At 34.4% G+C, this 142,524-nt stretch overlaps 18 protein-coding genes, 1 long non-coding RNA gene and 1 other non-coding gene across 22 annotated transcripts in view; 9 read left to right on the top strand and 11 right to left on the bottom strand.

The window, feature by feature from the left end:
• The window catches only part of LOC122611091 (thiamine thiazole synthase, chloroplastic-like), a 1,949-nt gene extending 103 nt beyond the window's left edge, over positions 1–1,846 (bottom strand). The window contains exons 1-3 of the mRNA XM_043784052.1: positions 1,458–1,846; positions 642–1,202; positions 1–213 (exon numbers count right to left, since the gene is read on the bottom strand). The exon at positions 1–213 is cut by the window's left edge and continues 103 nt beyond it. Of these exons, the coding sequence (XP_043639987.1) occupies positions 52–213; positions 642–1,202; positions 1,458–1,790 (1,056 nt within the window). The 5' untranslated portion in view covers positions 1,791–1,846 and the 3' untranslated portion in view covers positions 1–51. The remainder of the gene's footprint in view (positions 214–641; positions 1,203–1,457) is intronic.
• Positions 1,847–5,368: 3,522 nt separating this feature from the next.
• Positions 5,369–7,217, top strand: LOC122580633 (homeobox-leucine zipper protein HDG11-like). The gene is made up of 6 exons (XM_043752901.1): positions 5,369–5,576; positions 5,664–5,826; positions 5,908–6,182; positions 6,267–6,356; positions 6,431–6,772; positions 7,025–7,217. Exons 1-6 carry the CDS (start codon positions 5,388–5,390, stop codon positions 7,046–7,048), a joined length of 1,083 nt encoding a protein of 360 aa, XP_043608836.1. The 5' UTR covers positions 5,369–5,387; the 3' UTR covers positions 7,049–7,217.
• Positions 7,218–7,969: 752 nt separating this feature from the next.
• Positions 7,970–8,857, top strand: LOC122579867 (protein NDR1-like). The gene has a single exon (XM_043752129.1). It carries the CDS (start codon positions 8,070–8,072, stop codon positions 8,715–8,717), a length of 648 nt encoding a protein of 215 aa, XP_043608064.1. The 5' UTR covers positions 7,970–8,069; the 3' UTR covers positions 8,718–8,857.
• Positions 8,858–27,954: 19,097 nt separating this feature from the next.
• LOC122610719 (homeobox-leucine zipper protein HDG11-like) lies at positions 27,955–29,975 on the top strand. Its single transcript, XM_043783686.1, has 7 exons — positions 27,955–28,111; positions 28,174–28,319; positions 28,465–28,641; positions 28,787–28,967; positions 29,063–29,343; positions 29,421–29,510; positions 29,601–29,975. The coding sequence occupies exons 1-7, from the start codon at positions 27,955–27,957 to the stop codon at positions 29,973–29,975; spliced, it is 1,407 nt and encodes a 468-aa protein (XP_043639621.1).
• Positions 29,976–33,770: 3,795 nt separating this feature from the next.
• LOC122579859 (pentatricopeptide repeat-containing protein At4g04790, mitochondrial-like) lies at positions 33,771–43,752 on the top strand. Of its 2 annotated transcripts, none has more exons than XM_043752115.1 (17): positions 33,771–34,212; positions 34,435–34,476; positions 35,278–35,895; positions 36,406–36,585; positions 36,819–36,883; positions 37,870–37,974; positions 38,161–38,274; positions 38,382–38,477; positions 38,571–38,669; positions 39,727–39,846; positions 40,082–40,186; positions 40,274–40,438; positions 40,511–40,638; positions 41,045–41,123; positions 41,698–41,915; positions 42,713–42,895; positions 43,325–43,752. In XM_043752115.1, exons 1-16 carry the CDS (start codon positions 33,897–33,899, stop codon positions 42,891–42,893), a joined length of 2,631 nt encoding a protein of 876 aa, XP_043608050.1. In that variant the 5' UTR covers positions 33,771–33,896; the 3' UTR covers positions 42,894–42,895; positions 43,325–43,752. The 2 variants fall into 2 exon arrangements, with proteins under 2 accessions (XP_043608050.1, XP_043608051.1); XM_043752116.1 differs by lacking the exon at positions 43,325–43,752 and having other exon boundaries at positions 39,727–39,742; positions 39,815–39,846; positions 42,713–43,181.
• Positions 43,753–44,887: 1,135 nt separating this feature from the next.
• Positions 44,888–45,611, bottom strand: LOC122578973. The gene has a single exon (XM_043751045.1). It carries the CDS (start codon positions 45,566–45,568, stop codon positions 44,978–44,980), a length of 591 nt encoding a protein of 196 aa, XP_043606980.1. The 5' UTR covers positions 45,569–45,611; the 3' UTR covers positions 44,888–44,977.
• A 1,165-nt stretch (positions 45,612–46,776) lies between these two features.
• LOC122610718 lies at positions 46,777–47,455 on the bottom strand. Its single transcript, XM_043783684.1, has 2 exons — positions 47,281–47,455; positions 46,777–47,075 (listed from the first exon to the last, which is right to left on the bottom strand). Exons 1-2 carry the CDS (start codon positions 47,453–47,455, stop codon positions 46,777–46,779), a joined length of 474 nt encoding a protein of 157 aa, XP_043639619.1.
• Positions 47,456–48,762: 1,307 nt separating this feature from the next.
• LOC122610717 lies at positions 48,763–53,772 on the bottom strand. Its single transcript, XM_043783683.1, has 16 exons — positions 53,661–53,772; positions 53,458–53,546; positions 53,038–53,132; positions 52,874–52,931; positions 52,691–52,779; positions 52,542–52,608; positions 52,387–52,449; positions 52,100–52,258; positions 51,893–51,986; positions 51,736–51,815; positions 51,550–51,625; positions 51,371–51,414; positions 51,159–51,226; positions 50,735–50,820; positions 50,479–50,636; positions 48,763–50,025 (listed from the first exon to the last, which is right to left on the bottom strand). Exons 1-16 carry the CDS (start codon positions 53,770–53,772, stop codon positions 48,763–48,765), a joined length of 2,601 nt encoding a protein of 866 aa, XP_043639618.1.
• Positions 53,773–54,598: 826 nt separating this feature from the next.
• TRNAA-AGC lies at positions 54,599–54,671 on the top strand. Its single transcript has one exon. It is a non-coding gene; the product is annotated as a tRNA-Ala (tRNA).
• Positions 54,672–60,542: 5,871 nt separating this feature from the next.
• On the bottom strand, positions 60,543–61,507 carry LOC122580413. The gene is made up of 2 exons (XR_006320790.1): positions 61,392–61,507; positions 60,543–60,792 (listed from the first exon to the last, which is right to left on the bottom strand). It is a non-coding gene; the product is annotated as an uncharacterized LOC122580413 (long non-coding RNA).
• A 2,906-nt stretch (positions 61,508–64,413) lies between these two features.
• LOC122578443 (photosynthetic NDH subunit of lumenal location 3, chloroplastic) lies at positions 64,414–65,869 on the bottom strand. The gene is made up of 3 exons (XM_043750412.1): positions 65,514–65,869; positions 64,909–65,195; positions 64,414–64,706 (listed from the first exon to the last, which is right to left on the bottom strand). The coding sequence occupies exons 1-3, from the start codon at positions 65,788–65,790 to the stop codon at positions 64,608–64,610; spliced, it is 663 nt and encodes a 220-aa protein (XP_043606347.1). The 5' UTR covers positions 65,791–65,869; the 3' UTR covers positions 64,414–64,607.
• A 10,220-nt stretch (positions 65,870–76,089) lies between these two features.
• On the top strand, positions 76,090–78,474 carry LOC122580629 (transcription factor ILR3-like). Its single transcript, XM_043752897.1, has 5 exons — positions 76,090–76,342; positions 77,327–77,389; positions 77,611–77,688; positions 77,757–77,919; positions 78,018–78,474. Exons 1-5 carry the CDS (start codon positions 76,209–76,211, stop codon positions 78,297–78,299), a joined length of 720 nt encoding a protein of 239 aa, XP_043608832.1. The 5' UTR covers positions 76,090–76,208; the 3' UTR covers positions 78,300–78,474.
• Positions 78,475–78,672: 198 nt separating this feature from the next.
• Positions 78,673–84,187, bottom strand: LOC122580628 (autophagy-related protein 18f). Its single transcript, XM_043752895.1, has 8 exons — positions 83,863–84,187; positions 82,556–83,005; positions 82,032–82,460; positions 81,177–81,392; positions 80,350–81,090; positions 80,100–80,263; positions 79,200–79,604; positions 78,673–78,960 (listed from the first exon to the last, which is right to left on the bottom strand). The coding sequence occupies exons 1-7, from the start codon at positions 84,055–84,057 to the stop codon at positions 79,202–79,204; spliced, it is 2,598 nt and encodes an 865-aa protein (XP_043608830.1). The 5' UTR covers positions 84,058–84,187; the 3' UTR covers positions 78,673–78,960; positions 79,200–79,201.
• A 4,468-nt stretch (positions 84,188–88,655) lies between these two features.
• On the bottom strand, positions 88,656–90,169 carry LOC122580613. Of its 2 annotated transcripts, none has more exons than XM_043752879.1 (2): positions 90,062–90,169; positions 88,656–89,349 (listed from the first exon to the last, which is right to left on the bottom strand). In XM_043752879.1, the coding sequence occupies exons 1-2, from the start codon at positions 90,078–90,080 to the stop codon at positions 88,904–88,906; spliced, it is 465 nt and encodes a 154-aa protein (XP_043608814.1). In that variant the 5' UTR covers positions 90,081–90,169; the 3' UTR covers positions 88,656–88,903. The 2 variants fall into 2 exon arrangements, with proteins under 2 accessions (XP_043608814.1, XP_043608813.1); XM_043752878.1 differs by lacking the exon at positions 90,062–90,169 and adding an exon at positions 89,577–89,638.
• Positions 90,170–103,531: 13,362 nt separating this feature from the next.
• LOC122579232 (formin-like protein 5) lies at positions 103,532–107,701 on the top strand. The gene is made up of 7 exons (XM_043751353.1): positions 103,532–103,745; positions 104,360–104,411; positions 104,481–104,816; positions 104,894–105,677; positions 105,728–105,954; positions 106,136–106,371; positions 106,715–107,701. Exons 1-7 carry the CDS (start codon positions 103,614–103,616, stop codon positions 107,552–107,554), a joined length of 2,607 nt encoding a protein of 868 aa, XP_043607288.1. The 5' UTR covers positions 103,532–103,613; the 3' UTR covers positions 107,555–107,701.
• Positions 107,702–108,520: 819 nt separating this feature from the next.
• Positions 108,521–109,503, bottom strand: LOC122579233 (probable histone H2A.3). The gene is made up of 2 exons (XM_043751355.1): positions 109,258–109,503; positions 108,521–108,999 (listed from the first exon to the last, which is right to left on the bottom strand). The coding sequence occupies exons 1-2, from the start codon at positions 109,444–109,446 to the stop codon at positions 108,787–108,789; spliced, it is 402 nt and encodes a 133-aa protein (XP_043607290.1). The 5' UTR covers positions 109,447–109,503; the 3' UTR covers positions 108,521–108,786.
• A 2,661-nt stretch (positions 109,504–112,164) lies between these two features.
• Positions 112,165–114,465, top strand: LOC122578582. Its single transcript, XM_043750566.1, has 2 exons — positions 112,165–112,996; positions 113,610–114,465. Exons 1-2 carry the CDS (start codon positions 112,324–112,326, stop codon positions 114,239–114,241), a joined length of 1,305 nt encoding a protein of 434 aa, XP_043606501.1. The 5' UTR covers positions 112,165–112,323; the 3' UTR covers positions 114,242–114,465.
• A 1,089-nt stretch (positions 114,466–115,554) lies between these two features.
• LOC122578200 (calcium/calmodulin-regulated receptor-like kinase 1) lies at positions 115,555–119,839 on the bottom strand. Its single transcript, XM_043750108.1, has 7 exons — positions 119,695–119,839; positions 119,025–119,401; positions 118,319–118,472; positions 117,248–117,374; positions 117,059–117,144; positions 116,336–116,611; positions 115,555–116,168 (listed from the first exon to the last, which is right to left on the bottom strand). The coding sequence occupies exons 2-7, from the start codon at positions 119,348–119,350 to the stop codon at positions 115,842–115,844; spliced, it is 1,296 nt and encodes a 431-aa protein (XP_043606043.1). The 5' UTR covers positions 119,351–119,401; positions 119,695–119,839; the 3' UTR covers positions 115,555–115,841.
• Positions 119,840–126,534: 6,695 nt separating this feature from the next.
• LOC122579521 (60S ribosomal protein L8) lies at positions 126,535–128,641 on the bottom strand. The gene is made up of 2 exons (XM_043751703.1): positions 128,139–128,641; positions 126,535–127,021 (listed from the first exon to the last, which is right to left on the bottom strand). Exons 1-2 carry the CDS (start codon positions 128,576–128,578, stop codon positions 126,682–126,684), a joined length of 780 nt encoding a protein of 259 aa, XP_043607638.1. The 5' UTR covers positions 128,579–128,641; the 3' UTR covers positions 126,535–126,681.
• A 2,731-nt stretch (positions 128,642–131,372) lies between these two features.
• LOC122579800 (indole-3-acetic acid-amido synthetase GH3.6-like) lies at positions 131,373–135,817 on the top strand. Its single transcript, XM_043752034.1, has 3 exons — positions 131,373–131,683; positions 133,728–134,629; positions 135,139–135,817. Exons 1-3 carry the CDS (start codon positions 131,373–131,375, stop codon positions 135,726–135,728), a joined length of 1,803 nt encoding a protein of 600 aa, XP_043607969.1. The 3' UTR covers positions 135,729–135,817.
• The last annotated feature ends 6,707 nt before the right edge of the window (positions 135,818–142,524 follow it).

Raw genomic sequence — 142,524 nt, 5'->3', positions numbered from 1 at the left:
CCCATTATCCACAACTCTTATTCCTCATCCTAAATTGAAATTCTACCACATTTAAGCATCAACAATGTCTGCATTTTCTGCTGCTGCAAGAATCAACTCTGGCTTGCCACTTCCGACATAGGATCCATCGAGAGCGTTAGGTAGCCCCAATGCCCTCAATGCCAAATGGGCTGCTTTTTGCCCTGATATCATCATCGCCCCAAAGGTCGGGCCCTGCATTTTACAAAACGTATCAAGAACATATGCATATGAAGAAAGCTCAACAAATTATTGTAAAACCTAGTCCTAATTTTAAAGGGCAAATGACAAATCCACTCTACTTCTATACTACTACAAGAAACACCAAGAAGTACTACTGGTGTCAGAATTTGAACCCCGGTCTTCTCCCCAAGAGGCAATCGAGTAAATTAAACAAGATCAAGCGAGTAAAACTAAATAACTTGGCTAAAAGCAAAATATGTCAAACAGATTTAAAACAAAAAAAAAAAAAAAATTGAAAGTTGTCCTAAACTATATTAATGTGATTCATTCCAAATTTATTTTTTTTGTTGACCCATCAAACTTACCCAACCCAAGTACCTAAACCAACCAATTTATTTGACCCATTTCGATGACACAAAAAGTATATGCAAGTAATTTACCATTCTCGGTGACCCATCAATCTCGGCAACTTCCATCCCGGTGACGATCATACCGGGAACGATTTCTCTCGTAAGCCGAACAATCGCGTCTTCGGCCGTGTTCATATCAAGTGCCTTCATACCAGGAACACTCTCAATCATTCCTACACTTCTTAGCCTTTTGACTCCAGTAGCACCCATAGGCCCATCATGCCCACATGAACTCACCACCACCTTAGCTTCCATAACATTCGGGTCCATACACGACTGTGTATCATGGTTCATAGTCACAAGAGCCCAGTTAGTCACCACACCACCAACTCTTCCTTCTTTGATGATCAAATCTTCAGCAGCCACGGCGTTGAATAGCTTCACGTTTGGCCTAGCCAAAAGCTTGCTCATGATGGTTGATGTGAATAGAGCTGCGTGTTTGATCACGACGTAGTCGTCTTGCTCGTCGTACTCGATTTCTAGCTCGTCTAGAAAGAGGTGCGCTGGCTTCCGGACAACCATTGCTGAGAATAGTTGTCCGCCTAGCCACGCACCACCACCCGGGCTCACGGATTGCTCGATAATTGCCACCTAATTAGTAACAAACTAATTAATTAGTAACCAAAATTATAAAGAGTTAACAAAAGGGGCTAATTATGTATTTTTATTTTGGTCATATCACACGTTACTAATAGTCATGTGACCCAACAATGAATATTGGACATGGTACTATTTATATTATTTTAAATGTAGTAGTATAGCTGGTAAATAGTAGTGTTTAATTAAATTATATAAAATATATTTGAAATCTTATTCGGTCGTATTTCTCGCACACTAAAAAAATACCTGAACGTTAGGATTTTTACTAAGCTCGTAAGCGCAAGAGAGACCGGCGGATCCAGCACCAACGACGACGACATCGGTATCAGCATAGGTGATCATATCAGTCATGTACCTCCTGATCATTTCTCGGGCCACAATCGATTCCTTGATGGGTCGGAAAGTGAATGATCCAAGATCATATTGCGACGAAGACGATGCGGATATGGTGATGGACTTGTTGTTTTGTGTGGATTTAATTGGTTGGAAACGAATTGGTGAAGAAGAAATGGGAACTCCATGGAATGATGATTGTTCTAAGAAAGTTGTTTTAGTGACTGTTGTTGCCATAGTTGCCATTGTATGAAAGATTGTGTGAAAAAAGGTGGTAAAATTTATGAAAAATGTAGTTGGAAATATCGGGTGATGAGTGTGGGATTTATAGCGACTGAAACTAAAAATATCGTGACGAAAAGTAAGATAGGGTGTGATGGGTGTAGAATGTGTACTACACTCTTTGCCACTGCTTTATGGATTTTTTATTGTGGGGTTGCTTTTTGGAAATTAATAATAATTGCAAATTTTTAATTGCTTTTTAGATATTTTTCAGGTAAAGATATTTTGTATTTTTACATCTTTTAATACGTATTTATTTTTGGGAGGGCTTTTTAGTTTTTTTTTTTTTCTCGGAATTTTTGTCACTCTGATTTTTAGCCATTAAAATGTTACAAATTCCGAATCAAAAACAAAAAAGGACCACATCTTCTTTAACTTTACTTTTGATAAAACAAAGTTTCAGTATAATTAAGGGAGTGCCTGGTAGAGGGTATTTAAGGGTGGGGAATGGGTTTCATAGTTATTAACTATGTTTGATTAAAAATAAAGTAGGTAATCAATACCAATTATGGGTAATGGACTATTATAGAGTAAATTGGGGGTAATGGTAATCAATACCTCTTATTTTCCAGCACTATAATCTTTTCTCTCTTTACAACCATCAATTTCTTTTTTTTCTCTCATCCTTCATTAATGAAAAAAAATCATCACATTATCTATACTATATTATAAAAGAAATAGCCCCTTTTATTTATGGAAGTATTGAAAATATGTAATAATTTTACTTAGCACCCCTTAAAATATTTCAACATACACTACCACATAACATTAATGATTAATTTACACTACCAATCATTTATTCTTTAATATATTTTCATTAACCATTTACATCAATTATCCACACCACTCGACGCCGTCTCCACCACCAACACTCGGCCCCCCACTCATGACCACCGCCGCATTGCGCGGGTAACGTGCTAGTACATCAAAACAAGGTGGATTATTTTAATTAAAGATTCGAATATCACTCAAAGATATATCTGTTATTGTTATTATAGAAAAAGAAAAACATATGAAATACATATGTCACTATAGCGACATCATCGGAGTAACAAAGAGAATGATTGTTTTCTTTGAAGGTAAAAAAAAATATGACTGTAAAAGAATGGGGTAAGCAACTCTTATGACACATCCATTCCCTCAATTGCTATTGCTGTAAAAGAATGTTGCCTGACTTTTTTTTTTTTTGGAGTTTATCGGCTCTTGCAATATATTGTTGTCTGGTATTCGATAAGCACACAATTGCTATGAATTAGATAAATATTATAAGATGATTACGTATGAGATAGTTTGAGGTGATTACGTATGAGATAATTTGAGGTGATGCATTTGCTCTTCTTTTTTTAATAGTATATTTATAATAACCAAACAATAGCAATGGCAATTGTAATAATTCCTTTGTACAAACCAAGCAACACTAATGGAATGATAATATTCTTGGTATTTGATTGCATTCCGTTTCCCATTTCCCTGTTAGAACCAGACGCACCTTAAGTTTTTGTTTTTAAAATGTAAACGTGGCTATCAGAGTCTCCCCTCCACGAAACAACTTCAGTCAAAAAACATGTTACCAATTGATCTCCTTTTTCTATTTTCCTTATTCCATCTTATTTCTATTTTCATTCTCCAACTTTATACATTTTTTCTGCAAAGCTTTATACCTAAACATCCATGGATAATACCATCTCCTATGTTTGCTTATTTTTGAAAATGATTAGAAATCCTTACCTAAGAATATGTGTTTAACCAATGAAGTATATCCTTAGGTTGATATAGGTGGGCAAAAATTATGTCTTATTATAATATACTAAAAGAGGAGTGCACAACGTAAGAAAAGCTTAAATTGGGTGAAAATATTTTTAAGTAGACTAGGTGTGTATGAGATTTTTGGTTTAAAGGTTTGATTAAGTGATTAACCTCAAACTTCGCAGTGACGTATATCGTTTTTAAAATAATAAAATAGATGTACTTTCTATCATAGCTAGTGGTTGAGCATTAGTTTTATATGCTGGAGGTCTCAAGTTCGAAACATGGAAAAAACATTTAAAAGGGATTTCACATAAAATCCTCCAACGAAGCAGGTTTGAGTCCTGCAGAGGGTGCAGAGTTTTATCCCAATTAAATGTCGTGCATTCAGGCGGTTTAGTTGGGAGTTTCTCCTTCTACTAGGTATTTAGGGTGAGGGGGCTCTCTAGCGTGAACCCGGTTAAAACAACGTAAGCTAGATCCCCTGTTGCGAGCAAATAATACAAACCTTTCAACAAAAATAATAAAATAGATATTCGCCATTTCGCGGTAGGCAGGTGAATATCACTAGTTAAAGTTTGAAGTATCATAGATGAAAACAAGATTTGTAACTATACAATATATTTGTAAACGTTATCCGTAGTTCTAATTGCAATCCATATCAAACTCCAAATTCTAATTTTCTTAAAAAAAAAAAAAAAACAACGAAAGAGAGAGAAAGAATACTCTAAATAAATCTTAGAAAAACCTATAACCGGCCGGTTGTCCACAACAACAAAAAAAAAAAGTACGTCTTCCTCTTGGATATATGACGACGATTAATATTGATGGTGTAGAGAAGAAAACACAACAGTTATCGTTGGAGAATGAAAATGAAGACGCGTTAATTATGATGAAAGAAGACCTACATCATCTATTCCTCATAGATAAACCAATATTATTGAAAGCACAACAACATTTGAAACCAAGAGATGAACAATTGGTACGTTAAATATATATACTCGTATAATTTAATGGTTCAAGATGTCTCAACTTAATTAGTCAAGTTAGAGTCAACTTTAAAAGATGCTCATTAATAATAGAGTAGTAATAGTAATTTCACTAATTTGTCGATGTTGATGTTGTATATACAGGTTCTCAGAGATGAAAAACTTATGAGGGATTTCGAACTTGAGTTGATTGGTCGTGTTGTTGCTGCTCCGATGGAGGCTATCGACCCCAGGGTTGTTTCTCTTGGATTAAACCTACCACAACAACAAGGGGAGGAGAAAACTACGTATATCGACCATTCCCTCATTGCGAGCTCTGCTGTCCAAGAACTGTGCACTCTTGCTAATGACAATAATGGAATTATATGGACCAAATCTCCAATGGATGGGAGGGACATTCTTGATGAACAACATTATCAACGAACCTTCCCCAGGCCAAATTATACCAACTCTTCTTCTTTATGGACCCAAGGATCAAGGGCTTCTACTGTTGTTAACATGGAACCAATGCAACTAGCCCATAAGCTCACGGGTGTACGTAGTAACTCATCCGCCCAATTCGATAATTACATCTTAATTTCTAGATAGATACTATCTTCATTCTTACAATTTATAATTTTTCAGAATAAATGGAGCGAACTATTTCCATCCATAGTGTTGGAAGCAATAAAAATCCGAGACTTGTTCAATGGATCATCCTTGGGAAACCCAGATGGGTCTTTGCAGCTTGTATTTCAGACATTCACTTTTCTCTTTGTCTTTCTGCTTGTATTTCTTTTTATTATATATATTTGCTTATTATCTATACTTGCTTGTACTGTGTCACATGCAGATGTACACAGAATTGCAAGCGACTACACCATTAGTTCCCAAAAGGAGCTTTGTTTTTCTTAGAACTTGTAAACAAATTGATCAATCGACTTGGGTAGTTGCAGATGTTCCAATTGAACCTTCTGGGAATGTTGGTTATCCATCCGGATGTTGGATACAAGGAACAGCCGAGAGATTATCCAAGGTTTAAAAATCTTCGTTTATTTCTTTTTAGAAGAGCCAGACACACCTACTGTATAAACCAATTTACCCTGCATATTGATTTGAACAGGTCATATGGGTGGAGCATTTTAAAATTGAACATAGATCTATACCCCGCAAGATTTACAACATTCTGGGTCGTATAGGCTTGGCATTTGGAGCTGAGCGATGGGTCGCATGCCTTGAACGATCATGTGAAAGAAAATCTTACGAGATGCAGACTCTTCCTGGAGGTCCGTTCATCTATATATTCATAATCATAAACGACTAAGTGTTGATATGCATATAATAATTAACATTTAATTCACGGGCAGGTAATGAGTGTGATTACGAGATTAGATATATGATGTTGCTGGGACAAAGGATGGTTGATGCCTTCTGTCAGATCATAAGTCCTACCATTGACGATGACCCGTGGTCATTTGTTTCTGGTCCCAAGTCCTTGAAGATATATGCAACCCTCCGTGAGTCTCCTTACTATGATGATCCGAAAGAAATGGTTATAGTAGCAAGCACCACCTTTCTTCTACGTGAGTACTCTCCAGAGTTTGTCCTTGATATCCTTGGAGATGAGCGTAGGCGTCATGAGGTACTATACTAATTAAACATTCACACACACACACAGACACAATTCGTAATGGTACTCCATTTTAATTTAATCTGGTTTTCGCAGTGGGATTTGTCTGGGAGGCCTGAGGTACTCACAGATGTGGGATATTACACAACTGGCAAGAACCCTTGGAACGCTATATCTGTTTTTGAGGTATGTTGACATGCACGATCGCATGTCTTTCAGATACCTTTTATACGTGCTAACATGGACATCTGATGCAACAGATTGACGAGTCCAGCGGTCATCAGATACTCCAAGAGACTAGTGTCAACCGATCTGGATCGTTAGTGGTATGGTCCGTGGTTAAACATAGGAAATATGATGGTGGATTACCTTGCTGTCTTCCTCTCAATACATTATCAGGGTTCGCTATCAGCTCCAAAAGCCTCCAAAACACTAGAAGTAGAAGCGATACGTCTGGTGGCACATTTGTGACTCTGGGGGTACAGCTTAGGGCCGTTGGCATCAAGTCATTGGATGAACTAGACCCAAAGGCAATGCCAATGGACTTTATCAACAAATATATAAAGGAGACCCATCGCAGAGTCGTTCACCTTCTCCAGAAGGTATGTTCACGTAGTTGGCTTGTTAGAATGAGAATTCATTTACATTGTTTAAGCAAAAACTCCATTTTATTTTTTTTCACTACAGAAACACGTACAAGAGATTAATTTACCAATGTGCAGGGTCAGACAGAGTTAGCTATTAATATCCATACACAAGCATCACTTATTTAAAAATTTTATTTTGTTGATAATTCATTTTCTTCACTTAGCTTGTGGCCTAGCTAATCCTTTCATACAACGAATATTTAACAGGAGTCTGCGTGTAGATCAACTTAAAAGGAACAAGAGAAAGACTGACGGGGCGACAAGTGATAACAAGGGTCCTGGCTTCTGGTTTCATTTTTTTTTATTTATGAATCGCTACACTTATTAACAGTAACTTTTGGGTCTTAGCATGAACCAAGTAGTTTTGTCTTCCTCTGACGTACTGAGCTTGCAGTTAGTTGTAAAGAATTTAATCTATTTTTCTTCAATTCGCTTGGGTCTTACCATCTATCAACGTACTATTCCCCGTTTTTCTTCTTTGTTTGAAGTTTTTTCAGTTGATGTTGATGCAGGGCTTGTATTACTATTTCCCTACTTAATAATGCCTATCTAACATGTGTTGTTATTAAATATTGGGTTATCGTTTAGTCGTTTTTGAGGAGTTCGAACCATACAGACAAAGTTCAAGGTATTGTAGGAATATTGGTTTGTAAAGCATCTTGGCTCATTTAATTTCCAAAGACAAAAAAAAAAAAAAAAAAAAAAAAAAAAAAGGGTCAGCAGCAATATAAAGTAGCCTTTTTATTCTGAACTAGCTAGTTCTTGTATGCTAAACGTGAAATGAATGTTTGTAGTTGTGGACTGCAGTCTGCAGATAGTATCTTAATGTTTGTGGGTTCATTAGAGTCAGTATCTTCATGATCAATCATTTAAACATGATTTATAAAATAATAGGAGTAACATAAAGTATTACTAACAAGATACTCAACATGAGTCAATAATAAAAATTACATAATAATATTTTTATTTTACACTGCATACTGTTAATAAATATTTTTTTATTAATATGTCAAGCTCTTAAAAAATGGACGAAGTTAATGTTGATTACTTATGTTTGTAAATTACTAGGATATTTCCCCATACATGGGTAGAATTTTACATTGAAATAGAAATGGTATCAAATAGTCAACCCAACAACCCACCTGAGTCAAGTAGTCAACACTCCACACCAACAAAAATCCCTTTCATCTTCTTCAATCCAGACACTTTACTCTCCACACATAGCACAATAAACCAAAAAAAATCAAAAACTATGTCCGATTACAACACCCAAAACAACAGCGGAACAGCCTGTTTCCGCTGTTGTTTTAGTTTCGTCCTAACTCTAGGACTTACGGCCCTCTTTATGTGGCTAAGTCTACGTACTTCAAATCCAGTATTATCAATCCAAGATGTTTACATTCCGGCCTTAAACAAAACCTTGAACTCCACATCTTACCAATCCATTTACCTCGATATCAAACTCGATAACGAAAATAAGGACAAAGGTATTTACTATGATCAAATTAACATCACTATACGATACCATGATCAAATAAATGCTACTAAACCTAGCCAAAATATTCCTATATCGAATTACACGATACCCGGGTTTTATCAAGGTCATAAAAAACATACTCGGAGAAAAAACTGGACGGATACTCATGGGCTATTGCCATTAGATGGAATGGCGATATTTCGGGTTGACTTAATGACTGGGATTCGGTTTAAGATATTGTTTTGGAAGACCAAGAAACATAGGATTAATGTTGGTGCTGATTTTGAAGTTAGTGATAAAGGTCAGAAAGTGCAAAAGAAAGGTACAAGGTTGAAATCCGGTGTACCGGGGTTGTTTTCCGGTCATTCTCCTGGAGCTTCGTTATTGGTTGGTTTTATTACTTTCGAATTGGTGTTTTTTTAAATATTTTATTTAAATAGATGTAGATTGGTTTTACGTTTTAGACTTGACAACAATTTGGTGTCTTGTATTTGTAGTTGTGTTTATATTAATTGTTAATTCATTACAGTATAATGATTATGAAGTGGTTGTTAATTTGTTATTATTTCAGAAAAGTGCTCGTTATGCTGGGCAATTGTATTTGACTATTTTGGATGGGATATTTAAGCTATTTAGTACTCATATTAGATTTATTTAGTGTTTTGTCTAAATTATTGTTGTTTATAACCTAAAAGTTGTTAACTCTTTATGGATGTGTTTAACAATTATTTGAAAAATGATAAATGTGCCTAAGCCTAAATATATGTTTAACAAATAAAGATTGACACATGACATGTTTAATGGTAAAAATTATTATATATATATATATATATATATGAAATCTATGTGTCAAAGCTTAAAATCAACTGGGTTGGATCAGTGGTTGGAGCCCTTCCATCTAGAAACAGAGGTCATAGGTTCGATCCCCATGCTCAGCAAGGCTGGAGGTCCTTTTCAACCCTTGGTAGAACCTGAAAGCAACCTCTCTATTTTTGGTAGGGTTAAGACTGTCTATATATCAACCTCCCCCATATACCGTCGAAGACGGTATTGGAACCAAAACTCGTAAAAGACAGCATTGAGAGTTACTATTTTATGTGTCAAAGCTTGAATGAATTAGACATACTTTTAAACACATGTACTAGTTACATCCATCAATATTTTTATTTGAAGTATTGTTTGATTTCTCTTTTTACATACATGTCATGTCATTTTATATGACATATTGTCCACACTCTAACTTAAACATAGTATAGTATTTATATGTAAAATTAGTTTTTAGACTTTATTAATTCTTAGCTAGAAGTGGTTAAAAGTTTAAGGGTAGGTTACGTTACCTCGGTCAAAAACTCTTGGTTTCATTTTTATTTTCACGAAATTACATTTTCATCCTTAACTTTGGACCCCTGTCAACATCTTTGGTCCAAAGCTGTTGACGGAGTGTTAATTTTTTTAAAGTAAAAGTGTTGACTTTTGGACCCAAAAAATCTAGTGAGACCCAATATCAAGGATGAACAGCGTAAATATATGAAGATAAAATGAAACTTGTAATTTTGACCGAACATAAGGACAAAATTTGTAATTTGACCAAAGTTTTGTAACAAGTTTTAATTTGTTACATTTATAAGGATACCGACCTCATAGACTCATAATAACATTATTTCAATACTAGCATGGTACTCGCGCGTTGCAGCGGATACCATTGACAGGGTTTAGATGTTGTTATTATCGCAAACAGTATAGGTAGGCAATAAATTAAATAAGACACAAGGTCGTGGTCCTTGGTGGCTAATGTATGGTATTATACCAACTCTATACAAATTCAAAAAATTTAATTCAAGAAATAATGAAATGTAAGTAGCACACTTACTTGGCTCAGTTAGTCAGTTGTGAGTTAACAACAATGATACAACAAAAAATGACCATATATTAACAAATAAACAATGACTATTTGTATGTAACCTTACCACCTCATAACAAATGCATATAAAAAATAGAATCAAAAGGGAGCGAGCAAGTCCATGATGTGTTTGCATTGAGAAGAACAAAACATTTCATACAAATCTCCAAATAAAACAATCCATATTTGTATTTAAACACAAATATTATGAAAAACATTATATAAAAACAAAAATAACCTAAGACATTCAAAACCAATTCTACCCACCCTTAATACATGCTCGGTGCTTGCAAACATGTGCAGTATAGAAATCAAAATTGGACCAAGGCCTTTACACCATTGCTCACAACCTTGAGTAAGTGCAGTAAAGAGATCAAACTTGTTCCTAAACTGCTCACAAACCGTAACTGCTCACAACCTCTTGCTGTTTACTTTGTTATCTTATATGCTAACATGCATCCCTGTTGGATTTTGGAATAGAAATCCATTTTGCTAAACAGTTAGAATCACAATCTAATACCCAAAAAACACAAGGAATGTTACCTTTACTTGCCTTATCCTAAATGACTTGTATCCACTTCCATATGCACATCACTAAAAACAGAAGAGTCGACATCTTATTTCCATTACTGAGCTGTTACAGTTTGTAGTCCAAAAATGCATTGTACATGTATATGATAATACATTAATACAGAATTTTAAAAAATAGCTACATATAAAGTATAAAGTTAAAAAGATTTGACGAACACTTACACTTGTTGAGATTTCCAGACCTTGTGTGAGTGTGTGCATATCTAGCTTTAATGTAAGACGTATCCTATCAGTGTAGTTGGCTTTTATGGCCTTCTCATATAGTTTCGACAACTTGTCAATAGAGGGTCTTCGGACATACTTTATGCATATCAATATCCAGTTCCAATATCAATAAAACGAAGTATACACAAAACAAACCAAACATTCTCAGAAGAGCGACAATAGATCAATGGCGCTAGACCCACCATCTTCCGAGAACTTTTCACTGTTAAGAGACTGACTGAAAAACAACAAACTACAAGCATTATACCATAATCAGGAACTACTTATTGAAATAAAGGGGAAAAAAGCCACCATATAATTAATTCAAACAATCAATTAACAATGACTATATAAACGATGTACACTTAACTACACACTTGAATCCAATTTACACATATACGAGTAATAAATTAATTCAAATAACTAAAAAAGATTTAAAAAACCGATAAAAAGAAGCAAAAAACATTGTACCATAAAGGAACTTACGTCATGTAAATGGTATAGACTATAGAGTATCGAGATTTCACATGAATTATTTAAGACCTATTCACATTACTGTAATGTATACATTGTAATACAATATATGTTTTAATCCATACATACCATAACACACTTTTGAGAAATTAATTTAAAGAGTCAATCTTGAAGTTTTATAAAAAAGAACCCGATCAAGTCCTTACCGTAGCAATAACAGTGTAGGATGTGCATAAACGGAAAAGATCGCGGCACTGTGGTGATGGTGCACCGTTAAACCCTAACCAGAACAGATCTAGTACTCGATTAACGGCGCCGGTGCTTTACCCAAATCACAACATCTGAATCCATGGCGGCGATGGTGGTGGTGATGGTGCAACGTTCAACAGGAATCAAAACAGATCTATTACCCGATTAACGGCGGTGGCGCTTTACCCGAATCACAACAGCTGAGTGTGCGGTTGAAAGAAACGATTCGAGGCTGCAAAGAGGCAGAGATTGAGATTGGTGGCTGTTTGTGCGTGAATCGGTGAATCGCAAGGGTATTGTATGAATGAGGGTTATATGGGTGGAAGGGTATTTTGGATATTTCCCCCTGTGTAATTTTAACAGGGGTTATATTTTTTAACAAGTAGTATAGATTATTTGTAAGTATTAAACTGAAATTGTTACATCTATTTTATCTTTTCTAGGTTAAAGTAATACGAGTAATTTTCTGCAATATCGCATTTAGCAAAAGTCAAATTAAGTAATTGAGTTTTTTTACGATAAGCATTTTTAATGTAACAAATATCACGGGAAAGGGTAATTATATTATTATTTTTGATTAAACATCAAAAATATAATTTTCCCTAATATATTTTTTTACTATTACCAAAATTATGGTCAATGACCTTCTTGAAATTTATTTAAAAAAAGAGAAATGAAATGATAAGATAAGATGATAAAATAATTTTGTATGTTATTGTATAATTATTTTTAAAAATGGGGGTTGTGATAAATTTTATAAAGATGTATAGATATTTGTTAATGATTTAATATCTTTAAAAAGTAATTCCTGGTTTTAATATTGCATGGGATCTCTTGAAAATTAAATTTGCTAACATGCGTGCATCTTTTTTATTTGTCATTATTAAAGGTGAATTATATATAATTATATATGTTTAAAATATCAAATACAAGAACAGAAACACTGGGACATACCCCATGTGTTATATACTAGTATACTACTTACTAAAATACTATCAATGCTATTCGACTATATTCGAAGACAATACAGTTGATTTTACAACATAGTAATCATTCATCAAACCTCTGTTTGTACAATTTAATAGCATCTTTTCCATTTTTAATAAGTTTACTAGTTCTAATACCCATACGATGTACGGTAGCTATATATATTGTATCATAAAGAATTTCAAATATGCCTCAATGTAAATCGATTATTGAAGCTAAATTATAAACAATAATGATAAATATAATTATGTTTAGTTAGAATTTTAGATTTATTAAATTTTTATAAACCACATCAAAATCAGAACTTGTAAACAGTGAATCGTGGCAATTAAATAGCCTTATGATTTTGGATTGTAAACTCAAATTTTTAATTGAAGTCTACATGTTAATAACTTATTATAATCAATATAAGTAATAGGAAGTGAAAATTTTAAAAAATAATAATAAAAAAGACAATTAATTAATGAGATCAATTAAGGTTATAATGTCTTTTGTATTAATAAGACGAGTTAGAGTTTATATCTAAGTCTAATAAGAAAATTGAACCTATATACAACTAAAAAAAACTAATTTAACAAAATAAATAATTAAAAAGGGCACTTGTCGATCAAGAATTACGCCACTTGTCGTTTCAATAACATGTTAATCATGTTTTAGTTTATTGGTAGATATCGATGGTTTATTTATATGGTATTAATATATTTTATTCTTTAATTTTATTTGTTGTTAATACGATTTAGTAATTATAAAAAACAAGTCAGTGTTGATACTCTTTAACTATATATCTTTATATTATTTTTTAAATCAAATGTCTCCATATCTGTGTCAATAACACATATCAACCACCACCGATCTCCATGTAACCTAAACAATTTTGTTGTTCTCTTAGAGTCTGTCGGCTGAAATACACGAAACAAAGATACAAAAACTAAATTGGTTTTCTTGGTCGAGAGAATCAAAATCCTTAATTTATTCGAACGGAACAAACGAAAATTAAACATATGCAAACAAAGTGTTTGGGATTTGGTTGATTCAAGATCTAGCAATCATTCGTATAGCTATCCTTGAATCCGTTCTTCATTCAATCCATAATATGTGTAACAGTAGTCAAGCTAATTATTTACCATTTATGTTAATTAATTGTATACTATACATGATATGCGATTATACTCTTCTTAGCGTTTATTTGTGATTATATATAAATTCTAATCGCAGACGAGAGGTGGTACTAAAAGGGGCACGAGGGGTAAATGCCCCTCTCGAAATTGATATTTTACCATGAATTTTTTTAAATTTTATTATAAATTTTGCCCCTTTTGTATATGTTTTTCGTGAAATTTTCAATTGTTACGCTTGCATTGGACTAGGAATAGGGATAGGAATTTGAGTAAAACTCTCGAGAAAATATTTAAGTATAATCATATGTCCGCGCGATGCCGCTGGTGATGGGACGGTGGAGACGGGTGGTGGTGACGGCGACGGTGTTGATAATGGCGTAATATTGTAGTTATTTTAACGGTTGAGAGATGTATGTTTTTAATAATTTCATTAAGAGTATTATAGGAGTATTAGGTGAATGATATTAAGTTAGTAAATAAAAGAAATGTGTAGTTTGGGTAGATCAAGTTCTTATTTGATAAATAAGTTGGCTAAACGTTTTATAAGGTAGTTAAGATAAGATATAGATACATTGTTTTTTACTAGTAATATACAGACATGGTTCCTTCAAGTTTGTTGACATTGTTTCCCAGTTAAGAAGGAAATCTCACACCATATAAACTAATAAAAGCCTTGATGATCTCATGTCATCATTGATCATCATTAATTAGGATAAAAATAAATGGAATGCTTGCTATATTGATTCATTTTTTGGTCTAATACGTTCATATGTACAAGAGTCGTCGACGGTTCAACTTAAAACCAACAAGAGGAAGAGCTCATGTGGGAGGAGGTGGCACCTCTGGTAGCCATGATGAGCGGAGGTGATAATCATCAGGGTTTGGAGCAGACTGCTGGGGTGTTTTGGGACTGCTATGAGCGCTTTCAACGGATGTGGGAGGAGCGGTTGCAGCGGAAGGCAAGGACGGATGAGGGACCTTATAACTCACCTAAGGATGCTATGGGGAGAGCTTATAACCAGGGTGTGGAGGGTTTTGTTCGGGTGTTTTGGTACTGCTATGAGCGCTATCAGCTAATGTGGGAGGAATTGTTACAGCGGGCGGAGGCAAGGACTAATGAGTTGGCACCTTATAATAATCCGCCTATGGATGATATGAATCAGGTTGCGGAGAATGGACATTGACACGTCAGCTGGTATTAATTAAGGTTGATCAATGGACATGGCGATGATGGTTAAACTGATGCTGGGAGCTAGCACTCTTGGTTTCATCAAATTATGAGTATCTACTCTTATGGCGCGTTTGTTTCACAGATTTTGAAGGAATTGGGTGGAATTGGAATGAGATTTCTTTTCGTTTGCTTGTTTGGTTGCTAATATAGGAAGGAATTTAATTGAGTGAAAACATTCCATCCATTAGATGAATCTGATTCTTTGGGTATGTGTGATTGATTATAATTCCATCAAAACTTGAATCTAAAAAAAGACTATATTCTCCTTACAAATATCATCCTCTTCATCTAGACTGACGACTCCAACTTCCAGAGAACTTCCGGCTAACCTGTAACCAACCTCCGGCCAAGCTTTCTATGCCATCACCACCACACTTGACCACTGGTGTCCAAATAAACAGCCATATGATTCCAACTTAAACACTACAAGAAATTATTAACCATAAAGTAAAGAGGAGAAACTTGTACACACCAACACTTTGATTCCGACCAGCCAACCTCTGGCCAGCCAGCCCCCAACTCTTTCAATTTCAGTCATTCAAATCCATTACCGCACCGTCGTCGTTCACAACCGCTGTCTCGCCATCATCACTGACAGCCATAGTCGCTTACAACCACCGCTGTAAAGCCATAAATATAGGGTGACTTATTATTTGATTTAATTGTTTGTTCTCTTCAAAGATGATGGGAAAAAAAAGACAGAAAAATCAAGAGGAAATGAATGATGGTGATGGTCTGTTGGAAAGCAGGAAATGTCATAAAAGCAAAAGTTAGGAGGGTTAGGTAGAAAAAATATTCTGCGAACCAAACGCAACCTTATTTATAATTTGCTGTTTGCCTATGAGGTCACTTTATTTACACCAACTTTTGGGTCTACCATGAATTTATTAGTCTACTTGAACTATATATATATATATATATATATATATATATATATATATATATATATATATATATATATATATATATATATATATATATTATTATGCATGTCTCTTCCAATCCTGTGTATGCCTGGCAAAATACCGGACCGAAATAAGAGACCCAAAATGGTTACTAGAATCGGGTAATGTGGGTAATTTGCAGGGAAACCTGAATTTGTATACCAACTTGTCCCCTTACCCTTTCAAAGCGGTTGGTATTATGTTTTGATAGGGCATCGTGCATTCGTGCTATACTCGTATTATATTGTTCTATGATACTTGACTCTTATCTACGTAGTAGTTTCAAAACGCTATTGCTATGGTTTTGAAACCAAAAAAAAATGTACTTGTTAATTATAAATAGCTAATGTATGAGTGGAAGTATTTTCACCAGAAAAAGCTATTGTAAGTTTATCTTGTTGCTATGTATATCTTGAGCAAAGAGTGCAAATATATAGGGTCTATCGTGTAAGCTTTCATTAAAAGACTTTGGTTGTCATCTCAGTACGTACATATGTGATGCAAGTCTGAAAGCCTAGCTACTTGTTGTCAATTGATATAGATCTGGTTAATCCACTAAATAGTTACTTATATGTTGTTGGTTTAAAAGAAGATTATCATATCTTGTTTCTTACATTAAAATGGGGTGTTTTGTGAAAGATGTGTCAGCTAACTCTTGAATCATGTCTTCATCAATTTCTGGTTATATTTTGTAAACAAAAAACATCGAGTTAACTAATACAGGAATCACTAAACAGAAGGAACTTATGCTTGGAATTGTGTTAAAAGAAATTAAAAATGTTAAAAGCGATTTATGAGAGTTCTTTCTAGAATCCGAAAGAGAGTACTTGGGTTCTCCCAATAACTAAAAAGTTTAGCATGCCTGAATCTAACTGGGGTTCGCGGTGGTGGAGGGGCTGGATCGGAAAAAAGAACGATTCCCCTTGACACACACCAACCCGAAAATCACCATTAACACACACTGAAAGCTCAAATTACATCTTTACATGAAAACCCCTTATATGAGCAACATAAGCGAATGTATAGTTTTTTTTTCTTTCTTTTCTTTGGTTCTTATCAATGTTAGTAATACTGGTGTTAGGGGTCCACCTGAGTGAGTTGACATAAGATATATACAACTTTTTGGTGGTATATGCATTTTGAGTATAGGTAGAGATGACCAATGAGGTCCAACTGGTGGTCATTTTGATATCACCCAGGAGGACTGGCTTACAGTGGCATGATCCACTCGATTTAGGACCTCATGTTCACCCTGTAAACTTCAATTTGGATTCAGTGATGGTTTAATTTTAATTCTAATTTTTTTCTCCCAAAACCTCGTCTTTGACGAGATTGTGTACTGTTGTTGTTCTCAAGAACCATGCCACACATATTTGTATCTGATCTAATCAGGTTTGGGATTGGAGAGCAATGCTCACTATTTTCATGAACATGACAGGTGAAACTGGGACGAATCCCCCTGATTTTGGTTTAAAATTTGGTTTAAAAATTTTGAGCAAACACTTGGAAAATGTGTTGCCAATCAAGAAACAAGATATGATACAAAGATACCAAGAGCCCATAAAAAGCATCACAACAAAAGTAAGTTGCATTTATGGCAAAACATAGGAATACCACATAAACAGACCTCTGGTCCAAATTTTGTTGTTGAAACCTGGAATCCAACTCACTTGAAAATTACGGATCATAAAGATACAGACTAAATTCAGGAGCACGTTAACTTGTAATTCTTATCGTATACCCACTTGCCTCAAAATTTCAAGCAGGAATAAAAGCATGTTAACACGACGTTGAGAAAGCAAGTAAACATGTGTTGATGCATCTGATTCGCATGGTTTCCCTACAGTGCCAGAATCGCGATGGGAGACCATGGTTGCTGCAAATTCCATAACTTGTGTCATCACCAATCGACAAGTAATAGCTTCGATCAACAAAGCATTTCTAATGAGGAGCCCGTCTTTTGCCTGTTTAAAGTAGGCAGCTCTTCGATCCCCATCTACGTCTACTGTGATCTGCAGAGCATCACGATAGATACACCCTCTAACTCATACACAAAACAGGTGGGTAAGGTAACGTGTCAGTGCAAGTTGTGTATAAACGGTGTCACAAATGAGAAGGTTATATATGTTAAAAACAGGGCTAATGGTCAAGATCCACTTTTACAGTTTTACTGACTAAGATAACACACATTTAAATCTACATGAAACAACAACCAACTTTCTATTTATTACCAATCATAGCAACATTGATGAGAAGTGAGTCAACCTACTGGTTGTGAGTTGTTGGAACTCAAGTTTCATACATTTGCAAACTGCATTGGTACTTGGACAAATTTGTCAACAGTGTCAAGATATATATAGAAATTATGTGTGTGGTTATGTTCACAACAAAGGCCTACTTCTTTTTTGCTTCATACATGTTCATGTGAGTGAAGTAAGATTAACGTGCAGCCTCTCCTTTCCTGTATAAAGCATGATGTTCACAAAATTGCAAAGATTATGTATCAATAACACGGACCCTAAATAGTGAGCAGCCTGAAGGAAGTGTTTAAGTCCAATAAGGTTGTTAACCTGGATCCTATAGCTCTAAGAACAGCATGTTGACTAAACCACAAACAAGTGACGCGTACCAAGTCTCAGCCTTATAACTAATGGGCACATACTACGAGAGATGAAAAGACTAAAAGTGTATACCTCTGCGTTTCATACAAAACTAGCATGTTGACTTAGATGGCTAGATCTTAGATGTTGACATATTGGACACATACCAACAGGGATGCAAAACACTAAAGTTGAGATTAAGTTAAACCTTTTCACTCGATGCAAAGGTTCTGACTTGCAATGACGACATAAACGGGTATATAAAAAGAACAGTACAAGTAGTAGAAGTACATATGATATATGACATAATTTTGAAGATAAGCAATACGACAAGACCAAATCATTAATCTTCTCAACTACCAAGCAGAAATAGTATTCCACATATCAAATGCCAATAATCCATTTGAGAATTAGTGAGTAGCATCTTGTATACAAACCAAGATACCAACAACTAGATCAAAATACCAAGAGACAGATATTGTTAGACCTTAATAACAAAGTTCACAAAAGGAGGCCTACAAAGTTTAATCAGTCTGCATCTTCATTTTCCTATGGCCCTGCAAAGTGCTGCTGCAAAAGCAGCTCCCAAAGATCAAAAAAGCGACCATGGCAATACCAAAACATATCAACTATCTGCTTCAAGGTTGGGCCCTGTTGGCTGTTAGAGGGTCCAGCCTCATCACTACCGTAGGCACCAAAGTCAAGAAATTAACCAGAGACATAGTTAAAAGCGAAGATTTAGACATGATTATATTAGTACGTAATTTATAAAACACTTGCAGTGATATATGAATGTTGTTTAAATCCTACTACTAAAATACTTCACTGAAGAGCCACTGGCCTTTTCAAATAATTAAAAGGCTGTTCAATTTTGAAACTACACCACTTTTTATAGGGGTAAAATAACTAATATAAAACAAGATAAGTAAAAAAAACAAAAAATTTAGACATTTTTATAAGAAAATAACTATTGGGAAAGGAAGACGATAAGGGAATAGGATTAACACCCTATTTACAATGCCCCTTATTGACGATAAGGAACTATACAATATGGTCAATAAGAATGATGATCACTTTACATCAAAGATGACAAGTCTTGGATCAAGACTCGATGATTCAACTCGTGTACGAAAGCTCTTAAAATTATGTACCTGAGACGTTCATTCAAATTGTGGCACCAATTGAGCAATACCCGGATCTAGATAAATTGACTCTAGACGAAGCTATTGGAAGATTAAATAAAGACCTTTGAAGAAAAACAATTATTTACAAGACATGACAACGATAATGGTCGACGACATCACCATGATAATCAAGGAAGAGGAAGATATGTTCCGCCACATAACCGAAAGATACACTCATTAGCTACAATGAAGAAAAGAAATCCCCTAAAGATCAAGAAAGATTTACAAGGAATGTAAATGAAGTAAGATGCTATAATTGCAATAAACTTGGACATTATGCGTCAAATTGTCGACGAACACCTCAAAGACAACAAAGAAAAGAAACATCGAACCTTGTGACAGAAGATTTAGAACCACAATTTTTTTTGGGATTCACAAGCTTAATAACAAAACTATAAAACTAAGCCCAAATCTGAAAAGAGAGTATATATAATGTACCTGGGGCTGGGGCTGGGGATTAGCATTTTCGTTGTTATTTCTGCGCTCTGCCCTCTGAAATAAACCAGGTGAGCACAATCAATATCAGGGCAAAAAAAAAAATTAAATAAATAAATAAAAAGAGAAAACTTACCCTTAGCCGTCCTCTCTCGTGCATACAGAAAGTTTGTATTATCTCATGCTCCTTTTGAAATTGATTAGCTAGATTATCTAATCTTTCTCTTACAACGTAACCATCATTTTTTGCCATTGCACTGCAAAGTCGAAAAATAGGTAGAATAAATTGTTAAGAAAAATACAAAAATAAATAAATAAATAAATAAAAGATTACGTCGGTGAACACATACGCTCTGACTATTTGTTTTTCCGCCTCATTGAGCAGCATAGTTTTGGCAGAGTTTAGTTTGTAATGAAAAAAACAAAAAACAGGAGGAAAAAAAAAAGCAAAAAGAAATAAGAAGAAGAAATTATTATTGGAGAAGAAGCCGAAATGTGTCTCTTAAAGATGAATCAGGGACGGGTTGGTATTCAGGTTCCCAAATAACCGATTCATACAAAATATAATACCAAACCTTTTAAAAGCATACGGGGACGAGTTGGTATTCAGGTTCCCACCCGCAAACCAAATAACAAGACCCACGTCACCCATATCTAGTTTAGGGTGGGGCCTCTTATGCACTCGCAGGTTTTTTTTACCAGGCATACATCGGATAGGACGAGACATGCAAAATAATAAGACCATAATCGATAGGACATCATGAAAAGCGTTAAACTGTTCCCAAAAGTTTGCAAACAAGACTAATCAGTTCATGCTTGCTGCAAATATAAAGTGGCCTCATGGGCATACAGCAAATTGACACTAAAAGTAGCTACCGATAATTAATTAAAACCAAGAGAGCTCTCGTCCAGTTGATCGGTTTGAGCAGTCGCCCCTGTTGCTGATCCCCTTGTTGGTTTTAAGTAGAACCACAGGCTCCTGTTATTCATATATGAAATAATCAGGCCACAAGAAGAAGAAAATGAATCAACAAAACACGGTTTCAAGCATTCCATGAGTGCTTCTTTTAACTAATGATCGTGGATGTGTGACATAATCAAAGGGCTTTAGTTAATATGGTGTGAACCTACATGATTTCCTTCTTGGAAAACAATACCACGAAACATGAGAGGGAACCCTGGCTCTACTATAACTACACAGTGCAATGCACAATGTAAAATTAAATATTGTCCCGGGAGCTTTATTCAAAAATCTTACGCAATGTCTGATGTAGACGACTGCCATTGATTTCAAACTGGATAGGCTGGTCTCACACAGCGAACCTTTTTTTGTGTTTGTGTGCATTAGTGATAGTATTACAACAATCTCATACAAAGCGAATTGCCACCCATTCATACCTTTGGGGGAAGGTCCTCGGGTCTGCCATGTTCAAGACCGCTTCAATTCTTCTGACAGTCTCTCCTACACAGCTATGGACGACGTTTAGCAGCTTTGGCTCTATTTCCTTGATGTCATGGAAGTCCTGTTGTAAACCCAGCGTGACAACTGAACCACTACCTGTATCTCCACTACTGGTAGTGTTCCAGTGGCTGTTGGAGCTGATGGCCAGCCCTGATAACCTAATTAGAGGAAAACGACGACATCCACCACGTTTGACAATATCAAGCTCATCACTTTTAAGCACGGACCATACCAATAGTGAGCCAGACGGGTTGACACTCGCCTCTTGGAGTACAACTTCATTGTAGATCCACGGATGAGTCTGTTGCAACAAATGTCAAATATTAAAAGCCAAGGTCACCCCAAAGAAACGTGGGCTGCATTTATTGTTTTGACGTACCTGATAAACATATATCTTGTTCCTGGGGTCATTGCCAGTAGTGTAACATGTTGGCTTTGTGAATGGACTAATCTTCCCAGACGCATCCCACTGTGAAAGCCAGATTAGAATAGAGTATATATGCTGATGGAGCGTGTGTGCGTGTGCGAATGTGTAGTACAGTACCTCATGACGTGTACGTTCGTCTGCAAGTATTCCGAAGATGAAGTCAGGAGAAAAAGGTAGAGTAAAGGTGGTGGCTGAGATTATGACCATCTCTTTCGGATCATCAAGATAAGGAGACTGACGGAGTTCTGAGTAAATCATTGAGTTCCAGGAGCCAGGAACACATGACAACAATTTCTGTTTGATAGCGGGAAAACTAATACTTGAACAGAAGCGGTTGACCATCCTTTGTGAGAGCTTCATCACGGATTTCTTTTCCTCCAGCCATGCATCCTCTGTCCATGAATAAAAGACTTAATGATGATATGCAGATCAACAGTTAAAATTGAGTAAGATGTTCATGTATAGATGAGAACAGAGGCGGTACCAGGAAAAATTTCGAGAGGGGCAAAATTAAAAGTCCAAAAAAAAATAAATTTAAAAGGGGGCAAAATGTTATAAACCTATAGATAGAAAATTTTTAAAAATTTTAAAAATAAATGACAAAATCTAAATTTTGGAGGGGGGCATTTGCCCCTCTTGCCCCCCATGTAGGCACGCCCCTGGATGAGAATCTACCTTGTCCTGGTAAGCAAGGAACAAAAATATCAATTGTGACCCGTAAAAATCGCCTTTCACATGAGCGCTCGAGGCACGAAACCCATCGATCAGCTCCATAAGCAAAGCCTCTACAGGTCAGATCAGCGTAGAGCTTGCGGTCGAGGTAACTTTCTTCAACTTCCAAATGCTCCACCCAGATGACCTGTTCAACAAGTCAGGATGTCAAGTTGTGAAGGAAGTATATAATATACTAACAAGACGTGGGTTGTTACTTGTTAATGAAGGTAAAGAAATTAAAGCAGGACCTGAGAAAATCCAGCGGCCATTCCTCGTATCAGACATCCGGAAGGAAAACCAACGTTTCACGAACGATCAATTGGAACGTCAGCAACCACCCAAGTCTGGTGATCGATTAGTTTACAGGTTCTGAGGAAAGTGCAGGTCCTTTTGGGAAGAAGCGGTGTAGTTGCCTGCAACTTTGTGTACATCTGAGAGACAAATAATACTGTAGTCAATGTTCATGATAAGCAATTAGGCATATATGTGAGTGGGAAAATAACAAAAAAGAAATGAAGGTGGGGGGACATACAAGCTGCAAGGAGCCATCTGGGTTACGAGACGATGATCGCTTTACCAAGAAGCGGAGATATCTTGCCTCTGACACAATGGATGGGAACAGTTTGGCCCATCGGTACTGGGAATTAAAATCAAACAAGGACCAGCAGGTAATTAACGAAATAGCAATGGATTAATTAATAAAGAAAGAAAGAAAGAAAGAAATGAGAAACTTACGTCAGTGGTGAGCCAGTTGACTAGGTCGGAGTGTTCCATGCTAACAACAGCAGAAGCCCTGGATGCGTGGATCCATGAAGTTGGTGGTGTGGGGGGCCTGGGGTATGTTTGTTGATAATGTTGTTGGTTAAGGACGCCTTTGTTGGTCCAGAAAAAGCCATGGTCGTCACGATCAAGAGCGTACAACTCAAGGACAACACTGGTGGCAACAAGGGAATGGTCAATATATCCTCCTCCTCCATCCTGGGTGGTGGTGAAACTAGTAAGGAGCTGTACGTACGTAAGTACGTACATATGTATGTATGTATGTACCATGTTGTAAATAATACATAAAAAAAATCATCAATTTAACTAGTTCGGCGCTATAGCGATAGGCGGTCCTCAAGCAAAATAGATGGCTGTAAAATAGCGGTGCTATAGCGTTTAAAAAATTGTTTACTTTGGCCAGAACTTAAAGAAACGCTAAGTTTTGGAAGTATTAACACTAATACATAAATATTGACTAACGTTTGGATAAATTATATTCGGTATAAAGTATTGACTAACGTTGCATAATACATAAATATCACCGCTATAACCAATATCTCAAAAACGGCTATATCTGTATTAACTACGTACTTAGTTAACCAAATAAGAAAAGTGTAAATTATTATCAGTATTAAAGAGCTGAGGAGAAGGTTATAGTAGCAAGTGTAGGACCTGTTGTTGTTTTAGAGGAGGAGGAATATTCTTTAAGGGCGGAGGAGCAAGAGCGCCACCAAGCAGTTTCAATTCCTGATAGTAGGCAATTAAACGATCCTGCTTCCAAATACACAAAATTAATTAAAAATTACTAACTAACACCCACCCTTAACTACCGGAATATATATATATATATATATATATATATATATATATCATAGCTAATGAAATTAATTTCATATAAGATGATGGAAATGAAATAACAAAGAGAATAAATTTCATGAATTGCTACCTCTTCTTTGTCTAATTCATCATCGCATTTGTATTCGTCTTCTTCTTGTTGTCCATCAGTCAAACAAGTAATTGAAGTCATCATCTTCTCCGAGGTGGACTGTGGAACTTCTTTGTGTTGAACACAAATCATCGTCAGCTTCTCCAATTCGTTTATGTTTTATACCCTTCTCTTCTTTTCTCTCTCCAACCAACCACCCACCCATCCAACCATCCATGTCATAATACTTACTCGCAACATTCATCCTTTACTTTTAAAAATTTACACTTTTTGTCCAACTTTATTTGCTCCGTTAACACTTTTGGTCCATCATATAAACGTCCTTTTTAGTAAGTGATCATGTGACCTGCACATGATGGTTATTTTGCTCACTCCGTTGTTCATGAACCAACCAAAAACAACTAAATATTAAACTAATCATGATGACAACATTTTTAAAATCATCCCCATGTTCATCTGTTATAAGTTCCAAAAGATTGAACAACCAAAAAAATCTATATAAAACAATTTTGTCTAAATAATTAAAAATATAAAAGTTTCGTGAACTAAAAAAAGAAAAAGAAAATAAGTTTGTGCAAACGAAAAAAAAAGGTAAAATTCGCACGACAAAGGTTGAAAAAATCCAAAAATCTAGATAAACAAAGTACGTGTCAAAAGTAGAAGAGACAAAACTTTTATGGGAAAGGTGAGAAACAACTGAAGTTCGCTTACCATAACATGATTTTGTGCCAAAAGTAATATATATATATATATAAAGAGGGTTTTCTTATTTTGAGAACCATCTTTTTTGTAAGAACCATGAGAACTCTTAGATAATATATTTGTTTACATGTTCTTTTTGTTTATTCACATGTGAAATGATAAAAAGGTATGTTGTAATAGAAACTTTTTTATGAAACCTTTTATGAACTTGTGATTGAATTAGTTCACATTTTCTGTTCATATGTGACAAACGGCTATATGTCCACGACGTCGTGATGCCTGTAGCCTCGTGAGCCAACACCATTGTCAATGCCTCATTGACTCGCTGTCTCGACTGGCCTAATGGCAACAACAAAAAAAAAAAAAATTGTTAATTGTTGTTCTAACTACAATTTTTGTAGTTTATTACAATCGGACATATCCATTGATAGTTGAACACAATTTGTTGTTTGACTAATGTCGATTTTCATATCTTATTTACTTTACATATGTTATATTTTGCCCATTCCAATTTAAATGGCTTAGTTTGACATTTTGGGTCTTTCTTTTTTAACTTTGACCGTCAATGTTTTTTTTTGTGTTACATTATACTTGATATAAAATATAGAGTAAAATACACTTTTCGTCCCTAAAGTTGACACGTTTTTCACTTTTGATCCCTAAACTTTAAAAATTACAATTTTGACCCAAAAGTTGGCCAAATTTTTCAATAATCGTCCTTTGGCCTTACGACGTTAAAAAATGGCCGTTAACGTACGCACGTGCTAGACACGTGAGGGCACTAATGTCATTTCACCTTACACCGAGGGACGAAAAGTGAAATAATAGCTACTTGAATGACGAAAAGTGAAAAAATAGCTACTTGAAGGACGAAAAGTGAAAAAATAGCTACTTGAGGGATGAAAAATGAAAATCATAGAAAATAAATTTATTCTTCCATTCTTTCTTTTCCGATCATCTTTTCCGATGAAATTTTCCGACTAGACATTTATTTTCTCTTTACCCCCAAGCCTCTCCAATCACCACCACCTAATAACCACCAACAACAGTCTCGCTACCGGCAACCGCCATCTGTAACCAGCACCAGCCATCGCCGTCTATAACCACTACGAGCAACTGCCACCCACAGCCACCGCCGCCTATAATTACCACCAGCCACCACCACTACAATTAACACCAGCCACCACCGCCTACAATCACCACCAGCCACCACCGCCTACAATCACCACCAGCCACCACCGCTTACAATTACCACCAAACACCGCCATCTACAGTCACCTCCAACCACCGCCGTCTACATTCACCACCAACCAACTGCCGCCACCTAGAATCACCACCATCCACCGTCTTCCTTTCAATTAAAATCAAAATTTAGAAAAGAAAAAAAAAATGACTGACATGTTTGAACTATAAATTGTTTGATTGGTTGTGTTTTGAATGTCATGAATTTGAGTAAATGATTTTGTTTGTGGTATAGATTTGGATTCAAAGTCGGAAAATTCCATCGGTAAAAATGATCGGAGAAGATGATCGGAAAAAAAAAAATGGAAGAATAAGTTGATTTGTATGATTTTCATTTTTCGTCCCTCAAGTAGCTATTTTTTCACTTTTCGTCCCTCAAGTAACTATTTTTTCACTTTTCGTCCCTCAGTGTAAGGTGAAATGACATTATTGCCCTCACGTGCGTACGTTAACGGCTATTTTTTAACGCCGTAAGGCCAAAGGACGATTATTGAAAAAATTGGCCAACTTTAGGGTCAAAATTGTAATTTTTAAAGTTTAAGTATTAAAAGTGAAAAACGTGCCAACTTTAGAGACGAAAAGTGTAATTTACTCTAAAATATATGAAATGATAGAGTATTAAAATATATTTTACTTTAATATAATTTTTATCAAGTATCATATAACACAAAGTGTATATATGGTTAAAATTGTGAAAAAAAGACTTAAGAAGTCGAAATAGTACATTAATTATCAAAAGATATTTAAAAGTAAAATGGATCGATCCGTGTTCTATCCGTTTATAATTGTTTGGATAAAAATTGGACTACAATACACTATGTTGGATTATGAATCGGATTATGATCCATTTATATTGAATCATTAATGGATGAGATCATAATCCAATCCATACATATAAATAGACAGACGGCCGACTCAAACTACGTGCTCTAAAAAAAAAGTAATAGTACGTCTGTGTAAGTCTTCATCTTGGATACCATGACGACGATTTCTGATCATGTAGAGAAAAAAGCACAACATTTATCATATCGTTGGAGAATGAAAAAGAAGGAGCATTGAATATTACGGAAGAAGACCTGCATCATCTGTTCCTCTTCGATAAACCAATATTCCCGGGCCAACAACATTTGAAGGAACCAATTACGCATGAACAATTGGTACTTACGGTAATTTGACTTTTAACGCGTAGAATATACTGTATATTACTAGTAGCTAGGTGGTTTTATTTAGTATATATGAATTTGTTGATCGATGTTGATCAATCTGGGGTTTAATTATATACAGGAAGAGGATCTTTGTAGATATAAAAAACTTATGAGGGTTTTCGAACTTGACTTGATTGGTCGTGTTGTTGCTCCGTTGGAGGCTTTCGACCCCAGGGTTACTTCTCTTGGATTAAAACTACCACAGCAGGAGGAGGGGGAGAAGACCATTCCCTCATTGTGACCTCTGCTGTCCAAGAATTGTGCACTCTTGCAAACGAAGATAATGGAATTCTATGGACCAAATCTCCAATCGATGGGAGGGACATTCTTGACGAACAACCTTATCAACGAACCTTCCCCCGGCCAAATTCCAGCTCTTCTTCTTCATGGACCGAAGGATCAAGGGCTTCTACTGTTGTCAACATGGAACCAATGCGACTGTAGTAACCCATCCACCCAATTCAATAATTAGTACATCTTAAATTTCTATGTTGATTTACAGATAGATGCTATCTTCATCCTTACAAATTTTATCTTTTTCAGAATAAATGGCTTGAACTATTTCCAACCATAGTGTTGGAAGAGATAACAATCCGAGTCTTGTTCAATGGATCATCCTCGGATAACCCAGATGGGTCTTTGCAGCTTGTACGTACATATTTCACCCACCCACCCACCCATCCACTCACTTTTCTTTTTTCTTTTCTTTCTTAAATGTAATCTTTTTTATATATACTCGTATATGCTTATATCTATAGTCAGCTTGTATATATTGTCTCATATATATATGCAGATATACACAGAGTTGCAAGCGACTACACCATTTATTTCCAAAAGGAGGTTTGCTTTTCTTACAACTTGTAAACAAATCGATCAATCAACTTGGGTAGTTGCAGGCGTTCCAATTGAAGCTTCTGGGAATGTTGGTTATCCATCCGGATGTCAAGGAACAGCCGAGGGATTATCTAAGGTTTTAAAAGTGTAGCTTCATTTATTTTTTTTATAAGAGCAAACATTTACAACCACCTACCCTGTATAAACGAAATCCGTAAACACATTGCACAATATAATGATTTGAACAGGTCCCTTCATGCCCTGTATGTTGACTTGAACAGGTCATATGGGTGGAGCATTTCAAAATTAAACAAAGATCTGTAGAACGCAAGTTTTACAATCTTCTGGGCCATATAGGCTTTGCATTTGGAGCTGAACGATGGGCCGCATGCCTTGAACGATCATGTGAAAGTAAATCTTATGAGATACAGATTGATACTTCCGCTCCAGGATTATCAGAAGGTACGTTCAATATATATTTATAATCGTAGATGACTAATTAAGTGTTGATTTGCAGATACATAATACTAGTAATTAATATTTCAATTCATGGGCAGGGGATCTATATGATTATGAGAATACATATATGATGGAGTTGGGACAAAGGATGGTTGATGCCTTCTGTCAGATTATTAGTCCTTTTAGTCCTACCATTGACGATCTCGGGTGGTCATTTGTTTCTGGTCCCCCGTCCTTGAAGATTTATGCAACCGTCCGTGAGTCTCCCTTTTACGATGATCCGAAAGAAATGGTCATAGTAGCAGCTACCACCCTTCGTCTACGCCAGTCTCCAGAGTTTGTCTTTGAAATCCTTGCAGATGAACGTAGACGTCATGAGGTACTCTACTAAACATTCTTGAACACACATATACGTATAGTACTCCATGTTAATTTAATCTAGTTTAATTTTTACAGTGGGATTTGTCTGGGAGGCCTAAGGGACTAACAAAGGTGGGACATTACATATCTGGCAATGACACCAGGAACCGCATATCTCTTTATGAGGTATGTTGACTAAACGCACTATCGATGCAACCCACATGTCTTTCAGATAACTTTTGTGACAATGTTGACATTATATGATATCTGTAACAGATTGACAAGTCAAGCGGTCATCATATACTCCAAGAGACTAGTTTCAACCGATCTGGATCGTTAGTGGTATGGTCCATGGTTAAACATAGGAAGTATGATGGTGGATTACCTATGTGTCTTCCTCTGAATACCTTAAAAGGGTTCTCTATCAGCTCCAACAGCCTCCAAAACAATATCAATAGTAGCAGCAATACGGATGGTGCTGGCTCACTTGTGACGCTAGGGGTACAGCTTAGGGCCATCAGCATCAAGCCATTGGAAGAACTAGACCCAAAAGAAATGCCAATGGACTCCATCAACAAATATATAAAGGAGACTGTTCGCAGACTCGTCCGCCTTCTGAAAAAGGTATACATGAGAACGCAATTGGCTTAATAGTTAAATGAGAATTTATTTATATTGACAAGGAGGCAAAAACTCCGTTTGATTTTTTTATTTTTTATTTTGTAACAGCAAATTATAGAGTAGTTATCTGATAGTACTTGATTCAAATTCTTTACCAAGCTAATTCTTTCATACAACGAATAACAGGAGTCCGCTCGAGGTTCAACTTAACAAACAGGAGAGGAAGATGTACTGGTGACTGCTTCAAGTGATTAACAAGGATCCGAGAGCCACTCCTTTCAAAAGTTTTTTCATGGATTGCTACACTTATTAACAGGAACTTTTGAGTCTTACCATCATCTCTCATCTACACTAGGTGTATTTTAACTTGTGTGTATCTTTTTCTTAGATTTGTGGCCAACACATGACCGTATTCGGGTCATGGTAAAAAAAAATTGCTACTTTATAGATGATGAAACAGCAATAGAAGCAAAGGAAGTTATGGTTGTGAATATGTTGTACTTTCTTCTTTCACTTTTTCCACTTTTTGATTGTTAAAATAATCTCATATCCTTCATTCCGCTCACTATCATTCATAATTGATGTGCCATGACTATGAGTTACATGTATGCGACAGTATACAATCGAGTTTGATGTGCTCATATTATAATAATCTTGAAGAAGTGATTTCAATACGCGAAAGAATGACAAGTTTTGCGTACAAGCATCAATTATTCTACTAGTTAATAACAATAACTACATTTTATTGTAAAAACTGTCTAAATGGGTAATAATTCGACCCTATACACAGCTTGGGTATCGAGAATTTTGTACCGGGGTAAATATCTTGCTATCTTATTCTTTACCTATAATTAACTAGCTTGGTTAAATTGTTGCCCCGAGCCCCCCAAAAGGATTTGCGTCTTCACCACGGTGACCGACTCACCAACGAGACCTTCACAAGGGGACACAACCCTTTGACCCCGTTATATTGGTCCCAGAACACACTTTGAATTATACAGACATACACTTCATACCTCCCAACCTATAACTTAAACCTTGACGTGTTCACTCCAATTACGTAGTTAACAAAATGTGAAATGTGTGTTGAGTCAAGAAGTTATCCACACATTCCATATGTCTAATACAATTAACCAAACAACTTTCAACAGTTCCAAATATTTAGCTCCATTTATAATAATATTAACTTCACATTGGTTATGGTTACTCACTCAAATTTAAGTCAATAATGATAGATGTAAAACTCACCTTAATTCATTGTGTTTTATTAGTCCATATTAACTAGCTAATTAGCTCGCTTTCAACCCGAGCTATATAATTAAAAAGTTAAAACAAAAAAATATATACACTTATGTATATAATTTAGGAGAGTTGTGTATGTCTTCAATCCTATTTGTTTCTTTGGCTTGCTGGGAGGGGATTTAGTGGAATTCTTACACATGCCGCTCGTAATTGTTGGCATCATGCTTGGTTGTATGTACGTAGACATGTTTATTACATTTGTAGGTTGATGTTTAATAGGTTTAAATGTCTCTTTTACTATATATTGTCCATTTTACGCTAAAGTGTACTATGTGGTGTCTGTTATTCTTCTCTAATTGTAATGTAGTCAGACAATACTCGACCAACATGTATGGTTACTAAACTTTTTACACTCTCTATCTTTTTCCTCTTTTTGGCCGGAGATGTTTTTGAAAGTAGTCTAGCTATCTTCGTGTGGGGTTAAAGTTGTCTACATTTTAACTCCCCCAAACACGGCTTTTGCCGGATTAGGTACCGTTGTTGTTAGTATGTAATTTGTTGTTAACACATTATAATTTTTGATATGGAGATAGCAACATATTTATAAAGATAAACATTAATATATAAACCCGATTAGGTGATAAAAAAAAAGTAAAACTAACTACCATAAATCAGTGGTATATATAGAATTAAAAACAAAGAGAGCTATAATACAATTGATCATTTTTCATATTAATTTAAAAAAAAATATAAGGTTACAAAAAAAAATGTAGAAAAATAAATAACATAGGGCCTAATATAAAAAAAAAAGTTTTTAAGGTTACAAAAATAATATGTAAAAAAATAAATAACATAAGGCCTAATATAAAAAAAAAATAGATTTTTGAAAATAAAGAAAATTAATTATGACATCATAAATTTGTAGAAAATAGCTTAAGAGAAAATATGGTCATGCTACATAGGAAAAAAAGTTCTAGAAACAATTTTGTTTTATTTATATAAGAGATTTTAAAGAAAATGATTGATCCTCCTAAAACTTTAGTCTAATAATATTTCTAATATCTTAAAACTTTGACATGTGTAATCCACTTACTCGTATTATGTTTCTTCACCACCCCTTTGATTTTCCATGTGGCTTGATCCTATGATTAAAACATGTCTTGTAACTTGTAAGGATTATTTTGGACCACGTCTTTGAAACTGATTTTACTATGGTTTCCTTTATCATTCATGTATATGTTATTTCTTCTTTTAAATAGATTAGGTTTTTATTATTAAATTAATCTTAGTACGTCTAGTCTTTTAAGCTTAATGTAAACATTCTAATCGAACCATCTCGTTTCCGACTATTTTCCAAGATAATAATAATAACTCACTCAATTGAAATGTTATAAATACCGAGTTGAACCGCCCGGTTGAACCGACCTTCTTAGAGTTGTCGGGTTCAACCGTTTGATTTTGGCTTCAAATCGCATTTTGGTTTGGACATACCGTTTTTGAAGGTCTTTTTCCGGTTTTGAGTTTTTTTTATTCATTTGATGATTATATATATCTATATCTATACTATACTATAAAGCAGATTTCCCTTAGATTTTTAACATTGAACTTGAAATTTTTAATATTGATTTTAAGTACTTCTCCAAAATACCCCTCATATCTATTTAATTATATTTACCTAAAATAACTATAATACCCTTTATTTTCCTCAAATCTTAACCAATCATCTTTGTTCCCTCTCCTTCATAAATCATTTATTTCTCTAATTCATTTAAAATCTTTTATCTCGAAAACCGTACATCAATAAATTATAAAAATTGTATGGGTGTTCTCAAAATTTCATGTTCTTTTATTAGAGATGTCATTCTATATACATTTGACAAATTTTTAAATCCGAAGGCGGAGCTTGTACGGCTAAGACATTTGACCATCATACTCTATGACATATCAACTCCTATAACCTATTACACTCTATGACCTAGATATCACCACCACAATCTCACTGCCGTAACGCGCAAGTACTTGCTCTGGTATTTTTAATGTAAATTTTGGTTGTTTGTAAACTTTAAATTTTATGTTATTTATTATAAATATTTTGTATCAATTTCTAATCAGTTTCTACTAACTAGCTTAGGTGGTGTTTGATAATGACTTAGTTAAAAAGTCATGACTTAATCTTGATTGACTTAATTCATTAAGTAAATCAAATATGTTTGTTATTAACTTAATAAGTAAAAAAATAACTATACTAACTTAATCCATACAAACATTATGTTTCTATTCAGTTACTTTTTTCCATTCAGTCATTTAATAGATAAATAAACAAACAAGCCCTAATTTGATTGTACAAGTTAAGTATTTTTTTTTTTTATAAAATATAAAAGTAAAATGAAAAATTCAACCGATTATATTGAACCAGATCTTTTGGGTTGGTTGATCCGGTTCCAAAAAATCGATTTTCAACATCGCCTTGTATTAGCTTGTATACAACGAATCCCGCGACGAACAAGTACCGAAGCATATGCTATACTCGTATAAAGTTTGTAAAAACAATTTTTCTCGAAAATCCATGTTTTATAAAAAACGTGTTAAAAATGAAACGATAATAATAATAATAATAAAATTATAATAATCGCAATTCACATTTTGTGCATTTGTAATTGCAATTGCAATTGGAATCGGGCAGTTGCAGCAGTATATGGGCGGTGAGAAATGTCCGGCAAGGTTAAAACCCTCACAACAAAGCTGTTAAATTCCGTCGCAACCAGCCGCTCCACCACCGCCGCCGCCGTAACACTAAAAAACTATCTCCAACAATCTAACGCCGCTCCCGCCGGAACAACAAAAGGCGTAACCCTAAAAAACTATCTTCAAGGAACCAACACCAGCCCCGTTGCCGTCGGTTTAAAACCCTCAAAGTCGACTAAATCGAATAAATCAAAGAAAAATAAAGGAAAATCATCTGTTAGCATTAAACCTCTGAGTGCATTAGCTGTTGAATGCAGCATCAAAGCTCCCGTAAAGAAACGTAATCATCATCATAAATATATATACACACACACACATATATCTACATCTATAATATTATTGCCACGAAGTTATATGACATTGTTTCAAAATCGGTTATATGACATTTTGTATATCTTTTTTTAGTGTTCTCATAGGAATCAATATTTAATGATTTTCAGTTATAGGAATTTATAAAATTGAAAATGTAAAGTTTTTGATGTATCTTTGTACTGTTTCACAGATCCGAGAGCTCTTGAGAAGGACCTCGCGCGTGTATTGAGCGGTATGTGTTATTTCGTAACTGTATGCTGTGGACTGTTATATGAAAATAGGAACGTTGAATTGAGATACTTCTTTTTTCTTTTTACTCTTAAATATTATAAAAAAAACTCGGTGATATTCACTGTACGGGTTTGAGCTCCACAGGCGGAAACATTTGGTTTAGTGTTCAAACGTGTAGTTCAGTTGGTCATGATTCCCATATAGGAGAGTGTTTGCCCACTAAGGAGAGTGTTTGCCCATATAGGTAATTGTGACCATACATACAAAGTTCTCTCCAACGGAAGGAACCAACGATGCACAAGTGTTGGCTCCGAAGTTGATAGGTTTAACCATGAGCCAATGATGGATTACGTATATCAGAAAAAATCCCTTGGTGACTTTAGATTAGTTGTTTGGGCTGCCATATGTGTGAGCTTGGTTTACCTTCTATGTGACAGGCAGTAGGCTTGGGGTGGTCTGACATTGGCCAATTGGGGTTGTTAGAAGTTTAAGCATGACACAGTTTTGTGATATTTTGTTTTTCTTTTAAAGGCAAAGACTTACATACCCTCTAACCACATATTGCTAAATCCTTTTTTTTTTTTTGTCTCAATTGAGACTTGAACTCTCAGCCTCTTGGTTGATGAATTAACCCAAATGTGTGTCAAAGTTACACAAGTAGTCTAATTTTTGGTTGATGAATTACCCGAAATGAGTGTCGAAGTTACATATGTAATATGGCAAGCAATGCTGAACTTGTTAAGTTTCATCCAAGTCATGTTGATAGTTGGCTTTTTTCGTACTTATTATAGTTGAACTGCAGAACATACAATTGCTCTATCCGAATCAGATGAGAGAGATGATGAGCTACCAATTAGAACGTTGGATTCGGATTTGGATGATCAATGGTCACGAATACCAAAAACTAGCATTGCATCGATACGTCGCAAAGAAGTTACCCGGTTGAGGAAGCAAAGTTGGACCTTCACTTCTACACAGGAAAATCATTATGGGAAGCTGGTTAGAATGTGTACACACAAACTAGGCGCCAATTGTACTATACAACTCTTTGGTAAATTGCACTGTGAAACCGGTGTTAAGGATTTTAATGCCATGATAGAAGTTTGCATAGAGAAGGCTAGGAAAGCAGATGATGAGGATCTAGCTCTAGAAGAGTTCCATAGGGCCTATATGGTTTTTGAAGCTATTAGGGAGCGTGGTCTTAAAGTCGAGGAAGTTACTTATGGTCCCTTTCTTATGTTTATCATTGACATGGGTATGGTTGAAGAATTTCACTTCTTCTGTAAAAACATTAGAAAGGATAATCCGGATTCCCTTTCGAGACTGGCGTACTACGAGATGCTTCTATGGATACAGGTTGGTGATGAAGAGAAGATAAAAACTCTAATCAGTAATGACAGCGACGAGGCCTACTTCCCTGGTTTGTATTCAACATCCAAGAACTTCATGTTTTTTTAGATACCAGCTATGTTGACTTTTAATATCCGGATCCAAATATTGTTGTTCATTGTTTCAAATGCAAAATCTGTTTTCTTGGTTGCCCGTAAGATCTCAAACACGTGCATGCTTCACTGTGCATAGATCTAGAGCAGATATTCTTTATGGGAGAAAACACAGTTATATCTTCAAATGTATATCAAATAGTTACGGTATAATTTATAATCCAATGAAGAGTTTGTGTTTGAACTTTTGGTACATGACACATTAAAAGCTATATGTTCTTTGATTATTCTAGTCAGTTCTGATCTACAAAATTAGTTTGTACTCCAATTTCATACATCGGAGTTCTGGAACAGAATTTATTGTTATATCACATAATGTATGCTTTGTTAGGTAAATTTATTATACTTGAAGGGCCTATGTGGATTATAAATATGCATAAATGCTCACAGTAGAAACCTTATTGGCACTGTTGGTGTTGATTTTGCAGAAAGCTATTTGATAGCCTTGTGTGAAGCGGGCCGACAAGATGAGGTGTTGATGCTTCTAGAAAAAATAGATATAAAGAAAGTTTCCCGAGAAGAGAACAAGGAAAGGATTTTTGAATGGTTGGGAAGGCTTCTATTGGAGTCCTATGCTAAGAAATTTATACTGGAACTCAAAGCTGAAGGTAACTTATTTTACTTGTGAACCGAATTCTGCACTAAAATATAGAAATTGACGTTTACGATCTGGAAGCATATAGTATCTGACATCTAAGATTCTCCCTTGACCGTTCCAGGAGCGACCTTACTGTGATTTGGTACGAACGATCTGGATCACAGATCGTGACTGTCTAGCGATTTATGTGACTATGATATTTACCTTTCTTAGTTCTTTCTTTGGCATTTTTGTTTGATACAGAGGATGCAAGGGAATATCTATTAGATTTGATTTACAGCTATGCAGTAAGCTTACCAAACATACAGGTCAGTACCTGTCTTGTATTTAGCTGTTATACTAAATCAAGAATTGTGATTTTTTTTTTTTTTGCTGAAATTTGTTTTTGTTGACTTGATGTTGTAAATCCCGTAGTTCACATAGACTAGTTGACTTGAATTTTTTTTTTTGCTGAAATATTCTTTGATGTGCTAATTATGTTGAGACCTTTGATTTTGAGCTCCTATTTATCTGCTTGAAAGCTTTGTCTATGTTTTTTAATACTATATGAACTAGTTTCTCTTTATCAATGCGTTTTTACAAGTTTGTAGTCATTTTGGTTTTTTTTTTTAATAATCTTCATGGCTGTGAAGGGTGAACCCTTTGAGGAGTTTGAATCTGTACGACAATGCCTCCTTTCTTTTGTGTATAGAGGTCAAGAGATTATGAGTTCATGCATGTAAAGCCTAGAAGTATTGGTTCATTTTTATCCCCAAGTAGTGATAGTTGTTTCATTGTATACGTACTTGATTTACTTGATCATCAATTGCCTACTCACTTCTTCAAAAACAAATTAAAAGGAAAGTTAATGCTAAGTTTTGCAAATCAAATGATATTTATCATGAACCACTTTACCCATCTAAAAACCATTTGGTTATTAGTTCTTCGATGCTAATAGTTAAACAAATAATAAATTCTTAAGTGGGTATCTAATAGAAAGATATGGGGTACGAACTTTATATTGTCTCTTTAATTCAACCACCTAAATCTTATGATCATGGTTGCTATAATGCTGTCATGGCATCATACATCATAATAGTTGCATTTATTTACATTATAGGGAACATTCTTTTTGGTACATGACCATGCCATGGAAAAAAGAAGATTGTTTAAGAGTATAAAGTGATGTCATGATGTCATCACTTTCCATGTATCATGTGTCATTGTGATAAAACATTTCATGCTCGACTGTTATGAACTTTTATCAGTTTAGTGCTGTTGTTGATGACTAATGACTTGATGTCTTGATTTGAAGATTGAAGACATTGTTTTGAAGTTTAAAAGTTTGCAAGCAGAACTAAAGATTCCATCATCATCAGCTTATGAGAAGCTTGTCAAAACGTGTTGCGAATCACTGGAGGTGAGAAAAATGTTTGACTTTTCTGTCCCTCTTTTTTCTGTAATCATATATCCATTCATCTCTAAATAAATAAGTATTAAATTATCATCAGTGTCGTCATTGTCTCTTCGATGCAAACATATGCCCTTTTTATACTACTGGTTACTTGAAATTTCTGATAGTTTATTATTCTGTTAACTGAGACAGGTACATTTGGCAATTGATTTAGTTGATACCATGCTTAAGGCTGGCTTAAATGTGCCCACCATCACGGTCAATTCCTTACTTACGTCATGTTATACTACTTGCGATTATAATCTGGTATGTTGTCAGGGCTCCTTTTTTTTCTTAATCTAATGATTTATACTATTTGACTATTTCACACTCAGTATTGATAATAGCTCTGATTTTATGGTCTTGGATGGTAGGTCTATCGCATTAAATCCATGATAGATGATCATGATATACGGGTGGATGTAGAGACCATTAGGATTATGACAAACCTGTGTGTGAAATTAAAAGATGTAAGTAATTCTTCTTGCAGCTGATTTATTTCTCATGTTGAATTTGAAGTATTTTGGTATGAAATATGTTTACATCTTGCATATCATTTGCAGTTTGACGGAGCATATGGCGTGATGAAAGATCTGAAGAAATTGAACAAACAGCCTACTGCTAACATGTACAATGCTATAATGGGTGGCTACTTTCGACAGGTAATGTCATCCATTATATTTATGCAATAATTACAGGTGGGAAGATTGGAGAATGGGTAACGTGTGAAAATGGTTTTGGGTCATAACAGGTATATCTAATGTGTGTGTCAAAACAGTCAATTATAGTATTTGTTTGTAAACGGGTCATTTTTGGTTGGGGCACCCCACCGAGGGATGTAAACAATCTGTGCTAGGCTAAGTAACTTGAAATTTGGGTTTGGCATGTATAATAGTTACTCAGCTTGAGCTCGGTTAGCTTTTCATACTTTTGTTCAAGCTTGATAACTACTTTCAAGATCGTAATACTCGTTTACAGTCTCGAGTTCTATATACTTGTCTTGTAGCTCAAGCTCGAGGTCAGATAGGTTCATCTATGATTACAAATAAACTTATTTCAGGGCTCATAAAACACACTGTATCTAGGCTTGTTAAGTTTCATTAGATCGTTTGAGTAGAAGTGTTAAAGGAGTTTTTTGAATGGGCCGAGCCAATTACTATTATTTTTAAGCCCGAATCTATGAAGCTAATTGATTAGTAACTTTTGTTCAACTTAAGATTGAAATTTAGCAAGCTTGTGCTCAAATCACTAGTTGCTCGTTAATATTGTTGACTCGTTTACTCCTTCACCACATCAGCGGCGATATTTTTCTCTTTTTTTTTTCTTTGTTTTCAGATATCAACTGAATGAAAAACGAATGTAGGACACTTAAGCATTAAATGCATGTTAAGTGATTGCTGACCTCTTTAACATATTCTAGCATTATAGCCGTTTTTTTGTATTGTTGGATCCGTTACGAAATCGTGTCAGCCCCCATCAACCCGTTTTCTTATGAATGGGTTGAAATTGCTACCTACATGTAGTTGGACAAACATGTAAATAGTTCATGAAAGTCCCTCACTTCAGGTGTAGTCATATCATACAGCATATTTGCATGTGAATTCTGTTTTATATTGTAGGCAAGTTAGTAGCACATGGCATCCATGCTATTAGTTCTTGCTAGATTTTGCATGTATCACTTGCTCTTTTGTTGATAACTATTTATGTTTTTACATGCAGAAGAACTTCCATAAAGGTCTGAAGGTTCTAAAAGAAATGGATGCTTTAAATGTCAAACCAGATTCTCAAACTTTTAGCTATATTATAGGCAATTGCAACTGTGAAGAAGATATCATAAAGGTTAGCGACCCCCCATTTAATAAAATGTGAAAATCAGCAACACTAGAGTGGTTTCTATGGTGATTTGGCAAATGTACTCATGTGGTTTTCTTTTTATATAAGTGTAAATATGTATTTTTTTTGGACTTTCTAATTACACGGTTTGATGTAGATGATGTCTATGGTTCGGGTTAATGTACATTCAAGTTCTTTGGAAGTAGTATTAATATAAGCCATTATGTGATAATTTCTGTAGTATCGTAATGAACTGAGTGAATCGGGAGTCTTACCTACAAAGCACATTTTCATGGCTCTTATAAATGCATATGCAGCTTGTGGGTTATTTGAGAAGGCAAAGGAGGTAAGCTTGCAGTTACGATTTGAATATCTGGAACCCTTTGAAACTGGTTACAATTTTTGATAACAGATAATTATATGTCATATGCAGGTTCTGTTAGATGAGGGAATTCCTGCCATTAGTAAAAATGAAATTAAAAGCGTGCTTGTTTCTGCACTTGCTTCAAATGACCAAATGGCCGATGCCCTCGAATTATATGATGAAATCAAACAAGCTGAAGCAAACTTAGAGCCAAAGGCCACCATATGTCTTATTGTAAGTGTTTGATGTTACTCTTGCTTCTTTTCTTTTCTTTTAGATTGGTATAACTCTCAAGACATCTTTCAGGAACATCTTCAATCTGAAGGTGAGCTAAGCCGTTTACTTCAGCTACTGAATAAATTGCACGAATCAGAATATTGGGACGATGGATGTGGCAGGGTCATTCTGTATTGTGTTCGACACAAGCTCATGGGGTAATTGTTCTACCCTTATGCTTTTATATGGTAGATTTGAGTTTTGTTTACTCTTAAGCAGGTTAAAAGGGTGAATTACGAGGCGGGAAAAGGTAAAAAGGAAATGGGTTGAATGGGTTATAAGTTGCCCAAATTGTATTTTTAATACATCTAAGTGTACAACCTTCTAATTCGGTTTGATTCAAAGCATTAAACTACTGCCTTAAATTTGTAATATTAATATAGGTTTTTGATCGTATTCAATCCATTAGTTATTTAGAGATTTCATTAATATGGACAATGAAGTGTTTTGGGTCAACATGACTCGTCACTCACGACCCACACTTAATACACCCTCTTTGACCTGACACAAATCATTTTGTCCTCTAACCTGTATGCCTCACTCATTCATTGTACCCTGGAATAGCCCTGCTATTGATTTGCTCAAGCAACGTGTGGAGAAGTCAAGAACCGACGAGATGTTTATAGATGTTATCTTTGATGAGGTTTTTAACTCTCTCCTCCTCTCCCTCTCATCTTACTCTCTCTTTCTCTCTCTCTCTCTCTCTCTCTCTCTCTAATCAAGATGATTTTGTTAAGGTTTGACATATATATCATTATATCCCAAATATGTCATGGTAGTTGTCAGAGTTGGCACTTTCAATTCATCTACTTGGAAATGGGTCGTCTTAAGTTACGTTTTATCTCATATGAGTGAACAAAAGTTTTTTAGGTAAATATATATGATTCAAATGGTTTGAGTGGGCGGAAAGTGGGTCCAAGTCTATTTCTAAATGCATATAACCTTCTAAATTTATTTTATGTAAAGATTTGAAAGAATATTGCATTTGTCATCATAGTTAATGCATTAGTTGTTCTTGGCTAATAACTAATTATAAAAATGGACAATGTTAATAACTAACGATTAAAATGGAAAAATTTGTTGGTGTTAACCAACCCGTTGACCTGTTCATATTGCCTTCTCTATCATACATATTAACTTTCTCTTATCAAATTTGTTAGTCCAATTCAGATGCCATAATCTGATTCAAATAATATACTATGATGGTTTTATATTAGGTGTTTTGCCAAATCGCTGAGATGGAACCAACCGATGTGCAATTTGGGTTAGATCTACTTCAGGCTATTAAAGACGACATGGGTATTCAACCGTCAAGAAAAAGTCATGATTTTCTTCTCAGTGCTTGTGTTAGTGCCAAAGATCTAGAACGTTCCTTTATAGTTTGGAAAGAATATCAGACCGCTGGCCTTCCTTATAATGTGTTGACTTCTGTAAGGTTAGTTTCATTAGATAAGGCTACATGACTACGTAAACCCTAGCTCTGATAATACCCATTCGGTATATATGACAGAACATGGCTTTTCTGAAAATCTTTTTAACTTGGGGATAGACAGACAAGTCATGTTCTTTTTGTGCAAATTGAACCGAGTGGAAAAGCATGAAAAACACATTTGTTTTTCTGGAGTGGGAATTAGCCTTGTCAGCAGTGTGAGTGGTCAGGCAGGTTAAATATGTGAATAAATGAGATGTATCAAATAAGATAAATGAAATGTATCAAATAATATTAATTTTTTGGGGGGTTAAAGGTTGCCCCGATCAATATTATAGCAACATCAAAAGGTTTAGTACAAGTGATATGGTAGATTACCATTAGTTCACACATATGACATGCCATATATGTGTCAGCTATGCTATGTCTAGCAAAAACTCAAATAACGATTACAATGACAAAAACAAATAGAAACTAAAACTGGTACAGGGCCATTGCAGTCTCTCCATTCTTGCTGTTCATCTCCAATTACATTGTAGCAGCGCTCCACATCGAAGAGGAAGCCTCCATTTATCAAATAAGATTATCATAAACTAGTTATTAGATACACCATGATAATTTAGTTTCTAAATGAAGTTTCACTACTGCAAACGTTTCAGATGACTTTTTCGACTTAGCAACCCAGTTGACCAGTTTCCAATTTAGCCAAGTTTCAAATCTTACATATTAAAGATTAAGAACCAGATCGACCCTATTATGGGAAATGTATTAAAAGTAGCACCTGTAATGGTCTTGTTTTGCAGGATGTACCAGGCACTTGTGGCTTCAGGGGCCCATAAAGCTGCAAAGATTTTGCTTGAAAACATTCCCGATGATGACCCTCATGTGTGTACTGTTATCAAAGCATCTCAAAAAACGTTTGGCAAAACCCCATCTGTGGAAAGCGTGGAAAACAACAAGAAAAAGAAAAAGAAGCGAAAATAGAGGTATGAGATGCTCTTTAGAATGAACAACTTCAAAATCATAGTCTACACTCTTGCATACGTATCTGGGGACATTTCACTTCTCTCTACTTGAACCATTAGAGGTGGCAAGATTGGAAGTTGGTCACAACGGGTTTGGGCTGAAATGATTTGGACCATGCTGGCTTGAACCAGATGCATTTTCTTGAACAGCTGTAAATATAATTTGAAAAACGATAATATTACAATAAGTTTCTAATTTATGAACTCAGAGGGAGTTAGGAGATCGTATGCATTGGACTTTATTTGAGCCACTTCATCCATTTCCCTACTAGCTAAATATTTTGTTTAGATCTATTTGAGATAGAATGCAATCCACATTGACCCATTCAGAAGCAAATGGGTCAATTTAGTGTCCTCTATGGGCCATAATTAGACTTTTTTTTTTTCCAGATGATATATGCAAACATGTTGGATTTTATCATTGTATGACTTATTAGCGACAACAGTATTTAGCTGACCAGAAGTTGGCGACAGCTGACCAGAAGTTAGGAAGCATTGGCGGGGATACACTTACAAATTTCAATGTTAGATATAGACACAAGCTTGTTGCATGTTTGGCTCTAAATGGATCCCTCAATTCAACTGGCTACATCCGGGTTCGTCTGGTGATATGTTGATTCTTTAAGTGGTCTTGTTATTTGGAAATATTCAACTGATCCATCCCATGAATTTTGTAACTAGGTAGATTACTTATTGTAGTGCTAACCATCAACTTAGAGTTAGTTTTATTGGAAAAAATATATTACCATTTAGATGAAATGGGATGCAAAAACTTATGATCATATATTCATATCCCTCTCCATATATCTTGAACGATCTATAATGATAGTAGTTTTTTCCCCCCTTGAAACAGTGAGAAATAATACACCTTTGCTGAGAGCCTTTTAATTCCAAAGTTATTAGTTTTGCATACTTTTGCAGTATCAGATGCATCATATGGTTGTTAGGGATCTGATTGATATTGTATTTCTTAGAATGTTTAAGAGCTACTACTGCTATTTGTCCCTTGCATAAATTAACCCATCATAGAATTTAGAACCTTCTATTCAAATAGATGCACTGAACGTATGTAACACATTTCTCGAAACTTTGTTGTGATCAAGCCTGAACCCGCTCTACCTGTTAAGCACCGGCCCATTCCACGTCCCTACATTTTATTAAAAATCAGGTTTTGGTCCAGGTCTGGGCCTGGGCTAAGCCCAATTGAAAACGAAAACGCGTAGGTCCGAAGCATGGCTGTTGATAAGATAATTGATAAACATTGTTTGACTGTTGCTTATAATGCTTCCCATTAATTATGCTGAATTATCAATGCACATGAATGTGACTGTTGAATTGAGAAGGATTAGTTGAGATGAGATATTTTTAGGTAATAATTTTATCAAATTAAACTTTCGGTTTTTCATCATTTATGACAGTCAAATTGATGTTGGTTTTTAGTATATAGGTATAATATATGCATGAAATCTGTAGCGCTCTAATTAATATATTGATGTTGGTTTGAATCTGTAACACATCATGGTTAGTATATGTATATTCATTTGATTATGCTCGCTATGTATTTGTTGTGTTAAAATATAAACTCGATAGTTTTAACCAGCATGATCATGTTTCCAGTTTCTAAAGAGTTGTTAGGGTTGTAGCCTGTAGGGCCTAGGATGGGTTAACCGTCCCCACTTCAAAACCCGACCCAGTAAAACATCGGCCAATCCGTGGGTCACGTTTCTTGTAGTATATATACGGGTTGTGGGTCGCGTTGGTTTATCAGCGGTCCTGACTGGGTTTAGGCCCATATATGATCACCCAATTACCAATGTATGAATGTCGGTTTCTTACCCAGCTTGTTAGTTACTTTACAATTAAGAGACATAATCCATCTCATGTTTTAGACAAAGCCCTTTCATCTTTCATTATTTACTTGTGAGTTTGATCAAATTAAGTTGCTACTTAAGCTATCAGAAACTCCATATATAATATATGATGAAAATGACCGACGTAAAATATGTTATGTCAAGGTGCACATTCCAAAAAAGTGATCAGAAATCAAAACGAATTAGCAACAAGAATGGCTTGACGACACCTAGCTTTGGCTTGTTGGATCCTCTCATTCAAGGTCTCTTCTTTCACAGCAGCTTTCACCATAGCCAGATCCATTTCCATGAGCTTTAGAACCCGAAAAAGCTCAGTCACCATCCTGTCTTCCACTTTCCCATCCTCTTTCAAATCCTCGGCTTCTTCTCTCGCTCTCTCGGCCACAATCTCCCCTACTTTAGCCAACAACGCGGTTGATCCGTACTCCTTACTCATCAGTTCCTCCAGTTTCTCCAAATAGTCCATTATTACATAACCCACAGGCTTCTCTAGCGGGATAGGAACAGTCCTCTTCCACCCAATTTCAAAGTTGGGTGGCTCGGTTTTTACAAGCCCAGCCTTGGATTTTCGGTCTCTAAGGATTTCTGATTTTCGTCGTTTTTCTATGGGAAAGGTGTCCTGGCTGGTGGTGGTTGACGTGTCCGGAGAGGGGAAGTCTGGTGACTGATCTGAAGTGCATTTGATGGATGTGGGCTTATGGAATGATGGGTTTAGAGAGGTTTTGAATGGGTAAATTAGATGGAAAATGGTTGTGGAAGCCATTAGCTAGCACCAAGTGGAGTGAAATGAAGATAAGCCTTGGCATTTTACTTACTATTTTTCCTTTTATTTTCTTTTCTATTTCATAAATATTATTTGTTACTACCAGCCAAAACCAAAAAGATATTTCTTTTTCATACTACTTTATTTATTTTAGCTTATACTAACCCTTTATTTTTCTTTTTTCTTTTTTGGAAAATGCATAGTTTTGTTCAAGTAGATTGTAACATTATATAACTACTTAAGTTTTGTCAACTGATGATGATATTTTATATTATATAATTAATACCTTGTATCATTATTACTTTTTGATTTCTCAGAAAGTTCTAAAAATTGATCTTGAAGTAGATAAAAATTTAACTTGTTATTTTATGTCAAATGCGTTACCAAACTAAAAAATGACTTACAAACCTATTAATTTGTCGAAGTTTCTATAAAAAGAAGGATATATGTTCTATTAGAGTATCTCCAAATGTTAAACGAAGACTCTGACTGAGATCACTCAATATTTGGAAGGAAAAACTAGAGCAAAAACATAACTCATAAGTCTTTATCAGAGACCAGTGTACGTTTATCAGAACACGAACCGTTGCAACCATTGGTGAGCCAATATCTTTTGGTGGTAGTAACGTGACACAACCTACGTTGATTTTGGTGGGAAAAATCCATTGAACCAACCATACTTGTCATTTCGGAGCCAGGGTGCAACACTGCGACGGCGCACCCACAAGGGCGTCCTTTGACTTTCACGATTAATCTTGCCCCAAATCAAATTATCTTATGAGTATGCCCTCCACACCTCCCAACCAACTATATAGAACCTAAATTACATTCTCTCAGTCTCGGGTAAATATCAGTTAGTAACATGATTGATGACAGTAATAATCTGGGCAACCGAAAGTTTGTATAATTCTCATTGCCATGTCTATGAATATCTAGGGGATTTGGTTTCAAACATCATAATTCACAATTTTAAAGGAAAAACTCACCTCCCCATCAACAGATTGTCAAAATGAGCATCAAAAAGTCAAATTGTTTACTGACTACACAAAAATTGGTATATTATCTTCTATCAACAAATGTTCATCAACTATATCTAACAGTTTATATAAGTACACATTTGCTCATATAGACAATATATGCAACTATGAGTTAAATAATAATACAAGCCTGCACGGGAAAGAACATTTGTTCCAGAATGGTAAAGACTTTTATAATTGAGAGCGCAACTTCATCAATAAAGTATGCATACTCTCTAGTTTTTGCGTTAGTTCTTGTACATTATGAACATGGGGATTGGAAGAATCGGAAGTGTCTAATCTAGCAGAAAGGGTGGCGCAATTGGACTGTGAATCTGACAATGCTGCCTCAAGTGAGGCTAATGTTATATTCAAGGAAGAAGAAGGGTTATCCGGTGGTGCAAGAGAAGATTGACCACAGTCAACGCTAGGGCGTTTGTTAGGAGTGTTCTGGTTTCTTGGAGAGAATATTTCTTCAAGACCCTCACTTCCTGCAACTTCTATTATCATTATTCTTAACTCAAGCACAAAAACTAGTATTGTTGCATTAATATTATTCAGTGTATCGTGTTTTGCTCTACCTTTTTCCCTATATATTATATCGTCTATTTACCTATATTAAATACACTAGTAGCCATATTCATTTCATTTCATGCTATGGTGGCCTTATAGAAATGAGAAGGAAAGAGGAATTACCAAGACGGCTTAATTGATCAAGTGCTGCCTGACCAAACGATCTATCAAGGTTGAGCAGCCGCAGGATCCCAACAGCTATTCGTCCCATTGAGTCTATCTCCAACTTGCACAAGTGAGCAACGTGTTGCAATTCATCCTTTCTTACAATTACCTCAATCTGCACAATACTAATCATCAATGTACATACCGACACACATATAATACTTATTTTCCCTTTTTGAAACTGATTGTTGCCTCTAGAAGTTGCAATAAGCAGTTTTTTTAATATTTTGAAATCTTCTAATTATCTAATTATTTTGGGGTCATATAATCATTTCTGGTCTGGATAATCAGTTCCATACCAGCTACTTCAAAACTAACTATCTTGCTGTATATTGACACATTACCTTTTCTTCGGACCAAACTTGTAAGACTTATACTCTATTTTTTTTTTCACAAAAGAGTCAATTATAGCCATATTATTTGTTAGTCCCTTACAACAATCAGAAAATGGTAAAAACTCAAAAGGCTATAATTCTATATGCAGTTCTTTTGATATCGATCATATGATTCTGATTAGATGTGTACCAAAAACTCAGTAGAAAGAAGTAGAAGATATTCACCGGTTGTTTGGCTGAAACTTTTAAATGTTCGACCGCCCAAGTAAACATCCCATTGACATCAATATCTTGTGAAGGTGCTATGTCAACTTCAAGATCTATTCCACTATGGGGTTCAACGGTTTTTGTTGGTGCATTTCCTTTTTGTTGAGGTTTCAAGGTCTTTAAGCCTTCAATGCCAACCTAAAGTCACACAGAAATGAAAGTTAATCAGCAGTAGAACAATGGAAGAAACTTTTATAAGGTATGGAATTTTATTTACAAACCTTGACTACTTCAATAGGGTACTTGTTTCTTTCGGTATTCACTGTGTCGGTTTTGCTGCCATTCGCCTTAACTTTGAAAGTCTCGAAAGAGGTGTGCCAGGATCTCCCTTCTCTAAGAGGATCCTCTAAATCATTAAAACTATGCCTTTCTTCCATTTCATCCGCACTTTCCAGAGAAAATAACCAATCCTTCAGCTCTAGTAATATAAACACATCGTTGGCTGAACTTAACTGCAAGTAACTACTATTCTTCTCGTCTCCTATGCTTTCATCTAAATACAAAAACAAGAATAATTTAATTTAAATGACTACCCTACCAATTGAAGTAATGTACGTCGACAGTGAAAATTAGAAGTTGCAGGACGCACAGGTCTGAAAAGTTGGTAACAGGTCATAATGGGTCATTTTTTAACAAGGGTCAAACCTGATTTGCATAGAACCCATAAAAAGCTATTTTGTTCACTTTTTTGAAACTTTTATACATAATCGATGTCTTAACTTATGGTTTTAAAAGAGCATCAAACTAAGAATGCTCCTTTAGTTTTTCTTTTTGACACGTGTAACCCAAACTGGCCCATTCATAATAAGTGGGTCAAGATTGGCACCTTTAGTAAAATTTATAGCATAGTGAGCTTACTTTGACTCTCCCTCACCTCATCAACAAATGGAGGTGACTCCTTGAATAGTATTGACAAGGTTCCTGATGAAAAACGCTCTAAACCTTTCGAGAGTCTTGCCCCTGGCCTGCCATCTAGCCCTAGAATTCCGAAACGCTGGAGCAAACTTTCGTTATAATTCATTCCTCCTGCAAGACGTACACCAGCGATACAAGCCAATACACGCAAACTATGACACTTTGTATCCGTTGCATCATATGGAACTACATGCACCATGCTTAAATTCAAGAACGGGATCAAGACCACATTTCCATTTGATCGAATATTCTTCATGTTTTGAACCCAAAACACAGTTCTCAACTCAGGGCCCGATGGGGCAACAACATTGGCTGCACAGTCTACTTGTACTTTGTCCCATCGCAAAGTTGATGAAATGGCCATTGCTGCACCCAAAGTTCTATGAGTAACTTGCAATGACAAATCCTCTCCAATGAACTGAACTAGAGGTGTTCCCATAATGTCTACAGAAGAAGATTCGAGAAACGTTAGTTTCAGGTTCTTAAATACCATGCTGATAGCAGTATCAGCAGGAACCTTTTCTCTAAAACTTTTATTTTCAGAAGAGTCTTTCTGCATCGTATTCATTGGTTTATTTTTGCCAACCATTTCTATCTTATCACTGACGTTATCAATGTACGCATAGAGATCTAACACAAAAAATAATTGTTCAACTGAAGTGTTGGACACAAATTGTTCACAGACAGCTCCAACTCTAACAACTCCGCCAGGTGGAGGAATAATTCTAAGCGGGCTTCCTTCTGATGTCACCATTGCTGCCTGTACACTAACATCTTTAATTTCGATGCACCTCCATAGGTCTGACCGTGAACCATTAGGTTCATTCTCGTTATTAGAAGTGTCTAGAGATAAGCCAAGGAGAGAAGCACTGGCTGTCCATTTTTTCTGGCTGGCATCGATAGGTTGGCCTTCCCACATACAGAAACATGCAGCATCCATGTCAAGATTAAGCAGCCCAACCCTCAGTGAAGGTGACTCAGAAATGTTCAAGTTCTCAATATGAAGCCTTGTCCCTCTGAATGGGCTGTCTTTCCTAGTCTCCAATGGAAAAGTAATATCTAACTTTTTCATACTGAACTGAAGGGAGCTGATGGGTATATCTGATGATATATCACTGGCATTAATCACAACTCCATCAGCTACATAGGATGATAATCTTAGACATGACTCTTCTTGAAGATGAATCTGGAAAGAATGGCCGCATATCAGAACTAAACAGACGTAGCAATTATGACTAATGTAGAGTTAAACCGGTCAATTCGGCTTATGTTTAGTTTCTAACAGGATAAATGGGTAAACTTTTAAATGTAGACAGTACTAAACAGCTTAAAGGTTTTGAAAGTCATCCAAAATGTACTTTTTCAAGCATAGAACCAACTAAATCTTTACTCAGAAATAGGATGTTATTGTAATAAAGTATTCAAAAATCATAATTACCACATAGATCATAAACAGCTTAAAAAATGGACAAAAAAGTTCTGGCCTCTGGGTTGACCCTACTTAGACCACATACTAGAAAACATTACCCATTTTGACCTGTTAATCAACCCGCCCGGCCTCCCCATTTTGCCACCTTCAAGACTTCCAGTGATATACATGATGTTCAATGGCTTATATAATGATATCAAAATGTTGTACCGTAAGAGGCTTGCAGTCGATGACAGTTTGAGAAGAAAACGAAGGTGGGGCAACGGAAGGCATAAATTTAAGAGAATGAAGAGACATGAGTGGAACACGGTCGCTTAGTCCCCATTGTTGCTCACCTAGCGGATATATAGGAGGACAGAAATTTTTTCCTAATCAAGAAGGTTCATAATGTCAATTTCAAATGAGGTGCTAATTTTTTTTGCAGATTAATGGTCAGCACGTGATGAAATACGCAATTAATTCATACCAAAATCTGGAATTTGTGGATGTTCCTCTTCAAGATCATCCATCGACGGTTGTAGTAGTGGGCATGGTGGACGAGAGAATGTATCCCTGAATTCAATCATCACGTGTTTTGTATAAGTTTCAAAATTTGACAAAGGTAAACACATTAGTTATGAGATGCAACCATAAATTCTTTTCGAAATTTATGAGACTATAAGTTCTACTTCCTTTTGACTGTTCTGTAATTCTAGATTGTGTTGCCTATCAAAGAGTGAATTCTCAGGCAAATGCAATCAACTACTATCGTGTACCAAAAACTACATCTACTCGAAGCTGCAATATTCAATGAATCAAAATGCCAGTCTGGCAGTCTGTAACTAAAAGATTTAACAAAGAGCATGCAAATATATATTTAATAAGTGGGTGTTTATAATAAACAAGTATACCGTAAAATTAGTCCACCAACAATGAAACGAGTCAAGTATTTGGTACTTGCACCATCAGAAACACTTGCCTGCAAGATCAAAGACAACCCAACTTAAATCTAAAATATAGCATTACGGTCATTATGCATACATATAATCGTGTCTGTGTGATGCTCAAGGAAAAGCAAAAACTGGTTGAGATTAAAAAAAAAAAACGTTTCGAGGGTAGCTACCCGAGAAAAGTGAAGTGACTGCATCAGAAGTTCTAGCTGAATCCCTGGAAAATCAGAGTTCTCAATAAGTGTCACAATGTTGTTGTATACATGAAGTGTATTTCTGAGAGCACTACCATATCCAGATATACAAATACAATTGTCCGAAGTAGGAAAAACACGAATTCCCCTTCACATACCAGCATCTTTAATGCCAAGAAATATATGATCCACCATAAAGGACACTAGTGTCTGTCCTGCAGCTTCTGTGGATTGCTGCCAGAGAAAAAAAAAAAAAAAGAATAGTAGTTTACACAACCCGAGATGTAAGGGTCGAAAAGTACAACTAAAGATTGCGCCGAAAGAAACTGTATAAACTTTTCAACCTCTTGAACTTGTGGATTCACATCTTCCCTGTTAAGACAAACATATACTCCACTGAAGAAGCGAAGAAGAGCTCGAAGTCCTGCTCATATTATTTTATAATCATGCTTAGCCAGATCAAAACACAGTACTGGATCGAATAGCCAACTTTCTACTAACCTTGTTCACTCAATGCCTGACAGATTGCTTCGGTAACATGCACCTGAAGTTCCAGACCTAATGGCTTATTAAGATCTGTCCGTTGTATTGTAATCTGAGTACAAAAGTAAAGGGAAGCTGGATAAAGTTATAGCAATATACAAATTAACCGAAAAATGACAGAAGTATGCAGACAATCAAGTCTTAAGAGGGTTAACATTGTGTTACATAAGCCTCTCCAGATAATCCATCAATACATCGTTCACCACCAAAGAATGCCCGTTTTGCACCATCATCCTCTTTTGGGCTAGAAGCTCTCTCAGAAGCATTTGCAAGAATATCAGGATGGGGCAAAAGATCGATACACATATACTCCCATTCAAGCTTCTGTGATTAGAGAAAGAAGATGAAGTTACTATACCTATAACATATATGCAAACCTTTTGGTAAACATATACCGTCACAAAATATGGTTAGAAACCTATAGGTATGAAGATTAGCATTGTGAAATTTACTCTGAAAACATATATGAACTTCTTGTTGGATGAAAAGTCCCTTGCCGCCTTAAGGTTTACCACCTGTGACGTAGTTTCTAAATGCTCATTTGTTTGACAAAAGCTACTTTAAAATCAATGGAAAATTGTTTAATAAGTATATTTCAGAATATGACCTGCCAGTTCTCATTTGTGGTATACAGAACAAGATTGCGAATAGTAATAGATGCCATTGGTGACGCCCTAATTAAATAATAACATATAAAGAGAAAAGTTAAATAGCATTGTACATATAGATATCAGAGAATGTAGAGCATAAATTTACCAAGTTGCTCCTTCAAGATGTCTAGCACCGCCATGAATGTCAAGTAACAGATTAACCGTCTGTATATTTAATGTCATTCCATCGGCTATCTATAACAAAAATAAAGTCAACAAGAAGAATTCCGGCCATTCCAAAAAAGGCCGTCTGTATTCAAAAAACTAATAGTTGCAGCAAACTTTTTACCTTCTCAGCAAATCCATAGCCACTGCCTTTTGATGAACTAGAAGGCGTTTGTGTATTTCTAAATTTTATAAGGGCAAAATACATCAAATTAGTATGTACTCCAAATGATTATTTATAGATATATAATTATAGTGAACAAAATATAACACTAGCTGATCGATCACCTGCTTGTGCTCTCATCATTCTCCTCCAACACCACATCCAACTTATCAATTTGCACAATAATTGGCTCGAGTTGTACATTACTCAAATAAGGTAGCTAATTCAAAAATGAATACAACATTAATCCATTTGATCAAATAATGTAATATTTACTCCCTCCTTCCCATTTTAAAAGTCTAAGTTTAACTTGCTGAGTCTTTTATTCACAACTTTGACCATAAATACTTTTGGCTGTGTTATATAATACTTGACGTAAAATATATAAATAGATTAGGTTTTAGATGCATTTTCATTGATGTAAATCTCATTAAATATTAGATAACACAAATAAAGATATTTACGGTCAAAGTTGAAATTGAAAAACTCTAGAAGTCAAACAAGAACATAAATTGGAACAGTATACGAAGTAACATGTCACATACAACAATCTCTAACTTGCCGGATTTAGCCATACTAACAGTTAAAGCTGGAGGCAGTCCAAGGCTAGCATGTAGAGCATCGCCACTTATATCTATACATACATCAAAATTCAACACATTAATTTGTATAATTACATGCATGCATGTGATATATATATATAACTGAATGGATGGGATGTGAAATGAAGGGAGGAAGGAAGGGGTACCTAAATTAGAGAGCTGAACAGTGCGGCCTTGTAATTTAAACTGATCTCTGGAGAAAGATTTAAGCCAGTATTTTAGAGTGTATTCCAGTGCCCTTGCCATTATTGATTCCATACTACGTTCCTTTTTCTTAACAAAAAAATATTATTTTATTTATTTAATTATCATAACTATATATAATCAATGTGAAATTAATTAATGGCCAGCGTGAAAAAATTAGATCACTATATTGGCAAATTATGAAGGTGTGATAGATAGATAGATAGATAGATAGATAAAGGTAATTATAAATGGAAATGAAATGATTGAGGCAAGAAGAATGAGTAATTAAGCGGTTAATTGGGTTTAATTTGTAGGTTTTGAATGATATATAATTTTTGCCGGCGTACGTTGTGTTGCTTGAAAATGATATCAATTTTTCCGTTTTTACATTCATTATTCTTGGAATTATTGAGAAGGTGATTAATAGAATAATAGTACTAGTCCGTTCAGAAATAATAATACCCCTCTCTCCCTCTCTCAGTTATAATTTAAATATCCAAATTTAACTTCTAATAAAAGGGATATCATCAATATTGGTTATCAAAGGAATATATTGCAAATTATTGTTACATGTTGTATAAAAACGTTTAGATCAAAAACATGTATACAAGATAAAATTCGTGACACTTTCTTGTGAATATTTTCTGCTAAACTTGTATGGATTTTACCTCATTGAACATTCTATATATGCTAAATTTGTATATCAAATCTACCTTACCATACTCTCATGTATATCAAAATTGTATATCGATTTTGTATCGATATAACTATGATAGTTAAGTAATTACAAATAATTATAAAAGTTAAGCTTTAACGGGTCCAATTTTGACTTAGCCCATTTGGAAACTATAGTATTGTGTGTATTTTTAAATTTGTTTATTCTATAAATGTCAAAATCGGGGATGTAGCTCAGATGGTAGAGCGCTCGCTTAGCATGCGAGAGGTACGGGGATCGATACCCCGCATCTCCATAACTCAATATGTTTGTTTTGTTGGATTTCTTTATTAGTTCATTTTGAAAAACCCACATCTTTGTCAGCCTTTTTCTTTTTACTAACTTGTCTAAAATTCGGTCCTTATGAGGCATTTGATGAATGTTTTGAGGCAATGTGAATCAACCAGAAAACTGTCCATTCGTTCATACTTCATAGGCTCACAAGGTTACATACATATATAGGTGATATGTCATGTATATATATTATATTTGTCATGTTGATACTTCCGTTTATTCTAATGGTTTAAGTTATGTTTCATACCCATTTCATCGTTTTACTTAGAAAAATCCAACTTTGCTACCGGATTAATTATATTTTTTTGGTGAATGCATATATGATGTTTCATACACTGAATAAACGAGTGTTGGATGATCAATAGGTATGAACATAAGACCATTTGTAAGGGTCAGTGAACAACCTCGGTGAAATGGCTGATGTGGCCAGTGAACTGTCATCACATGCATGTGAAGAGTATAAGTGAATGTCAGTAGGTGATTGCTTTCACCGGCTTACTTTTCTTCTTTTTAATCTTTTTCTCTAAATCTTTTTTTATTATTGTTTGTTATCCTTTTTTGTTTTACATGACCAGTTCCATCTAAAAAGCAAGATAAGTCAATCTACAATGGGTTTACAGTATTGCTTTTTAATATACTTTTATTTATATAAATATATCGTACTTTTTATTAATTAAAGGTGGGGGTTCAAATAGTAGGTGTATGGTTAAAGAAAAAAAAAAGGTGAAATATATAAGAGGGTGAAACTGAAATGTCATGAAAAAGTGTAAAAAAAGATAAACAGTTACAAATGGTTTAAAAAGATAAGACTAGTAGGGGTAAGATTAATTGAAACACAAGTTGATTGGAGATACTTCAAAATGATCGCACATACATGATATCAAACTTTAGTTGTCCTTGTTTAACATATATACGGAACTCTACTAGTCTACCATACCACTTGTTCTAAACTTTATAATTTTGTTGTTATAAAAGTCATCTGGGTAATTAACCTTTGGCTTTTACCCATACATGGTATCAAGATTTAACCTTCATAAATTTCCTTGACAATTTACTCTAAAGCAGAACAATCTGTTACCTGAATATGAAACACATTTCTCTTTTTAAGTATCAAACTAAAATGTAACCTCAAAAGCCAAATGTTACTATTGACACCCAGACGTATCGGTATAGTTCCATAGTAGTGCTAATTAAGGCCTAATGTTAGTCTTATGGGTTTAGTGCACCGGAATGTAACAAACTATGCCCAAAAAGTTATAGTGTGCACGAACTAACGTTTTTTTTTATTGTATGCATAAACTTAATAAAAAAGTTTATATTATGCAACTTTTTGTGACCGACCAATAAAAACCTTACACGTGGCCTGTTCAAATAAACTTTTTTACACGTGGCAGCTCATACGGGCTGCCACGTATACCCATTGCATGATTTGAACATTTTTACTAAGTTTATGCATACAATAGAAAAAAACGTTAGTTCGTGCACACTATAAACTTTTGGGTATAATTTGTTGCATTCCGACACACTAATCCCTAGTCTTATTGTTGGTTTTAAAAAAAAATGTAAAAGATAAAATTGAACAATTAATATATTATTTTTGGTTTTACAACCCCATGTGGGACAAAGAGAGGCGGAGAGTATAAATTCCGGATTTTTTTCCCTAGATTATCTATCTTTCTTTCCAAGTAGAGAAAAGCGTAAGAAAGAGTAGAAAGAATTGGTGTGTATTGGGCTATTGGCTAAACCTAAAAAAAAAAACGGAAAGAATGACATTATATATATGCTAAACAATAATCAAATGATGATCTGTCCGAATAATGAACAACACAAACCACCACGTACGGCCCCCTTTGGAGAAGATGTTCTCTTCAATGATTTGTCTGAATGATGAACAAGAAGAAGAACACTATGAAGAAGAAGAAGAAGATACTAGATCCGAAGAGGTAGCAATTCAATTCATGAAATTTATTCCTTTTTTTTTTGGTCTGAAGTAATGAATTAATATTGTGTGTTATCTGGAAGTGCAGGATCATATACTTTTCTACACTATGGAATTGAGACTGCTTGATGTCGCTCTTGTTCCTCCTCCCTGCTTTACTAATCTTTATCCCGATCGACAACAGGAGGTCTGTCTGTGTGTAACATCCCCACCTCGTTAATTATTACTACTAATGATTTGCACATTTCCTATTAATTAATGATTTATAATAACTTTTAGGGTATTCATTATTATTATTATTATTTTATTATTATTATTATTATTATTATTATTATTATTATTATTATTACTCGTATTATTTATGCATACATTCCCGACTCAGCTCCTTACAAGTTTCACCACCCCCAACACCACCAAGGATGGAGGAGGATATATTGACCAATCCCTGGTTGTTGCCCGTGCTGTCCACGAGCTGTCCACTCTTGCTCTCGACAAAGATGGCCTTTTCTGGACCAACAACGGCAGCACTCTTAACCAACAACATTATCAACAACCTTTCCCCAACAACGTACCCCACACTGGCACCAACAACTAATTCATGGACTCACGTTTCCAGGGCTTTTGTTGTTGTTAACATGGGACACACCAACCTAGTCGAGAGGCTCACCACTTACGTACGTACCTATATATGTTCAATACCTATACATGTTCAATACCTTTCTTTCTTTCTTTCCTTAGAACCTGTAAACTAATCGATCACCATAGTTGCTGACATTCCAATTGATCGTTCGCGAAACGTTGGTTTTCCTTCTGGATGTCTGATACGAGGAATGGCCCGTGGATTTTCCCAGGTTTTTGATAACCTTCTTTCATTTGTTTACCTTCAATAACAATCCAACTACCATCCAGGGACACACACATTATTAGTATATTACATACTACTCCCTTGATCACACCCCGCATCCTGATTTGTTGAACAGGTCATCTGGGTGGAGCATTTGATAGTTGAAGAAAATTACCTAGACCGCAACCTCTACACTGATCTGACCTGTAGAGGCTTTGCATATGGAGCTGAAAGATGGGTTTTGTGCCTTGAGCGATCATGTGAAAGATGATCTTATCGGACCAAGACTGATACTTTGGTTCCGTGCTTAATAGGACAAGGTACAATTCTGATCTATACATAAACATCTTACTCAATTTTAACTGTTGATCTGCATATCATCATTAAGTTTTTCATTCATGGACAGAGGATCCGTGCTGCATGAGAAGAAATCCGTGATGAAGCTCTCACAAAGGATGATTAGGCAATTCTGCTCCAATATTAGTTTTCGCAATATCAAACAGCGACTGTGGTCACGTATTCCTGGCAGCCAGAACATAATGGTTTACTGAGACCTCCTTCAGTCTCCCTATCATAAAAATACGAAAGAGAAGGTCATATCATCAGCCACCACCTTTACTCTACTGTATTCTCTTGACTTCGTCTTTGGAATCCTTGGAAACGAATATTATCGTCACGAGGTACTGTACTATACATTCGCACACGCGCGCACAGACACAAATAATCCATCATTATACTCTTTTCTAATATTTCTTTCACAGTGGGATGCTTCTGGGAGGATTCATCCGTACACGAAGCCAACTTGTTACACAACTGGCAATGACCCCAGGAACAAGATATATGTTTATCAGGTATGTCGACACAATAAATGCAGCCCACATTTCTTTGCGGTGACTTTGGTTTTCCGTATTTGACATTTGTCGCAACAGACTCATCGGTGGACCGAGAATGAGGTTGTGCTCCAAGAGGTGTCAGCCGGTCTGGCTCACTATTGGTATGGTCCATGCTTAAAAGTGATGAACTTGATCTTGTCAAAGGTGGTGGAGGTCCTCGCCTTCCTCTAGTTAGGCTATCAGAGTTGGTCATCAGCTCCAACAGCCACCAGAACACTACCAGTAGTAGCAATATAGGTGGTGGTTCAATTTGTCACGCTGGGTGCACAGCACGAGGTCCATGACATCAAGGAAATGTTGGTATTTTAGTGTAATTGGGTTAATTGTTTATATAAGTCATAATAATACTTCATATAAGTATAGTGGTGCGGAGTGCACGCTTATATGAATTTATTATGATCGCCCCCGGGAGTGGGGTCCAAGGGGTGGCAGCCCATGACAAAAACGTCTCAGAAATTTAATTTTCGATAATTAAGGGACTTATTTTGCCATTCTTGTAAAGTCGAATTAAGGGCCTGGCATTCTCTCATTCTGCACATACGAATTCTTTTAGAATTCTCTCTCGTTTTCACGCACACTCTCAAACACAAAACATACAGAAAATTCTCTAATCTCTGATTGTATTCGATTGAGTAATTTGGGGTGAACCACCGAATTGATTCAATCTGATAGTGATCACACGCCTTCGGAGATTGAATAATATATCCGGTTTTGTTCGTTATTGACTGTATTTCCCCAACAGGAAATAGAGCCAAAGATGCTAGACTTCTACCATTATTTTATAATAGAGGTTGTCAACAAAATTGAAGGGATCCTGAACAAGGCAACTGGGGAGATTGTCTCCTGAAGGTATAAATGGGTGGCAATTCACTTTGTATATGAGATTGTTCGTAATACTATCACTAATGCACATAAACACAAATAAGAGTCCCATGGTTTTATTAGCGTTTAAGGTCAGAGTAAGCCAAGCTGTTTCCATACACAAGTAGCTAGCACTTGTTTTTTTGCAACAAACATATTCATTCCGTAGGGGGTTTGGTGATTTATTTTAGTAATATGGACATCAAAAACCAAATGTTAAGAAGCATTTGTGAGTCACGTCCCAATAAATGTTTACCCTATATATTGGTATTGTTTTCCAAGAAGGAAATCTTGTTGGTTCACACTGTTTAACAAAAGTTTTCTTGACTATACCAGTCATCATTGATCATTAACTAACTTAACTAAAAGCACTCATTAAATGCTTGAAAACTTGTTTTGTTGATTCATTTCTTTTACAGTTTTACCTGCTTGTGCCTGATTATTTCATACAATGAATAACAGGAGTCCGCGGTTCAACTCAAAACTAACAAGAGGAACAGCAAGACGGGTGATTGCTTAAACTGATCATCTTTATGAGAGTTCTCTTGGTTTCAATCAACTATGAACTTATGAGTTGCTACCTATTAGTGTCAATTTGTTGTCTGCCCATGAGGCCACTTTATAGCAAGATGGGTGACTGCTTAAACTGGTCATCTTTATCGGAGTCCTCTTGGTTTCAATCAACTATGAACTTATGAGTTGCTACTATTAGTGTCAATTTGCTGTCTGCCCATGAGGCCACTTTATTAAGATTATCTTTTCGGTCAACGTTGAACTAATTAAGTCCTATCTTCCCAACTTTTGTAAACAACTTATTACTACTAGATTATGGATGTACTATTATGCATGTCTCTCCCCATCTTAATGTAGGCCTGGCAAAATTCTCAGACCTGACCCTAAACTAGATTCGGGTGGACCTGAATAGTTAAAAACTGTGCCCGTAAGCTTTCAAATGGGTTGGACATATGGGCACAGCGCCACAGATTGGCATTATATTTTGAACCTATTGTACATTATATATCATTTATAACTTTTTTTAATCACAATAAATTTGAATATTTAAAATTATAACTAATAATTAAACTTATATATATATATATATATACACTTTTGCTGTCTACAGTTGGCTTTTGATTCATAAATCATTGATCGTAGCATAAAATGATCAATTGATCATGGCATTGTAATAGCTTAAAACAACTCATACCCATGTAGTTTTTCAAGGTAAAACAATAGAAATTTAGTATAATATACCAAATCTCTAGGAATTCATAATTCATAGCAATGTTCTATGTGTTTAATTAACTTGCCTTGAATTTGGGACATATGAGGCATTTCATGAATGTTTTGAAGTACATGAATGTTGACTTGAGGCGAAGATACTTTTTAACATAATTCCACACGTCTTTCCCTATCAAATCTCCCAGTGCTAGAAGATCAAATGCATACTTCTTAAGCTGATTTTACCTACCTTTAGCCCCTATATCCGCTATGTAAACACCCGTCTTCAAGGAAGATCGGGATCCCTTCTCCACATTATCAATCACTACATATAACAAGTAAAGCCTTTCATCAATGCAACAGGTTCAAAATTTGACTTCAAGAGTCAGACTGAAAAAGTTGTATCTCTAAATTTGATCTGAAGATTTAACCTTTATAAAACTTCATAACAATTTACTCTAAACCGTCACAATTACTCCAAAATGGAAAAATAATTCTCTGTTTTGAAGTATAAAAATACTTGACTATCTCAACTAATATAATGTGATAAGTTTGACCTCATAAGTCAAATGTAACCTATATTAAATTTCTTAACAATTCTTTTTCTGCTTCCTCCCAGCTTCATGTTCTTTTAATTGTTCAAATCTGGATGCGATAAAAAAAAAACCTAAGAAACACACAAGGCATATATATAATCTCGATATTTAAACAAAGAAAATTTCAGATTAGATGTATATATCTCTCCTAAAAAGTAATCCGCCCTGTGATTTGAACCATTTTTGGAGTCGTAAACATGTTATTGACTTCTTTGTATAATGGAGGAGGAGCTGCTTCAAATGCATATCACACACAAAAAAAAAAAAGTACAAAGATCCACAAATGTAGCAAATGATATCCCCATAGAATGAAAAAAAAAATTTTTACCTGTTCATCATCTTCATTTCTCAAAATCGGAAAATGATCTACCTTCATCAGAAATCATCTTCCTAAACATGTTCGTTCAAAAATATAAGCATTGACATACTAAAAGGATCACGAGGTAAAACCTTTGAGGTCCGAAAACTGGTGCTAGAGCTGTTGTTCGTTAGTTCGTAGGGTGTTTTTGGGGACTACTTCTTCCTTGAGTGACATCTCCTAATTGGGATGACTCCAAAAACGCTCCACCGCATTTTGTCAAATTCCGTCATCACCAAACGTCGAAACATATAGTCACTAATAGTAGTAACATGCTAATTCTACTCCATTTCTTATTAAAAGCATTTAAAGTACCCATTAACAATGACTCACCTGGTTATTGGTTACCTTTCTTTTATCCAAGCATTTTATCAAACACCTGGCATGCATAAAAACCACCTATAAACAAACTTTTTTTCGTAGCATCAAAACCTAATTGTCATGGTCAAAATCATCAATAGGTCAAACAATAGTAGTATTAATATTAATATTAAATTAATAAGTACTGTATAAAATACTCCATGTGGATATATCACCTCTGAGAAAATATATGAGGTCTTCAAGAATCGTAAAAATCTACGAACTACCATATTGTCATTTCATGTCCTGTGATTATGTAAACCAAAAAACCCTGTCTAATATTTTAACTTTCAAACATTTATTTTCCTAAAATGCTCCTTCTATCAATTACAGTCTCTGTCCCATTTTAGTTATCACGTTGACTAACTTTGACCGTAAATAACTTTGTTTGTGTCATGTAAGACTTGATATAAAATATATGAATGGATTAAATTTTTAATGTACTTTTCGTCCATATAAATTTCATCAAGTAACATATAGTACAAACAAAGTTATTTACGGTCAAAGTTAGTCAACATGACAACTAAAATGGGACGGAGGTATATATTTACCAAATACCCCTTCTCTCTCCTTAAATCTCAATCAATCATCTTTTTTCTCTCTCCTCTATAAATCATTTAATCCTCCAATTTATTCAAAATCTTTTATCTCACAAACCGTACATCGATAAATTATAAAAAGTATACGTGTGTTCTTAAAATTTCATGCTTTTTCCATTAGAGATGTCATTCAATATACTTTCGACGAATTTTTAAATTCGATGACGAAACCCGTACGGTTAAGGGATTTGGCTATCACACTTTATGACCTATCACCTCTACCATCTTACCGCAGCAACGCGTGGGTACTTACTCTCGTTATAACTGGTATACAAAAAAAAAGACCCGATTTGGAGATTAAAAAAAAGGAAAGGAAATGAAAATATGGAGAAAGGATTTAAGAGTGTATTATCTCTTTTGCTGACGTCACATACTTTATTTTGTCTGCTAAACTTTATCCCGCCAGAACTGTAGTATTTGAAATATTCCGCTAAAGACATTATGTGATGGATGATTCCTTTAAAATTGTTTTCAACTTTACTCGTAAAGCTTGAGATATTTCGATCATTAAATTAAGGTTAATAGTTAAAATTTAAAAATTATTTTTAAATATTTACTATTAAATTTAATTAAATGGTTAAAATCCTTAACTTTACTAATGAAGTTATAATTAACTTTAAATAATCTCAATCAAGAATTTTTTTTCATTTTTCATAAATGATAATGACGGACCATATCAGACAATGTTTACATTTCAGCGAAATAAGATTCTTCTGTCTATGGCTGTCAATCTCGACCCAACCCGAAAAAAGCAGGTTAGGGTTGTGAAATCTCGACCCGTCAACCCGCTAACCCACTAACCTGATTTTTTTCGGGTTGGGTTCGGTTTGACCCATTAGGTTAACAGGTCGACCCGCCAACCTGATAAGAATTTAAATTTATATAATTTTTTTAATAGGTCGACCCACCAACCCATTTGACCCGTCAACCCGCCAACCCATGATCCATTTGACCTGAAATTTACCCACCAACCCATGATCTATATGACCTGATTGACCTGAAATCAACTCGTTAACCCGCCAACCCACCAACCCATTTGACCCGCCAACCCAAAACTCTACCCGTCAACCCGATTTTTTTCAGGCTGGTGGGTTGGGTTCGGGTTGACAGGTCATGGGTCAGGGTTGAAATTTCTGACTTGAATTTTTTAGTGGGTTTGGTTACGGTCAGAGATTTTCAACCCGCGAACCCGAACCCATTGACAGCCCTACTTTTGTCTTTATATAACCAAACATATTTTATTTTAGGACTAAGTGCGCTGGAATGCAGTTAACTAATCAATAAAAGTTATTGTGTGCACAAACTCTAGGTTGGCTTTATTGTATTCAGGAAACTTGAAATTATGTTTATTGTGAACATAAAACGGATGTGGGACCGGTTACTTCACATAAAACTTGTTTATTTTCATATATTTTTTTATTGTGTGCATAAACTAATCCCAAAAAGTTATTGTGTGCATGTCACGTAAGCGGTCAACGGGTCAACGTGAAAATGGTGACCATCTAACTTCTTACCCGGTAACTTTTGTTTACTATGGGACTCTTGAACAAGTTTCCTGAATACAATAGAGCCGACCTAAAGTTAGTGCAAACAATAACTTTTCAGGATTAGTTAACTGCATTCCGGCGAACTAAGCCCTTTATTTTATTGTGTTATCCTTCATTACAAAGACTTTGGATGATCTCAGTAGTCAGTACAGATGTGTTACAAGTCTCTTCCTATCCTATGTAGGCCTAGCAAAATCCTGGACCTGAACAAAAGACCTGCCCTAAACTAGATTCTGGTTGACCCGAATACCTAATTATAAATTGTGCCCGGGTACCTAGTTAATATTTGAAATTACCAATGTACTTGTATATATACCTTTAACAAGTTCTTTTAATGATTATAAAAACTTCCCGATTAAGTCAACATACTTTTGTGGTACGTCTACAGTTGGGTAACTTGGGTTTTGAGTCATAAATCATTGTTTGTAGCATAAAACGCTCATGGCATATTAGCATTGTGTCTCAAAACAAGTTATATCCATGTAATTTTTCAAGGTAAAACAATAGAAATTTGTAATATAGCAAATCTCTAGGAATTTATACAGCAATGTTCTATGTGTTTAAGTTGCCTAAAAAACGGGCCTTATGAGGCATTTGATGAATGTTTTGAGACACAAGTTGATTGGAGATACTTCAGAATCATGGTACATAAATGATACATTTTCAAGGGAAGACACGATTTATGCCATTTTAGTCATAACTTCTTGAAGAATAACACTTGTGTCATGGTACAGTAACTCTGTCTGTGGAAGGTCTTGTTTTTTGACCGCATCTTCTAGCTGTAAAACAAAAATTATCAATCATGGAAGATACCTGGATTGGTTTTCATATATACATTTTGACTTATTATAAGGTGGTCTTTCTACCAAAACCGAGGTTCTTAATATAAATATAGTCATATATTTGAGGTTTAAGTGGTCACAAGCCCATAAAATCAGAAGTAAGGAAGGAAAAATGCTTTGAATGACTAGAATTAATTACCTTTTCGACGGTATCGAACAATCTATTTGCAAGATCAAGAAGCGGTGGCTTATCATCTGGTGTGGCAGCTGAGATCACTTTATCAAAGTCAAAGTACATGAACGTTGACTTGAGGCGAAGATACTTTTTAACATAATTCCACGCGTCTTTCCCGATCAAGTCTCCCAGAGCCAGAAGGTCAAATGCATACTTCTTAAGCCGAAATTGCCTTCCTTTAGTCCCTATATCGGCTATATACACACCCGTCTTCAAGAAAGACCTTGTACCCGTCTCCACATTATCAATCACTACATATAACAGTTAAACCCTTTCATCAATGCAATAGGTACAAAATTTGCATTCAAGAGTCAGATTAAAAAAAAAAAGTTGTAACTCTAAATTTGACCTGAAGATTTAACCTTTATAAAATTTCTTAACAATTTACTCTGTCTTGAAGTATAAAAAAAGTAATTCTCTGTCTTGAAGTATAAAAAAAATACGTACTTAAGAATCTCAACTAAAACGTGATAAGTTTGACCACATAAGTCAAATGTAGCGTTTTAAAATTTGAGCAAATGGACTGCATATATATTATACAGAGAAAGGGATGCTAGAGAGTTACGTACTATTGACAGCCCGGGGTATCGGTATAGGTCCATTCAGCCAAAAACCATTATCATCAGCTAGAGACACTGCTACATTAGAATTGGCAAAAATTCCAATAGTTCCAAGGCCTAATGCTAGTCTTCTTGTTGGTTTTAAAATGTTGTTTTGACCTTCTTCCACCTTGTTTCCGACCAAACGAGAGGCAGCTGCCTCTGTACGGGGCTTGCCGTCACCAGAAAGTTTTGATATGACTGGAATAGTGCCCAAAATTTGGCTTAAATTTGCCGTGGAAGCCATGGTTGTTGTGTGTGATGATAAGTTGATAAGAGTATTATGGGTTTGAGGTTGTGATATTGGTGGAAATTATTGGCCACGCAATGAACATCCAAAGTTTAAAGGCTATTTCTGTAATTTACTTACTCAATTAAAGTGAGGGGATCTATATGGATGCGATAAACGGGGTTTGAAAGTGTCCCAAAGTATTAACAATTTGGTCAAACAAGAATCCGAGGTAGCTAGGCACAATTTCAAATTAGGAATGCCACGTAGTTTTTGGTTAAACCGATTGCATCTGTTTGTTGCCAAAAGATTTGAAGGTCCATTTGGCATATGGGTAAAATTATATTAACGAGTTTGGGCAACCGTTTATTTGACCAGGGACGATAGCAATCAAAATGAAGGTCTTGTTTTTTTTTTTTTACTTAATAGATGATAGCAGTCAAATTTTATAAGAAATCTATCATTATTTTAGTGTCTTAATTTTTTAAATGTAATGTCGTTGATTAAGATTTTTTTATTATCTATTATTTAGTATAATAATGTTTTTTTAATGTAATCGTTTTTATTTTAGTATCGGAATGTTTTTCTTACTAATGTAATATTTAGTTTTTCCTTATGTAATAAATTTATAAATAAAAATAGTGTTATTTAATTTTGTGTTAAGTTAAAATAAAAAATTGTTTTATGGTGTAAAATAATTTATTAAGGGTAAAATGATAATTTTGTATCCAACACTTTTATGAGAGAGTGTGTGATAATTATTAGTCGTATAAGATAGTATACATAGATTGATAATAAATGTAACGAAATAATAATAAGATAGTGAGAGTGAATAGAGGGAGAGTAAAGAACAAGAAGTAAGAAAAAGAAAGGTAGACTTTATTGCACATCACACAATACTTTCCCTAGTCTGGTTAACCCCTCACTTTCGTGTTCGTTATGGTCATGGAACACTATCCTGGTTCTGCGAGAGCTCTAGGAATTGCGCCCCCCAATTCCATTCGAAGCGACAACACTTCTCTCTAACATAGGTGATTGCTCACAATCATTAAAAGCTATAAGTTTAACCTCTATGATATCACTGATTTGATATAGGAATGGGCTAAGAAAATTTGCAACTCACTTTATTTAGGTGGGTTCTTCCCCCACAGTGACTGCAAACTCCCTTTGATGTTTCAGGGTGCTCCCCCACAATGACCTCCTCTATTCGTACAATTAGGTTGTCCTATTGAACCTAGATCATGGGATCTCTATTTACATCTAGGTTAGGTTTTCCTTCGTACAAATTTACTCAATGGGCTTTAGCCCTATTCCTCTCGACGACTTATAAACTACCTCACTACTTAAACCTTTAGTTAGCGGATCCGCAATGTTATCCTTTGACCTTAGATAGTCAATAGTGATAACTCCTGTTGTGAGCAGTTGTCGTATACTATTATGCCTACGACGAATATGTCTTGACTTGCCATTATACATTGTATTTTGAGCTCTACCAATAGCCGATTGGCAATCACAATGTATACAAACAGCCGTTAAAGGTTTTGGCCATCTTGGAACATATTCCAAGAAATGTCGTAGCCATTATGCTTCTTCCCCAGCTTTATCCAATGCTATAAATTCAGATTCCATCGTGGATCTAGCAATTAGCGTTTGCTTGGACGATTTCCAAGTTATAGCTACTCCTCCAAGAGTAAATACATATACACTTGTGGATTTGGAATCTTTTATATCGGATATCCAATTCCAATACAGCTGGATCTCGACCAAAATGCAACCCATAATTCTTTGTATATCTCAAGTATCTTAGTAATCTAGTCATAGCTTTCCAATGCTCCGAACTAGGATTACTAGTATATCTACTTAGCCTACTAACAGCATAGGCTAAGTCAGGCCTAGTACTTGTCATGAGATACATTAAGCTGCCAATTACCCTTGAGTACTCCAATTGAGCAACACCTTCACCTCTATTTTTCGATAGGTGTTGCGTGGTATCTATTGGAGATCGAGCGACTCTTGAGTCCTCGGGACTGAATTTCTCAAGGATCTTGTCCACATAGTGAGATTGACTTAACACTAGACCATCTTGGGTTCGAGTAATTTTCATTCCAAGAATGACATCTGCTAAACCCATATCCTTCATGTCAAATCTCGCCTTCAACATGTCTTTGGTAGATTTGATCATACTATCATCACTACCCACAATGAGTATGTCATCGACATATAGACAAAGTATAACATATCCCTTAGATATGTCTTTGACATAAACACATTTATCACACTCATTAATCCTGAAACCATTGTCGAGCATGACTTGATCAAACTTTGGTGCCATTGCTTTGGAGCTTGTTTCAATTCGTACAAAGACTTGACAAGTTTACAAACTTTGTCCTCCTGGCCAGGAGCGGAAAAACCCTCAGGTTGTTCCATATATATTTCTTCATCAAGCTCACCATTGAGAAAGGCGGTTTTTACATCCATTTGATGTATTTCCAAATTTCTCAATGCTGCAATCGCAAACACCAATCTGATCGAAGTTACTCGAGTTACAGGCGCATATGTGTCAAAGTAATCAAGAACTTTTTTTTGTCTATATCCTTTGACCACAAGCCTTGCCTTGTATTATCAATAGAGCCATCAGCTTTCATCTTTTTCTTGAATATCCAACGATGTTCAAGTGGTTTACAACCAGGTGGAAGACGAACTAATTCCCAAGTATGATTCTGCAAAATAGAATCAATTTCACTCTTGATGGCTTCTTTCCATTGAGGCGCTTCTTGTGAAGTAACCGCTTCATGATATGTTTGAGGTTCACTCATAACCATATAAGAAACAAAATCAGGCCCGAAAGATTTTTCAATCTTTTGCCTTTTGCTTCTTCGCGATTCTACTTCTTCTTCCTCTGATTGTTCTTGATGATCATCTGGAACAATCTTATCAACCGGAGTTGATGTAGAAGCTTTTCATCGATCCAAACGAGGAAACACGTTTTCAAAAAACGATGCATTCCTTGACTCAAGTATACTGTTTTTGTGTATTTCAGGGTTCTTAGACTCATGTACTAGAAACCGATATGCACTACTATGTTCAGCAAGACTTGAGGATTCACAATCGCTACCATGCTTAGCATATCCTATGAATACACAATCAACAATTTTTGGTCCTATCTTTTGAACTTTAGGTGGTGGAACCACCACCTTTGCTAAACACCCCCATACTTTCAAGAACTTATAGGATGGTTTTCTATTAAATCATAACTCATAAGGTGTAACATCCTTTTTCTTGAAAGGTATTTTGTTCAAAAGATAGTTTGCTGATAAAACTGCATCTTCCCACATATTTTGGCCTAAGCCCGAGCTTATTAACATGGCATTCATCATCTCTTTAAGAGTTCGATTTTTCCTTTCAGCAATGCCATTTTGTTGTGGGGTATAAGGAGCTGTTTGCTCATGGATAATACCATTTTGAGCACAAATTTCAGCAAAAGGAGAAACATATTCACCTCCTCTATCGCTCCTTAATCGTTTAACCTTTTTGTTGAGTTGATTCTCAACCTCATTTTTGTACAATATAAACTTGTCTATTGCTTCATCCTTGCTCTTTAGCAAGTATACATAGCAATACCTTGTACAATCATCAATAAAGGTGATGAAATATTTGTTACCACCTCGAGTGGGAATCGATCTAAAATCACATACATCGGTATGGATTAAATCAAGTGGCTCGGTGTTTCGTTCAATGGATTTGAAAGATTTCGTGGTTTGTTTAGCTTCAACACAAGTTGGACATTTAGAATTAGAATCAATGTTAAAAGATGGTATACAGTTTAATTTAATTAAACGACGCATTGAATTAAAATTCACATGTCCAAGACGATTATGCCAAATATTAGAAGACTCAATCAAATAAGCGGAAGTAGAAGCATTTTCATTCACTTTCTTAATAGGTACAACATTGAGCTTAAACATACCATTAAGGGCATAGCCCTGACCAACATACAAACCACATTTAGTTAACACAAACTTATCACTTTCAAACACTAAACGAAACCCATTCTTGTTAAGCAACCAACCCGACACAAGACTCTTGCGCAATTCGGGAACATACAACACATTGGTTAACTTGAGCTCTCTCCCCGAAGTCCACTTGAGGATCACATCGCCTTCACCCTTGATGTCGGCGGTGGCGGCATTTCCCATATACAACTTGTCTTCACCGGATACTTCTTTCAAGTTATGGAACATAGTCTTATCCGAACACACATGACGGGTTGCACCCGTATCAACCCACCATCCTTTGATTCCATCGGTGGTAAGATTGAACTCTTCCAACTTAGCCGTGAGGTCAGAAATCATAGCAACAAGAGACATGTCATCATCGACCATATTTGCCCTTTCCTTCCTTGAATTCTTGCATTGATCAGCTCGGTGACCAGATTCACCACAATTGTAGCACTTCCCTTTGAACAAACTAACCTTCTTCTTCTTCACACCACCATTCTTTGGACTCAAATCCATCTTTTTTCCTTTGTTCTTCTTAATAGGACATTTCCCTTTACCCTTGAAATTACCTTTTCCTTTGGAACTTTGGCCATGCTCAACAAAGTTGGCCTTAGCAAGACCTTCAATATGACCACCATTTTGAGCAACTCTATTGTCTTCCTCAATTCGAAGACGAACAACAAGCTCTTCAACGGTCATAGGTTTTCGCTTATGCTTAAGGTAATTTTTAAAATCCAACCAACTTGGGGGCAACTTTTCAATCATGGAAGCAACTTGAAATGTTCACCAAGAACCATTCCTTCTGATAAGATTCACTGATTATTATTTGCAATTCTTCAACCTGTGCCATAACAGTTTTAGAGTCAACCATTTTAAACTCTAAAAACCTTGCAACTATGAACTTTTTAGTTCCGGCATCTTCAGTTTTGTATTTCTTTTGCAAAGACTCCCATAATTCTTTGGCAGTCGTTATTTTGCAAAATACATGATACAGTGAATCAACAAGGCCATTTAATACATAGTTTTGGCATAGATATTCAGAATGCTTCCAAGCATCAACAGCACTTACTGATTGAGCATCAGTAGAACCTTCAGGAATTTGAGGTGTTGTTTCAGTTAGGAATCTCGCAAGATTCAAAGTGGTCAAATAGAACAACATCTTTGGTTGCCACATCTTGAAGTTGTTACCAGAAAACTTTTCTGGTTTTTCACAGTGGTTGGCCATAGTTTGGGCAGCTTGGGTACCTACTAAAGGTCACATGCTTGTAGAGACAGTATGTCCTACAGATTGAGAAACATTTGCACCAACGGTGTTGGTGGTGGTAGAAGAAGTAGTTCCTTTAGTAGAGAAGTTCATTTCAGTAGGGATGGGCATGGGACCGGTCTCGTCCCGTACCAGTCCCGGTACCGACGGTACCGGTCCCGAAAAACCCAAAAACATGGTACCGGTCCCGGTCCCAAATAAGGCGGGATCGAGACGGTACCGGGAAATCCCGTAGTTCGCGAGATTTTCCCGGTCCCAATCCCAAAAATCATCAAATTTCAATACCGGTCCCGATCCCACGTGGGACTCGGTACCACTTCCTGGTACCGGGATCGGGACGGTACCAGGACTGGACTCGGGACATGGGATTTTCGGCTCATCCCTACATTCAGTAGCCATTTCTAAAATAGAACAATCAAAGTTTTACTAAAAAACTTGCAGAAACTAAAGACTAATTAAATGAATAACTTTACGGAAAAGTATATAACAAAGTTTTGGAAAAACATATTTCTGTAATTCGAATTAACAAAATGGTGAAGAAACGAAATCAGTTTTAAGATTGATGGAAGACCACTCAAGAATATAACATTTTATTGAATAAATATTCGAATTACAACACAAGATTACAATGAATTTAACTACAACTAATCTATACAAGAAACAGAAACATAAATACAGAAGGAAATGTAAAACGAAAAGAGTTAACAACGGCTGAGGGTTCTGTTACACAGAGGACCCTTAAAACTGATTTCGGACCACCCAAGTCAAGTGTCCTGCCAGGTGCAAGACCTGGAATAGGACCACCCACTGAGTCATAAACGACCACCCACTGAGCCATAATCGAGCCATGTAAGCCATAATCGAGCCACACCGAACTAGCCAAAAATAAAGACGGCTCAATAGCATCGAGCCAAGTGCAAAGTGCGCCACTAAAACGCCACATTACGCCTCATCGCCCACGCCCCTGGTCCCGGGCGCGGGCGCGTCGGGTGCTTCGCACCCTCCTAGCCCACTTGGGGTGTAGCCCCTTATAAGGAATTATAATTCCTCTAACACTCCTCCTTATAAACACACTTAATGTTTATTCTTCTACCAATGTGGGACAAACTCACATTAGTTAATTACTCTTTCAACTCCTTTTAACATATCTATTAACTTGGATATTCTATGTTATTACATAAAATTTCCAACACCGTATTCTCCCGACTTCGTCTTTGGAATCCTTGGAAACGAACATTTTCGTCACGAGGTACTGTACTATAAATTCGCACGCGGGCACACACACAAACACACATAATCCATCATCATACTTTTTTTCTAATATGGCTTTCATAGTAGGATACTTCTGGGATAATTTGTCCATTCACGAAGCCGACTTGTTACAAAACTGGCAATGATCCCAAGAACAAGATATATGTTTATCAGGTATGCGACACAATAAAAGCAACCCACATTTCCTTGCGGTGACTTTGGTTTTCAGTATCTGACATTGGTTGCAACAGACTCATTGGTGGACCGAGAATGAGGTCGTACTCCAAGAGGCGAGTGTCAACCGGTCTGGCTCACTGTTGGTATGGTCCGTGCTTAAAAGTGATGATCTTGATCTTGTTAAAGGTGGTCAAGATCCTCGTCTTCCTCTAGTTAGGCTATTAGGGTTGGCTATTAGCTCCAATAGCCACCACAACACTACCCCTAGTAGCAATATAGGTGGGGGTTTAATTTTCACGCTGGGTGCACATCTGGAGGTCCATGTCATCAAGGAAATAGAGCCAAAGATGCTAGACTTCGTCCATGATTGTATGGGAGAGGCTGTCAGCAGAATTGAAGGGTTCCTGGACAAGGCAGCCGGGAGGACTGTCTTCTCAAGGTATGAATGGGTGGCAATTCACTTTGTATATGAGATTGTTCGTAATACTATCACCAATGCACATAAACACAAAAAACATGCCCTGTGTTATTGACTTATTGTGTAGTGTGCAGCCAGGGTTCCCTCTCATGTTTGGGGGAGTTGTTTCCCAAGAAGGAAATTTTGTTGATTCATTTTCTTTACCTTTTGGCTTGATTATTCTATTTGACGAATAACAGGAGTCCATGGTCGACTTAAAAATCAACAAGCTAAGGGTTCAGCAGGAGTGACTGCTCAAACAGATCAACTGGACTGGAGCCTTTTGGTTTAAATTAAATATCAGTAGTTACTTCTAGTGTCAATTTGTTGTCTGCCCATAAGGGCCACTTTATTTACAGTAATTATCATGAACTAATTTGTCTTGTCTTGCAAACTTTTGGAAACAGTTTATAACGCTAGTCATGATGTCCTATCTATCATGGTTTTACTATTATGCATGTCTTTTCCTATCCGATGTATGACTGCCAAAATACCTGGGACTACATAAGAGACCTGACCCGAAACTAGATATGGGTGATGTAGGTCTTGTTATTTGGTTTGCGGGTGGAAGCCCGGAGACCAAATTTTCCCGTATGTTTTTTAATGGTTTGGTATTATATTTTGAACGAAGAGAGTATTCGTTTAAGTTAATTCTCTAAAGCCCAACACCAAATTCATCTTTAAATGGGACTATTTGCCTTGAGCAGATGTTGCATAGGTTTTAATGTGTTATCATCCTTCATTACAAAGACTTTGGTTGATCTCAGTGCCAATGTGTTACAAATCTCGTCCTATTTTATGTAGGCCTGGCAAAATCTTGGACCTGATGAACAAGAGACCTGCCCTAAACTAGATTCTGGTGGACCCGAATACCTAATTAGGTTATCTCTGATGCTTAGGACGAGATGTTTTTAACTGTTACATCATATCTTTACAAATCTTTATAAATCCTTCAAGTTCTTGAATTTTACTTCCAACCATATGACGTAAACAAGAATTTTCTTTAAAGCTCTTCAAATTCTTATAAATCCTTCAAATTCTTGAACGTATTGTATTTTATATATCACAAATTTTAGTATTTGTAATTTTATTTTATTTTTTCACTTAAACAAGAATTTTCTCTATAAAAACTTTCCAATTAAATCAACATACTTTTTGTTGCCTACAGTTGGCTTTTGAGTCATAAATCATTGTTTGTGGCATATAATAAAAAAACGTTCATGGCATTGTAGTAGCTTAAATTTCCCAGTGCTAGAAGATCAAATGCATACTTCTTAGCCGAAATTGCCTTCCTTTAGTCCCTATATCCGTTATATACACACCCGTCTTCAAGAAAGACCTTGTACCCGTCTCCACATTATCAATTATTACTACATATAATAATAAAGCCTTTCATCATAGTTACGAAATTTGACTTCAACAGTTAGATTAAAAAAAGTTAAAACTCTAAATTTGGTCTCAAGATTTAACCTTCATAAATTCCTTGACTATCTCAACTAAAATAGGAAAATACTTTTCTGTTTTGAAAAAAATAGGTGTATAGGGGAGGTTAAGATGTAGGCAGACTTTACCTCTACCTAACTAGAGAGGTTGCTTCCAATTTTACCTAAATGATAGAAAAGACCCTCCAACCTTTACATAGGATGGGGATCGAACCCATGACCTCTGTCTCCAGAGGCAAGGGTGTTTACCACTGATCCAACCATGCTGTTTTTTACTTTTCTGTTTTGAAGTAGTATACAAATACTTATCTCAACTAAAATGTGACAAGTTTGACCTATTAAGTCAAATTTAACGTTTTATATTTTGCACAAAGGGGGGTACTAGAGAGTTACTGTTGACAGCCTTGGCACTATTGGACCATTGGACCATTGATTTTAATACGTTTACCATAATATACAAGTATAATAACATTCTGTACAAGTAGTCACTTCATAAATGTGATAAATAATTAAAAATATTAGTACGAATATCAAATTCCATTGATATAGGTCCATTTAGCCAAAAACAATTATCATCAGCTACAGACACTCTTACCTTAGAATTGGCAAATAGTCCAATAGTGCCAAGGCCTAATGCTAGTCTTCTTGTTGGTTTTAGAACGTTGTTTTGACTTTCTTCCACCTTGTTTTTGATTAAACGAGAGGCAGCTGCGTCTGTACGATGCTTGCCGTCACCAGAAAGTTTTGATATGACTGGAATGATGCCCAAAATTTTGCTTAAATTTACCGTGGAAGCCATGGTTGTGGTGTGTAGTATTATGGGTTTGTGTTTGTGTCCTGAGAGGAAAATGTTGGTGGAAATTATTGGCCACGCAATGTACATCCTAAGGTAAAGGTTATTTTTGTAATTTACTCTGTCAATTGAAGAAATGGAATTTAGTTAGTCTAGTGAATTAAGTTATTCTAGTAATGATTTATTTGTTTGACATATATAAATAAAGAAAAAGTGCTTATCATTGGTTTGAATAGAAAAAAACATATGCAATCGTTCTATATAAATGGAAGGAAAAATGTAAGAAACATATTATACTGTAGATGGAATGACAGTACCCTCGAAAAGCTATATATAAACAAGAATGAAGCATTCTTCCATAGTATAAACAACAAAGAACAACGCGAAGATTGAAAAGTACACTAACGCACCCGCCACCGCTACCGCCGCCATCACCATCAACCCATCGCCGCGATCATCATTACACCCAGAGGCCGAGCCATGATTTAACGTTGAAGGGGATCAACCATATTTTTTTCCCGATCGTTGTATACAATATAATGTGAAAGACATAAGTCACATAACCACTTAATAAAATGTTAGCAAAATAGAATTTTATTACGATGATTTACTTTTATAAAACCAATGTAAAGATTTTACTGAACTGTTATGAATAGAAATCAGACATTTATAAATTAGGGGTGACTCGCTTAAAAAAGACCTTTGTATTAATTGATTATGAGCTAGCTTTAGATGGTTGGCGGAGGTTAAACACCCATCCGTCACATTCACATTCACATTCACATTCACATTCTGTGACTTGTAACCTATGGATTATACAGGTTTGGTTTTGGGTCCAAAAGTAACCGTGGTAAAGCCCATTTGTTTTTTCCTAACATTAGAGCCCAAATACATGATGACCCTTATCAAATTACAAAATGTTAAACTCAAAATAATAAATAAATAAAAAATCACTCCAAACAACAAAAATTTGCTTTCACCGGAGAATAACAAACAAACAGACAAACGTCGGTAAATCACATACATATATCGCTATATCTATCTATTTCCGGCGATGGTTTCACCGGAGCATACTAATTGGATCTACGGGTTGACCCATGAAAACCATTTCTTTCCTCAACCGGTTTGTGTACCCAGCTGGCCGCCGGTCCAGGATGCGTTGACCGGTTCATTCTCAAACCCCCCTAGGTAATTTTAATAACCTTCAATTTTCCATCATAATTATGCACCATTGAATTCAGTGCTTTTAATAATGCTTGTGTAACACTTTCACATTTATTTTTTTTGGAATTTAAATTATAATTATTTGATTTAGCATTTTAGGGTAAGCGGCTTAGGCTGTACGTGGCGTATAAGAGAGGTTTAATTTAGAAATGAGGTTTATAAGAACATATAAGTATTGTTGGATACTACATAAGATTATACACGGATAAAATACATACAGTAGATTTCAAGCTATAGATGGATATCTTTTTGCTCCGCGGAAGTGCCATCAGATACATATAAATATACAAAAACTATATTAGAAGACTGCATACACATGATAAAGCGTTGTACGTTAAATACATAAAATAGATTTCAAGCTATATATATATATATACATATACACAGACATAGTTAAAATATACGGAGTAATATATTTCAAGCTATAGATTACTACAATATTTATGATCTACATTATAGTTTTTCCGACATGGCATGTAAATAAGTTGCCTCGTCAGTCGTCACAGAATACCAAGGGATACATTCAATAACATTATTTGAAAGTTAGATACACAGTAGAATGTGATCTAAGTCGATTACATATAACATATTTCATAGTTGAATATATTTGTAAGCACTTAACCTAGAGTGTTTTTGACTATTCGCTTATGTTATTATCCTGTGAAACCGAACACAGTAGATTGTGTATGGTTTTATTGACCATCTGCATCTCAAGGGTAGAATATCTACAGCACGAGTTGATATGACCTCATTTATCATATTTATCAAGGCTTGTGTTAGAATTTCATGGCTATACTGACACATTGTTTTCTTTGATTATTTATTTCTCAAAGTTTGCAAATTGGGATGCACCTTCTATTTTAAATATCTTTGTTGTTCATGTTGCTCTTTCTGTCTTTAGTTTGGTAATTCCCCTGTTCACGTTGATTTGTTATTCTTACTTTATAGTGCGGAACGTGATGGCTCACACGCAGATTCAGATGGACACAAAGAATCTGGCTCAAAGAAACGGTAACCATTGCTCTGCATTCATTAGCTTTGTAGAATTGCATTTTTTCATAGATGTGTTTGCAGGAGCTACAAACTTAATAATCTTCTCGAATGATTGGTAAAAATGACACATGAAATCCACATGTTAACTAAGTCTTAGTGCTACATACATTGTATCATATGATACTTGGTTACGATTCAATAAAATGTATTCTTTTTATCATCTCTTGTGTACATAACAGGGGGAGGGCTGACCCTTGCAGTGGAACAAGTTCCAAAGCATGCCGAGAAAAATTGAGAAGGGATAAGCTAAACGACAAGTATGTCATACACTTAGTCTTAAGCTTTATGCCATGTTTAGATGTTAACAATATGACTTGACTTGTAGGTTTGTTGAATTGGCTTCAATTCTTGAACCTAAGAGGCCTCTGAAAGTTGATAAGGCTGCTATTTTGGTTGATGCTGTACGGATGGTGACTCAATTAAAAAATGAAGCCCAAAAGCTGAAAGACTCGAATTCTGATCTCCAAGAGAAAATTACAGAGTTGAAGGTGATCCCTTTGTCTTGTATCTCAAATGGTTGTATATTATCTTCAATTAGGTGATCCCTATTCTGCAATCAAGTTTCTGATTTTCCTGACCCGTGTAGTCTGAAAAGAATGAACTCCGAGAGGAAAAGCAGAGGCTGAAGTCCGAGAAAGAGAAACTTGAACAACAATTGAACTCAATGAACACCCAACCTAGCTTCATGGCTCATCCACCTGCAATCCCTGCCGCCTATCCAGCCGCTGTTTCAGCCACCCAAAGTCAAGTGACAGGCAGTAAGTTAGTGCCGGTCTTCAGCTACCCGGGAATGGCTATGTGGCAATTCATGCCTCCTGCCGATGTTGACACCTCACTTGATCACGAACTTCACCCTCCAGTCGCCTAATTTGGCCATAAAGGCTTGACAAAGTAGAGGCGATCATCCAGTTTGCCATTGTGTTTATGACTTTTAGGCTCTGAGTATGTAATTTATAGAGTCAAGTACATGGTATACCTTACCTTTTAAATTATACCTATTGCATCTTACCAATTCAATGTGTGATATTCTTCTGTTCCTGACATGTGGGGATGTTTCATTTTGCTAACTGAACTTATCAAAAGCACAAGTCTTAATGCCAGTCAAGACACACGTCATGTTTAGTTTTGCTAACTCAACTTTTTAAAGGCACAAGTCTTAATATCAGTGAAAACACATGTTTACATATTCGTGATATCAAACTACATTAAATGTGGTTCTCTAAATAAAAGTTGATGGTTCATTTGGTCATGAAATATATGTTACTTTCCACCTTAGAAACCAATACAACAGAAACATACGAAAAACCAGAAATCAAACAGTTGCACTTGATGCTACTATCCACATCTATACAACTGATTATTTTTTGATGATTCAGGTGTTATTTACATTGGTCATCAGAACAACAAACCTTGAAACAATCTCCGAACCCCACACTCAAATAAAGCTCTCATCGAGACTCACTTTTCTTTACAATAGAACCATCATGTAGAAGTAAAACCCTCGGTTGAATTGAAACAAGACGTATAACCTGAAAAGTAAAAACGGTCCATTAATATTATTATCAGCATAATGTTCTTTACTAGTCCAATAAAAAACAAAGATCATGTGGCATCAGATAGAGCCTTGCGAACAATAAACTTGAGCCATCTCATTCTAGGATTTAACTCATTTGAACTTTCTAATCCATTATGATCAATAACCCAACATGCCTATTTTGCCAGAGCTATATAAAAAATTGATGGACATGTTAAATCTATAACACTGTACCTTCAATCAAACTCATCACCCTGATCTTCAAAGTGGTTCTCCAGTTTCTGATCTACATTATTATTTACAAGCTGGGGCTGGGTCTCACTCACTGAGTGCTCTCTATTATTTACAGTCTCAGGTTGAGTGTGAGATATTGGACCGCTGTCGTTATTTACAAAGCCATTAGTATCTTCTAATGGCATTTGACAAGCATCCTCCCCAGTTTCTTCATTGCCATTCTTAAGTCCATTATCTGCAACAGTATCTGTCATTGAGTGGATAGGATCAAAGCTGCTACCATTCGAAAGCTTATCATGTTCATACAACCCGGATGGGCTGCTTCCACTAAAAAAGTTATCATGTTCATACAACCCGGAGGAGTGATGAGTGCTCCCACTACTATTGTTATCTGAAGAAGGAACTCTGGAAAAAAAGTTTGAAATCGTGGTGGTTAGAAGAGCCAGCTACAATGGTAGAACGGAAAAAGAAAAGCTGCAATAAAGCAATTTTGACCCATTTACTTATGTATGAGTCAATTTGGGTTGCATTTAATCTTAAACAAAAAGGGACCGCGAAACAGGTAACAAATGTCTTGGAGCTTAACGTTTTTGGTAAAACAGCTCACACATCAATCGGGTTGTCTTTTATATCTCAAACAAGTAAAACGTTCCAATGTGTCGCGCAAAGTATTATAATCCACGCAACCCCCTAAATCATCTTCTGTCCAAGATTCAGATTAATGTTGTGATAATGGTGATTTTGCAATCATAAGTAACGTGTTAATAAATTACAAAAATCATATATAGTGCAGGTCAACCCATTTGGTCCCATTTTGATTCAGATTATTGTTGTGCTAATAGTGATTTTGCAATCATAAGTAACGTGATCTTGCCACCTTTGATACATATTGATACATACCTTGTCATTTGACCCTTGGGCCCTTGAAGATCAACAGCTGGTACCAAGTACCTAGACCGAGCTTCAACTGTGTGGGCTGGAATCTTCTCAATTTCAAATTCGCCCTCTGAATTGTTTTCCCCGTCCATTGTGATATCTTGTACCATCAAAGATTGGAAGTTTATCTGTCCACGGCCATCAAAAATACAAATTTATCAGTTGGAAATTTGAAATAAAAAAACTATGCACAGTAAAAGACATTCGCTTGTACCTGTGCTCTTGCCCACAGCGGGGTCTGTATAGGATGCATATGTAACTCAACTTCAGAAATATAAACATGATTCCTTTCCTCAACACTGACATTATCTTTTTTTAGCTTACTCATACCATCAAAGTAATCGCTATTTTCATTTCCACTTCTTTCAGGGAATACCTTCCTATTGTCTGTATGCCCATTCTCACCATAAATGTCCACATTTTCTTCTCGTTCCCTTCTATTCTGTTTATTACAAATGTTCCACTTCTGAATCGGCTCAACAACTAATCTTGAATCATGATCAGGAGCTGATTTATAATCAGCTTCTACTTCAGACAATAATCGCAATGCATACTGAATCACATAACCAGACGAAGAAAAAACCAGCATGTGGTATTTTGACGTATCAGAGCCTATACTTCTGTCCATATTATTACTCTTGCATTTATGGAAAGTAGAAGTAATAACCCCGGAATATGAATTCATCCTACCAGATGCTGCTGCCGCCGCCCCAGTCACCATGTTTTTCCACCCACTATTTCCATTTCTTATTCTGCCAACCGCAGAAAGTGTAATTGGAGGCTTATTGGTGGCGTCATAATTGTATCCTTGATTGTTAGTAGTCAAAAATTCTTCAACTGTTTGTATATTAACTGGTCCCCCAGATGGAGATATAGCGAAGAGATGGCTGGTGCCTCTTGAGGAACTTATAGTGATCCAACGGCTGTCCACACTAAAACTTATGTCCTGTATAACCTGATTTATTGTGTAGAAAAGTTGACAGCCTTGTATTGAAGAAAATCAAAAATCACAAAATGAATCTGAGTCGCTGAGTATCTTACCGCATTTGTAAAACCACGTTGAAGCCTGTAAAGGTGTACATAAGATGCACTGTTTTCTGGGTCAGGCATTATACGATAAACATTAAAGTTATGACCATGAACCGAAGCTGTTACCAACAAGGTACCACTAGGATCAAAACATAAAGATGCGATAGCACTGTCATGTGCCTTAAATTGAGCAATTACTGATTTGCTCACAACATCTCTCACTATCACCTGACGAACAGAATAAAAATGTTAAACCCAAGCATACAAATCGCAATTAAAATGCTTTCATGCTATCGAGAAAGAACACGAGATCACCATACACTAGTAGAGTTTTATAACTTAGAAAGATGTAAAAGAACAAGCTACAGAATAGGATGGTGGGGCAATTATAAAGAGGCATTTCTTATCACATAGTGGATCATTTTGGTTATGACATCTAATAATTATATGTTGTCCAAGAGTACACGGAAAACATAACAAGCATGAAAACTAAAATTTATCAGAGTTAGTATGTTAAATTTCGATGAATATTAGTATTATATACATTTTTATTAATTAATGACGTTGTCATAAGATACTCGTTTCATATAATTGTTATTTTCTGGATGATAATATCATCGAATCTGAATACTTACTAAAGAGTTGTATTTCATTCAGTGCTAAATCCAAACAGAAGGTTCAATTGATAATTATATCTCATTCAGAAGGTTCACTTAATGCAATTTTCAAAAACTTTTTCTCATTCAGAACCAACTCCAGACATTGTTTTCTAATCATTTATACATATAATTCATTCAAGACTACATCATGTTTATAGTTCCATCAAAAATAGGACCTAAAAGATACTTAAAAAGAAAAACTATATACCATTCCAACATTCTCTGTATCTGGTAAACGGCCATTAGGAGTTCCACTATCCTTCCTTGCAGGGTCACTAAGTTGCTGAGGCATGTTACCATCTGGTAGGAAATCAGAATAATACCTAGAAAGCTTTTTATAACCAATATCTCCAAGTGTAACAATTCCTACAGCAAGCTGCTTGCTTGATTGTTTTGCATAGTGTGCAACAATGCTCCCATTTGTGCCAAGGGTATTAAAAGTTCTAGAGTGAGTAAGATGCTGTGGGCTAACACGTGTATTTGGTAATGCAACAGCACTACCACTATAAGCAATCCATCTAGGACCAACAGCAAGGGGCCCCAACCCTATATTTTCAAATCGGGGAGAGCTTGCTACTATAGGATTTGTGAGAATAGTGTACTCCCTTTGTAAGGTTGCAACATCAAAAAAATGCACCTGTAAATTGTAATGCATATAAATGACAACTATTGTTCATATAATACATTGTACAAAGCTAATGTAGCTTAAAAACTATCACTAAGCAAACAAACCTGCGCAGCTTGTAGAACAGCAACAACACGCGAACTGCATCTCACCGAGTGTACCACCGATCTGAACTTCAACTCTTTGACATAGGATTGGGATTTTAATGAATAAAACCGCACTACAGTAGGTACAGACCCACCATTTAGTTGATCATGACCATTTTTAGTAATGCCTGGCCCAATCTGAGCATTTCCACCTGCAGAGAAGGACCCGGCTGCACAAATTACAAGCAGAGGGCGCTCGTTTGCATAATCAACATGAGAATGGTTTGACACAGTTGATTTTGGCAGTATTTGCATATAAGAAACGGCACCATCATATCGAGAAACTATGTTACGCACGTTATTTGCATCTTCAACATCCCATACATGGAAACCATATTGATACCCTAGCAAAAGCACTCTGCGGGTGAGATCTCCCTCACGTTCGAGCTTGTCAAACCCAGCCCAGAGAACCTTTTGTGACAAAGCATAAAAAGACTGACATGTCAATGCCCAGTATGAGTGACCAAACAAGTACATAACATAGAAAATATAACAATGATCTAATACCACATGAGCAAAAAGTTCACAAATTGATAATATATCTTCTTATAAACATAAAGACAACTCAACCAAAAACAACTAAACCAAGAGCATCCAGTAATATAGAAGACATCAATTTGTTCTTGGATAGTTAGTCAATCACACCGGCACATTCTTCCATCAATGTATTTACCAATAAAAGACAGCAATTTATACAACACACAGTGTCTCTTTAGTGTCGTATTATAAGAGAAACATTTAAGCATGTGTCAGCTAACTTATCTAACGCTTTATATAAGTAGCATATGGAAAAATGTGCTACCACCATCATGCCACAACATTACAAAGATGACGCCTACAAAGTTGGAATTTTGGTACTAGATACTAAATAATAACTGTATCCTAATGCCTAGATGCTTCAATAAAAGCAAAATAACCAACAACCTACATTAGATCACCACAATAATCTATGCAAGGTAGCTAATTATCACATGTACATTAAAACAAGAATCTAGAATTCGCACAAACGTCATAAACTGCAACCAATCCGTCATAAACTCTGAAAAGTAACGTGTCTCTACAATCACGCATTTCAGCATTTCTTTTTCTTTCATAAATCACAAAAGGTTTCAACTTTTTAAATCATCAGATTCAGTAAAATCACAATAAACCTCATGCCACTTTCAATACTTAACGTTTCTCGTGTACTAGAACTTGTAATGTAAACACACGAATTCAATTAGCATATATGAAAACACAATACATACAACAAAAATGACAATCCTCACCTGATCAGGAACTGCATCATTATCCCTATCCCTATCAACTATCGCAGCGGATGCCGCAGACCTAACACTCGACGCAACAGTCGACGCACCAGACGACACAATCCTCAGATAACTCGATATCGACCTAAACGAATTCGGTATAAAACCATTCCCACCACCACTTCCTACTTTTTGCTTCTGATCAATCTTCCTCATCACCAAATAACAAATCCTTGTTCAACAAATCAAATTCAACACTATTTTTTATTCTCCTATTATTTTCACTGATCATAACCTCACAATCTTCTTATATATACATATATAATTATTACTTATTTTAAAATATATACATTAACAAACAGAAATTAATTTTTTCTAAAAAAAATACACAAATTCAAACAAAACAATATAAATCCTTCCAGAAAAAAAATATAACGAAGGATTTAATATTTTGATTTCTGATCTAAAAGTATTTACAACGCAAAGAATCTGATTAACTAACAGAAACTAAACATATTTTTTTTATAAACAAATTGAAATTGAAGATGTTAGGGTTTTTAGATTATTAGGTGAAAAACTGTTGATGATGATGATGATGATGATGATGAAATTTGTGATATATACATTTATATAATATAAAAAAAATCTATATATAGGTGTATATAGACGTAAAATGATTAATTATTATTTTATTTTATTTTATTTATACGGATAAATATGTAAAATAATTAAAAGATAATAATAAACGGAATGGAATCTCATAAATTTGAGCGAGAAAAGGGAGGAGATAACGAGAATTAATTGAAAAGAAAGAAGGAAAGAAGGAAAGAAAGAAAAGAGTGTTTTCTGGTTTACGGAAATTTATTTATATGTGACCGCTCCCACACGTATTGTTTTTCTATATTTCTCTCTTTTCTATTTTTTCTTTCAATGTGGTTGTAAATCTATCTCCTCAAGAGTTTTTTTGTTTTATATGGCCTCGATTTCATATGGAGCACAACTTAGACTGTTAAAAACAAATAAAATGTAAATTAGTGTAAGTAAATTTCAAATATTTTATGACATGGCTGTGTATATCGATACACTATATTCTTATTGTATGTTATTATATATTTTAATTTTTAATGTTAATGTTAATAACTTGATAGGTTAGTATTTGTATCACAAAACTGTTTAAAAATTGCTAGATACAGTTATATAATGTATCCTAATCCTAACTTCTTAACTATAGCTCTTGGTGTTTTATTTAGCAAAATTTAAATATTTTTTTGAAAAATGATCATGAAATCTCTTAACTCGCATATATTTACGGAACTAAATTGTCATTGAGATTAACATGGTAATGGAATTGGCAACAAATTAATGAAAATGAATCCACAAAATCTACTCAATTTTGTTATGGCCGGACTAGGTGATAGGTTTGATTATTTGATATATAATTTGTTTATAAAAGCTAACTACTAATTAGTGGCGCTAAATAAAAATTAAATACTGTATCCTTTTCCTAAAAACAGATTTTTCCAAATGATCCATGTTGTATCACAACAATCGTATGACGACATTGATGAATGACAACATTGTTACTCATCATGTTTATAAGACATATAATTAACACACACACCATAGTTATATGACAATAGTATTTGGTAATCATACCTTATATACACATACATTATCCATACAAGGCTGTAAAACATTAATCAAAGGTGTATAACTAAAAGATAAATACACATATCATTATATTTTTTAATTTCTTTGTAACGATTTGTTTACAATGTTATTTTAAGGACCTACTAGAATTGGATAGATATGTGAAGTTGTCAAATGGAATGAGTAATGAAATGGCGAATATTCCTTCTGGGGTGATGGATACGATCGAAAATTCGAAACCCTTGGTTTAATACTTTAATGGGCTTCCCATGGTAATATACTTAGGGCCGGTTTGTTTTTTTTTAAATATTAAGTGACTGAATAGATAATTATTGTTAAATAAAAAAACAAACAGTATTAATGACTTAATGAATTAAGTATTTTTGATTAAGTCATTACTTAATTTATCAAGTCCCAAACAAACGCAACCTTATACTACAGTAATATTGGAAAGAGGAAAAAAATATGTATGGCCATAGGAAAAGTTATATTTCATTTTAGATTAAATTACACTTACATTATTTAAAAAAGATGTTGCTAATAGCAAATATAGTTTTAGGTTATCACTAGATTTTAGACCTGTGTTTAACACTGGACACAGAGTTTACGAAATAATCAATATTAAATCATTATACATTTAGTTCATAATAGCTTATAATTTTGAGATATATAAGGTTCTACGTGTTATACTTTGTAAATTGTAGTACAATAATCACAGTTAAAATGTAAATATACTTGTGATCCTATACTTAACATTCAAGTATATGTATTTGATCATAATGCAGGACATAACACGAATAGGTCTATTTTCAATCACCTGTCATATGATAATTAGATAGCAATTAGGATTGTTTTTAATATTCTTTGATAACAATTAGAACTCTTGATTTGATCAGTGACAATTATAACTTTAAAAAACAAAATATATAAATATTGTCGTTTTAAAAAAAAACATGTTGATGATTAAAAATAAATATCTATATATATATATATATATATATATATATATATATATATATATACATATATAAATACTTCTCAAGTTGATGGTTAAAAATATATATAAGTTGAATTTTCAGGGCTCAAAAGTATAAATTATTGATGGAAAACAAAAAAAGTGTAAATTAATAAGACTTTTTTTCTACATATTAATATAAATATTAATATAATAATATATTTGGATAATGATTATTAGGATTTTTAATTTATAGTTAATCTAAATGATGACATAAGCGAGAATCAATTTGATAAATTAAGATTAAGATTAAGATTATCATTAACACCTATAAACAATTATGTATACTTTTCTAAAAATAAAGTATTTTGTATACAACGCTTTATTTTACCGTGAATTAACATTTACCTTAAGAACTTGAGTTATTTTTCAAAATTTTCTTTAAAAGGAGATTTCGTATAACATATGTCCTAAGAGCCTAAGAGGTGTAAATAATGCATCAAATATCCTTTTTGAAAAATGAAAAATATATTCAATAGCTACTAATTAAAAGTCAAGATTTAATGATAAGTTTTAAATCTTGACTTTTAATTTTCATCGAAAGGTCAAGATTTTCTCAACTTAACTGTCTAAGTTGGGATAATATAGGGAATCATTTCCCACTAATTAATCACTTTGCCAAAAGACAATACTTAGAAGCTGGAGGGAGGGACGGAGCGCTTAGCCACATAAATTTTATGCGGTTATTAAGATTCCGGTTGGGTTTAATGTGTGGCCAGCTCGGTCGACCTGATCATACGTGTTTGGTTTGCAAGTCACCATAAAGCCAAACTTGCACATAATACCAAACTTGCAGTTATTACCATTTATTACTTCAACAAGAAGCTTAAATAAAATTAGTTATTAAGCAAGAAGATACACCAATGCACTTGCCAAGCTATGTTACTTTAGTTTTCATTCTCAATCTCAATTTAAACTATGTATCATATCATCATTATATATGTAAATTGTCTAATGTAGTTATTTTGTTTTTGAAACGACAAACTATTTTACTTTCTATTACAAATGCCTATTTTTATATATATCGTTCACCATCCTCCTATATATAATAATCTTCAAGTCTTGTATAAAGAGTCTCGACCTTAGCTCAGATTCTTTCAGGAACCAGCCCATGGAAATATAAAACATATAGTTTTAAGATACACGAGGGATCTCTTTGCTAGTCTATCACCTCTTTCTCTTAGTTTCGCATACTGTTGATATTTCATGATTAACTAAACTTTTAGGAGGTCGAACGATTGCTTTTATAAATTTTAATGTCCTTTAACACAATTCCAAGCATACTATCCTTCCTTTTAATGATTACTGTATTAGCTATGTTTTTCGTTTACAAAATATAACCAGAAATTGCTGAAGACATGATTCAGAGGTTAGCCGAAGCATCTTTCACCAAAAAAAAAAAAAAAACCCATCCAAATGAAAGAAACAAGTTGTGATAATCTTCTTTTAAACCAAAAGCAGAATAAGTAACAATTTAGTAGATTAACAAGATCTATATCAATTGACAGCAAGTAGCTAGGCTTTCAGACTTGCATCACATCTGTACTGAAATTAATTCTAATGAACGCTTACACGATAGACCCTATATATATGCACTCTTTGCTCAAGATATATATAGCAACAAGATAAACTTACAATAGCTTTAATGGTGAAAATACTTCCACTCAATACATTAGCTACGTATAATTAACAAGTACTTTTCTTTTTTGGTATTCAAAACCATAGCAATAGCGTTTTGAAACTACTACCTAGACAAGAGTCAAGTATCATAGAACAATATAATACAAGTATCATCAACTTACTTCCCTACCCAGCTCCCTTAAGAGGTTAGCATGATAATCATATGGACTATGAGATTGAAAATTACCAGAAATTTAACTGATTGTATGGTTAATTGATTATAAACAATACGGAGTAATTGAATGACCCAAACTAAATATCTTATCGTAACACTCTAAATGCTTATAGCAAATATGAATCAGGCTTTGGCCATTTAAACAAATAACTTGCCGTATCAAAACATAATACCAACCCCTTTGAAAGTGTAAGGGGACGAGTTGGTATATAAATTCGGGTTCCCCTGCAAATTACCCACATTACCCGATTCTAGTTACCACTTTGGGTCTCTTATTTTGGGCCGGTATTTTGGCAAGCATACACAGGGTTGAATGCATAATATATATAGTTCAACCATAATACATAGAACGTCATGAATTCATGACTAGATAGAGTCATAAACTGTTAATAAGTTCATGGTAAAACCAAAAGTTACTGACCTACTGCAAATAAACTGACCTCATGGACAAACAGCAAAATTTGCAATTAAGAGTAGATACTCCTAAATTATTGAAACCAAGAGGGCTCCCATCATCAGTTTAACCACCGTAACCATGTCCATCAACCTTGATTTATACCAGCTGTCATCTCATGTCCATTCTCAGTGCCCTGATTATCACCTCTTCCCATAGCATCCTGAGGTCGGTTATAAGGTGCCTGTACCTCTGTCCTTGCCGCCCTCTGCAACAAACCCTCCCACATCGGCTGATAGCGCTCATAGCAGTACCAAAACACCCAAACGAAACCCTCCACGCCCTGGTTATAATCTCTCCCCATAGCATCCTTAGGTGGGTTATAAGGTCCCACATCCGTCCTTGCCTCCCGCTGCAAAAGCTCCTCCCACATCGCCTGAAAGCGCTCATAGCAGTCCCAAAACACCCTAGCAGTCTGCTCCAAACCCTGCCGATTATCAACTCCCCTCATCATGGCTACCAGAGGTGCCACCTCCTCCCACATCAGCTCTTCCTCTTGTTGGTTTGAAGTTGAATCGTCGAAGATTCCTGTACCTGTGAAAGTATTAGACCAGAAAATGAATCAATAAAACAAGCATTCCATTTATTTTTCGTCCTAAAAAAACAAATTCTAAAAGTTTTTAATTAATGATGATCAATGATGAGATGAGATCATCAACATTGACGGCTCAAGTTGTTTAATGGCCTAAAGCAAACATGTAAAGAAGGGGTCTTTTAGCTTAAATTACATAGGCCTTAAATAGAAGTTATTCCTATTTTACCTACACATAATTCGTGTTCTGTTTTCATATGTGGCATGTTAACCATATTATCAAATCGACTTGTTAATTCAATCATTAGATCACTGAGTGGGACCAAAACCTAACTTTAGTGACTTGTTTAGAAACATAAGAAGGAACCCTGTCTCTATATTTACTAGTAAAATACAATGTATGTATATACTTAAATATTGTCTCTGGGAGATTTACTCAAATTCCTATCCCTAGTCCATACCAGCGTAAAACTTAACAGGTGACAAATTTGAAAAATTCACGAAATGCATATCCAAAAGGGGCCAATATTTACAAGAAATTTTTTAAAAAAAATTCATGGTAAAATTTCAATTTCGAGAGGGGCATTTGCCCCCTTTTAGTACCACCTCTGCCCTAGTAAGAATGTATAATCAGGATTAAAGAAGACTATATGATGTATAGTGTACAATTAATTGAAATAAATAGTAAATAACATATATAGTAAATAAATTAACCTTGATTACTGTTACACATGTTATGGATTAAATGAAGAACGGATTCAAGGATAACTATACGAATGATTGCTCCCAAACACTTTGTTTGCCTTTTTTTTTTTTTTTTTCCGTTTGTTCCGTTCGAACAAATTATAGGATTTTGATTCTCTCGACCAACAATCTAAATTACATTAATACCCGATCGGTGACCGGGTTATCAAATATACTTAAAAGCCTTTCACCAAAAATAAAGTGTATTACAAAATCAAGCATTATATTAAAATAAAGTCTTAAATTCGTACATTATTTTACATAACATATATAGAGTCATTTTGATATATATTAAGATTGTCAATACTCGATCTTAGTCGAACTTTGACTTGAAGCCGACCTAGAAAATTAGGTTAGTGATGTGCAAAATCTAGCTTTAAATTTATAAACACGATTTACCGAAAATACTGACTACTACACACTCACAGGCAGTGTACCTGATCGCATGCAGTATAGTTAAAACTGGTAAGCCGAGATCGTTCGCAAGGACTTAAATTAGCAATTGTAAACATTCAATGATTCAAGTAAGATATGGGGGGTTTTTGTGGCCGAATTGCCACGTTGCGAGTAGTTAGTTTGAAAAGTTAGTAATCCCAAAGGATTAATCGAAAGAGAAGTTTGTAGTTGAAAACAATAATTTAAAAGTCACCTATCTTGATTTCGCTCAACAGAATGTTAGGATTGCACATTTGATGATGTTCAAATTCAATTTAGCGATTAAATGACCGAGACTCAAATTTATCGCCAACCCCGTACCCGTCAAGTTAACAACTTATTTGACTCTCTTGTATAAACTAGTTTCATTATTAAGACCGGTACCCCGAGACGCCTTTTTATAACTTCCCTAGTTAAACAATGGTCTTGGTCATTTCAGATAACAATTTTGCCTATCGATTGTACCCAACCGTCAACCCGTTAATTCTTATCAAATATTGATTACCCTCTACCGTACCCGTCATAGAACCAATTCCTTCTAACCAAACAATCAAAATAACTTATACCCAAATCCTAGTCGTCACTAAGCAATGAATACAAATTATCCGCAATCAATAATTGAATAACAAAGAATTAATAGATTAAGTTCACGACAAAATGTTAAATCAAATCACTTGAATTAATAAATATTGTGCAATCCCTACATAATGTCTCACTCCATCAAGATGGATGAAAGGGCGATTAGCCACTCATATTGAAATACGAATAACAAATCAAAATGAAGGAATTCATTGTTACCGAATGATGATAAATGAAAACTATGAACGAAATAAATCCAATCGAAATCTTGATCTTCAAAGGTAGAAAAACTGATGAAAAGTCTTCTTTTTGATCCTTAAAAACGGCTGGAAAAATGGAATAGGGTTTTGGAATGAAAAACAAGCTATTTATATGTTTCCCAAAAAAACTTGTGCAGAATCGACCTTAAGCTGCTGCGCAGCTCCCTTTGACCGCAGTTGACTTCTTGACTTTTATTGACTTTGCTGGAAACCCACTAGATGAGCTGTTGCGCAGCTTAGTAAGCTGCTGCGCAGCTTCGGGCCACTGTTTTACAGCTGCTGCGCAGCTTGTCTTGATTCCAGGTTTGACTTTCTTTAACTTTCACCAAACTTCATCCAAACGACCCGGAAATCATCCGTAAGCACTTATTTCACTCCAGGAGTGTCGTTTTCTTAAGAAATACGCTCAAGTATCTGCTACTAACCTGAAACACTAACAAATACCATAAACGCAACAAATGTATACGAAACGACTCATAAAACATGCTAACTTAACTATATAAAACGTGGGAAATAGGTATAAAATACGACATATCAGTTAGGATTGAGAAATTTCGACCCGGTAACCTGCCTACTTGATTTTTTTGGGTCGGGATGAGGTTGACCTTTTGGGTTAATAAGTCAACTTGTCAACTCACACAAACATTTAAATTTATATAATGTTTTTTAATAGGTTGACTCACCAACTTATTTGATCCGACAACCCGCAACCCGTTTGATTTGAAAGCAACTTGTCAACATACCAAGCCAAATGACCTAAGATCAGTCCACCAACCCATTTAGCGTGCCAACCTACCTACTTACGAACCTATATATGTGACCTAAAAATCAACCCACTAAACCCATTGCCAACCCGATTTATTTTGGAGTGGTGGTTGAGTTTGTATTGACGGATAGACATATTTTGGTTTGATATATATTAAGGTTGTCAATACTCGACCTTACCCGATATTTGACTTGAATTCGACCTCGGACAACTGGGTTAGGGTTGTAAAATTTTGACCCAGTACCCCGCCAACTTGTTCTTTTGGGTCAGGTTCGGGTTAAACATTTGGATTAATAGGTCAACCCATCAACCCAAAAATATTTTTATTTTATTTAAAAAAAATTAAAAGGTCGATCCATCAATTCTTTTGATCCGACAATCCACAACCCATTTTAGTTAAAGCAATATATTAATAATTAGTTAGAGCAATAACAACATGAATAAAATATTAATAATTAGTTTTATTATAACTACTACCGATCGATTTGATCACTGGCCCAAAACCGAACTCATTTGACCTGTCAATCCGTTAAATCACTTTACACAAACAAAACTTATTTGATTTGTCAATCCACCTGGCCCTAAACCACTCATTTTTACCATGAGCTAAAATCTCACAACTTGGAAGAATTAACAGAAAACATACTTAACTCAAAACCGACCTATTTAATTTGTCATCCCCAACTCATTTATTAATCAAGACTTGTGGGTCAATCTGTATCAGGCCCGAGTGAAAATGTTAAATTGTCACCTCTATCCAGGTTAATTTGAAACTTTTATACCAATTAGCAAAAAAATCAAAATAAGCATGTCATTTTAGATATTGAAATAAGTATTTAGTAGCCATAATTTAATCTACTCAAACCATTATGAAAATCATGTAACAACTTTTACACATATTTTTTAATAATATTATATTATTAATATTTTTTTTAAAGGTACTTAGTTTTATATAAGATAATCATTTAATATATATAATCTATTAGTTTATATGTTTACAAACATTTTGGTCAAAATGTGTATAAACACTTCGGTGTTTTTTTAAAAATATATCTTAAACCAATATATGTTTAAAAACATTGATAAAAATATGGGAAATAATGATACATTTGAAACATTGAGCACCATCACTAATGTCGAAGGTTTGACTTCAAACTATGTTTATTTTTTGAAGTGTATTGCTATAAATAAAACCTAGCCATTTATGTAAACAACTATGTTTATGATATATATAGTAATTTTGATTTTCAATGGCCAGGATTATGTCTATTACTTATTGCCTAGATCAAAAGTATAAATTATTTTTTTTTCTTAGCTCTACCAATAATATCTATATATCTATTAAAAGAGTAGTTAAACAAGTCTTCTAAAGCATTCTTCAAACTAAAAGTCATCCAAAAAAATTGTCACGTAGGATTTATCCCATGTGGCATCTCCATATTTTTTTAACAATATTTTATAGCCTATTTTATATTTATAGAAAGTTTTAGATTAAAAAAAGAAAAAATCTTCCATTAAAATGATCAAATCTTATGTATATATAATCACAATTACAGCTTTATAATTCAATATTAAATATTATATTAATGCTACAAACTAATATGTGGAGTTTTAATGATTTTTTTACGAATTTTTGTAAGGACTTAGGTTGAGTGTATGTGATTATAAGATATGTTCATGAATAAGTTTGAAAAGAAACGATTCATATCATATTATTGATAATTTTAATTATGTGATTAAATTTTAATACATGTTTATCTTTAATCTTATAGCTACAAAATAAATAACATTAGTCAAAACTTTTATTTGTTTATTTTAGAACGATAGTCAAAACTTTATTAAATGATTGTTTTAAATAGCCGCACATTGTGCGGGTAAAAAACCTAATATATATATATATATATATATATATATATATATATACATATATAATTATTTATCTTATCTTTGTTTTCGTGTATTTCAGCCTACAAAATTGTTTAGGTTATATGGAGAATGGTGGTGGTTGATTTGTGTTATTGACACAGATATGGAGAAATTTGTTGTAATAATAAAATAAATAAATAAATAGATATATAGTGAAGGAGTATTAACACTGATATATATATAGTACAGTAACTAGATTTTAGACCCGTGTTCAATACTGGACACGAGACTTACGACATTATTAAAAATAGATATTAATATATGTAATTCATAAAAACTTATAAGTTCAAAGTTGAAGATATATGTAGATATTATGTGTTTAATTCAAATGTCAAGAATGTTAAGTTAATAGAAAGAAAACTAATGTAAAAAAAATAATATTGGAAGCATATACCTTCATTCGGCAGTTGAAAGACTTTTTTATAGTCGAAATTTATTGTAATGTCTTTTCTCTTCTCATCTTTGTCACATATTAACACCTTAAATCCCCTTCTCGACTTAACTCGAGATACTGTAATGTACAATTATTCTTGTGTGAAAGCTGGACTTTGTAGATAGAAATCAATTTTAATAACATTGTAAAATAATTATTTTAGTTATTTGTTTTTTTGTTAATTAAATAAAATTATGTAAAAAATTAAATGGTGACATCATCGAGAGTCAATTTGATAAAACTGAGCGATATAATTGGTTAATAAGTCATAAGTTTAACTATCTCTATTAATATTAAAATATTACCATTAGTCAATTACTATTAAGATCTTGATATATTTACATTAAATTTAATTTATTATATATATATATGATAGAACATATTATTGGATATATATTAGTTATTATTTTATTAGATAAATATTAGCTATTATTCTATTGGATATATATTAGATATTATTATTTATTTATTATATCGAAATTATTGGGTAATAATTGTAAATTTGTGATGGAAAATAAAAAAGTGTAAATTAAAGTCAAAATTGAAAACAAAAGTCAACATTAAGAAATCGAGAGCTATGATTGGTCGATAAGTTATTAGAGCAACTGTGTTTTAGTATAATAAAATATATGTACGTGAGATCGGAACTCAGAAGAGAAAGTGGCGATTGGGGATTGAGTTGGAAAGTGTAATATAAGGTATATGAGTGTATCAGCCCAAAAGAACTTGGCCCAAGCCCAGTGCTGGTTTAGTATTTGACTAATGACTATATGACTAAGTCTATAAGTCTATAACCGATACAAAGGATGCTATAACCGATACAAACAGAACAAGGTATGTCACTCGTAATGATATCTCTTTCTATGGCGACTGCACACATCTTTTTTGCGAAAAGAAAACAGCTTATTATTATCAGGTACTTACTAATTTTGGATGTCCAATCTAACATCCAGCCATTGAGTTTCTCTTAAGGTTATGGTTAAAAAAAAATTTGGACCAACAAAGAATTAGCCTAGTGGTAAGGCAGACACTTAATGACCTTAAGGTTTCAGGTTCAATCTTCGTTGGGGACAAAAAATAATTCCTTTAAGGTACCCGTTACCAATGAAGCCTAGACCCATATGTGAAGTTTAAATACGCGGGTTCGATCCTTTAGGGTGCCCAGATCATGTGGGAATTAGAATTGAGGTATTTTACCGGCATCATATAGTTCATACGGGCATAGCCGGCCTTGGCTATGGGCAGTGTGGGCTTAAGCCCAGAGCAACATATAGATTGGGAATTTGGGGGCAACAAGGTTTCAACCCAACTTATTATATACTTTGTACTAGGCTCATTATTAGTCCATTTGCTTATTATCTCTACTCCCTAATAAAGCAATTCCCCCCCTATTAAATATTTCTGTCTTTAAATACCTTATTTGTCCTTGGACTTTTTTTTTTTCCTTTACGTAACTACCCAAAATCCTTATTAAAGCAGACCGCCTTCCCCACTATTGCCGCCGCATTGCGCGGGTACCATACTCGTTAACCCATCAAATGAGAAATATCAGGATTTTAACTTTTATCTTAAACAAATGTAGCACTGAGATTTCAAACTTCATTTAATTACCCGATTGTTTCTTCTCCTTTCCATAGTTTGATCAGAATTCAAAAACTTCACCATTAATAATAAAAGTCCTCATTCTTTGTTTGTAACTTGGTTAGCCATATAATTTATATTATATATATATATATAGATTCTTTTCATAATGAAATCAATGTTATTTATGAAATATCATGAGTCAAAAGTGATTCATTAGGTTAGCAATTTTTAAGTATTGAAAGTAGGTTTTAATAATAATGTATATTATGACAAAATAACTGAAGATTTTACATCAAAAAAGCATGTAAACATCACTTTAGGCGATTTGTATGTTGTAATTTCAATTCAAAGTTTAATCTCTTGAATTGTAAATTACAACTTTTTATTTTTTTATAAATAAAATCGAACATGAGTCGTCTAGCTAGCTTGGTTAGTTTCCAAACCCATAAAAAAATTTGTGTTGTATTAGGACATTAGCATATCTTCTACCCTCGAGCCCTGACCATCCGAATCCTCATGACCGGCCCTGCATACGGAGTGGATCGATGGGTATCCAATTATGGTATCGGGGCTAAGATTCACCCCAATTACCTTTTTTTAAAAAAAAAATGGACTTCAAAGAAGACCAAGATCACATTCGACTTTTTGGCAAACTCCCACATAACAACCTTCACATGAGGGAACAGTTATATAATATATATATATATATATACTAATTTGCAATGTCGGCCATGTGATAGGGTGCTATTGTAGCTAATAGTACCACTCTCTATGCAATTGGTACAACTTTGTATTGCACAACCAAAAATAACTAACGGGCCTTAATGGTCGTTAGGTGTTGCTTGGTTAACTAACGGTAGTTACAAAAGGGTATTTAACGAAGTTTGTTTTCAAGTTTAAGTTTTTTAACTTTTGCCACTAAAGTTTTGTTTTAATTACTTTTTGCCACATAACTTTTGGTTTTTAATCATTTTCCATCAAAAGTTTATTTCTTTCTTATTTTTACCAAATAGCTTTTACTTTTCAAACTTTCACTATGGAGTTTTTTTTTTATTTTACATTTCTCTTTTTACTTTTTGTCACATAACTTTTGTTATTTAAAATTTCATCAGATTAACTTTGTTTTCAACTTTAAGTTTCTTAACTTTTATACTTTTTTCACATAACTTTGTTTTTTAAGTCTTACTCAAAAAATTTTCTTTTATTTGTTTTTTACCACCTAACTTTTGATTTTTAAATTTTGTTACCGGTGTTTCATTTTCTTTATTTTTGACCACAACTTCTACTTTCTTAACTTTTGCCACAAAAATTTTGTTTTCGGCTTAATGTTTTTTTAACTTTTGCCACAAGAGTTTTGTTTTTCTTCTGAAGCAATGCCTGAGTAAAAATACTTGTTAGGTGAACTATAATCGACAACTTATGTACCTTAGAACTTACCCTTATTGGGTATGCCAAATTGCCAATCACGGATAACGACCAACAACCATTGCTTATATAAATCAACCAAGCGTTGAAACCTTTACAATGGTTTACAACTACAACATTGCAAAAATTTGATACAACCCTTGACCATATGGTACTTAGACATCATCATTATATCAAGTTGCATTACAAACGGTAAGAAATGACAATGTGGGCGAGTTGAATCAACGAGCATTAATCTACGGATTACTAGCACCACAAATATACTTGGTCACCAATCGTCTACTTGAAAAGAACTTCACTTCAATCCAACTTCAGTTAGTTTTGCCTTCACCTCTCAAATCCAGGTAAGCTAATTGAACACATAAATATAAATATACACATATATAAGTTTTACAAAATTCGACAATAAGCATATATTGACACAAGTTCCATGACAACGCAACATGTGGCTTGAACTCATGTCACCCGATCAATTGCAACCACTACGGAACCATATTCAAAAAATCAAATGCACTAAAAAGAGTTCGGACCGATAAAGCCAACTCTTGTCGTCATCCATAAAATCAACTCAGATGACATGATTTAACGATGATCAAGGTCATCCATAGATTAAGTCCATATCTTCTCAAACAATTGACTACAAGGGATTGAACATAGGAATGGAAATGGGTCGGGTTCGGGGCGGGTAATCTCAAACCCGAGCCCGAAATTGATAAGGAATATGTGACCCGACCCGATATCCATCGGAGACCCCATCGGAGATAAAACTATCCCCAATACCCGAAACTTGACCCGATAGCGATAACTAACTTTCAAGAATATTTACCAAAACTCGTATGATTTTGGTATAATAAAACTAATCGTTTATGAGTATATAAATATAGATATTAATATCGGGTCGGGGTAGCCATGCCCAATCCCTGGCCCGAATGGGTTTGGGTATCGAGTATTTTCATCGGATTTTCCCATCAGGTCGGGTTTTTTACCATCCCTAATTGAACAAACTATGCAAATTGTTGTAGTCACTTCCCCGAGGAATCATGTATATATACTTGTATACACCTCAAAGTCGACTATAAGCTATTGATGTGTATATGTTTTAAAAATATATTTGTATTTAAAATTTATAAGGCACAAGGAATATGTCTTAATTGATACGCACTAACAAGCAGAGAATCCGTTCATTTGTAGCATAGTTAGTCAATAAGTTTAGGATCATTCCCAAGGACACTTGTAATACCTAAATCTAGTAATGTGTGTAATTCTAAAGCGGTTCTAGCAAAATACCTTGGCTAGTCTAGTGTTTAAAATGCGAGAACATTAATATTCAAATTTTACTTGTTTGAAAATCAGATCACATGCATAACGATAATCTATTCACTATATTTTTAATGTTGAACTGTTAGAAGACTTTTTCACAATTTAAATCTTAGTTATATTCACTTAGTCAAATTAGTAATGATCTTAGTTATATTCAATCTGCCATATAATAAAATTCTTATTATATTATCTTATTAAGCATTAGTTAGTTCAAGCCTGTGTTTATGATTTACCTATATGTATACTCAAATCTTAAGTCAATCACTTCGTGTTAATTATCTTAAGTGGTCAAGATCTCGTCTCCATATCACTAGCACTCCTCAAACATAATAAGCGTCATTTTCATCTAGTTTTAATTATACTAGTTTTGGATTCGTTCGCTAAAGTAGATTCACATTTTACAATAATCATAGACCATCAATAGTTTCCATCTATAGTTTATAAAATTCTAGTGAGTTTATTTTCCATCTACAGTTTATAAAATTCTAGTGAGTTTATAGACTGATTAAGTTAAAAACAAACCAATAAATCATAGATATAAAATTAATAATAATATGAAAAACTAGACACTCGTGGAATATCAATAAACATAAACACAATCCAAAAGATATCACATAAAAGAAGTAAAAAGATAGTCTACATGATCACATCATCCAAACAAGTATTAACATACTAGCCAAAAACAATTAAAGAAATAGCAAAGTTTGTAAAGTAAAAAGACATTGTTTACCAACTTAAAAAATAAAAAATAAAAAAAAATCCTAGGCTGAAGATATGTAGATCAAGAGGTGTTTGGAAGTCCAAAATCCACTTAAAAGCTCTTGATTTTCGACCTAAAAGGTAGGATATTCATCTGGTAGGTTAATTGTGCTATCTCTGTTAAGTGAGGGTTTATTTTTTAATTTATAAGGCAAATGTCGGTTCAGCCACTGAACCACCACCCTCATGAGCGGTGCTCGTGGGTATTTTGTGCATGAGGAGCGACGCTCCTTTGGCGTGTAGGTCTGATTCTCACGTTTTGCATATGTTTCTTCGCCTTATGTCTTGTCAAGTCTTGTGCCACCTTAAAGATTTCCTTAAGATGAAGATGAAAAGATTCAAACTAGAATCTCTCTATTCGGGGAGACACCCAAAGTTCCGATCTCGATTCTTTGCACCTTCTTTGAGCTTGAACCCACCTGTGTTCCAGCCTCTAAAAAACCCCTTTGAACCTGTTTCTTTCTTCTTCGTGTTTGGCCTAGCTTTTTTTGCAAGGCTTTTAGCTTATTTACTTTTTTTTGAAGAATAAAAGTTGTTTTAGTGTTTGGTTTAGCTTATGACCTTATAGCTTTTGAGCTTATAAAAGCCATTTCATACAAGCCATTGTAACATTAGTTCTCAAACAAAAGCTAATGGCTTTTTTATAAGGATGTTTTAAAAGACCCGTCTATCCTTCATATATCTTTTTTGTCTGCCCTCTCTGTGTTTCTTCTTTTCCCTCTCAAAAGGTATTTTCTTTTCTTTCTACACAGCAAACTCAAATTCATGTTTCTTCTTATCCTTTAAACAACAAAAAACAAGTACGATCTTTTCATAATATCGATATAGTAATTCAATTTCTCTTTTGACTTAAACAACAACAAACAAATCTTAAAAAAGTGATTCTGTATGATTGCATATATCGATCTTTTCACTCAACAAACAAATTATTTATTATTATTATTATTATTATTATTATTATTATTATTATTATTATTATTATTATTATTAACAATGGGGGAATCCAAGCTGGGTTTCCAACATGTTTGTTATTAGCCGCGTGTTTACTTTTGCTATGGAACTGCATGTTAATTAGCTGCTAGTTTCCATTTGTTCTTTTTGTTCACTTTGTGTCTGCTCATTTCCTTAACTCATGAATATGTCAGTTATGCGATACTAATATATAAGCAATGTCTTTTTTGGTCATTATATATATAACAATCATAAAGTGAACTACTACAGTAACGGCTCCACTGGCTCATTTGGCTTCTAACTGGCTTAGTTGGGTATGTTGAAATGACATTTTTGTCCCTTTATCTTCCAACCGACTTTTCTCCCTTCTTTGATCTCTTCTCGCTCTCTTCAACTCTATTATCTTCTTTTTCTTTCATCCCCTACACCCCAATTTTTCATGAGCCACCTCCTCAAATAACACTGTTGTTGACATCCCCAAGAACAACAAGCATGTACCTTTTTTAATTTCCGCTTGAACAATCGTCAACATCATGATAATTTCCGCTTGAACAATCGTCAACATCATGATAGTGCTACTGTAGCAACTCGCTTCTGTTCAACTTAAACCGCCACTGTAGAAACTCGGTAATGTACAAAGAAATATGCATAAAGTACAACAACATTATACATACTTTTAACATATATACCGTTTTCATTACCATCTCCGACGAACACCTGCGACATCCACCGGAACAACCTCTGCATGAGGAACAAAGGTCGTCGGCATCAACTAAAAATGCATTATCAATCCGTGATGCTTTTTCACACTACTTTTTTTTAGACTTATGACGGTGGCGGCTGCAAAATGACGGCGGTGCCGGTAAAAATAATATCCCCACAATCGGATGCATTGCTAATAAAAAACAATAATACAATAACAGAATAAACATCGCCAATCTGGTTTACCGTCGAAAAAATCCAAAACGGTATACCACCTTCTTCTTTTTTTGGGCTAGATAGCAAAAAAGAGATTGACATAATGATATAATGATTTTGTTGCAAAAGTAGGGATGATATAATTGTTTGTGAGGAGAGAAGGAGAGGTTTCTAAACAAATAAACTATAAAATGAGAGTACAGTGCACTGAGAATATAAAATGAGATTTTGTAAATTGCTACTCATTTGATCAGGTAGGTGATAGGTGTTAGATGTGTGGTGTCAAAGTGTGATCCACCGTTTAAAACCAACACGTGTTTCCCCATATTAAATAAAAATTATTAACTTTCAAATTTTGCTTCAAATATAAGTTTCGAATCCTGCCAATTTTTTAGATAGAAAATACTTTGGATATACATATATTTTGGTGTACATGAAAAAATAACCCACAGTATTTGGGTGGAGCTGGTTTTGGTTTATTTGAACTTTTAATTATTATGATTTAAAATGTGGTCATTACTCACACTACCAACAACTTAAACGTGTTTTGTAAAGACCTTGACATAACTCATGAGTTGAGGCTTTATTACTTTGTTTACTCATTTTATTAATTAAAAAAAAAATTATTATGCACGATAATACCCTTTACATACCATAAAGAGAGAAATTAAGTACGATTCATAAAACAAAACGTTTATTCAGTAACGTGCATGATGTTATGTTTTTTAACAATTCACAAGTCCGTCCATCTAATCGTTAATATGCAATATTTGTTTCGACATTTTGGTTTTTTAGATATGTGCTATGCTTTTGTAATATACGTGTCATTGTGTATGTATCACCAACCTAGAAAACACTGGTTATTACATCCTGGGGCAACGCCTGGGGCATAACAACTAGTTTTGTCAACATAAGCTAACTTGAAAAAAGCTAGGCCAAACACTCTAAAATGGCTTATTAGGTTATATAACATAAGTTAATCCAAACAGGAAAAAAAAAGCTTATAAGCTTATGAAATAAAAGCATAAGCAGAAAAGCATAAGCCAATATTGAAAAGCTAGGCCAAACATCCCCTAGAATAACACTACACTATGTGTGTTTATCTAGTACAAATTAACTCCTATTTCGATTAGAGATTTGTAACTAGATGTAAAAACAAAATAAGGCCCAAAGTGGGCTGTTGCTTTTAGGGTGAGAGAGAGACAGCCGAGAGGTCAGAGAGATAGAGTGAATAGAGTTTTTTTTTTTTGTGTGTGTGTGTGTGTTGTAGTTTCATTGAGTGTATATTTATGTAAGGTCCATACTTGTCTTTTGCCTAGGGAAAAGACTATATACAAAATGTCATGATGATTGATGACATTATATTTTCTTTGTTAGCCAACAAAAGATGCACCAAAATTACACTCAATGTCTACCTTTTATTTTGTATTCACTTACAATATGTATCTATTCATATACATATAAAAGATAAACATTTTATGTATAGTAAATTACTATTTAAACACTAAACTAATTGATTAAACCAACACATCACATAAATAATTAATTTAGACCATTAACAAAATGTCTAATTAGTTAATCTCTCTCCGAAAATACATAAAAGGATTATCATCGGCCTTTGTGTGTGACCGAATAGGATAATGGACTTTATATGTTATTCATGTCATGGGCATATCTTTGAATTATAATGTACCGCAGTCAAACCTTTAGCCACCACACACGTCGCCGCCATTGTGGTATCGCTACAACCATCACCGCTACTACTGGGTTTTATTTAATAGGGAGTAATTCATTTATCTTAAAACTATATAATCCATATAATTAATTAATTAGAAACATAAGTTGGTAAATATGAATTGGCTCCAAAAGCGCATGAACGATAGCAAATTACATAACGACGTTGGGAGAACACAATCGGCCTGAAATATTATCATCATCCATCGCGTTTGTTGTCCATTCAAAATGCACTACAGTTTGTAATTAAATGTATATATATAGCTACATATATAAATTAAGGATTTGGTCCATGATTATCGGTGGCAGGGTCTAAGACATGAATGATTTAAGAAAACCTTATTTAAATAGTTGAGGAGGAGGGTTGGCGATGGTGAATGCCATTAGGCTAAATTTATTGTTTGATGACGATGAAGAAATGATTGCAATTAAATGGGCGCCAAAATAGGGCTGATTTGGATAATGACAGTTTTTATTATCATATTACTTCACCCAAACCACCCTTTGGCTAAAGATTCTGACAAAATCATCGATTTGGATGAAGAAACAATGGACGATGACACGGTAACTTCTCCTCTCCTATTTGGGTTATAAGTTTATCATTCCCGAAAGCTTGAAGTTAATAAGCTCAATAAGCCAGAAGATTAAGCTAACCCCTTTATGCAATGTGAGCTTAATTTGTGTGGAATAGTAATCAATGCCTTAATAAGATTCACCGATTACCAGCAATGTAATTATGTGTGCACAATGGCAGAGCCAGGATTTTAGTTTATGGTAGGATAAAACACAAAATAGTATTTTGGATGGGCCAAAATATACTTATACGAGAAAATAAGGCTAAAATACAACACTGTTAGTTTTTCTTATTAGAGTGAGCCAACTTACCCTCCACATGGCTCCGCCGCTGTGTGTGCATAGACTTGCTTGTTTGTGTTGAGTTTTGCTTTACTTACATGAGAAAAGAACTTATTACTCATATATACTTCTTCATTACTGTTATATACGATATAGATTTGTTCATTTACTGGTTTCAAGAATCAATGTAAGCAATCTGCTCAGGTTCAATGTGACTCTAAGGCACTTGTTGATGTAATGTTTTTGAAGGGTACACACTAATATTATTATGAATACAATTAGTTTCTCAAATGAGACTTGAAACGGCAACCTTTTGGTTGCAGGCCGAACTACTATGGGTGAATTGCAGGGCTGAGTTGGTATATTCGATTGAAGGTTTTCAAGATCTTGAGAATCATGGCAGCGGTAGTAAAAACCTCATCGGAAAAGAAAGAATATTGAGAGCTATAAATGTCCAGGATCCTCGAGTGAAGAAAACGATACTAGATTGCTTGAGAGATAAAAGAATTGTTTTATCCAAATCCAGAAAATATAAACTTACTAAAAATTGGTATATAGGGTATTTAGCGTCTTTTTTACACAAGACGAATGATGTTCATGGAAGACGCAGGTTGGCTGAAGGAGGTGTTAGCCAAGGAACAATAATTGTTGCAGTAGTTGTTACTGCAGTCTCTACGCTTTCTCTTGCTGGCCTTCTTTTTTATTGTTATATTAGGAATTACGGTGTTGCTGCCTTTCAAAATGACGAAAATCTAAGCATGGGCAAGAATTCTACTAGTGGTACACAAACCATATGCTGTTATCATTAGACTGTTTCCAATTTGTTTTTCTGATACGAGACAGGGCTAAAATTTTAGGTGGTTCAAAAAATTCATCAAGCTCTAAGGACAAAGATGGGAATACCGAGAATCAATCAAATTCAATGGATGCAAGAGTCTCTGTTGATTCAGGTCTTGTTGGAAATCTGCACATGAAGACAAATCTGAATCCTACTGTGCACCCTCCTGCTGAAAGAGTAACGTCGTCTTTGAGACATACTCTGAAGCCTAGAGCAATAAGGGCAGAATCATCTTTGCGCCCTACTGGAAAGGCGGAATCTTCTCTAAGGCCTTCTGCTGGAAAGACAGACTCTCCTGTTGGAGGAACAGATTCGTCTCCAAGGCCTTCTCCTGGAGCGGTGGAATCATCTCCACGGCTGCAACCCGTCACTGGAGTTTCTCATGTTTCCTCTCCTACGACCATTGTCCCTTCTCCTTCCACTGCTCCTATAGCTCCCTCTCATGTTACTGCTCCTCTAGCTCCCTCTCCGGCCACTGACACGGCACCCGGACCTCCTGCCAATCCCCCAATTCAAGAAGATCCGCCAACTGGTGGAGAACCACCTCCATCGCCACCTGTTGCAGCGGCACCTCCACCACCACCACCCTCTATCACAGCACCTCCTCCACCACCCAAACTTGAGGGGAATGCAGGGGGTCCCCCACCACCTCCACGCAGATTGGGTGCCAGCATTAGACCTCCTCGTCGTATTGATCAAGCTGATGCTTCTAAAGCTAAGTTAAAGCCATTCTTCTGGGATAAGGTTATGGCTAAACCTGATCAACAAATGGTTTGGGATAAGATTAAGTCTGGTTCATTTCAGTATGTTGTTTTCCCTTGCTGCTTTGATGTTGATATGTAGTTTTACATAGCATAATGTGTCTCTTCGTCGTTAGGTTCAATGAAGAAATGATTGAGAGTTTATTTGGATATCAAGGGCCTGATAAAACCAAAGACCCGGACACGAAGAATGCTCCTGCAAAAGAATCTACAGCGCAGTTCGTTCAAATCATTGATCCAAAAAAGGCACAAAATTTGTCTATTCTTTTGAAAGCACTGAATGTGACAACTGATGAAGTTGCTGCTGCACTTATAGAAGGTAATTCTTCCCCTCTTTCTGGTATTCCTTATCAATTAACAGATGTAATTGAGCAAATCCTAAGCCTGAGTCCAACCTATGACGTGAATTGTATTTGGTTTTAGTTTTGTTGGATAAAACTTTCATCTTTATAAGATTTGAAACATCTGAAGGCATTGCTAATCTTTATGAGCTGAATTAGGAAATGAGCTTCCAATAGAAATAGTTCAAACTTTGCTAAAAATGGCACCAACTAGCGAAGAAGAACTGAAGCTGAGGCTATATTGTGGGGATCTTAGTCGCCTTGGACCAGCAGAACGATTTTTAAAAGCTTTGGTTGAAATCCCGTATGCATTTAGAAGGCTAGAATCTTTGCTATTCATGTGCACACTTCAAGATGAAGAATCAAATATCAGAGAATCCTTCGAAATTTTAGAGGTTAAACTATGAATCTCTGCTCTTTAATGTAATTGGTGGTGGAAATTCAGCCCAGGTCTTAATAAATGGGTCAGTTTGGGTTAAGGTGTATCCCTAATTTGTTCAAATGGGTAAAGTTGAAGTTAAGTAGCATGCATTGTCATATAAAATGGACAAAAAAGTGTTTACGCGTCAGTTAACCAGGCCCACAATATATATAACTTGTTTCAACCCAAACTTGTTTTAACTCATTACTTAACCACCCGACCCACCCATTTTGCCACAATTATAGCAGTATGAGAATATGAGATATAAGGTTTGATTTTACTGGCTTATTATGTGTTACTTTCACAAAACTCCATAGGCTGCTTGTGTAGAACTTAAAAAAAGCCGCTTGTTCCTCAAACTCTTGGAAGCTGTTCTAAAAACTGGGAATCGTATGAATGTTGGAACTTTCCGTGGCAGTGCAACAGCTGTTAAACTTGACACGCTCTTAAAACTCTCAGATGTCAAAGGAGTTGATGGAAAAACAACTCTTCTACACTTTGTCGTTCAGGAGATCATGCGGGGTGAAGGTATAAAAGCAAGCCAGCGTGCCAAAGATGGCAGTAGCATCTGCAGCGTCAGTGCTGAAGACCTTTTTCCTGAACCTTCTCCTGAAAAATCAGATGAGCATTATTGCAAACTTGGGCTTGAAGTGGTATTAGGTTTGAGTAATGAGCTTGAAAATGTCACGAAAGCATCAATAATTGATTTTGATGGGTTGAGCAGTTCAATTTCAAAACTTGGTAATGGACTCGTGAAAGCACGAGAATCTTTAAATACGGATAGGAAGAATTTAGAAGAAAATTCAAAAGATGCAGAAGCTGATGAGTTTTGGCTTATTTTGTCGGATTTTGTTGAAAATGCTGAGAAGGATATCTCGTGGATGTTTGAGGAAGAAAAGAGAATAATTGCTCTTGTGAAAAGTACAGCAGATTACTTTCATGGAAAGGCTGTGAAGGATGAAGGGTTGAGATTATTCTCGGTGGTACGTGATTTTTTGATCATATTGGAAAAGGTATGTAAAGAGATTCAGGCTGCTCCAATAAAGCCACCAAAGAAAAAAGATGACACGTTGTCAGGGACACAAGATAATGATGACGATAACCAATTTATGAGTGGAGATCCTTCGCAGCCCCAGTCACCAAGCCCTTTCTTCTAATCTAGAGCCTTCATTCTTGTTCTAGCGACCATGTTAAATAGTCCACAGGCTTTTTCGTCATACAAACCAGGTATACACTTGACATTTGCCTTAGTTGACAGATTTAATCCATTGTTCTTGCATAAAACCAAAAGAACCTTATAAAAAAGGGAAACCATGAAAAAACAATAAGTTCTAAAACATAAACTATCATAGTGTCAGGTGCAATATTTCTTTGTTTTCATTATAATTCTTCAAATACTGCTAACTAATTGTGGCATGACAGGCAGATTGGGTAACGGGTCCATTCAACAGAGCCTCATTAGCTAAAGGATATTAACCAGTCAATCTGACAAATCACCCAACATTTTTGTATTAAGAACATAAGTGATACTTTGTTAACGAGTATAAACTCAGTCTTAATCCTTGAATAAAAACAAAATGAGAGGTTATATTCATTAATCCTTAAACAATGGCTCTTATACTAACCGTAACAAATTATGGGGTTCTTTGTTAGGTTACAAAGAATTTGTTAACAGCAATTTAATCCTGCAATGGATTCCTCAACAATTGATGATAAAACATGAAAAGGCAGAAACAGCACTGTTTCTAGAGAACATGGGGCTTTTCATGTAGACCTTCCAATTTGTCCGCACCATGGATAGCCAGATTGTTTGATTTCTTACCAGCTTCTGAGTTCTAACATAGCAAGTCAATCTGGATGAAATATCACTAGATACAAAGACATTGCCAAACCATGGTAAACACTTTCACATAGCAGTGTAAAGAAATAAATACACAAAACTTTGCAGTTAGTAATATCCACCATAATGCTTCTTGCAGGCAACCCTTGGCTTTTCAGTATGGATCTGAAGTGAGTTTGTTGTTATATTGTGTTTCTGATTTAGGGAAACATATTCCACTTTTCAGTCAATATATGTATGTATATTTTATACCAAGCCTCCACCCATAGTTCAACACTGTAAATTTTTGACAACAAATAATATTGTGATCACTGGGATTCTGTAATGAGAATGTTACAGATATCAACAAACAAAAGATACATGGAAAGCAATGCAACATTTTTTTCACAATCTTAGAAAATACTAACAACAGTTTCAACATATTAACTATCAACATATTAACTAACTATAACACTAACATTTCCCTACAACAACAGTTTCATTACCCCCATATTAATAATCACTAATCTGCAACACCAACCCGACACAATTCACCGAATCGCTAACTCTCTAATCATCATCAGCGGTTGGCTTGGATGACCCAGCGGCCTTCTTCGGAAGCAAAAGGTTATGAATGTTGGGCATGACACCACCGTTGGCAATGGTGACGTCACCAAGAAGCTTGCTCAGTTCTTCATCATTCCTTACAGCCAACTGAATATGCCTTGGCACTATTCTTGTCTTTTTGTTATCTCTTGCTGCATTTCCCGCCAACTCAAGTACCTTCAAAAGTCAAAATTACCCAAATCAGATCCAAATTCCCAAATATCAACCAAACCCTAGAAATTTTCAATTACACTTATATACATACATACATATATATAAAGCAAAATTGAGATTTTTAGCCAACAAAAACCCCCAAATTTAATCAAACCCTAAATCTCGCAATTCAACAATAGTTATTTATATCTATGCGTATATATACATATATATATACAGTTAGATACATAGATATATAGTAAAAAATAAAGTTGAACTTACTTCGGCGGCAAGGTATTCAAGGACAGCGGCAAGGTACACCGGAGCACCGGCACCAACACGTTCAGCATACTTGCCGGCTTTCAGAAACCGAGCAATACGACCCACCGGAAACTGAAGTCCGGCCTTGCTGCTTCGCGATGTCGCCTTTTTTGCAACTTTAGATCCCAAAGTCTTCCCGCGTCCTGACATACTGATGATATATATATAAGATACAGATATTTGTGTAAAATGAGAGAGAGAGAGAAGGATGTGTATGGGTGTTGAAAGCGGGTGTGGTTTGGGTGTATATATAGTTGTTTTTTGGGGGTGGGGATATGAGCCAATGGGAATGAAGGACGCGGATTGTGGATGTGAGGCGTTGGATTGGATTTGATATACGGATGAGATTTTGTTTGAATAGTTTTCTTATGGATCTATGGATAGATGCTTTTTGGTTATTTTATTTTTATTTTTCGGGATCTAATTTTTTTAAAAAGAGCATTGATACTGAGCTATTTGCTATTTGTCGTCGAAGTTTTCCCGTTTGGGCCTTTTGGGTTCATAAAATCGAAAAAATAAAACACTATCAATGAACTACTTATTGATAAAGATGCAGATCACTTATTTATTTCATGTGGACTGGCCCAAAAGATATGGGCTCTTGTTACAAATTGGTGCAAGGTTGTTGCTTCATGGGACTTCGAAGTGGAAGGAAATTGTACATGGGATTTTTCAGATAGGGGTATAATCTAGTCGAGCCGACACAGTGCCAAGCTCAAGCTCGAATCGATTGTAAAACTCAAAGCTCGAAACTATACTCTAGCTCGACCAAGCCTTTATTTTCAAGCTCACTTTACGAATCGACACTTTCTGGCTCGACTCGATTAAGAATTAAAAATAAGTTTTAAATCAAATTAATCCTATAAGATCGACAATTTCAAGCTCGATTCGATTAAGCTCGGCTCAGTTGAATATAAATTATGTAAAAATATACTTGTATAATATTCATGGGTAGTATTGTAAATAAGTACAAGCTTGATTAAGCTCGCGAGCTTTTCGAGTAGGCTATATTGAGGCTCGAGCTCGACTAAAGCCGAGTCGATTTCAAATAATTTGCGAGTCAATTTTGGGTAGCTCGTGAAATGTATTGTCTCGTTTACACCCCTATTTGTTCTTACAACATTGTGGCATTATGGTCTACACGTAACAAGACTGTCTTATATAACAAAAATCGGTAAGAATTCAAGAGATATTTGGCGAAATCCAAGTTTTAAGCTTCTTATGGATATGATCTCGTGCTAAGCTTACGTCCATAACTTGGGAACAATGGTGTTAAATTCAGAGTTAGTCGGTATGTTAATAATGGTGTTTTACTTTTGTGTAGTTTGGTGCAGTTTTTGTAATCAGTAACTTGTTTATGCGATAAGTATTAAGGAATGTAATAAATTTTGGATGAATATCTATAATATGACATAACTAAAGTTGTATTCATTGTATGTAATCAACTTTAAATTATGTCTATTGTATGTAAAAAGACATACTTGACAACCATATATAGCTACCACTTGTTAGTTTTTTATTGGTTGAATACATTTTCTTACTTACAATAAACATAATTTAAAAATGATTATATACAATAAACACAACTTTAATTATTTCATACTATAAACATTCATTCAAAATTTGTTATATTTCAAGGTACCTGTCCCTTTAATTTAAGCATTTTACTAAATTTTTATGAATTTCATATTTTCATTTGACATTAAAAAAAAACCCTACTTAATTAATCAATGACTAATCTATACTTCTATACTACTATATAAAAATTATACCCATATGCTGAAAATTTACAATTTTGGGACATGCAAAATTACCATTTACCTTTAATTATCTAACATAAGCAATCATTCCATAATCTTTTAAAAGATATATTCACTATCCCTTAAAATCAGATATCTTTGTATCAATTACCTATATTACTTCACGCCGACGCAATTACCATCCGTCGACACCACCACATCGCAACTAATGTCATCACCGCAGCATTGAGCGGGTACCATGCTCGTTGGTAATAGTTAGAAAGTTGATTGTCTATTCAACACTTTGATATAGTAGTTTTGAATGTTTTATTTACTATGCATAAAAATTATTCACTCTTTTATTTTTTAAAAAAAGTTATACAAAATTTAGTTTAGAAATGACGTATTAACGTAACTACTTTTAATGAACATTTGCTTTTGTAAAGAGTTATAAGAAATTACTTAATTTGTCTTTAATGAACTAATTTTCATTATAAATCTTTATTTAACTAATTTATAATCTCTTCGACGTAACCAATGGTCACTTTCATTAAATCCCCTTTACCAAAAAAAAAAAAAAAACTAATTTACAATTTACTCTTTAATCTTCTAAAGTGTATCTATACTTTTACATCAATTACATTTACACCAACATACATCATTCGACGACGTTGCCATCACCAATGATCACTGTCATTACCACCCATCGCCGCCACTACCAGACTGTTGTCACCACCGTCGCATTGCGCGAGTAAAGTATCAAGTCACGTTTGATTCACAAATTTATAGTTACTAATGAAATTGGAATTAATTTTTATTCCTTAATGTGTCTGGTTATTGAAAGATCGAGGAAATGAGATTACATTATAATGTAAACATTTAATCATTTGAAAAAATCTCCATTCTTTGAGTATGAGGGAAAGAATTTCATTCATTCTCTCACTTGAATTTTAAAAAATTAAAACATTTTATCAAATTCGATTACTTCAAATTCTAATTAATAAATTATATTTTCTTTCAAAAACATTATCTGGACTAAACTTTCCCTTAATATATTTTGAATATTTTAATGATTTATTACAGTGCGTGACTCGTGAATGTCTTTTATGTCTATGGCCTTTTTTCTGCAAAAAACAATCTTTTTATCTCATTTGAATTCCTTTCCATCACTCTCACCAACTTCTTCTTCTTCACTCCCCCAAAAAGTTTTATTAAACTAAAATAAGTTTCAAACTTTATTAATCTTTTCATCCTTCTAAAATGAACCCAAAAAGGGATTGATAAAAAGATGTCAAATGTATGGTTTTCTTTAAAGAAATCATTTCATTGCAAGTCAGATTCTTCAGAAGTCCATGACCCAAAATCCAAGAAACATTTATCAGCAATCTTGACCAAAAAACACAACGGAAGATTGAGGGGTTGTTCAAGATCCATAGCTAATCTTAAAGACGTAATTAATGGCAACAATGTAAGCAAAAGGCACAGTGAAAATGGTGTAAATTGTAGCCCAAGGTCAATTGGAAGTAGTGAGTTTTTAAATCCAATTACCCATGAAGTAATTTTGAATAACTCGAAATGTGAGCTTAAAATCACTGGTTTTGGTGGTGGTTTTCAAGATTCCGGCGCCGGTGACGGAGATGGGTCAATGTTTGTGGGTACTTTGTTGCCTGGGACACCTGGCCCAAGTGGAAATCATGGAATGCAAGTTTGTAGGAATAAAAATACACCACCGAGAATGGGAATGGGTGATGGGAATGGAATTGGGAATTCCGGTTACTTGGGAATGAAGAATAATAGTGTAGTTATACAAAAGGGTAGACGGTCGTTAGGAAATGGAAATGGAAATGGGAATGGGAATGATTCCGAGGGATCTATGGGCGGGGGTGTTACTTGCCATAAGTGTGGCAAGCAGTTTCATAATTGGGAAGATCTTGAAGCTCATCATGTTTCTAAACATGCTGGTAAGATTCTTGATTTTATCAATGATTAGTTTATAAAATTTGTTGTTATAGCTTATAATTGGTCAAGTTAAGCTAGTGTTTGGATGTGCATTTTGAAAATGATTATATGAGAATAATACATGATTGGTGTTTGGATGTGTTTTAGTTTAAATTTTTGATAATGAGTTTGATATCTGTAATAGGGATATTGTTTAGGGGATGCTTAGTTTGACTTAGCTTATATTTAGAGCTTATTAGCTTACTGAAAGTTCAAAAAGTCGATAAGCTCCTTTTTAAGATCTTATTCGTATGAACTCAAGACTTATTTAAGCCCACATGCTCACCTTGATAAGGTTATAAGCTAAAATCGAGTTTACAGGCTTTTGAGTTTCAAAAGGTAGAAGCTTTAAGGCAAGCACCGTTAAGCTTAGCATGTTTGAATACTTGCTTGACATAAATCTTGAATCGATACTAAATTTCCGTAAGTAAAATGTTTTGAAATTTTGATAATTCTTTTCAGATATTGTAAACCTAATCTTTTATTGTTTCAGCACTAGATATCTTAATTACAAGTTGTTAATCTTAAGAATAGTATGAAGCTTTTATGTTAATTTAGTAATGTTATTTATCACAGTTACTGAACTTATGGAGGGTGATTCGTCAAGGAAGATAGTGGAAATCATATGTCGTGCAAGCTGGTTAAAGTCTGAAAATCCTTCTGGTCGGATTGAAAAAATTTTAAAGGTACACAACATGCAAAAAACACTAGGGAGGTTTGAAGATTACAGAGAACTAGTGAAAGCAAAAGCCAGCAAATTACCCAAGAAACATCCTCGTTGCCTTGCTGATGGAAATGAATTATTAAGATTTTATGGAGCCACCATCACTTGTTCCTTAGGCATAAATGGCACCTCGAGTCTATGTGTTTCTGATAAATGCTGTGTTTGTCGGATTATAAGAGACGGGTTTTCAACAAAAAGGGAAATAAAAGGTGGAATTGGCGTTTTCACATCTTCAACAAGTGTTAGAGCTTTTGAATCCATTGAAGTACTTGAAGAAGGCCCAGATACAAGAAAAGCATTGATTGTGTGCAGAGTAATAGCCGGGAGAGTGCACCGACCCCTAGAAAACCTTCAAGAAATGGCAGGTCAATCAGGATTCGATTCGTTAGCCGGAAAAGTTGGACTTTATTCAAATATTGAAGAACTTTATTTGCTTAGTCCAAGAGCTCTGCTGCCTTGCTTTGTGGTAATATGCAAACTCTAATCAAAATATATGTTAAATGCTTTATTTTGGTATGTTTCCTAGCTTTTTGCTGAAGGTTTCCTTACGTAGATAGATTTATTATCGTTCTGATAGGTGCAATAGCTATTAATTTGCCTTCGTTAACACCTACATTTCCTTCTAAGGAACGGAACCATGTTTCTTTACGTATTGCATATAATATAAATATTTTGAATTTAAAGTTTTCAACTATTTCTATGACCGAACGACTTAAGGTATTTCTAGCACTTTCCATCGTTGGTTGACTAGATTTGGAATCTTGCTGAATGTTGCAAATTCTCTATACAATTCAAGATCATGGTAATTCATGTCTTTATAATGTATGCAGTCTACCCTGATTTCGAGTCTGTACATTAAATTCTGTGTGTTTTTGCTTTGTTTTTTTGGTTCTAGATCATGACATTTCGAAAGCCATTAGGAAGCACACATTCTATTATACTCGTATAAGCTACGCAAAAAAACACAAGATTCTTTGTGTATAAAATACAAGTAAACTGGAATTTCTCAGCATGTAATTTGTCTACATTATCATAACCCACAAGTAGCTTATTCTATAACCAAAAAAAACCCAGTTCAAATTTTTTTGAATTGAATGTATAGCTTCTGATGCATAATGTACTAGGATTTAGGAATTTAAAAGTTGGGGCTGGCCCTAGAATAAGACATTTGGTCCCAGAATTGAAACAATACAGCATGTTACTCAAAATAGACTCTGGTGGTGCCATATTTAGCTTTGTCTTTTTTGGTTTGATATGGGGATTTTATGGTCCTCATTTGTTATGGAACACATAGTTTCTTCAGAGATAAGGTCTATCCTATGACTCATACCTATAATGTTGATAATGAGTTAACTGGATAATTTTCTTTATTCTATAAAATTGAACGAAGAAGTGACATGTACAACAACAATGCCTTAAGCTTTGCACATTTACATATTAAACACTATACTACTACCAGTACATGTTATATAGCACTAAATTTTCATGTGTATGCATCACCACCCAAAAACAAAATGAAAATGGTCCTGATAAAAGTGGCTAAAAAACAACCCTGGTCCATTTCAAAGTTTCTTGTACTGTATCTGTATTTGTAGGCTTTTTGTAGCATGTGAATAATGGGAACTATCAAAGGTATTTATTAGCATTCCAGTTGTCAAGTATGCAATGAAATCATAGAATTTATGATTGAATATAGCAAATATCATTATCCATCCCCTTACGAGCCAAATCCAATTTTGACATGCTATCCGACCTGTGTAGCACATCTGTTGTTACAGAGTAATTTGTACATGGATATAAAATCAATCCAATAATACCAAGAGGTTAATTGAATCAGTTAAGAAACACCGGGTTTGCACTCATAATTCCTATTTATCCCGTGCTAATACACAAAACTGGGATTATATCCACATCTGATCTTACAAGAGAAAAGGGGGCTTAATTCGAAATCCTAATTTCCTTAATCAGGACCACACCAAAACCTGAGCTCTGTGCTTTGGGTTACTCGGTATCTGGTAAAAATGGTCAAATATATTACACAAAACAATAATAAAAAAAAAGGAAAAGAAGAAAAAAAGGGTCATTTAAACATCAATGGAGTCAGCTGTGCTGTCCATAGAGTCAACCCGATGGTGTCCGCTGTTCATTGAATTTTGGCGATCTGTTTGGACTATATTGATGGCAACATCAGATGGAGAACGTTTGTAATGCTTTTTATTGTGTCTTGCTTTTAAGATATGAGACAGCACTTGCACAGTGTCTCTCATTGCTGGTCTTTTTCTTGGTGACCGGTTGACACATTTGTATGCAAGTGCTGCCATGTCATTTAGTTCTCGCTCATCAAAGTTCCCATCAAGACGTGAATCAGCTATTTCTTCCCACCCGACCTGCCCTCCGGTGTTCAATGATGCCTGTTTACACCAATATATTATAAGCAATCCAGTCAAGATATATAGGAGTGTTTGCAGATTTGTAGGAAAAAAAATAAACGATATGTTTTGTTAAGTAACATGATATGATTGAAAGAGCATGTAGATCAATACAGAGGGTGAAATAGCAGGATAGAATGAGATCTTACAAGCTCAACATACTCCATGAGACCTTGTTGAGGGTTTCGTCCTGCAATAAGTTCGAACAGTAATACACCAAAGCTATAGACATCGCTTTTCTTGGTGAATGCTCTTGTTGATATATATTCAGGATCAAGATATCCAAAAGTTCCCTGAATATTGGAAGCATTTCTGTTAATCATGTCCTCCCTAGAAAGCCCAAAATCAGCTACCCTGGCGCCCATGGACTGTTCCAACAATATGTTGGAAGTTTTGATGTCTCGGTGTATAACGGGAGGAACTGCCTGCAAAGTTATATAATGTAAATAATTTCGTGATATGATTAAAAGAGCAAGCACTAGATAAAAGAAATAATCGATTACTTGGGTCTCAATTTCAACCAATCTACCACTCAGATTATCTATTACCCCTAACCTGTCAAACTGAAGCGGGTCAAATGGGTAAAAAGTGACCCAAATTGTATTAAAATGCTAAAAATCTCTTTTACTGCTTTATTACAAATTATATCCACATTATAATGATACAGTTCTCCTGATTATATTTAATAAAGTACTCGTTATTTATAAATTCTGAGGAAAAGGTGCAAAAAAATGTTTGCAGGTCAACCAGACCCATTTGACCAAACAAAGCATTACCCAATCTGACCTAAAACTTGCTTTGATCCGTTACCCAACCCACCCTATTTGCTACCTATAGATGGACATGAAGATGGAAAAATGAAAAGGACTTACTCCATCATGGAGATATTCTAATCCCCTTGCGACATCCAAAGCTATTTGAACTCTCAAATTCCAACTCAACAATTCACGATTATCACCTGAATCCCAAAGAAATAACGGTCATTTTTTTAACTAGACTATATTTAGATGAAAATCGATTTTAGTTACTGAAGTCCATTAAGTCGTTAAATAATCGCTTACCGTACAAATGAGAAGATAGGCTGCCTTTGCTCATGTAAACATATACGAGCATGTGTTGTCCCTTTTCTGCACAGTATCCTACCAAATTCACAAGGTTCCTGTGATGTAACCTTCCCAATAACATAACCTGAGAAAAATATTCGTATAAAAACCTTTTAGCACTATTTTGTTATACTAGGACAAAAGAAAAACAAAAACGAATATTATTTCAAATATTCAGGTAGTTGAAAAAATAATTCTTGGACTCCAAAAGTAGATTAGAGTTCATACATGTTGTTGTACATGTTGGATTCAAAAGTTACAGTTTCTATTTACCACATGTAAAAATCTCCACTTTGACCAATTAATATTCTTTTAGAAAAGATTTTACTAGATTTTGACATTTTGTTAGTATCTGTCAAGTTGTATGTACAACAGAACTATGAGATTCCCTGAACCATTTGTCTTCTAAGAAATTGCAGGCCTACCATCATGTCTTCTAAGAATTTGTTTGTATATGCTGTGACTAGAGGTGACTGGTGGGCCGTGCTTGCAAAATGGGCCATTTGTTGAATGGGTTCATATGGGATTGATCGGGTCGGGTCGGGCCGGGTTGGATTGATCTGGAAAATGGGTCCACATATTTTGGAAACTTTATTTAAAAAATCAGCATGTACATATGATTACAATAACTGTATAGTATGTCAATAATGATATCTTGTACAATAAAACAATGTAGGAGGTTGTATGCATCAGATAATACACTTCTCACCACATTCAAGTTTCTTGACCCATTTGACGTGTTTCAGATTTGCAGTTTTAGCTGAACTTTTAAAATTTACTAGTTTGACTTGTCAGAGATATGACAAAACCCAAATCAACCCATTTAAAATTAAACGGGTCAAAATTCCACCGAAAAACTCTAGCATTAACGTGTTGTATATGTTACTTAAAACATGATGAACCGTATGTTACGCTATATCATAAACATCATGCTGAAATTTTCGATGCTAACAAACTAATAGACAATCTAAGGGAACTACGCAAACATGTAATACGATAATGCGTATGGTCATATGAACAACCATTTACCTCTGTATGAAACTCTTTCTCGCCTTGTTTTGAATCAGTTGCGAGAACTTTAATAGCTACAGTCTCACCAGTTGACATCTGAGCCTTGTACACAGGTCCGAATGCCCCTTGGCCTATTATTGAGGTAAAATTATGTGTTGCTTTCTGCAAATCTCTGTTCAATCCAAAAAAAAAAGTAAAGGGTTAAGACTATAGAAGTTTAGAATAAACATAAAAGAGTAATCAAAACCAGTTAAGAAAAATTAACAAAAAGGAAGATAATCATGATCCAAAACACCTTAAAAATGTAGCATCACTATAAAAATGTAGTTCCAAGTTTTAATTTGTTTTTTTCTTAAATCATCAAACTAATAAACCCATAAACCATGACTAGTAAAAGATCTGGACACCACAACCAACAGTTTTCACTGAACTACTGAATACTGATACCACTAGGCCCAATGGCTTGTTGGTTGTTCCGAGTCTTGTTGACTTTTCAATAGGCACCCTAAGCCACAACGTGTTAATAATCCTACATTATGAACCAAAGGGCTTATGGCCTAGCGGTATCCGAGGTGACCTATAAACCTGAGACTTTGTAAATTTTAGTTACATTCTGGACAAAATATTGATATTTCCGAGTTGTGTTGACTTTTCAATAAGCAAAAACATCAAGACATCATTAGATGAGCGCCAAAGCGGCTATATTAACTACATTTTGACATACTTGTAAGAATACTCGAGAATTCCAGAAGCTGCAACAACATGAGACCTTCTCGGTCCACCAAACCAAAAAAACATTCCGCCCTGTGTAGAATTATTCATAGAAGATCTTGCAGACTCGGTACCCATAGACGAATCAGATAGAATCACACAAGAATCAACACCATTTGCTCGAATAGGGACAGTTGCTGCCCTCCTAGAACTACTATTACCTATCTGAGACCGTCTGCGATGAAACCTAAAGCAAACTAGTCCGATTACAGCTGAAAGTAATCCTATCACTACCCCTATCGAAATCCCGATTATCAAACCTGATGATTTCGCTTTCATATCGTTATAACTCGGTTCGATATCTAGCTTGCTACGTGTCCATCAACAAATCTGCATAAACATCACTTCATTGTAAGTTAACTAAGTTTTTAAAATTTTTTTCAAAAAAACCGCATAGATATGTATCTCTAATGAAAACAAGAACAAATAATAATAATAAAAAAAGTTTCATGACTCATTAGCTACGAATTCTTTGGGGACAAAATAAAAGAAAATCAAATGTGAATGTCAATTATTTGCTATATCAAATAAATTGATGGGCTATTAACTACGAGTATTTTCTAACACAATAAAAAAAAAGTGATATGAACAAATATTTCTCAGTTAATGATTTGTTGTTTTACCTGTTTGTTTGTTTGTTGCTGATTGAATGGATTAATGAACTGAAAAATAGTTACATTGTTGAAGAAGAAGAACAAGAATGGAGAGAGAAATTTGTGGAATGACAAAAATGGTTGTTCATTACTATGAAACAAAGAAAGAAAGAAGAAGACTAACGTGGGGGTGGGGGGAGAGACATTATTAATTTTTAATTAATTAATATTTTTATAACAAAATAGTGTATAAATAAATATATTCTCTGCAAATTCGTTGGGATTTTTGTTTCGCTTATATTAGTTTTTATAATAATTTTATTTTAAAAAATATTATACTGGGAATGGAATAATGGTAGAAATAATAAAGGTTTGCTAAATACAGCTCTTAGAGCTGTGTTTAAGGTGTATAAATTGTTTATACATTTACCATGAAAATCAGAGGACGGACTTTTTATATAGAAAGTACAAGTTTTTTTATGCACGGTAGCATTTCCCAAATAATAATACGAGTAATAAAAATGAAAAGTTGTGGGATTGGTTGTATGGTAATGGAACAGGGTGTGATGCCGTGTTTCGGAGTTTTATTCCAAATGATTTCTTTCTTAAGTCATCTTCATTCGAATCTATCAATACCATTTCACCATGTTGTTCCTCTCCTAACATTTTGTTTTCTTTTTACAAAAAATTGGAATGTTTTTCTACAGAAAAAAGTTTGAACATGTTGTCCTCGTAACAATTTTTTGACATTATATCTATATCTATTGAGAATAAAAAGTAAAGTAAACTTTAATATCTTCTTTTTACAAGTTATGAGTTTTATATTGTTTCCAAATCTATCTAATGAAAATCATGATTCTTAAAAATGATACTATTATAGTCATTACAACAAGTATATTCGTGTTAAATAAATGGAATAAATTATTAGAAGAATGGAAAAGTTAACATTGAACGGCCGAATTCACTTTGAAATAATCCTCGAGCTTGCAACTTTAAAGTGTTTAACTTTAAACAAAAACATACCCCACCATTAACCATCCCAAAAACCCGCTTTCTACTTGTAACATTATTTAATACCAGCCATCTTCAAAAGGCTCAAATTATATATCCAATTGTTTTCGTTTAATAAATAGGATGCTTCATTTAAAAAAAAAACCATTTTCGACTAGACTTAAATCATATAACCAACTGTTTCGTTTAACATATTCACACATTCAAGTATTCATTTGTTTCTAGTAAGACTTTGAACGATGTCCTTTTGATATATAGAGCAGAACCAAAGTTTGGTTAACCCAAAACCAAAAGATTATAAACATAAAGCTTAACCCGCGTAATGCGACGGTGTTATGGTGACAACGGATGGTGATGATTGTGGTGACATCAAATGATGTAAGTAATGAATGTTAACGTATTAGATATTTAAAGAGTAATAAAAATATTTTTTAATATATAAAAATTCGATGATGTAATTTAATGTTAAGATTTATGTTGATTTTATTCTTTAAATATAGTTTTATCCAATTTTATATCTCATGTTTTTTAACCTTTAATATTTGGCTATAATTTTCATACAATAGTATAGATTAGAATCATACTTATTCAATATCTTTTATTTTCTTATAAGTAATCAACAAAAGATGCGAATAAGCAACCTCTTGTTTTATGTACATTCATTGGTCAACAGCTTCTTCCGTATATATAAGACCTTGATAAAAGATTACGAGTTTGGATAAGAAGGTTGACTTTGTAGGAGGTTTTACTGCAGATTCAAGCAAGCGGGGGATTGTTAAAATTTACATATATGTGATTTGTTAAAAAAAAAATAGTGAACCTTGTTGTTGGGAAAAAAGAAAAGAAAAAAGTAGACAACCAAAAAAAAATGTCATTAGGGTGATAGCCTAGTGGTTAGTAGTTTCTTCTTAGGGGGTCATGAAGTCAAATCTTGCAACATGCAAATGTGGTGAGGGGACCTTGGCAACGTTATACCAATCTACACATGAGAGAGCAAACCCTTTAGGGCATTGCCAAAACTCAAACCCGACGTGGACGTATCAAAGTTGAGGTTTGCCATTTATCCGCTCTCTCTTTCAAAAAAAAACTAAAAAACCTGGCCTAAACAATACCAAATCACCAACCTTATTCAAGCAAAACCCCATATGAAGTGCTTAAGTAGCATATGAGCAATAAATATAAGTCTTGCATACATTGAATAAAATGGTGGCAAATTAGGTAGAACAAATAAATTGGTAACGTGATATATGCCTGTTTTTGTATATTTAGTTGTGTACCTAAATGAAAAATGTTTTATCTATATATAACCATAAGTCCATAACCACTGTATTGTTGGTCTACAATATGATATGTTTTTATATATTGTCAATAGTGAAGTGATTTATGTCAACTATATATGATGAAATGTTGGAACACAAACAAATAGTGACATCAAGTTGACCTTTTATAAGTTTGACATACCCAAATTATCACGTGTGTCACTTTGATTCTTATGTTGATGTCGATGATAACACATTTTACATATAATTACTACAATTAATATTCTATAACCCAAGTTTTAAATGATTATTTTATTGTTTTATAGATCTATCAAAATATGTATCATTGTTTTGTGTATTATTGGTGAGTGCATCAACCATAGAAGACCCTTTCAATAACTAAGTACATTATATCCGTTCAAATAAAATCTTAAGTACTTTTTTGGTCATGTATAGATAAGTAGCTTTATTAAAAATAATTGCAATAAGAAGGAAATTAACTAAATGCAACGACATGGAAAAGGTGTGTCGGGTCTGGGGGCATGTTTTTATGGAAAAACAGGATTAGAGCTAGGATTGTGGAGAATGGAGACCCACTCCTCAACTTGCATATTGTTCGGCACGGCCAAGCTGATAATTAAATTAACAAGGAATAAATGAATAAAGTTCCAAGTTATCCGTAAGAAGATGATATGTAGATGTTATTTTTTAGAATAGTTCAGTTTTAAATGAGGTATGTCGATGATATTTTTGTTCATTTCTATAACTTTCTTCAAAATATTAACTTAGAGAGGTTTTGAATCTGAAATATCTTGTGAGAAATTATCTGACCAATAACCATTATGGATGTTACTTTATTAGTGGTTTAAAGTTTAAACTGAGAATGAACGATGTTAATAACGTTGAAATTTAAGAAGAACAAATTAAGAATGAACTTTACAAATGTTTGTCAAACAAACTAATTAAAACCGATTCTCACCTATTCACTCTTCATCCATTTCATTTAGTTTTCCAATCATTAGTTCAATTATGTTTTGCACTTAAATTCATCATTTAAAATGCATAATAGACTACTTGTTAGTGCATTAACCTTGTTAATTTCTGAAGCTATTTTTGAATCTATATGTGTAACATAGGTTCCGACTTCGAGTGTCTCTAAATTATAGTTTCTATTTTCTAGCTACTGCTATAGCTAGTTACATGGTTACTAGTTACAGTATAAAATAACGGGATCATATTTCAGTATTTCACTACATTTATTCTCTTAAAATTTTTGCTATAGAAGACCAAAACTATGATGTCTTCTTTTCTTTTAATTTGACACATAATTTTGTGACTTTTGTTTTCGTTTTTCCATAATTTATCACACAACTCATTTAACACTGGTTTTCTATATTTTATAAAATATTTTTAAAGATACCCGAGTATCACTCGGGTTGATCAGGTAATATAGATATAAAACATAAACTTAGAGATACCGAATTCTATATTTAACGCATGCATGATATAAATAATTTTCGGGCTTTGAAAATAATTTTACATACACATAATATTTCGCCAAATCACTCTTTTTTTCTTCTTCTTACATGAAAGAAAAACTGAAATAAGCTAAAAGGAGAACAACAAAAAATACTAAAAAGAAAAAAGAGAAAGTTAGAGTAATGGCGTTTATGAGATGTCCATGTGATCCTTCATAGTGCTACCTTAATTGCCACATTGAATTGGGTTTGGGACAATTCAAACCAACGGACCACCATTTTCACAGGGTTCAACTATATATTATTGTCCTTTTAAAAGATTGATACTTTATCATTATCATAATATTATATAATTTTTTGGAGCTATTATATAACATTCATGCATACGGAGACCGTTTTTTTAAGTATGCATATGCCTACATAAGCCCCTTCAAAATTTGCCAACTAATTCAACTTAATTAGTTTTAAAATATTAAACACTTGCTAATTTACGATTTATTAGTGAGTAATCTATTTATACTAACTCCATCGTATAAGTCTATACTATAGTAGTATAATGTTAAACAAATATTTTGTGGGATTATTCTAATACTTTAGAAATTGAATAAAAATCAAGAAAATGAGATGTCGATAGAGTTTGTCATATCTGGCTTTGCCGCTTTGTTCAACATCTTTGGAGAGGTAGAACCAAAATTTGATATTAAGGGATCGGTTGCTTGATTATTTTTTTTATTTAACTTATAGATTACATAAGAATTAAGAAATAATTATGTTCACTGGCTGGTGGGAGTCAAACACCCTTCAATCAATGCATTGTGTGAACAAACTGCAAATTATGCTAAATAACGTTGACGAAGTAATTAAGTTGGAAATTTATGAAGTGAGACAAGTATCAAAAATAAATGTACACAAGTGAGGTGATTAAGGATGACGTTTATGTGTTTGTGTATGATTAAGTTGTGCTGTATGTGTATAATTCTAATCTAATGACGGGTGCTTTATACCTTTATATACATACTATTATACTATATATGTATCACAAGAGAAATGTTAAATGTAGCTTTTAAGATACGGTTAATTTGTTTAAACATACCTACATCAATTGTATTATGATATTTTTGCATATTTTCAAAGAGGTGGTTATATTCAAGATTAAACACGTTTATGCATACGAATCATATGCTCGTACAATACGACGGCGATGGTAGTAGTGGCGTTCGGTGGTGGTGGCGGTGACGGCGGCCACGGGTGGCGGCGGCGGTAGTGACAGGCGGTGGGGGCGGCAAGGGTAGTGAATGTAAAAGTAGTTGATATTAAAGGAGGTAGTGTGGTTATGTTAAGGAGTGAGGGATATATGTTGTAAGTTATTTCATTAAGATTATTATAAGTATATGAGGGAGAGATGCTTAAATTAATGAATAAAAAAATATATTAGGTGGTTCAAATCATCTTTTGAGATTTAAAAAAAGATGATTCTTTATCTATACTATTATATAAAAGAAATAACACTCTCTCTCATCAAATGTTGAAATGTAACCACGCGAATGTACGAAAGTGCCCTTTTTTAATTTCAATTCAAATGCATTCTTATTTAAACTATTTTCACATTCTCACTTCAATTGAATGTCCACTTATATTGTTAATACATGTAGTTTTTTTTTGTTAATGTGGACTGATATTGAAGCTACGGTATCATTGTGGTAGCTCGCTTAATTAGTTATACTGTTTTTGATAATCACAACATCGAATGCATTGTCAATGGTATCCGCTGCAACGCGCGGGTATTATGCTAGTAAGAATAAGTATAAATATACGAACAAGTTAAATATAATCCATATTCAAAGTATACATTTTAAAATAGAAATGGGTATGTGTATAATCTTGTAAGAAAGCTAGATAGCACCCATGAATGCTTGTGAAGGAAGGTACTACCTAATCAGGATATAAAAACGAACTGGAATTGAAGGAGACTGGCGTGTGTGCCAGCACGTCGTTCCATGTGATTTATTCTTAAACCCACCTTCCTCTTTTTTTCTTCCATTGTTCCCCCCACTCATATGGATTGTTCTACTTTGATGTCGCAAATAAATGTCCATTTCAAAAGTTTATCTTATCATTTTTATCCTTGATACAAATAGAGTTTTTTGTAAAAAGTGGGACAATATCGTATTCATTCACTTGATTGAATCGTGTATATTCAATCTGTTATTGACTTATTGTACTGAACCATTAATTAGGTACATAGTTTTGAGCTTTTAGGCCCCCACATCACAAACTCTGAATTTGATGTCGACAACTTATAGCATAAACGTATCAAATAGTAAACGATGTGGCCAAGGCGAATGAAAGAGAATTTAATCTATCATCTTTAGCGACACATGTAAAGGCTCAAAAGTTGTTTTTTTTTTTTTTTTTGACCAGTAAACCCGACCTACACCCCATACAACCCGGCCTCCAGGCAAATTGGATCACGTCATGAAGAGAAAGAAAATGCCAACTCCAAGCTGTACCAAGAGGGACTCGAACCCAACGCCATCAAGAGGGGGAACCCGTAGGGAAACCAGGCTCAAAAGATTTTAACCTTCTTTCTCACCATCAAATGTTATGAGTTATGACTATATACAGCTTATGCTATGGCTACAAAGTATTCAAAAAGTTATTAACATAAAGTTATCTTATTGAATGTAATATAGATTTTTATTTGAAAAAAAAAAGAGACATAATATGGGTGCCAAAAACACATGTTAGCACATGATGCATTACTTTAACTACCAGAATAAATCAATCTATGGTCTAAGCCTAGACTAAACTAATGAACAATAAACACTAAACTTTGACAAGTTAATATCCCTTTCAATTTACCAGTTTTGAACCAAGTCACATGCAGCCAGTCATATAACCGACTACATAACCGGTTCTAGGTTTGACGATATTATATCAGAACAGTGAAAGTATCCATTAGAAAAAATACATATGCAGTTAGCAAATGAGCCTCGAAGAAGGTATGAAGACACTGCAGATGAATTCCTAGACTGGTTAACCAATCTTTGAGACTATATGACAAGGCTAATCTAAACTTAGTAACAAGGAACTAAAAAAACACAACACAATAAATAACATTGTTTAAGCAATAGATCAAGAATCTGTAGATTAACCATCAAAAGTCTCAACTCCAAACAAAACTAGCTATGAGTTTGGCAGCAACAAACTGTCAAAATAGTAATAGACACGAAAATAACAAACCCAGTAACAGAATGCATTCAAACGCTCTACTTATCAGCCTTAGCAGCAGTAGCAGCGGCTTGACCTCTGAGCCGACCAGTCCTTCTAGCGGCAATAAGACCAACCTTTTGCCCGGGTGGTGCGTCACGACGAACGGTACTAGCATGACCAATATGTTGATGGTTACCACCACCATGGGGATGCTCCACTGGATTCATAGCAACACCACGAACCTTGGGCCAGCAGTTTCTCTTGACACGGAACTTATGATAAGCATTACCAGCCTTGAGCATGGGCTTCTCAGTACGTCCACCTCCTGCAACCTGACCAATCATAGCACGACAACCACTTGGCACGATTTTCTTGGCACCAGATGGAAGCTTGACCCTATATTGTCAACAAAAACCAAATAGATGTTATTATAATTAGCATAGACTTAATGACCAAGAGTCCAGAATGACACAATATCACAACTATCAAAACCTAGCCATGACCATTTAACTATCAGATTCATCACATAGCAATAATCACTTTGAAAACTTGCACCCAAGATCCTTTATAAAATCCATATAACAAATAGTCAGCCTCAGTAGTTGAACAAGGCTATACAATGTCAAGATTGACCAGTTTTGCGGAAAAAACTTTAAAAATCAAATCACTTGACTGTAAATCAAAGTAGCCCTCATGACCCATGAAATCCCAACTTTGCAAGTTCTCAAAAGAGAATTGAAATAGAACATGCAGCAAAAAGCAAACTATTAATGAGACCAATCTAAAGATATGAGCCAAATTCACAACTGAAAGATCTAAACATGTAGTTATCCATGTCTTTGGACAAAATATATGTACAAAGTTCCAACATACTAAATATCATAAACTTCAAAGTAGTAAACACAAATACATAAGGTATATGTTTAATGTATCTACAAAACCAGAACTATACAAACTAAAATAAGAGCACTAAACCAGCGTCTAACAAAGCATACATAAAGGACCCCTAAAAATCAAACCAATTCTAATCTCAAAGATGCTTTCAGCATGTAAAAACTCAAGTGTAACATAGATACAACTAATTTACCTTACACAAACTATGTTGTATGTTCATGCATCAATGCAACAAAGAATGACTAATACTAATCCTATACAAACACAAAAGTAGTGGCAAATTTAGATTAAGACATACAATTTGAGTGTCTATATGTACACTCACAACAATACATATTAAAGATTGCAAATTTATAGATACATTCATGATTGAGTGTCTATATGTACACTCACAACAATCAAATCAAAACACATACAATTTGAACAATTTACAAACACACAAACTAATAACAAACATAACATATCTATATATGTATATAAACACATATTCATTTCACTGTCATATCGCATTCAAACAATTCATAATAAACACACAAGCATTAACCAACAAAACATCAAAAACAACGTAAACAAACAACAGCTATAGATACAAAAAAAATAGATAGATATAGAAATATACCTAGAGGTACCGTTATCAGGATTATGACTAATAACAATAGCATAATCACCAGAAGCTCTAGCAAAAGAGCCACGATCACCAACATGATGTTCCACATTACAAACAACAGCTCCTTCAGGAATGCTTCTTAGCGGCAACACATTTCCAACCATCAAATTCGCTTTCTTCCCACAAAACACAAACTGCCCTGTATACATTCCTTCAGCAGCCACAAACAGCTCTTTCTGATGCTTATAACGGAACGGGTGACGGAATGTAACCCTGGCTAACGGTGCACCGCGACCTGGGTCATGGATGATTTCGGTGATGACACCTTTCAAGTACCCGTTTCGTTCACCGAAGTCGAGTGATCTGAACCGAGCTGGGCCTTTTCGGTGGTGGGTGTGTGATTTGAAGACGGACCCTGCTCCCTTACGCTGTGCTCTGATTACACGTCCCATGGGGGAATGTGTGTGTGTTTTTTTTTAGGGTTTGGGTAGAAGACGGCTGGTTGAAAGGAAAGGATGTATAGAGATAGATAGATATAGTTATAGAGATATAGCGTATAGGGTTTTCTCTGATGTCGTTGATGTATGGGCTTGGTTTTTGATGGGCTACTTGTAAGACATGTATAACCCAAGTTAAGTTTACAACAAAAGCAACAAACAAGAATCCGGGAGGTGAGAAGTAGACAGTCTAGTCTTTATCCATTGGTAGAGAGACTGTTCTATAAGGACCTCCGACCAAAAGAGAAAAAACAAGAAATGTAAAGAGTTTAATAATCATACTTGTCATGTGGATATCACCTAGATACATTAAGGGTAGATGTTAATAACAAAATGCAACCTAACATGATTTAACGCGAGTCAACAATACCCATAAATTTGAAACATATGTAACCATTAAAAAACAACAACATAAAAGATTAAGAATATAGCCCAAGTTAAGTTTGGTAAATACATATGGTATAAAACTGTTTGATAATATAATACATAATTTTATTGTCTCGATTTTATATAATAAAATATTTACGAAAAAGATGGATCTATATCTATATCTATATTTATACTATTTTATAAACATTACACCAATATACCCTTACATATTATTAAATCATCAGTCATTTATCTTCTGAAATATCTCCATTAACTGTTCACAGCAATTACTTTTACATCAATTATATATCACTCGACGCTTCCAGCACCACCAACATTCGCTACCACTGCTACCAGTCGTTGCCACCATCATACCGCATTGTGCGAGTATCATGTCAGTATACACATAATAATATTTACACTAGTTAATGTATCACTTAGAAGTTTTGTTTACAAAAAGTTGAATAAGTTATTGCAATAAAAAAGTTAAAAAGCCTTATATTTAGCGGAGAGCTTAATAGAATACAATAAGAAATGTTATATACAACCTTTGGGGTTGTAATTAATGTGCGTGAAAATTTTGTACCTTTCATTATTAAAAACTCATTTTTTTCTGAATTTTATCATAAGTATACAACTGTTGAATTAAAGTTTTTATGACTTTGCTTAACAAATCCTGATTTTCTCCATTGCAAATGCTGCTAGGTACAGAGATACATACTTACTTTACTATCAGGCTTGATTTTCCAGTGTTAGATATGTTCAGGTGAGCCAAATGCTGAAATGCATGAAACCCACACCTTGAATACGGCCTCAATTTTTTTAGCATTGATCCAGTATATTTTTTTTAAATCAAGTGCATAAACGATTACGAGTAGCTAAGCACAAAAGTTGAGCCTAAGTTTATTTTTACTCGAGGATATTCGATTCCTTAATTCTTTGATCCCAATTCAATTGTTGTTTGACCCGAGGCTACTGTTTGGTAATCATTTAATGGACTTAAAATAAAGTCTTTTAATTGGTTTTCTATTTTTCTTTTTTCGAACATTCAGTCGGTATGCAACATCAGGGAAATCTCACCGTATAATGGTAAAACCTTTCATGTACCCTAGACAACGAAATGTTGACCATAGGCCGTTACAAGTATTCGGAGGAAAAAACCCAAGACTTGTCATCCCTTAGGATCAAACTCAAGACCTTGGGTAAAACCTGAGATGCCTCTGACTAGTTGGACTAATCAAAATTGGAGGTTGTCTAATTAACTTAATTAAAAAAGTTTAGGAAAGAAAAAATTTGTATGATTATTTTCATTTTTTTAAAGATTTACCCTTCTATAAAATACTCTTACATCCTCACTTTCTAATTTATTTTAATATCATATTTATTGATAATAAAAAATGTTAATAAATAGTGTTTTAAGCCATAAAACTAAAATATATACGTAAAACACATATATTCCTATAAGTGTAGTTCACCATTAAGCTAAAAAAAAGTCTTTAATTTAAGCACTTGTTAATACGCCAAATGTCAATTAAAAAAAGCCTAAATCTTATTTTAATATATTTGTAAATTATTAATACAATAAGAATCATTTGTAAAAAAATAAAAATAAAAAATAAAAGGATCGTATTCCTATTTTTGATATAGTTTATTTATGTTAATGGCTGATTAAAAAAATATCGTATATAGAAGAAAACTACTCTAAAAAAATGTTATTCTATTCCGTGTATGTTTATGGTCGTTAGTGTAAAAGCTTATATTAAGTATTGTTATTTTAAGTCTCACCTCTCTATTTAAAATTTTATATGGCCCACACCGCCACTTGTTACCATTTTTTTTTCCAGATAAAAATGTTTTAAGGTCATGTTTCAACTTGATCAAATTATATACGATAGTTCATAAAGAATATAATATTATAAAAGAAGACTTATAATAAAGAAAACATATATAGTTTTTCTCCTATTAAATATTTGATGAGGATCATTTTAATATGGACCGGTAAAATAACATAGTCTAAACCGGTCAAAAATCATATATAGTTTTTACTTACAAATAACTAAACATGATATATCAAGTTAAATGTCACTTCGGAAAATCTATCATTTTTCTCCCCAAGGTTTATTCCTTTTCCCATACCATCATTTTTCATAATATTTCTGCTTTGCCCTTTTCACCTCAATTATTCTTATCCAACAAACACTGTTCACTAGGGACAATACAAGTATTGAGAGTCATTTTATATTATTATGTTTTCATTTTTGTATTGCCTTTTTAACCCCCTAAATGGCATCGATCTATAGCTATATAAACACATGTACTCCCATAATCTTCCACACAACCACCATTTCTATTTCTAATATTTCCTTATAGTACTGCCACCATGAGCGAGGCACTATCCACCACCTCGGATTACGATCTTACACAGAAAAATAAGAAATGTCTTGAGTTTATTGAAGATGTTACATCTAACCCCGGGGCCGTCCAACAACGAATCCTTTACGAAATCCTCACCCAAAATGCCAACGTCGAATACCTACTCCGCCACGGCCTCTCTGGCCACACTGACCGTGAAACGTTCAAAAAGCTAATTCCTGTTGTTACATACGAAGATCTTCATAACGATATAACTCGTATTGCTAATGGCGATAAATCTCCCATTCTTTCCTCTCATCCGGTAGAATTCTTAACAAGGTACGTATTGCTACCTTTTTATACATGAATTAATCCTCACGTACGCTTTCTATATATTTTATTAACTTTAAATGCATCATAACGACTCATCTTATTTTTAATTATTTTAAAGTAGAACATATTTGATTAAAACTCTATAAATAGGATAATACAATATAATACTTTTTTTTATTAAACTATTTTTATATTTTTCTATAATGATAACTTAAATAAATTGACCTCTTTGATACTATGATTCTCTACGAGTGTATTAGGCCCAAAGACATTTAATACTTATTTATATGGTTTTCTTTTTACCTTTTTAAAGTCCAAGGGGGTTGCTCCTAATTATTGGAGTATATAATTAAGGGTATGCTTAGTTGAATGTATTTGAGGGTGAGCAATGAGTATGATAATAAAAAACTATGCTTGATTAAAAAAAATAAGAGTTAATCAATACCAAAAGTGAGTAATGAGACATTATAGAGTAAATTTGGGGTAATAACTATCATTACCCATTAATACATGATTCTTCCCCACTAATACGTAATTCTCGTTCTCTACATGAGGTGGTTATCTAATCCAAATATTTATTTATATTCATATGTTAATGTTAATAATATGTATTAATCCAGATATGTATTATTGATAATAACAATGTCAGTTTACATGTTGTTATTTTTTTTACATAAAAGTTTTTTCTGAACATATATAATTATATACAATTAATACATCAATATATAATATAATAATAATTAGAAGAATAATTAAATAAATTATTATTATTATATTTATTTTAATAAACTTCCATACAATAGTATATGTTTATAAAGTAAACTAACTTAACCAAGCAACATCAAAAGTAATAAAATACTCATTGCATTTCTTAGTGTTCCCTTTACCTTTTCTATTTCCATTCTTTTAATTGAACCAAGCACCCCTAAGGATGTTCATTTCAATTTTTCCAACAAAGACTTAATTTATATCTTTTTTTTTCCCCTCCAATTAAGGCATTGAACACTATAAACTACGTATATATGCATTTAGAGGTGAACAAAAACCGGTTTCTACCCAATCCGACTTTGGTCAACGGAACCAAAATCGGGTTTGACCCAACCCGACTTGAAACCGGTTTGGGGTCAAACTTTGACCGGTTATTGACCGAGTTTGACTTGGTTTTTTACCAAAAACCGAACCCGGCCCGAACTCAACCCCGTTTCTAACCGAAAATAAAACCCGAAAACCCAAACCGGTTTGTAACCGCTGGGTTGGGTCAAACCCGAACCGGTTTGGCTCAAACCCGGTTGTTGACCAGTTTCGGGTTCGGTTTCGTTTTCGGGTTCGGGTTCCAACCCGGTTTTTTTTTACACTCTATATGCATCCCCCATTGAAAACGTGTACATATGGTAGTGTCATGTATGATGTATCCTTGCGCTATTAAATAAGTATTAATATATTTAATTTGATTCAGTCCTCTAATTTGAAGTTTAATTTGTTAATATGAGGTTAGTTCATTTAGTATAGGTTATTGCCTATTGAGGTAATTTATGACCATTATTCAATCTTTGCTATGAAGAAATTTATTTGTATTGTAGTAGTTTAATAGTAGTTATATTTGCTGTTAATAATAAATAATTAAAACTTTAATCTCGATTTCAATCTCATATCATTTGTTTGTCCTTTTTCAGTTCCTAGCCGTAAAGGACAAGAAAAATACGGAGTAAAATATAAAAGAAACCAACAAGTTGTTTGTTTTCTTTTCACTAACAACAAACATAAAGAAAAATATATTAAAGGGAATATTTTCTTGGTCTTCATTCTATAATAAAAAAAAAAAACATTGATTTTTTCCTCATTAATTTGTAACATTTTCATTGTTTACAATACTATTTTTGTTTGTCCAGTACACAATGTCGTATTCATTCATGTCTTGAACGCTTTATTTAAAAGTACATTAAAATCGTTTCTATACAAGTTTAAAAGTTTATATTTTAATGCACTATGGTCCAGTAAAAAGGTAAAGGTCCTACATGAAAATAATATATTAAAGATTGTCATATTGTAGTTCCGGGACTTCCGGTGGCGAGAGAAAACTATTTCCGACAATTAGTGACGAACTCGGAAGAAAGTTTTTCTTTTACAATCTTACAATGCCGGTAATGGACCAGTTCATATCGGGCCTAGATAAAGGTAAGGGCATGTATTTTTTCTTCGTAAAATCAGAATCCAAAACACCGGGTGGGTTTGTGGCCCAAACCGCGTTAACTAGCTACTACAAAAGCTCCTATTTCAAAGATAGACCCTACGACCCATATACCGATTACACAAGCCCAAATGAAACCATAATGTGCCACGATACATATCAAAGCATGTATTCCCAAATGCTTTGTGGGTTGTATTTTAACAAACAAGTTCTTCGGGCTGGTGCAATTTTCGCTTCTGGGTTTATTCGGGCTATTCGGTTTTTAGAAAAGCATTGGAGTCTTTTGAGTCATGATATTCGCACGGGCACTTTAAATGGGATTATCACCGACCCGTCTGTAAGGGAATCGGTGATGAAAATATTGAAAGCCGACCCGAGTCTTGCTGACTGTATCGAGCTCGAGTGCTCGAGGAAATCGTGGCAAGGGATTATAACAAGGTTATGGCCAAACACAAAATATGTTGATGCTATAGTCACGGGGTCTATGGTTCAGTATATACCAACAGTTGATTACTATAGTAATGGGCTTCCAATTGTGTGCACAATGTATGCATCTTCCGAGTGTTACTTTGGTATCAACTTGAACCCACTTTGTAAGCCTAGTGAGGTTGCTTACACACTTATACCCACTATGGCTTATTTCGAGTTTCTTCCGGTTCATCGGAACGATGGTTTCTCCGACGAGAACGAAAATCAACAATTGGTCGATCTTGCAGACGTTAAGCTTGGTCAAGAATACGAGATTGTTGTTACAACTTATGCGGGTTTGTTTTTTAGTATAATTTTTATCCATTAACTTTTTATTGTGTTTCCTACTATAGGACCATTTAGCTTGTTATAATGTCATATTTGACCGCATACTACCCTTTAAAATGTGAAAATTCTGGAAAACGAAAAAGTTAAAAATATTTTTCCCAAATTTTCTTATAACGGACAAAGGAAAAAATTTAGAAGTTTAATGTTTGTTAGAAAAAGATAACAGAACTTCAATAAATTAATTTTTTGAAACATAGTATCTTTTCTAGTAACAAATAGTAAAAAAAAGCAAAATATTGTCATTGAGAAACGAAATTTAATGTGAAAAAAGGAAACATTACCTTTTTGCTAATTTATAAACCTTAAAAGTATTTTACGTTCTCTTAAATAGGGAATTTATGTAACAATTTTCCGGAATTTTTCTTTAAAAATCTATCTTTTTTCTAAATATTCTGAATTTATGATATACATTATTGAAAATCCTGAAATCGCCATTAATATTATTACATACAAGCAGGTCTTTATAGGTATATGGTTGGTGATGTACTAAAAGTTGTTGGATTCAAAAACAAGGCTCCTCAATTCAGTTTCCTATGTCGAAAGAATGTGGCATTGAGTATCGATTCTGACAAGACCGATGAAGTAGAGCTACACAAAGCAGTCGAGAATGCGGCCAACCATTTGGTGCCATTCAACGTGATATTGACCGAGTACACGAGCTATGCTGACACAACCACGATTCCTGGTCACTACGTGATTTTTTGGGAGGTTAATGAAAATGGGTTAACCCAGCTGGTTCCTACTTCAGTTTATGAAGATTGTTGTCTTACAGTTGAAGAGTCATTGAATAGCGTTTATAGGCAAGGTCGAGTTTCGGATATGTCAATTGGAGCATTGGAGATCAAGATTGTCAAAAATGGGACATTTGACGAGTTGATGGATTATGCAGTAAGTTTAGGCGCTGCCATTAATCAGTACAAGACTCCGAGGTGTGTGAAATTTGAGCCAATGGTAAAGCTTTTAAATTCAAGGGTGATTTCGAGTTATTTTAGCCCAAAGTGCCCAAAATGGTTTCCGGGGCATAGGCAGCGGAACAACAAAACTTGAATTTGGATTTAGTTTAATCGGATGATTTAACTTTTCGGAATTATATTGTACTATATTTAAAACGGTTTTATACATACATACATTCAAAACTGTTTTTATATATTAAATCCGAGGTGTGGGATTTCTCACTACTATAAGTCTATAACATTGTTTTCTTAAACGACATCGTACGAGTGGCACATAGAAAAAACTAGTTATAGTAACCACGCGTTGCTGCGTGATACGCTTTTTAAACGAAAAAAAGTAAAATCGTAACCATGTGAAAGTTAACCCAAGAATTCAGTGGCAAAAATATAAAAATGAAACTTTGATGTGGGGCAAATGTAAAAACGCTATGTATGTAAAAAGACGAATAAAAATAGTAAAAACCAAATGTTAAAGTAAAGTTGTAACCAAATGAAAAGTTATTTGATGAAAACATGAGAACCCAAAAATTTAGTGTCAAGAAAATAAAATCGAAAACTTTAATGTGGGCAAAAGTTAAAAGATAGAAAACTTGTACATTCCACGCATAACGTACTTGTATATTCATATAGCCTTTTAGTATATTATAAATGAGAATCCAAACATTTAATATCAAGAAAATAAAAATGAAAACTTTGATGTGGGGCAAATTTAAAAACGTTATATATATATATAAAAAATGGATGAAAATAGTCAAACCAAATGTTTAAAAAGTAAAATCGTAACCATGTAAAAGTTATTTGATAAAAGCATGTGAACCCAAAAAATCAGTGTCAATAAAATAAAAACGAAAACTTTGATGTGAGGCAAATTTAAAAACGTTATGCATATAAAAAAACGAATAAAAATAGTCAAAACCAAATGGTGAAAGTTAGTTGATGAAAACATGGGAACCCAAAAATTTAGTGTCAATAAAATAAAAAAGAAAACTTTAATATGGGGCAAAAGTTAAAAGATAGAAAGTTTAGGAGGTTAAAATGAAAAATGGTAAAAATTATTATGTGTTATAAGAACTTGTACATTATGGGCATAACGTTAAAGTTTGTATATTCCACGCATAAAGTACTTAAATAAAAATAATCAAAGACCAAATGTTTAAAAGTAAACCCGTAACTGTGTGAAAGTTGTTTGACGAAAACATGAGAACCTAAAAGTTTAGTGTCATGAAAATGAAAGCGAAAACTTTGATGTAGGATAAAAGTTTAAAAAAATAGAAATTTTAATGGTTAAAACAAAATCTGGTTAAAAGTTAGGGGGTTAAAACAAAATTTGGTTAAAATTAGTATGTGCTTTAAATGCTTGTACATTTCATGCATAAAACACTTGTACATTTGTATAAGTTTTTAGTATATATATAATATGAGACGTATATATGTTTTAATTATACGAAGTGTGGGATTTCTCACTATTATAACTTTGTTGTCTTAAACGACAACGTATGAGTGGCACATAGAGAAAAGTTATGTTAACCTTAATCATTTATATAAAATTAATGTCGTTTAATAAAAAGGTAGTCTCAAGATATATTAATCAAAGTTAAAAAATTAGAAAGCTAAAGAAGAAACATATAAAATTTAATTCCATATAAATATTGATTTCGCTAAACTTTTTTTTTCAACTTTAAGTTTGCAGTTTCTTTATATCTAAACTTAATACAAACACAAACAACTTAATCAATACGAAAGTTAAAAAAAAACATACTTGTATAAAATTAACTCCATATAAATAATGATTATAGTTTACTTTTCTTTTTCAAGTTTAATTAAATAAAAATTTGCAACAAAGTATATAATTTGAAAAATACATATCAATTCATAAACAAAGACCATCTCGAAGGTCTTGATTTTTGTTGGGTTGTTCCACTCCGAAACAGTCCATACATGCATAACACGGAGTCATAGATAATGGTTAACATGTATTTGTTTAAGAGTTCGAGATGAACTAACATGGTCTTGTTTTTTGTTATTGAAGAGAAACTCATAATGAACACATAATGGACTAAAAAAAATAAGAATTCAATGTTAATAATAATGATTAAATATGAACAAAGTATATATAAAAAGGAAAACCCTTTTGTAGTTGATTGTAGTTTTTTTTTTCTAGGTTGTATATATATAGATAATAAAATAATAATAATTTTGGGAGTTTTTTTTTATATAATTAAAGACCGGCCTTTAATAATATAACTATTAAATATATATTAAACAATTAGACGATTAATAAGGAGGGATGATTAGGCTCAAAGAGGGGTATTAGGGTGCCAAATGTTCTCCTAACATCATCTTTTAGTTATATCTATACTATTTTATAAAACATTCTGCTCTTTTTTTATAATCTCAAAAGTTTATTTGAACTATCTAAATTACCACTCTTCTTTATTTACTAATTTAAAAATTTTTACCTAATATACGGTTAAGGCATTTGGCTATCACACTTTGTGACCTATCACCCACCATCTCACCGCCGCAACGCGCGGCTACTTACTCTTGTATCCTTAAATCTCAACCACTCATTTTTTCTTTTCTATCATCAAATCTCAACCACTCATTTTTTTTTCTCTCCTCAAATCTAAACTACTTATTTTTTTCTCTCTTCTCCATAAATCATTTTATTTATATAATTCATTCAAAATCTTTTATCTCAAAAACCAGATATCGATAAATTATAAAAATTGTATGGGTGTTATTAAAATTTCATGCTCTTTCATTAGAGATGTCATTTGATATACTTTTTACGAATTTTTAAATCCGAGGGCAAAGTCTGTACGGGTAAAGCATTTACAATCACACTCTATGACTTATCACCTTTCACCCCATCATCTCACCGCCGCAACGTGTGAGCACCTTCTCTCGTAATTATAGAAAAATAACTAATATTTTGATACTTAATTAGTCACTTTGTACAGAAACAAATTTGCGTTATAGGACCACCCCGAATCCCAAACATTGATATAAAATGTGACGTCATCTGGCTCAAAGAAGTGTGGGTACGAATTTAAGTTCTTACGGCCCAATAATGGTTTCGGTGACCCAGTCATTACTTAATGAATGGACAAGATATAGAGCCCAACAATAGTCTTGGATCAGCAAGAGCAAATAGAAAATAAAAAAAATAAAGAGTTAATTACATAAATCATCCCTGTCTTGAATCTCTGTTTGCAGCTTTCGTTCCTAAGTTTAATAAATTATAAATAAATTATAGTTTTAGTCCAAAAAACTTTGTCACGTCAACACTTTTGGTCCAAAGCATATACATCCGTTTATAAGATGGTCACATGCCATACACGTAATGAGTATAATGGTCATTTTTTAACACAGAGCAAGAGTGTAATTAATTATAAACTTTTTTTTTTATCATCATCATTATCATCCATACACCGATATATCCAAATCTATATACATGATACATCCATCCACTCTTACATCCATCATTCTTCCACAACCAGATCTAAATTCAAATCATATCAAATCAAACTCACACATAGATCAATATACAAATAAAAATATGTATATACGTACAATCAAAATCATGTTTATATATTATAAATATATGTAAGGGAGAGAGGAGTGGAGGACGGCATGGGAAACGGCATGCCATGCCGCCGAGGGAACACCGCCGCCATCCCCGCAACATGGCAGCGACATGAAGCTCAACGGCATTAAAGCCCGACGCGGGTTGAGAAGAATAAAGACGTTGGGGAGATGGGGCCAGGAAGAATTGAATGTTGCAGATATTAAAAAGAAAAAATCAAACTTATAAAATCATGGAGATCGAGCTTTATTTTTATATATGGTGTAGGGAATAAGATAAGTAGTCAAAACCTATAAAATGCAAATTTTTATCCTAGCTCTCTAGACTTTTATTTTCTTTACAAAAACTTATCCTAGCTTTCAAAGTTATATTTTTATACCTAGACTTATTAGTATAATATTTTGCTTAAGATTATGTTTGTTGTTATTATCAATGTATATATATATAATTTCTTTCATAATTTATTAAATTATATATTTTTCATTAATTATTTGATTAATTTAAATGAAAAAGAAAATTTTTTTTTGAAAGGAATGAGAAAGTCATGAATACCATTAAAAATGATTGGAAGGGATGGTTGGAAGGATTAAAAAGAAATATTGAGTTGAAAGTATTTAATTGGTGGAATTTAGAAGAGATAAGAATTTGAGAGGCATGACCCCTCTCCCTCTAAATATTATCTAGATTCAGAAATATGTATACATAGATGATAGATCTAATAAATTATATATAAACTTATAATACATATCATGTTGCCTAAAAATCCAAACATCAAATCCGATCTACATGGCAAAATCTCAAAAACCATATTTTAATTTCCTAATTTTAGTTACCAATACATTCATCATACATCCCTGTATTGATTTCTTCGACGACAAATTCCGATAGTTGTCCCGTATCTTAATTCTTAGCTTTGAAACAAAAGTAAACCTTGGATTTCATCTTCTTTGTGTGTTACATACCACCCACCAACGCCACCTCCCTCGACCCAACTACCACATCGCGCAGTCTTCCCTACCGTCACTTCCATACCTATAACCAGTTTCTTTGAAATCAAGATCTGAAAAGAATCCTACCCACAATGGATGATATTGGAAACCTACGACGGAGTCCATTACCGGACCTTAGTGAACGAAGATATAGATGTAAGCTCTATAAATACATCTATATATACAGATCAGAATAGGTATAAAGAAAGAGGTAGAGATTGATGATAGTCTGATAGTATAAATATGAATTGTGTTGATCTCATATAAAGCAGCTATTGTATAATTGATACATACGGAGATAAAAAAAAAAACACCCAACAAGGTTTAAGTGGTTAACACCCTTGCCTCTGAAGATAGAGGTCATGGGTTATATCCTCATCCCTTGCAAGGCCGGAGGTCTTTTTTTATCTTTAGATAGAACCTAGAAGCAGCCTCTCTACACCGTCGTGGTAGGGGTAAGACTGTCTACATCTTAACCTCCCTCATACACCGTCGAGGTATTGAGACTCAAAACTCATGGAAGACGACATTGGGTGTTACTTACTTACTTTTTAGAGATAAAAAAAACTTACACAGATATTAGATTGAGATGATGATGAATGATGATAGATGAACAAATTTTTAATTAGTTTCACTTTTGGTCCCTCTAATAAAGGAAAGAGAAAAATACCCATCACTTTTGGTGTGGAAAAAGACCATTATATCCCTCACATGTCTGGGATGTGACAATCTATTAAACGAACGTTTATGCTTTGGACCAAAAGTGTTGACGGAACAAAGTTTTTTGGACTAAAATTGTCAATTATTAAACTTAGGAACGAAAGCTGTAAGCGGAGGTCCATGACAGGGACGATTTCTGTAATTAACTAAAAAAAATGGGGATAACTTGAATGATGTTAACATTATTTTGGTTAGACGATGTTGCTCTCACAAACCATTAAAATCATGGGGGGCTTTTTGACATGTGTAGAAATTGATTTAAGTAAGTTTGTGAGATCATTCAACAAAGATGATTTAACATCATAAATTATTTTCCCAAAGAAAATATATGTATTTGTCTATCGTCCTTGAAAATAAAGAGAGAAAGAAACGGGAGAGATAGAGGGGGTCGAGGAGTATAAATTGGAGAAGAAGATGATGATTTGTAGAAGCTCCACCTCAAGAAGAAGAAAAAGATGACGACGACTTCAATGGATATTTCCTTGAATGAAAAAGGATACGATAAAGACAAACGCAAAGGAGAATATGACGAAGACGACGACTATGAATTTTTTTTTAATTATGAAGACGAACCAGAATGGGTACTTATTACATACTACATTTTCAATTGGTTCCTGAAATTCAATTTAATTGTTCCTTAACTTCTTATTTTGTATTTTGTACTACTACTTATTTGATGATTAGTATGAGGAGGATCAACGTGTGGGCTACTCTGCAGAATGTGTTCTGCTTGATGGTGGCATTGCTCCTTCTCCTCCTTGGATTTCTCAGGTCAAAATTCCTGCTCATCCCCTCTTATATATACATACACATGTACCCAATTGAAGAGCCTAGCTAATCGACTTCTTATTAAACCAACTCTAAATTAGTAATTAGCTTCCAAATCATCATCATTATATATATATAACAATCCGAAAGTGGATTCTACAGTGCCGGCTCGGTTAGTCGGTAATCGGCTTAGTTACAAAGTAACCGGCTTGGTTAGCTAAAAAGAGCCAATGAATGTTTTACACGTCAGCCTGCTAAATAACACCTTCCCAATCGTGCGTGTTTACACATTCCCACATCCCACTCTCATCCTCCCTTATTTTATTCTTTTTCTTCCGCTTGTTGTGTCTTTTCTTCTAATTTTTGAATGTCGTCATCTTTACAAATCTCTATCTGCATTTCTTTACAAGCTATTATATGTCAGGTACCACTTCTTAAGACTATAGACGTGGATATACATATACATATACACATATATATGAACCACATCCACCAAAACCTGCATAACCACCGACAGCAAACAACTCGGAAAACAACCACCGGGAATAACCACCTAAATGCGTGCGGATGCGATCATCAGCGTCACTTTTGCACCATCAACTAGCCATAAACTCAATTACTTCCGTCTCCTCAAACTTTTAGTGGCAGCCGTTGCCAAGAAACTGCCATCAAAAACTTTATTTCACCATAAAAAAAAAATATTATTCATACTGTCTTTTGTTGTCTTGCCTTATGAAAACCACTGTTATAATGCTTGCATCACACGCAGGTGAAAATCTTGACAAATGGTTATACAAAAAGTTAAATTATAACCTTTTTCCTTC

Source organism: Erigeron canadensis, chromosome 8 (assembly GCF_010389155.1).
Source record: "Erigeron canadensis isolate Cc75 chromosome 8, C_canadensis_v1, whole genome shotgun sequence".
Taxonomy (NCBI): Eukaryota; Viridiplantae; Streptophyta; class Magnoliopsida; order Asterales; family Asteraceae; genus Erigeron; species Erigeron canadensis.
Note: the sequence above shows the minus strand (reverse complement) of the source record. Positions and strands in the feature narration are given on the sequence as shown.

Coding starts and splice junctions, on each gene's coding strand:
- LOC122578973 (XM_043751045.1), bottom strand. CDS start 45,568: ATGGCTTCCACAACCATTTTCCATCTAATTTACCCATTCAAAACCTCT.
- LOC122580629 (XM_043752897.1), top strand. CDS start 76,209: ATGGTTTCACCGGAGCATACTAATTGGATCTACGGGTTGACCCATGAA. Junction 76,343..77,326: donor TCATTCTCAAACCCCCCTAG/GTAATTTTAATA, acceptor CTTACTTTATAG/TGCGGAACGTGATGGCTCAC. Junction 77,689..77,756: donor AGGGATAAGCTAAACGACAA/GTATGTCATACA, acceptor CTTGACTTGTAG/GTTTGTTGAATTGGCTTCAA.
- LOC122580613 (XM_043752878.1), bottom strand. CDS start 89,622: ATGGTTAACATGCCACATATGAAAACAGAACACGAATTATGTGTAG. Junction 89,350..89,576: donor AGAACACGAATTATGTGTAG/GTAAAATAGGAA, acceptor ATACTTTCACAG/GTACAGGAATCTTCGACGAT.
- LOC122579800 (XM_043752034.1), top strand. CDS start 131,373: ATGAGCGAGGCACTATCCACCACCTCGGATTACGATCTTACACAGAAA. Junction 131,684..133,727: donor CCGGTAGAATTCTTAACAAG/GTACGTATTGCT, acceptor GTCATATTGTAG/TTCCGGGACTTCCGGTGGCG. Junction 134,630..135,138: donor TGTTGTTACAACTTATGCGG/GTTTGTTTTTTA, acceptor ACATACAAGCAG/GTCTTTATAGGTATATGGTT.
- LOC122580633 (XM_043752901.1), top strand. CDS start 5,388: ATGCAGATGTACACAGAATTGCAAGCGACTACACCATTAGTTCCCAAA. Junction 5,827..5,907: donor GATGCAGACTCTTCCTGGAG/GTCCGTTCATCT, acceptor ATTCACGGGCAG/GTAATGAGTGTGATTACGAG. Junction 6,183..6,266: donor ATGAGCGTAGGCGTCATGAG/GTACTATACTAA, acceptor TGGTTTTCGCAG/TGGGATTTGTCTGGGAGGCC.
- LOC122579521 (XM_043751703.1), bottom strand. CDS start 128,578: ATGGGACGTGTAATCAGAGCACAGCGTAAGGGAGCAGGGTCCGTCTTC. Junction 127,022..128,138: donor CCTGATAACGGTACCTCTAG/GTATATTTCTAT, acceptor TTGACAATATAG/GGTCAAGCTTCCATCTGGTG.
- LOC122578582 (XM_043750566.1), top strand. CDS start 112,324: ATGTCAAATGTATGGTTTTCTTTAAAGAAATCATTTCATTGCAAGTCA. Junction 112,997..113,609: donor TCATGTTTCTAAACATGCTG/GTAAGATTCTTG, acceptor TATTTATCACAG/TTACTGAACTTATGGAGGGT.
- LOC122610719 (XM_043783686.1), top strand. CDS start 27,955: ATGGAATTCTATGGACCAAATCTCCAATCGATGGGAGGGACATTCTTG. Junction 28,320..28,464: donor CAGATGGGTCTTTGCAGCTT/GTACGTACATAT, acceptor ATATATATGCAG/ATATACACAGAGTTGCAAGC. Junction 29,344..29,420: donor ATGAACGTAGACGTCATGAG/GTACTCTACTAA, acceptor TAATTTTTACAG/TGGGATTTGTCTGGGAGGCC.
- LOC122579859 (XM_043752115.1), top strand. CDS start 33,897: ATGTCCGGCAAGGTTAAAACCCTCACAACAAAGCTGTTAAATTCCGTC. Junction 35,896..36,405: donor CGACGAGGCCTACTTCCCTG/GTTTGTATTCAA, acceptor TTGATTTTGCAG/AAAGCTATTTGATAGCCTTG. Junction 36,586..36,818: donor ACTGGAACTCAAAGCTGAAG/GTAACTTATTTT, acceptor TGTTTGATACAG/AGGATGCAAGGGAATATCTA.
- LOC122580628 (XM_043752895.1), bottom strand. CDS start 84,057: ATGAGGAAGATTGATCAGAAGCAAAAAGTAGGAAGTGGTGGTGGGAAT. Junction 83,006..83,862: donor ATGATGCAGTTCCTGATCAG/GTGAGGATTGTC, acceptor TTGTCACAAAAG/GTTCTCTGGGCTGGGTTTGA. Junction 81,091..81,176: donor AACGTGGTTTTACAAATGCG/GTAAGATACTCA, acceptor ACAATAAATCAG/GTTATACAGGACATAAGTTT.
- LOC122610718 (XM_043783684.1), bottom strand. CDS start 47,455: ATGATTAGTATTGTGCAGATTGAGGTAATTGTAAGAAAGGATGAATTG. Junction 47,076..47,280: donor TGATCAATTAAGCCGTCTTG/GTAATTCCTCTT, acceptor TAGAAGTTGCAG/GAAGTGAGGGTCTTGAAGAA.
- LOC122579867 (XM_043752129.1), top strand. CDS start 8,070: ATGTCCGATTACAACACCCAAAACAACAGCGGAACAGCCTGTTTCCGC.
- LOC122610717 (XM_043783683.1), bottom strand. CDS start 53,772: ATGGAATCAATAATGGCAAGGGCACTGGAATACACTCTAAAATACTGG. Junction 51,415..51,549: donor TCTTGGCATTAAAGATGCTG/GTATGTGAAGGG, acceptor CTGATTTTCCAG/GGATTCAGCTAGAACTTCTG. Junction 50,637..50,734: donor TCCACAAATTCCAGATTTTG/GTATGAATTAAT, acceptor CTTCTTGATTAG/GAAAAAATTTCTGTCCTCCT.
- LOC122579232 (XM_043751353.1), top strand. CDS start 103,614: ATGGGCGCCAAAATAGGGCTGATTTGGATAATGACAGTTTTTATTATC. Junction 104,412..104,480: donor GTTGGTATATTCGATTGAAG/GTTTTCAAGATC, acceptor GAATATTGAGAG/CTATAAATGTCCAGGATCCT. Junction 104,817..104,893: donor GGGCAAGAATTCTACTAGTG/GTACACAAACCA, acceptor CTAAAATTTTAG/GTGGTTCAAAAAATTCATCA.
- LOC122578200 (XM_043750108.1), bottom strand. CDS start 119,350: ATGAAAGCGAAATCATCAGGTTTGATAATCGGGATTTCGATAGGGGTA. Junction 118,473..119,024: donor ATTCTCGAGTATTCTTACAA/GTATGTCAAAAT, acceptor TGGATTGAACAG/AGATTTGCAGAAAGCAACAC. Junction 116,612..117,058: donor TAGAATATCTCCATGATGGA/GTAAGTCCTTTT, acceptor ATAACTTTGCAG/GCAGTTCCTCCCGTTATACA.
- LOC122578443 (XM_043750412.1), bottom strand. CDS start 65,790: ATGGCTTCCACGGCAAATTTAAGCCAAATTTTGGGCACTATTCCAGTC. Junction 65,196..65,513: donor GATACCCCGGGCTGTCAATA/GTACGTAACTCT, acceptor TGTTATATGTAG/TGATTGATAATGTGGAGACG. Junction 64,707..64,908: donor TGTTCGATACCGTCGAAAAG/GTAATTAATTCT, acceptor TTTGTTTTACAG/CTAGAAGATGCGGTCAAAAA.
- LOC122579233 (XM_043751355.1), bottom strand. CDS start 109,446: ATGTCAGGACGCGGGAAGACTTTGGGATCTAAAGTTGCAAAAAAGGCG. Junction 109,000..109,257: donor TTGAATACCTTGCCGCCGAA/GTAAGTTCAACT, acceptor TGACTTTTGAAG/GTACTTGAGTTGGCGGGAAA.